General features: G+C 36.7%; 1 protein-coding gene across 1 annotated transcript; it reads left to right on the top strand.

Annotated features, from left to right (window-relative positions):
- Window positions 1-10988: 10988 nt before the first annotated feature.
- On the top strand, window positions 10989-93614 carry PXDN (peroxidasin). The gene is made up of 23 exons (XM_071441613.1): window positions 10989-11401; window positions 36831-36902; window positions 38564-38635; window positions 45096-45167; window positions 52387-52458; window positions 53031-53102; window positions 53595-53764; window positions 55101-55218; window positions 57299-57468; window positions 58358-58630; window positions 59923-60039; window positions 61282-61440; window positions 64503-64615; window positions 65611-65767; window positions 69287-69395; window positions 69829-69986; window positions 74428-75931; window positions 76783-76917; window positions 78041-78249; window positions 86491-86611; window positions 88901-89033; window positions 89935-90048; window positions 90694-93614. Exons 1-23 carry the CDS (start codon window positions 11184-11186, stop codon window positions 90814-90816), a joined length of 4461 nt encoding a protein of 1486 aa, XP_071297714.1. The 5' UTR covers window positions 10989-11183; the 3' UTR covers window positions 90817-93614.
- Window positions 93615-144179: the final 50565 nt, after the last annotated feature.

Here is a 144179-nt window from a genome sequence, read left to right on the forward strand (position 1 = left end):
TTGAGCAAGTAGAAAAAAAAAAGATAGGAACACTCGTGATGGGATAATGCACAGCCCTTTCAAGAAGGAAAAGAATGCAGGGTATAGTGGAGCTAGAGGATGCCACAGGCAAGCCAAGAGGGTGTTTCTCAGAAGCAATTAAGTTTTTCTGATATTCACCCATTGACACTTGCACTTACTCCTTGTCTTTGCATTACGCCCTGGACTCTGCCCTGTCCAAAGGTTTTGATACTTTTGCTACATGATTCAGGCAGCCAATGAGAGAAGTTTTGACCTTAAATTAGCTTTAGATGAGTCTGGCTTTTGTGATCTGAAAATAAGAAACTCTTAAGACTGAAAAGTCAAACTGCTTCACTAAGAACACCTGTCTCCTACTGCACACCAAATATTAGGGCTGCACACACTGAGGTTGAGCGTGTCTGAGGAGCAACCAACAGTGCTGTGGAAGTGACTGATGAAGTTTCTTTCTTCAGCCCTGAAACACTCTGTATGTCAGATGATCTGGATTTGTGGGTACCTGTTACTTTGCTCAGGCACCCACTTTCCATTTGACACTTAAAGAAAGTGAATATCCCCCTGAAGGACAGAACCTCAGGCCAGGTTATCTTCTTGGTCAGATCTTGTCAGATCAAGCCTTACTGGAGGATTTCCCTTGCTTCTGGCTCCTCTGGTGATGCTTGTCCTGCTGCTCCCTCGCCCGTAGCTCTGGGGCTGCCAGCACCGAGTGGTCCCAGGGGCAGCAATACCTGCAGCAGCTTTGGGGAGAGCAGCAGCTGCAGCAAAGGCTTCACTGGGGTGACAGCAGCACTCACTGCTTCAAACTATGCTTTAGAGAACACTTCTGGTTTAGATCCTTTCCTGTGGTTATTTGTAATGAAAGTGAGGCATAAATTTATATCCAGCCATTACTTATAATAGGAACGATTCAAAAGGCAATATGTTTTTTCTAATTTTTTTTGGTGGTGATTATGAGATGGCTGTGGTTATTTTTAAATTGGTTTGTTACTTCAATTGATACAAGTAAATGTGCTAAATTCAAGGGTGTCTGAACAGTATGCAGCTAGGAAATAATATGGCTTAGAAAGAATGAGCTATTCACTGACCCTTCTAACATCTGGAATTACTTTTATTCAGTTCTTCACTGACCATGGCCTTTATAATGAGAGAATGGAAGTCATTACTGGATTTACACATTAAGGAGATGTTAACAAAACCAAAACAGATTTTCAGACAGAAATTGTTTTCTGTATGGACCACCTTGTCCTTGCATGAGACATTTTAAGGAGATTATTCTCTACATGCATGAAACTGAAAATTTCTCCTTTTTTGTAACGTTAACATGAAAGACTAGTGTGCGCACATGTGCATATAATCCTTAATTGTGAAGTATGCCACTTCACAAAATCCACAATCATGCTTTGGAGCCCTGAGACTCTGCCCAGATGGATGCCCAAGATGTGTGAGCCACATTCATATTTAAGCAGATCATTGTTAACACCTTCGCCAACATGTTCAGGCCTAGACAGCAGTCAGGTCTTGCTCAGATATCAGTAATATCTAACCTTTATTGCTAAAATAGATATTTCAGCTCTTCTTACTACACATGAACCGATACCTATTTATCTCTCATGTCCATGTTCCCAGATACATACATAGAGTTAATCTCTGATTAAAAATGCTGATACCCCAAAACTCTATTTTCCTAAGAAAAAATGGAGAGCCCTTTCTATGCTATACCTCTTGGACCAAAAAAGAATTTTATCTTTATATCCCTAACACTTTTGGAAAACTACAAAAGAGAAAATTCACAGTAAAATCTAGTTTTGCTGCTCCTCCTGGGAAAATGGCATGGTAACAGTAATAGCAGCTAATTTAACCAATTCAAGCCTATTCAGGAGAAACTTCTTTCTATCAGGTGCCAATTTCTCTGATTCTCATATGCTTAGTTATATGGTCCTTTACAAAAAAAATTATCTTCTGAAAATTCCCTTGTAGTTATTTCACTCTTTCTCATTTGCACCATCTATTGTTATCCGAATGCATGTGAGGACAATTTCTGAAAATTACTTAAGCTGAATTTCTATCCCATGAGTAAGGTCTGGAATAATAAGAGCATACTGTCTGGAAGAATAATTCATTCCAGGAGAGAGAAAGGAATTATCTTTTTTAAGAAATAGCATTTACTGTAGGACAGCTGATACAAAATACTTAAAACCAAGAGCAAAATGTGGTATGTCTAAAAACAGATATTGCAGTATCAGCAGAACTGCTAAGTTTTTGTAGTCATAACTTTTGGGACTGTATAATTATTAGCCATTTTGAACTGACTGGCATGAAAAGGGAATCTTTCAGGGCAGGTGGGTAAATAAGCAAGAAGTGATAGCAATATTCATGGCAAAGGTTGCACCTCTTCTTGGATGTGCTGGCACAGGCAAGGCTGCTAGCACTGCACAGGAGGTGATCTCACCTGTAGATAGGGATCATGAAAACCATTCCATGGTGCATCTTGTCCACACATGATCAGCAGCTGTCTGAACAGAGATGATCAACACCTTGGGAAGTCATTGTTCTCACATGCTTCCCTTTGAAAATCCTGGATAAACCTTGATTTTACCTTGATTTTACCTTGATTTTTTGAGCTGCTGTTTGAATTCACCCACTATTTCCTAAGGAATCTGATACACAGGTAAACATTCATGACAAACAAACCCATAGATAAAAGGCAAAATAAAAATGATAAATTTAGATAAAACATAGATAAAAGGTAAAATAAAAAAGGTAAACCAAAAAGGTAAAGTATATATGCCACCAATAATGGCATATAGCAGCATATATACTCATAACAGTACTCATCTATTAAATTATCTGTTTTAAATGTTTCAAGTGGTCTTTCTCCAAATCTCACTGCAGTCAAGAAGAAGTACGACTGTAATGACTAGGAATTCAAAATGTGAGTGTGGCAAGGTCTTGAGCTGGCTTTGAAAAGAATCTGCCTAAGAATTCTTTTCCAAAAGAAGACCAAAACTATTTTAAACATAGAAAAAGATAGGTTTTTAACAAAAGGAGTAGGAGGTTTTTTTAAGCAGCTAGAAGAGAAATAAAAAGACTTTTCAGGTGTTCTCACGAGCTCCTTGCAAGCATGTCCTTGCTTCCAAGCCAACCAACAACTTTCTGTGTCATTGGCAAAGTCCTGGCTTATGCCCCCTGGTCCTAGGAGGCTCCCCAAACCCTCTCTGAGAAGGAACTCCAGCTGTCTGCTCCAAGTCTCTCAAACACTGACTGCTCCGGGGCCCTGCACTCACACAAAGGAGAACCCTTGTGCTTCCATGCCACAGGGTTCACCTTTCTTGGTATTTTTCAATAACATAAATTTATAAGAGTCAAATAAAATGAACCCCATGACTCAAAAATAGAAATGGAATTAGGAAGCACTCAAGAACCTTCTAATGTTTTGTTTCTTAATCTAAGACCTAAAACCTTTGTGCATTGAAGAGAAGGGACAGGGAAAGCATGAAGAAGGATGAAAAAATAAAGTAAATAAAGTTTGAAATGGAAAAATAATGACTGTGTCCTTTCAATTCTGGTGCCTCTGTTAAAAGTTGCCAATAAATACAAGAAGTATGTTGTTCATATTAGTCTCACAAATGATACAGGGATTTTTTTTTTTTTTTTGTTTTCCATTTAAAAGCTAGTATTTTGTACTAACATGCCTGCCAGCTGCCAGCTTCTTAATAGATACTTGTTAACGAGGACAAGGTCTCTTGTGGTCTCTTTCTCTGCAGAACAGGACATCTTAATTGCACTGGGTTTTCAAATATTTTGCTTTTTTCATGAAACAACAACAACAACAAAAAGCAATTAAAAATCAAACAACAATCTTGTCTCTTTCAAACTTATTACTACCTAAGAGCTGTTTTGGTTGTTCTGCTAGAAAAATGAGAATGAGAATAGAATGAGAATTGGCAATTCTCAAAATCAGAAAAAATCAACAGAAAAAATTTGAATCAGAATAAAATTTGATAATTTTCTAAAATTCTTCCACCTAATTTCAAATGATAAGGATAAATAATAGAGCCTTAACTCATATTTAGAAGATACTGCTACTTTCATCAGAATTGGATGGGAACAAATTATGCTTTCCCCAAGCTATGCAAAAAGAGAGAAAGGAAGTGAAGCAGCCGAATATCCATTTTGTGGATGAGATGGGACAAGCAGATGAGTGGAGGCCAGTGGAACATGTACAGCAAGGATCGTGGAGAATAAGATTACTATCTGTGCAACTGAAGAGAATTGTACATTACACTGATTTGCATGCAAAAGGTGCCCATATTACTACAGGTTTTAGTAGTGGATTTTTTTCTCCATTTGCTACTTTAGCACACTGTTATTCTTACTCTTACCTAAGTCTTGTATGTGGAATGGGTGTTTTGCCTTGGCAGGTCATTATAAATTCAAGGGCCAACAGGAAAGAGCATGGCTGCAAGTGTAATATTTTGGTCATGGTACCTGAGTTACAAATCAAGACCCACCCCGCCCCACCCCCGATTTCACTGCCATTGTGACAATGCCCTGGGGCAAAGAACATTGTTTTGTTTTGTTCTTTTTTTAGTACTAATTTGCCTGCATTCCCGTTCACAGGACTGTCTTACTCTCTAAAATTGCTTAATTTTAACCAGAGACTGTAACAAACAACAGAACATCAAAGGTGACTAGAGGAGGAAGATCAAACAGCAATTAGTCAATCCGAGGAGCAATTAGAGGACACTGAAAGTGCCCTTAGGGAGAGAACAGGACTGAGCTGGCCCACCCTGGCTGAACAGTCATATTGGCTTTGATCAGACTGGAAAGAATGGATGAATTAAGGGAGGGCTGTGATAGCCTCAACCTCAGACAACCAAGCTGAACACACCCTCTTGCCCCTTGGTGTACCTCGGTATTTGACCTGAAAGTTTGAGAAACTACATCTTTCTGTTTTTAAACACAAACATCTATATGGAAAATATATATATTTTTCTGAATGTCCTGTTAGGTATTGCATTAATTCTGATTTTCCAAAAACCCTTGTTAAACTATTGCTGCAATCAAACTATGGTAAAATGATTTTGCTCCAGACAAACTGTTGCATTTCACTGGAAGCTAAGGTCATGATGAATAGATCAGATCATTCCTGTCCTAGATTGTGTCATTTTGGTGAAGTTGCTCGTGACTCACCCTTTAAGCCTGTGAGGCATCTTGCCCAAGCAGGTCACCCAAGCTCAGCTGTTGTTAACAGTGAGGTGTCATTGCCAAGGGGCAAGTCAGGTGATGAAAAAAACAGATGATGCCTGGAGGAAATGTCGGAAGACCTCTTGGCCAGCCTCCTGTTGAGGTAAGGGCTATTGCCAGCAATGTCTCATAGCAGTCGTGGCTTTGTCCAATCAAATCTTGAGAATGTCTCAGAAAGAGGATTCCCAGTGTTACCATGTAACCCGTTCTCGTGCCACACTGCCATCCTAGAAAAAAGTATTTTTACACAGCATCTAACCTAAATTTCTCAAACTGCAATTTATAACCATTACCCCTATATCACTGCTATTATATCATCTACCACTGCAAAAAATTGTTTGTTATATCAATATTGGTACTTTCTCTTCCAAGTGTCACAGGTTGCTGTTGGATCACAACCTTAACCAAACTTCACCAGATGAAATAAGCCCAGATCCCTCAGTCTATGCTCACAGTCATGTACTCAAGGCCATTGGGCATCTTGGTGTTCCTTCTTCTAGCTTTTTGTCATCCCCTTTGATCTGGTAAGGCAGAAGAGGATGTGTCTTTCCAGGTGGGACCTGACATGCACCAGCTGTGGCAAAAAGCCTCCTCCTTTGATCTGCTGCCTCTGTTTCTCCTGATTATGCTCATTCATTTAAAATTGAGAACAGAAAACATCTACATTGCTCTGGAGAGTTGAACAGCATTTGTTCACCACTGCCTCCAGGATCCTTCCTAGGATTTCATATGCCCATGGCTGGGGCCTGTCCCTCCTGCCAACCTCCCTGGGCTGGGGTTGGGATCAGTCCCATGGGGGAACCAGCATCCAGCACAGCCCTGGATGTGGGGATGGGGATGGGCTGGAAATGGCAGTTTTGTTTAAAAGCAGGTCTGCTTGCCTTCACAGGGGCTCTGGCCTTCCCCACAGCAGCTCCCTCTGCCCAGGGACCAGCTCTGCTCTTCCCAGATTGTCCCAGCATCCCAAGAGCCAGGCCCCTGGGCTCAAGGTGCCCAGGATCAGCCCAGTACCCACTGGGAAGTGGGCACAATTCCACAGTATTCGTCTGTCTTCAGTGAGGGCATTTGGTTTTATTTATGATTGTAAACATGTGGCTGGTGGCTCTGATCCTCTGAGGCCTCCAGGCACAGCTGCAGAACAAATCATAGCCTGGAATCTCTTCTGGGTGAGGTATTTCCTCAGTGTAGTCAAGGGATTAAACTAATAACACCCAATTTCCCACTATGCTGATATTAAGGAAAATTACTCTGTGGGAAACCAGGAGCTCATTGGTTCAAGTACATTTTCCTTTGGGAAAGTCTCTTCAGGGGAGTTTTCTTATTTTTATTTATCATCACAGGCAAACTCTTCCATTGTATGTTGGCTGGCCATGTTTCTCTGTATTTTAAGTGGCTTGCCAAAGCAGGGCTTAATATTATTTATCTTATTCAGTATTTTTCTTAGCATATAATTTAAAAAGCCAGAAGGATAAAAACAGGTTGTCCTCCTGTGCTATCTACTTTTCAAGCCTGGCTTCACTAGCCAGTGCAGGTTGGTAAGTGTTTTACCTCTACTGTGTTACCTGTGAGAGTTGTGTGGAATCAAACCAAAGGAATTAGGTCTAATAGATCCTTATTGCACAGCTGGTAAAAAAACAAGCTTATGGTTTATTTTCCTAAATATCACATAAGGGGTAGGCAAGGTCTATTTCCTGCATGTAACAAACTGTCCCTTTGAAAGGGAGGACACATTAAAATGAATTGTCTGGAAGAACAGAAATATGTAGCAAATGTAAGTTGTACTGTTTGATTTAAGATACAGTAAGCATCTTTCCTTGAACACATTCACTAGCACCAGGTAGTCTGGTTGAAGTGAAGATTCAAAGGTAACTTGGAAGACAAGCTTTTCCTTTTGTTTTGTCAGTCACAGGAATTTATTATTATAAAGAAACTAGCAACACTTGTTCAGGTGTTTGCCAGTCACCAGGCAAATAAAGTTACCCATCACATTCCACAGCTAGGCACACTCTTGTACAAACTTGGACGGAACAACTTTTATGATGGAGCCAGTGAAGGAATAACTTCTTCCAGAAATTCATACTATATTCAGGAAAGGAGAATGGCAGCTTTTAAAGATATCAACATTACTATCCCAACTGAGAGGAAGAAGGATTTGTGAGTATTTGGAGACAATATCCTCAATGTTCTTTGCTGTGCCAGTAGATATCATAAACCCTCAAATGCCCATGGTCAGAGAATTTACATTGCCTCTGACAGATCTGGCTGTGAAGATGCACGAGGAGTTTCAAGAATGATGTATCTGAGTATAGCCTAAGCTTTCCTGGATAGTTGAGAAATGCTTATGAATTTGTGAATTTTAATAATTGCTGACATGCCATCCAGCTACTCCATGTCATTCACTTTGCATATAGAATAGAAATAAAAGGTAAGATTATGTGATTTCAAAACCAGTTTGAGTTTTGTTTCTGCCTTTAAAAAATCAACAATCATATGTGTTTAATCTTTAGATCCCTGTGCTGGTATGTTATCATGAAAACACTTTAAATATAAGTTTCTATGGTGCTTTGTTCAAGATTTTGTCAATATGGTCCTCTTAATTCTTACTATTATTATTGACCAAAAGGTTCTAATTAATGATCTAGGTCATGATTCAGTGTCTGCTAGAGACAATGCAAAGCATCTTCACTGTCAGGTATCTGAAGATATGTTGAAATGTCTAGAATATCTGATTTTATATGCAAAGATAGAATGTTAACATGGAGATATAAACTAAACTGAAGAGGATTTGAGTATATATTTCTTATACCTGAATTTTTAGAAAAACAACATATAAAAGTATTAACTATCTGATCTTTTACAAAGTTTTTTTAGTACCTCACCAAAGCAAAATCTATGAAACTAAATTACTGATATGGAATAAAACCAGCAAGTGGCAGTATTTGACAAAATTTGTGAGAAGGATAGGAAGCTTTTAAAAGCAAATGGAGATTTACACTATATCTAACTATAAGGTAATCACTTCTGCTAGCATTTAGAAAGAAACATATCTCATTTCCAGCATATTGTTTTTCCTTTTCTTTTTCTTTTTTGTTAGGTCAACTCTTCAACTAGAGAAATTGGAAACAGAAGACAAATTTCCCATGGATATTTATATGCAGGGTCAACAAAAATGACCCTGCACATTTTATAAAAATTCTTCTATAAAAACTGGCTAAGAATAGAAACACATATCAAAACTATTTGGAAGTTTTATTTATCAGCAATCTTCCCTCCCAGCAATTTAGAATAACATGCAATAAATATTAAAATCATAAAAATATAGAACTGTTTAGGAAAAGATCACCTTTAAGATCATTGAGTCCAACTATAAACATAACACCTCATTGTTCTGGATTCAACAAGGCATAAAAAAAAGTCTAACTTAAATGACTTAGAAGGCATCAATAACATATTCACCAAGAGCCTGGAAGTTGCATGTAACAAATTGCAAGAATGCTATAGCATGTTACATCTAAATTGTCTAAGGACCATGAGAGTATCTATGCACTTTTATTCTCACTGTCAGAATTACAGGTGTAATAGCACAGATACTTCTGAGGCATAGCACAATAGTCCATCAAGATCCCAAATGCTAAAAACTTTTCAGAACAATTTTAATTTCCTATAGAAAACATAATTTTAACTATGTGCTTTTTCTGAAAAATAATTCATCATAAAGCACCAAAATTACCCAAAGTAAACTGTTATCATATTTTCCTAAATGCTACAAATATCCCAATTTGGTGCTATCTCTATATGATTGTGTTTAATTATCTAACCTCAGATGTTCTGCTGCTTTCAGTACAAGCACTGCAAGATGACAGATTTACAGCTGCCAAGGTGTTCTAATAGGAGTGGCATTTCTGCAACAAAAACTTAATTGTGCCAACATTTGCACTTTGTGGGTCAAAAGTGTCAGAGGTTTTCCTGGACCAGGAAACAAATATAATTTTCAGATTAAGACATGCTTGTATCCCAACACTCATTACAAATGCAGAAGAGGTGATACACAGAGCAGCTGCTTGCTGAATTGACATTGAAGTGATGAACTTTTTAACCTGATTATTCTGCAAATTCTCTTCTACTTCAGACTGGTATCTTCTGCTGTAAAACAGCTGATGGGGATGCATATGAGTTTCTGAGCAACTTAGTATGTTGAAGTAGAAGACTTAAGTCCAGCCCTGCAAGAGTATTTAGAAATGCACCCAATTTAGAAGCGTACCTAACTGGTAAGATTCTTCTAGGAGTCTCTGATCACCCTAGAAAATCAGTAATCATACTGATGGCAAGCCAGTGAGCCTTCCTTACACCAGACACAGATTGAGCCCACAGGCTCTCAGTTAACCACTGGGGTGGTGAAGGGTTCTCTAAAGCAGCAGTTGTGCTGCTTTAGAGAAGGAAACACAGTGATTAATGGAAAACACAGTCAAAGATAATGAATCATCTCAGCGTATTTTAATTACGGGCCCATTTGTGACTTCCAGCATCACAGCAGACTTCCATGCTCTGATTTTCTTGATAAGGTATTTGACTTGTTGTTAAAAAAAAAAAAAAAAGTGTTCAAAAGTAATTCCCAGACTCCTGGGCTAAACACAGGTTTTCAGTGAGATTCAGAATAACAGAATCACAGAGTGAATGAGGTTGGAAGGTACCACAATGAGTAATCTGGTCCAACCTACCAGCTCAGACAGGGTGTTCTAGAGCACATGGAACAGGATTGCATCCAGACAGTTATCTCCAGTGAGGGAGATTCTACAACCTCTCTGAGCAAGCTGTTCCATGAATTACTATAGTTAAGTTTTAGGCAAGAATGGCCTCTACATTGTTTCTTGAAGAAAAAGAGATTCAGGCAATGCTGCAGAAGTGCCATGGCTTATTTTTGAGGTGGACCTGGGGGTGCTGACACCCATCATTTATAAGAGAATGTGTTGTTGTTAGACATAATAGGTTAGTTGTGATCACTGCTACTGTCATCATAGGAATGATGTGCCAGTGCTCACCTGGGCTAGGCAAAGGGTGGATGATACGGTATTAGTCTGCTTAGGACTGACTGACATCACATAAGAGTGACAAAGTATTTAGGGCCATGTTAGAAATCTCAAAGCCAGCCTAGGTTTTTTTTTTGTTTTGTTTTCAGGCAAGATTTGTTTTGAGAAAGTGTTAAGATCATGTGAGCTGTGGCTGCAACCATTATTCTTCTACGTGACATTCTAGTGGGTCCTCTTGTACTTCCTTGCCTGTGCACCCACCTAGCCAAAACCACCACCAGAAAGTAATTCAGGGCAAATCCAACAGATTGTCCTGGCTCAGCAGTCAAAGTCACAGAGAACAGTCCAAGGCTTGTGTATATGGGTTTTCAAACCAGGGCAGAAATGGAAATTGGCTTGCTGGACTTGGTTCTTCCCATAAGGGTTTCTCTTTCCCTGATCTGTTTGTCCTCATCTTTTCTCTTTGCTTTCTGCTCTCCTCTCCTCTCCTTACTCTTTCTTTCCCCTTCTCCAGTCCCCTCATTTTGCCTTCCTTCTCTCCTCACCCGAGGCGCAAGCTGCCGTCCCGCTCAGAGGGTGCCTCCACGCTGTCCCTTCCGCGCACGGCGGAGCAGCAGCCCGGGTGGCGGGCGGACCCCGGCCCCAGCGCGGCTCTGTCCCGGGGCTCTGTGCGGAGGGCGGCGCGGAGCCCCGCGGGGCGGCCGCCCATCCCTCGCTCCGCCGGCCGGGGCGGGCCCAGCGCCGTCCCCTCCTCCAGCCCGCGCGGGGGCCGGGATCGCCCCGCCGCCGACCCGAGCGGCAGCCGGGAGCGGAGCGGGCGCGACGCGGATCTGCAGGAGCTCCTCTCCTCCTTTTCCTCCTCTTCTTCCTCCTCGCCCTCCGCCCGGCGGCATGGCCCGGTGCGAAGCGGCGGCCGCCCCCGGGCTCTGCCTGCTGCTGCTGCTGCTGCTCCGCAGTGAGGGGCTCTTCGCCCCCGCCGCCGCGCAGCCGCCGCCGCAGCGCGGGAGCGTGTGGTGCCCCAGCCGCTGCCTCTGCTTCCGCACCACGGTGCGCTGCATGCATCTGATGCTGGAGAGCGTCCCCGCCGTGTCCCCCCAGACCACCATCCTGTGAGTACCCGGCGGGGGCTGCCGCGGCGGCCCGGGGCAGGGAGGGGGGCGGAGGGCGGCAGGAAGGGAGGGAGGGCGGAGGAGGGGATGGATACCTGGGGCGAGAGGCGCTGGGCTGGGTGGCGGCGGAGCCTCAGCTCTTTGTCTGCGGTCGGGGGAGGGGGCCGGACCCGCGGCGCTGGCTCTGCCCGAGGGGCCCGGGCGTCGCTGCGCGGCTCCGGGGCTGCGCTCGCCGGCCCCGGCCCCGCTCGGCCCCGCCGTGCCCGGAGCGCTCCTGCCCGGCTCCGGCGGCGCGGGGTCGAGGGGGTCGGAGCGGTGCCCCTGGCTCTGCCGGGCTCTTAGAGGTGGATGTTCTGGTTAGCGTGCGGGTGTTGTGTCCCAGCATAGCGGTCCCTAGAAGGATTTCAGTACTTCCTTAGTATCCTGTTTGTAAGCATATTCAGGCGGCAGGGGGATCGACAGAGACATAGGTGTCACTTTCTGCTCAATTCTTAGACATGTTGGGGATGTACGAGCAAACCGGGACCCAAGCCCTGGGCTTGCTGGTAACGAACCCGGCTCAGATTCCTGCAGGGATTTGCGAACATTAGTTAATAACCAGTTTTTTAGTTCAGGCACAAATGTCTCAGTTGAAGTGCCGTTCCTGTGGTCGCTGTTTTGGGTGTGATTGCATTGGTATAAATTTCAGTATTGACAATGATTGACATTTAATTCACATTGATTTGACTGAAGCAGTTACCTTTCCAGGCATATTTCCCTGCAATAAAGGCAAAGTTCCAAATGAACATCACACACTATTTTGTTTCGTGGCTTACTAAGAGGAACAGATTTGTTCCACTGACCTGCTTATATGTTACTTGGGCTCGGAAAGCTCTTGGCACCAGCCCTGCCCTTTCCTTACACACACTCAGCCGTGGAAGCTGAGCAGAACTTGGCCCTGGGAATTTTCTGCGGGGCCTCCTGTCATAAATTAACTTGTGACTTTGTCAGATATTTTCAAAAGGGGTCTATAAAGCCTTGCTGTGTTTCAGCTTCCAACTATTATTTAATGTGAAGAGTACAGTCATTTAGCATTAACTGAGTCCCTCTTTGGCAAGAAGTGCAGGCTTTTGGCAGAATTGGATTAGTCCTGCATTACTTGTAAACCTTTTAGGGAACAGTACAGGAAGTGGGTGGTTAATGTTTCTTACATTTGAAACAAAGTACATTTACAGAACACCTTTTGCCTTGAGATTACAGGAAACCGTGTAAAGCTAGTTTTTGTGAATCATCTTAAATGAAAAAAAAAGAAGTCTTAGAGTGGAGTCAAGTCTTAATGGCTTGCTTTCGTCTTAAAGGTGGAAGGGTCTGCAACAGCAGAAAATATTAGATTAAACCTTGCCGGGTGGAGCTCCCCTTACGGTGGGTATTTATACTCTTGCAGTGAGTCAGAGGAGAATGCGTGAACAATGCAAGCATTATACTCATCTAACTCCACTAATATATCAAGTTGTCTAGTATCCCAAATGTGAATTATCATTCTGGTAGAATGCAAGCTACCATGCTGCAGAAGTAATGCAGAAGAAGTTTATGTTTTCAGCTTGACAAAGAATGGTTGTTTTCAAAATATGCCTGCAGATTACCAGCATTCTTCAAAACCTAGTGGTGACCTTACTTGACATCTAGTAATGGGTATTATCCTTTCTGAACAACTGACTGGGGATATATTATAGATGAAATAGGCAGTATTACATCTGTAAATACTCAGTTACTCCTTCTGCTACAGTTCTGCTGAATGGCTGTGAATGGAAAGGAGCTGGGTCAGAAGATAGTCAGGCAATATGAGTCTTTGGGACAAAGAACAATGGTACAATTGATTAAATAATCAGTAGTTTGAAGGTACCAATCATACATAAATAGCTTACCTGTTATATATGAATTGCTTGGTTTTAGCTGTAGGAGGTACTTTCAGAATAGCTATTACATGTCTGAGGTACTCACTGAATTACCACTCATTTTTTTTACTTACCTGCAATGTTGAACTGTAGTTCTACACTGCACTTCAAGAGGTAACCCATCACCCACAGAGGGCTTTCTACACTCAAGAACAGTTTCTTTTTTAAGCATGAAAGTAAGCAGTTATTTAATCTTTGGTTTGACTCTCAATGCTTGTCTTTCAAGTGGTGCCTGGATATTAAATGAATTTTCTTTAGTAGTGGTGTTGATAGTTAGATAATTAAAAATAATAAATTATTTTAAATTGATTACCTTCCCCTTTCAAACAAAAATTTAGGAAATCCTGCGAAGTGTATGCTGATGGGTTAAGTCCATTTTTACTGGCATTGATAAATTCCACATTCTCATCTGTTTTATTTCTTACTTACAACATAGATTGACTGTGCAGAGTAATTTTTTAAAAAAATATCGCCCTAAGTTTTTCCTGGTTTATAAGTATTTTGCTGAGTTCTGCTTCTGAAAAATGCCCCATTTTGGAAGCTGTGTTGACTTTGCTCTGCTTCACATATCATTTGTTACATGGATTAAAACAGCATGGGGCCCAGACCAATGGTGCAGCCAAGTGTTTTTTCCCACATATCAAAAATGTCTACTCCTAATCTCAGGCTCTTTTTTGAAAACTGTTCATAACATTACTGGTTGCTGACCTTGCCAGTGCTACTTCTGGCTGTACATTTTCTCACTCTCCCCTGCTCCTCCCACTTTCTGGCACTTCCCCTTCCCTGCTGCAGGCTCAGAACCATGGTTTAGATTGCTTCTGCAGGGTGGATTCTGCCAGTTTTGAAAGAGCTCAGGGAGCCTTGCATAAGCTTGTGGTTTCATTTTTACCTGGGACAATTTTGGACTTTTTTGGACTAGGGCCAGCATCACAGTCCTGTGCCGACTTCCCTTAAAAATGGAGACCCGTGTACAAAATGGTTTGAAAAGCTACTTAATGCCATAAATACAATCATGGAAATTTAATTTCATCTCTGACTAAATACAGAGTGCTTATTTTCACAGAAATTGGTGAAACATATTTATATTAAACCATTTAAACTGTTGAGGAATGTAAAATTCTGGGTATCGCCTCTTGCTGTCTCCCCCTCCCATAATTGTGTCCTGTCTTACAGTTTTTAGAGAATGTCTGTGTTCTAGAGCAATTTCATGTGTGTGGTGTTGATAATTCTGACAGAAGACCTTTGAATATTGATGCAATATGTTACTATTTGTATCTAAACACAATCCAAATCCAAACCTGTCTACAGGACTAGCTACACATACTCAGACCAATACTGAAATTTGTTCGCAGTTTTTCTTGGCAGCACCTCATTGCTCTCTTGTTTCTTGCTAGCTGTACAAACAAAATTGTATTCACTGCACTTGAGTCTAACAGACTGAACAAGAAAAGAAACTAATGTTCTGTTAATAGCAGAAAAGGTAAAAATTGACAAAAATAGTTGTCACAAAAGAAAGTGGACTTCTTTTGCACTGAGAATGACATGCGAATTATTGAGGAGAAGATTTAATTTTGAAATAAGTCATTCTGTCTTTGCTATGTGATTATTACTTTAGGTGTAATTATTACACCTGCATGTCTGCTATGAATAAAACACCTTTTCAACATGTGAGTATAATTTTAAGGGATCAAACTTTACTAGGACTTCTTAAGTTGCAGCCATTCCAGCTGAATAGCTTTTGAAAGTAGGCTCTGAATGAAATTGAAGGCAACAGTTTGTGTTGCATGTTACTGCTTTTGTTACATGATTCTTACACATACTCAATATTGGATAGTTTAGGATGTGTACTTTTTTATTTACTCATTTATCAATGTATTTTAATTTCTGGTTTGTACTGTAGATGTCAAAGGGGGAAGCTTTAGTAATTTAATTCTATGATGATTTTCTGGATAGCTGAGTAAGAAGTACTTACATTCTTTTCATCTCTCCATAAGAGCTTTTGCTGGAATCTAATATATGTTCATAATGCCAGTGAAAACCATTATTGAGGCTTCCCAAGAGTATCTGTCTTAATACAAATAAAAACCCCACAACACTAAATGACACAAATCACTCTACTTGGAGAATATGTGAATCACAAAAGAGGTAGGGGTAGTGGAAATATAATGAAATTTCACATTTCATTGTTGATTTGTGCTAACATTATACCTGTTAGCAGAGATGTTTAGGAAAATGAAATGGGTGATATGTATGGAGACGGTGAGTGCAGAAGTCTCTGGGCTATCACAGCAGAAATCTGCATGCTGTTTGCAGATCTGCTATTTGAAATTATGCATTTTCAGCCTGCAAACAACCATCCCATTTTCATCTGAAAATACAAGATCCTTGTGTTCTGTTAGATCTTTAAAACCCTTTTAGAAAAATTCCAGTAGATTAAAATTAAGACAGAATACAATAAACACAACTCATCAGTGTGAAGGGTGAAGGATTGCAATCTCAAAATCTCAAATATGGACTGTGAGTAAACTTGATCACTTTATGGGTAAACGTCAATTTGCATGTAGGAGTTAGTCATGAGATAACACACCAGAAGATTTTATTCAAGATGCAGGGATTTATACTTACTTAATGTTAAAAAAAAGAAGTACAGATTCTGAAGATTTATTTGAAGGGTTTGAAAATTGCTTAATACTGACACAGCTATTGGCACTCCTGATTGGGCAGCAAACTGCAGTAGGTGCCAGTGATGATTTTCCTTAATGACACAACAGGGGAGGGTAAAGCACAAGATTATTTCAATAAAAATTATCTTGCATCTTCCTTCATAGTACCTGGACCAGAACTCAGGCACTCAAAAGGGAACACCTTCATTGGAAATGATAATTTCTAACCTCAGACTATTGGGCCTGTGTCATAGCTGCTTGCTCTCAGCCTAGGACATCTAAATCAACAGTGGGCAACACTGGTCAGACAGCTGAATTAATTAGCTACTGTTTGGGCAGATTTTTAATTTATTTGTGCCTTCTCCAGCCCAAGTGTGCTGACTAGTCTTCTGTTTACAATAAATGGAGATTAAATGTCTGTATGTAGATGTTGATATTTGTCTAAACCAAAGTTTAAAGTATTTTTCAGATGAGAATGTTTTCATGGGATTTTCAACAGAAAGAAACTACTTGCAAAATTAGGCAAAGGAGTCATAAGCGATTTAAAAATATTAGCTTTCAAAGTGCATAAATTGTTGCTAAAAATGGTTGTTTTCTCTCTATTAAGCCCCATCCTGAGTCCCAACAAATCAAGTGGATACTGCAAAAGATACCAATCCTCCCCAGCAAAGCAGCTGTGGAGGGTGTGTGGGAGGTAAAGCCTGCTGAAGCCATTCCCAGGCAGTCTGGTTGCACTGCTGATGGAGCGAGCCAGGACCAAGGCATGAGTGTGTTAAGGAGACATTTGCAGAGCTTGCAGAATGTGTTTGGTCATTAGCAGGGGGCAGAAGGGCACAGCACTGATAGTGTTTGACATTTACTGGGAGACAGAGGCAAAGCTGCTGAGGGCTGCAACAGAAGGCCCAAGCGAGTCTTTGCTTCCAGTCACAGGATTCACTGGTGGGAAGATATTTTTGTCATCTCAAAACTGTGTTAGCCCCCATCAAATCCTTTGCTGAAGAATGGGAAAATATATGGAACAAAATCATATCCATCATTTACTGCAAGCAGCTTACTGTACCCTTAACACACTGTCATCAGAGGAATACATTATCATGTATGACAGTGAATAAATACAATTTCTTGTTTTCATCTTGTTTTACTAAGATGTATTTTTAAGCAGTAAATACTTAATATTTGAATGTTAAAATGATAAATATGTGTTTATTTACTGAAAGGTACCTTTAATAAGTAAACCCAAAGATCTGTTTGACCTTATGTCTGTTTTTTGAGGGTGATGGAAAGCATAGCTTATGAACAAGTAGACAGTACAGAGCAGCATATAGTTGTTTATACCTATAATAATTTGCAGATGTGGATTTCTGGGGCTAAAGATACTTCGATATTTTCTGTAGATCTTGATGGATCTCTCCTCCACAAATTGTTTAATGTCTTTTTTTCAACTTATTTAGCTGTTAAGTTACATTATAACTTTCAGTGACAAGGAGTACTACACAAACTACATGTGGAAATTGCTGTCTTCTGTTTGAGGCTTGAAAGTTGTTAGCTTCACTTAGTGTTCCCCATTTCTTCCATTGGAAGAGACAGTGAGTACTTGATCCCTCTCTATCATTCCAATGCAGCTGTGATTTTGTGATCTTTGATCCTAAGCTTCTCCATTCCTTTCTTTTTAAAGTTGGAGTCTTCTCAATGAAAGGTTGGTATTAATTTCTCATCGTCTGGGGTTGCTTCTCCCCTCTGCTGTGTTTGGAGGTGAGGGAATTGTAACTTTGCCCAGTATTTGTATGGACAAATCTGGTATGAAGTCTCATGGACTAATCAAGGGAAGCTTAAGATCTTGTCAGTAAGTAGTAATGATCTCTTCTAGGCCTGCCATTTTATTTGTAAAGTTTGATTTTCCCCATATACATTATTTTATATTAATGCATGCATTAGGTCTGCATTTTAATAGCCATTCATGGACTGTTGGTAGTTTTTTTTTTGCTGTTCTTCCTAGGGGAACTTTGTTAAAATAGATGAATACCATAAGCAAAACTTTGTTCTTTCTGTGGTTCATCACTCTTCCATTTAGGAATGAACTGAACAATGCACAACTCAGCACAGCTCTCTGTGAAAGTCTACTGGTGACCTTTCCCACCTACAAAAATTCTCCATTTACTGCAAACATCTCTTCATATGCTCATATGGACTGTGCAGTATTTGCTTTATAGCTGTTTCAAAAGATTGTCTTCTAATTCCCAAAGCTTTGGGAGTTTGGACTGTTGTCATCACAAGGATTTTTGTTTGTTCTACTGAAATGTTTTAGAAAGCTATAAGGATTATACAGATCAGTGGATTGCTTGGTGTTGTTGTCTACATCCCCTATTCAAAATTTTTTAAAAACATTTTTCTGTCTTTCTGATTCTGTTTAACAAAGAACATCAGTGTCTCTGCTGTTACTCAGTTTTCCCAAACAACATAATTAAAAAATGATGAGTTAAATGAATTTTCAGCATTACTTTGGGGAATTTAGGGGCATGAGGGACAGTGAATAAGAAATTTTTGTGTTGCAGAGACAAACATGGGATTACGTATTGGAAAGAGTAGGAAATGGATGCTTGGGCATGAGTAAATATATTCTTTCTCTCTTAATTCCCAAAGGCAGCTGGTGGAAAAATAACAGGGAGATGCCTATCCTTACATCATCTGGAGGGTCTGGATCTGAAACAGGGAGAGGAGTGTCTCACCTCAAATGGTGGTAAACACATGCCTAAGAGAAAAACATGATTAATAAATATTCTAACCTCCTCCATTTTCTGAGTAGCCCCTACTCATTTTTCTCCCAGGTGAGGTCAGTGCTCATTAAGAGATGACATCATGGGGATGTCATTAGCCTGCAGAAAGCTTTGTCATTTAGGTGTTAAATTAATGTTAGGCCTGTCACAAGTGCTTATGGATTGCCTTGCAAGTAAGCTAAGTTTAAATTGAAAGGTTGCAAGTCTAGCAGAAAAGAAAATTAGGAAATGCAGCCAGTAAAGAATAGAACTTGGCATGAAGATAGAAGGAAACTGCGGAAAGAAACCAACATAATATAATAGAAGAAATCAGTATTGCTATTATGACATGAAAAAATAGCAGACAGCTATTCAGAGAATAACAAAAGAAGAGAAGTAGTCCATTATGCTTAAAATTGCATTTTATTTTATGTTTTTTTTTTTTTTAATTACAAAATAGCCTTTACAGGAATATTTTACTGTGTATAATGGGTAAAATGAAAATGCTAGATTAATGTTTGAGACTCCAATTCTATTTTGAACAACTGAAAAACCAACTAAATTTTAATCCATCTTGATTCATGTTTTAGTATGGTATTTTTTCTATTATTTATTTTTGGATTCAAATTTCTGAGACTTTCAAAGCTTATTGTAGTTTGTTTACAGTACTTTGTGATCACATATTTTGTACACTCTAGATCTCATCTTGCAGAACTCATGCATAGCTTTGTATACATGGGTAATCCCCAGGCTTCTGATTTTTCCTGGACATGGACACTTGCTGAGTCTCTTTCCAGCAAGCCAAAGTGTTTACATCCTTATAGGATAAGACTTCACTTACAGAAAAGATCCATTTATAAAGGTGACATTTAAAATCTGTATCACACAATCTAACATTTATAGTTGCTTGTCTTTCTGGTGAAGTCTATGTATATAAAGAAGTTAGTATTTTAAATACTTATGTATATGTGTGTTTCTGTATATTTATATGTACACATGCTGTACATAATGTGTGTGTATAGATAGATGGATAGATAGATATAGGGAAACAACTGAGCTAAATTGTCTACCATTTTTTTTCCATTTGGATTCAATAAAAAAAATTCCAAACCAAACCAAAAGTAACTTTAAAGGCTTTCTTATTGCAGATGTGGGCAGGGTTTCAAGACAATCCATAGAGATGGTGCAACAAGAGCTGACTGAGCTGGAACGGAATGACTCAAATGTTTCCTTTTCCTTCCTTTGCTTATCAGGCTGCCAAATTTGATTTCTTTTTGGTATGGCATTATTACTGCTGCTAATGAGAGTCAAGTGATTCTTTTAAACAGAAAATTGAATGTTTACTATAAATAACAAAGAGTCTCAAAATCTTGAGAAAGACTCACAGAGGAGAGATTAATGTGGTCTCTCATCTTCATGTCTTTTTGTTTAATTGTATTTACAAAGATAAGCAAAGATTAGGACATTGAAGAGTTTGTGCAGTGGCTGGCAGGGCTTCTTGAAACTATGTGAAAGTTTGTAGAATAAAAAGTGTGAAGTTTTGTGCAATGTAGTGTTCTCTTTTAGTTTTCTTTTCTGAGTTGTTTTTTAAGTTTCACTAAGGAAAACAACGAGCAAATGTATTTAACTCCAAATTAGTTTTACTGCCTGTGACATTGCTCTCTTTTTTGTTGTGATCCGTTGTAGTAACTTTCAGATTTTTTTATTCTCTTTCCAATTGCCACTCCCTGTATCTTTCGGAAACATTTTCTTTCAGCATTCTTTCCCCTTAAATCACTTATTACAACAGACTGCTCATTGCCTGGCTGGTCCGAAAAAGGAAAAATATTACTTGGTACACGGTGTTACCTTAACTAATGACTGTTTTTGGTAAGGAGGATGATGACTGCTAAATGTCAAGTTCTTTGCACTGAGTTAGCCAGACTGGATTTAATAGCCTTTTATTAGCCATTTTGCTGCTGGTTTCCTTTGTTGCAGAAAAAAAATAAAGAAATGAGTTCTTGCATGCTTGACTTATCTCTAGGCAGTGTGAGCATTGTGACTGGGACAGCATGAAATTCAGTGCAGACTTCTCACAACAGTGAAATTCAGAGGCTTATAGCCTCTGTCCAAGGTCCATCATGCTGTACAGAAGCAAATATTTCACTTTTACACAATCTTGGTTGTCCACTTTAATATAAAATTTCACTATTTGGTGTCTCATGGTGGCTTCTATTTAATGATGGATTATAATCATAATCAGATTAAATCAGTCACCAATTTTCAAATCTTTAAATTAATGTCTTGTCATGTTTTAATGGTGAAAAGAGAGAATTTTTCTTCCCAATTTTTCCAAAATATTTTGAAAAATACAAGGAGCAATGTGTGTTCTGGTACACAGATAACCCTAGCGGGCCATTCTAAACTCAAACATAAATTAATATCACATTACATTGTCTGCTAAGATAAAGTAAAAAGCTAGAGCAGCAGTATGATGGTGTGACATATGTAGATTAAAAAGTACGTGGCCTATCAAAGCAGGATACTTTTTAAGGGATATTTTGTCACTCTTTGGGATAATAGCTAATTTGAGTTCAGGAAAGTTTTGGTTTGATGGCATTTTGGTAAACTCTCCAAGAAATTGGAGAGGTGAGAGTATTTTTTTTTTTTACAGACATAAATTGAATGAGAAAATTCAGGTCTTTGCTTTGGTAAGGTTCTCTGGCTCCAGTAAAAAGGGCCTAGGTAATTGAATTAATGTGTCAGTAGAAGGAGAGACTTATATCAGCAGAGCTGTGACAGAGCTGTGAGAGCAGGGAGAGCAATTTGATTTTGTGAGTTGGTGGCTTGCTCTGGCCAGATTCAAGACATTAACTTCCTGATTTAATTTTATTGCCCTGGGAAAAGCTTAAGTAAATGCAAAAGCACCTATGTAGGGGGTAAAATCAATTAAAATGTTTCCTAGTTAGACGTTTATGTATAGCTGAAGGATGTTAACTTGTAGATTGGAGACTTAGTTGTCAGGTGTGTAAATAATGGCTACCAGACAATTATTAAAGGTCTGTAAATACCTTTCTTAGTATGGTTACATTTATAATTTATTTAAACAAATTTTTAAAACTCAGGATATTTTATTTTTCCTGAGTTCTCTATCAATAATCTAAATCACTTGAAATTTCTATAATGTTGATACATGTTGAAACATTTTTCTTGATTCAGTAAACAAAAGTTTTGAAAACTTAGCCAGAAAATCCTCTAATCCTCCATTGTGATATGAGTATTTTCTTGGCTGTTTTATACTATGTCAGCTTTGTGTACTTTCTGGAGTAGATGTTTTCTTTTTGATATCCTGTATTTTACTTAAAAATTTTGGATACATCTTGCATGGGAATAATTGAATATACGATTTAGAAAGAGACAAAATATGTAAAAAGAGTGGGACCCAGTATTCATTATAGATTTCTAATGAACAGTAATTTCTAACTGAACAGTAATTAATTGGCTGAAAGCAAGGTTTATTAAAAAAAAAAACCAACAAAACAATCCAGCCTTCAGTGTCAATCTTTATACTGGTCATGTCTGTATAAAAGATATATATCCATCAATAGGTGTAAGATAGATTTATCTTTTGAAGAAACCAATGGGATTGTCAAACACCTCAGATTACAGGGGAAATTTTCTGGTTTTGATGAAGTTGCAATGTGAACAACACTTAAAACAGATATGACAGGTAGGCAAGTGTTTGTGGAAATCCCAGCCACAAACTGGTGTTTGTATGCCTTTGGATCAGAGGGTATGTTTGTACTTCTGAGCACTCTTAGAACAATGATCGTTTAACTGTGGGTCCAGAGGATTCTTTTGCAATTAAACTTAAAATTTGGTGATTAATATTTCTGGGAAAGAATTTTTTCACAGGCTTTTAAGCAAAATATATGACATAGCAGTGGTCTTAGTCAAGTGCAATATTACTAATTTATACATTTTCAAGTCATGTAGATGTGTTTTTCAGTAGTAGAAATATTGTAAGATTTTTTTATTCAGAGCTGGAAATTATTTGGTAGATGTATCTGCTTATTGAAACTAAGATTTTTTTAAAAAAATTTGGCTGGAGATAGACTTTTTTATTATTTACATTGCATATTAAAAGAAAATAGTAAGTCTAATGTATTTTAGTAGTTGGTCTATTAAGTGTATTAATGCTAGTATATAGCTACTTGTTTTCTCCAACTTTGTCTTTTAATTTACAAAACAGAGATTGTTCCCTTTTGCAGTAAAAAAAATCCCAAACCAACAAGTCAGAAACACCCTGTGAAGGGTCCTTGGCTTTCTTTTGGCCAGCAGTAGTTGCTCACTCCTGCCTGTGGTCTTCATCAGTTCTCAGAGTTAGCTGGAAAAGAAGCAAGGGAGGAACACTTGGTTTGTCTGAATCATTTCCCTGGTTTGGTGGCCTGATGGTGATGTCTGAGAGAGGGGAGGAGCTGCCTCCTGAGCAAACCTGCTTACCTGTCCCTGGGGCCTCATCAAACCTGTCCTCAGAGAAAATCATAAAATTAGCTGAATCTGTGGTGCAGCTTGAAGGGGCAGGTTTGGGCAAACAGCGGGCTCTGAGTGCCCCTTCTTGAGAAAAAGCCCCCTTGCACTTTTCTTCCTTGCCAGGGATGTGAGTGCCACCAGCCCCTGCTCTGCTTCCCTGGGCTACTGCACCCACCTGCCAGAGCAAAGGTTCCCCCTCAGAAGTGTCTGCAATTTGAACTGCCACAAATTAATTTTTAATTAGTGTCCCCTCTATTGAGTTGTTATGCTAGGTATTTATTATGTGGATATTTTAAACCATCTGATATTCCTTAAAGGCAGGTTTGTACTTAATTGAATATTTTAGAGATAATTCTGGTATTTTCATGCTACTTTGGCAAGAGTAATCAAATGTTTGCACTTTTTTTTACATACACACTAGGTCAAAAGTGTTGTTCTTTGTTTGAGCTGAGGAAAGACCCCTTGAGAATCCCCATTTGCTATTATGTGTTACTGGGCACCATGGCTGCTCTCCACGTGGCCCAAATGGTATTTATATGGCCTGGGTATAGCTAGTTTGTATGGGGTAATTAAAGCAAGAATGTAAGTTGATACATGTTCAAAATAGAAAAATCAGATTGAATTATAACTTTAAAAATGGCACTACACTGTGAAGACTGAAGAAGGATAAACTTGTCTTTGATTTTATTCAGAAGTTACCTTTTTTGTATTATGAACAACATGGAAGTGTGTAAAAATGTTATTCTGTCTGCAGATGTTTCATACTTTTTTCTGGTATCTTCAGTATTGTGTCAACAGAATGGAATAATTACAGAGAGATTCAGAAGAGTGCTTTCTAATTGATTGTTGGCTTAATGCTGCCAGTATTTGAACTGCTAGGAAGAGGGTGCATGACAATGCAAAATAGATGTGATCTCCTGAGGCTACTAGAATTAAAAATACTGACAAGACTAGTAAGATTTACTTGGAAATTTCAGATACATCCATAATTTTCAGCAATCTAGTTTTTCAAGCTGTTTTTGAAGTTGGCCAATCAATTCAATATAGGTAGAGAAAGAAGAAAAGAAATGTGCAGGGGAAGAAGTTGTAGGCTAGTATTGCTTAGCTCTACTTTTGCAATGTGAGGTAGGAGACAATGTGTATTGATTGAGTCAAGCTATGAAATATAATGAAAATGTATAAAGCCTAATGTTTATTTTTAATCTTCATTTATTCTCTTGATGCATTCTGTAAGGTAACTTGTTCTCTAATGAGCAGTAGCTCCAAAACTGCTTTCTGTTTATGATTTTGATATTGGTGTGAGGACAGGCATGATGTAAGAAGAAAACAGAAACAATAATCTGTTCCCAGACATTCCCTTCTCTGCATGTCATTAGGTTGGGTACTTTAAGGTTGAATGTCTTCTAGTAGCCACTTGCACTACTCTTGGTAGGGAGAAAACAACTTCTCCCAAGAGACAGGAACACCCAGTCTGCCTTTAGGCTGTCTGCGCTCCTGAGGAGTGGGGAGATAAATATCAGAGGAGTCCTAAGACCACTGGTCCTCTGAGTTTTCTTTGCCAGTAGCAGGAGGAGCTGGAAGCAGAGTCATAAAGTAGCTAACTTATCTGCTCATGCAGCCTGTTGTTAACCTCAGGAAGCAGAAAATTCCATTCCAAGAGTTGCAGCTTTTTCATTGAGGTGACCTGGGATTTTCCATGAAGTGGAAGGAAGAGCCGTTCCTTTGTCTGAAACCAGGGATCCAGTCTGCAGCCAAGTGATAGAGTACCTGAATTTTTGTTGTTACTCTTTATGCAAGCCAACAGTGTTTCCATTTCAATAGTAAAATGTCCTCAGCATTTTACAAGAACAACTATCCATGTAAATTCTAGCACCTCCAAGTGTATTGGAATCTAATATACCTATCACTATTGGAAACAAATGGGAAGTACAAAACAGTTGGAAATCTATTCCAACGAAATCTGCCTAGTGTATGGGGAAGAGTGACACATAGATTTACAATGAATAAAAGCTTTTGAGTCAAATTTAGATGTTATTTTTAGATGCAGTAATTCCTTCAATTTTCCACATCCTTTGGCTTGATGTTGGTCCTGAATTGCAGAACTTCTTTTTGAATTGAAGGAAACAAAATGGGCATTCTTTAGTAAGGTCATTGGCATTTTAGATGCCGGATGTTATTTATTGGCGCAATAAACATAATACAAGCTCACATGCACTGCATCAATGAGGCTGCCTGCCCTGAGGAAAGTCCCTAAAACTGCAGTGATGGGGAAACCACACTTTTATACTGGCTTATTAGTTCACCTGTCCAGCTTGTTCATTCATTCAGAGCCCTCTCTCTCACCCCTGTTTTCAGCTGTAGGGTCTTTGTTGCTTTGTTGCTCAACCCTGCACCGATCCTCACCCAGCACAGAGGGTACCCAGCTGGGTGCTCCTGTGGGAGAGGTGCTGAGTGGCAGAGTTAGAAAGAAGCTTAAGGCACTCTGGTAAAACACAGGTGATTATTCTGTGTTGGTTTTCAATTATGAATATGCACACTATTTGCATCCATTTTCCTGAGAGAACAAATCTGCTACTGAACAAAATCAGAGTTGTATTTTTCCCTACCCATAACTATTTGAAGTTTTATGGTTTATTTCTTTTTAAATCTTTCAAGAGCTGCTGCTGCAAAAAAAAAAAAAAAAAAATGCATGAACTTCAGTGTTTGGATTTTTTAAAGAAAAATGGTCAGTGCTATTCTTCACTTAAAGGTGTTTGTTTCTGCTGAGCAGAAACTGGAAACAAACATGCTTAAGCTGAAATTTGGAAGCAGGATTTTTAAGAGTGAATATAGTTTACTACTGGAATGACTAGCAAGTCATTAGATTTTGCTTGATTAATGGTCTTGAATCACAATTTTATGTATTTCTCAAAGGGATGGCTCAGCTCTGACAGCAATAATTGCCTTAAGACAGGAATTTCTCTGTTGTTGTGTGACTTATCTTGTGTGAGAGGTTCAGGAATGATAATGTTTCTTTCTGGCTTTCAGTTTTTTCCTCTGAGAATATCAGTATTTCATGGATGTAGAGTTTAGAATTAAGCATCCCTGTGAGACAGAGAAGTGGAGAAACAGTATTTATTTTACAGAATGGTACGTGGGAGGAAAATAAGACTAATTTATGACTGCATAACATCAGAATTTCTGTGGTCTTTCCACAGTAGTAATTCACAGGACTGCTAACTTTAAAAGCAAACAAAACTAATGCATTTGTTTCAGTGGTTCATGCTGAGCCATAAACTAGTCAGCTTCATATTTTGGTGTCTTCTTTAGCCTACTATAGAGGAGAAATGTAACTTTTTATTCAAAAGTCCAGTTGAAACTGCATATTCGTAAATATTAAAAAGGAAACCAAGAAAAGGTTGCATCTCCAACTGCCACTAGTCCTCTAAAATATTTCATAGCTCTTCACACAGACTGTGCCAACCATTAGTTTGATCCAAGACCTTTGCTATCTCAGATTTGTGTTAGTGCAGCATGCAGATACAACTGTCCTGCTCTGTTTTATTGGGCATAGCACAAACACAGGACAAAACATCAGCCCTTTCCCAAGGTCATTTCTGTGAAAAATAATCAGTAATGAAACATATGGCTTTGCTGTCAACAGCCTTTTCATTGTTTGGTTTCAGCAATAGATCCCCCTGAGAGAAATAAAGACAGATTTTGCCTTTTCTTGTAATTTCTCAGACTGCAGAAACAGCAATTGCATCTCTGAATTCTGTCCATGCTGGTAAAAGGAGGGGGGGTTTAGTTGTGTTAGTTTGGTTTTGTTTTGGTGGTTTTTGTTGTTTGATTGTTTGTTTTTTTTTAAGATAGCATGAGAATTAGAAACCATTATAAAATAAAATTTCTAATTTGAAAATAATTTCTGCAGTAGATGAATATTGAAGGACTCTGAAAGTGGATAAGACAAAGAGCCACAATCACACCATGGTAAAATTTCCATGTATAATTTTTGGCAAGCCTACAGGCATAGAACTTTGGACCAGCAAATCCCACTTGAGTCCTTTTAATGGCTGGTTAGAAATATTGGCGACAAGGGCAGCAAAGGGATCTAAAGACTTAGTAAGACAATGCTGTAGTGCATTTCATTGAATTAACATTTAAATGTTTTCCTTTCAACTGTAATGGCAAAATAATTGTTAGTTAAAACAAATCCTTAGCTCTTGGAGAAGGATATGTAATAAGCTCTGTGTTCACCAAAGCTGTAGCTGATAAAATAGTTCTTAAGACATGTGAACTCAAAGTTCCTGTTAAAAAATCATACATATTTGTGCAAATCAGGTTATTTAAATAGATAATTTATATATCATCTAAACTTCATTATTTATATTTTCTGAAGCATGGGTTTATGATCAAAGTGATATTGCCAAATGTTCTGCATTTTGTTCAACAGATTTCAATATTTTTGTGGTCCTACCATTTACTTTTGGTACTGAAATTACAGTACCAAATACTAAATACTATTGACTATGATACCCCCTCACCATGTAAGAATAATGTTTTAATTTCCCATCTCAAAATGCAGTGACTTTTTTATATGCTGCATGCTGATGTACAGATAATTAAAATATCTCAATATAAATTAGAGAATATTACATATTGTATGTAATAATTAGACTGGGGAAGATGAACCCAGAAAATGAATCGCCAAGAAAAAGAAGAATGATACAATTTTGTTTGTAAAAGAAGCTCTAGGGCTAAATCTGAAAAGGAGGCCAAAAAACCCCACAAAAACTTGGTTTCTCTAGTATTCCAGCAAGTGTTACACTGCTAACAGAGATGATTACTGTAAGTAGTGCTGTAGCTGCAAGTAGGGTTTGGTTTTATTTTTTTTAAGTGGTGTCTGTGTCTTTGTTTGTTCAACAAAGTGACACATTTTTTTTACAGGGCAGTAGTTAAAGCAGCATTAAAGTGCCATTGACATCATCCAGTTACTCCACTGACTTGATTATATAACCTCTTTTGTGCAATTTTCATGCTCTGCTCTGTTTGAATGTTTTTACTATGCTGATGGCTGTTTTTCATTTCCTGCTGGGATGACCTTGAATAAAAAAAGAATAAGAATAAAGTAGACATAAGCAATGTAGTCTTGCTGGCATTTGCAGATCTTTTGTTCTGTATTGAGAAACATAGCAGTTTGGTGTTCAAGGTATAGGTTATTTCTGCTGAGTAGTAATTAATCTGCAATGGTTAGGAAAAAAATGTGTCTTATTTTCTTCTTTTGGATTTAGCAATGGTAAAATCAACTGGTTGTGACAATTCCTACCTTATGAACATGTCATAAAAGTGCTAACTGCATGATGGCAGTTATGTAAAGTTAAATTACTGATTTACCTTTTAAATCTAATAGATCTACAAATCTAATGTTTGTCTATTAAATTGCTCACTTCTTTTTGTTTTTTTAAAGGAAAATGAGATTAGCTAGTTTGCACCCATTTTTCCAGATTCAGTATATATTACACAGCTGAAGGAATTTATTTTCTGTTTTGTCACTTCTTGTTGCCAATCAGCATTTCATAACTGGCCTTACAGATGAATGAGTGCACTGTGTTTCACATAAGCATCTTTCTCAGACTGTTTATATCACTCAATAGCAGAATGTTATGACAATGATATATCCATAATTTTAAAGCTTGCATTATTTCTGCCGCTACCTCCTTTTAATTTATCAGATTAAAGTAATGAAGATTATATTACCATACACTTTACAATCACTTATAGAGGAAGTGATTTAACTTTAAATAGTTTTCACTGGACCTTTTAAAAGCATCTACCTTTGCAGCAGAGGTTGGACATTTGGAAACCTGTCCATTTTAAAAATACTTAAGACAGTAGCGTTCTTTCAGATTTTTCAATTTTGCTGCTGTGGTGATTCTGCTTAGCTGAGGGAATAACTCTAAATTTTAAGTTCATTCATGTCTTGAATCGATGCTGGTTAACCCTTGAAACAAGGTAATGAGATACTTACCTTCATTGCTAATAAAAATCAGGATTTGGTTTCATTGGCAAATGCTTTAGTATTTTGCTTTCAAATGAGGACTGGTAATAAAAGTCATTAATGGGTCAGCATGGCATTTGAAACAGCCATGAAACAGTATTATATGACTAAGTTGGTTTCATCCAAATTGCCTTTGTCTTGTCCAAAGCTAACAGATATACAACTATTTTCAATTTAAAGTATGAAATCAGATGCTTTCAATATGACAGGCTAAAAAAATGCAGCTCTTCAAAACTTCAGTTTAAATACTTTGTTCTAGTGTGCCAGCGGTAAATTTGCTTTATTCTGTATTTACAGATACTGGTTTTGGAGACACTTCTAGGATTTAGTGTTTTTAAAAAATTGTTTTGTTTTACTTACTCTCCTTTTCATGTAGTATTCCTTAGCATGAATGTATGGATGAGATCTTGACTCTGTGATACCTGGGAGCAATATGCTGGTCAATAGTCCCTAGAACAAATATGGCAAATGTAAGTGCAATTTGGTGTTTAGTTTGTTCTGTTTTTTGCATTTAGTGTTATTAAGCAAAGTAAGAGGATATTTTCATTTTTGGACTAGAAAAGTTACAACAGATCTTCGGAGATTAAAAAATTATTAAGGGATCTTCTGAAGCTGGGAAGTTCTGGTGATTTGAAGTACATCTAACCAAAAAGTACTAAGTAAGACATAGCTTCATGTTGCACATTTGGTTGGCATCAGTACAACTAATGAGTGCTTGGTTTGACCAGCTGTGTGTCTTCCTCAGCCTTAACAGTGAAAACAATAACAAATTTGATCTTTATTGTGAGAAGGAAATGGGATCAAAAGTCTACTTTTGCATTTATCTTTTTCAGTATCTATTGTTTTTGCGGGGACCCTCTTGGCGGGAAGGAATGATGAATCTGACTCCATGTTCTCAGAAGGCTAATTAATTATTTTATGATATTATATTATATTAAAGAATACTATACTAAACTATACTAAAGAATACAGAAAGGATACTTACACAGTGCTAAAAAGCTAATAATGAAAACTCGTGACTCTCTCCAGAGTCCCGACACAGCTTGGCACTGATTGGCCAATGAGTGAAAACAACTCACACCAGAAACCAATGAAACAACCACCTGTTGGATAAACAATCTCCAAACACATTCCATATGAGCAAAACAGAGGAGAAGCAAATGAGATAATTATTGTTTTCATTTTTCTCTGAGGCTTCTCAGCTTCCCAGGAGAAAAATCCTGGGCGAAGGGATTTTTCAGAAAATGTGAATGTCACAAGTATCGGGAGAGGTAGAAACAGAATATCAAATTACATGTTGTGCTTAAAATCTTCCTTTTGCATATAGAATTCCCCTCTCAAGCATTTTTTAATAATAGGAATAAAAGTGTCCAAAGAAAACTAAGTTACTTTAGTCTAAGATTTTGAGGCTGTGTTGGTAATTCTAGCAGCTAAAGTTTAAACTCTTTCCTTAACTACATTTTGTAAATCTTATCGTTACACCCAAGAAAATGAGCCTAAATGAAATTATTTATATTTTTACTTTCATTTATATCCTGTAGCTAGAAGTAACCAAGAATACTTGTAGTTGTGATACTAGATTTGAAATCTCTTTAATTGTCTCACTTCTGTGGAAAGCAGAGTAAGTTTTTTTTGTGAATGCCCTGATGTTATGCTTTGCATACATACAGTATTTCCCAAGATATTTTGTATATATCTTGGGATATATACAGTGTTTCTATACCCATGTTACAATTGGCTAATTATATGTGTATAATTATATATATGTATTATATATATATATATATATAAAATGTGTGTATATAGAGAAGGATGGCTGTAGAAGAAGCAGTAGCATAACACATTAAATTTTGGGTTTAATTTTTTTATTAAAGATCTTAGTATTGGGTCATGACAGTTTTTTTTTCTGACACAGATTAAAATTGAAAAAAATGAAAGCCATTTTTAGTATGCTCTCTAGCAATGAGGGGATCTTTGGGACATCCTCCAAGCTCTAATAGGTCACAGGATGCCCAGTCCTCAGGGAGAGATGAGAAGTACATGGCTGGGATGGATCAAGCAGAAGAGAAGCCCTGGTGTCTTTCCTACTGCTGCTCCAGCAGTTCTTTATAAGGAATTTTCACATTTGTCCTGCTTAGGATGACCCTTTTTGTAATAACTGCTGACTAATGAGTGCTTATTGTTTGAGATCAGTAGGTTACCATTGGTGGAGTGATGACTGGGAGTGAGCAGTTTTGGTGTTGAGTATGCACAATCTGATCCAAAGGTGGCTGCCTTTTGAGGTGCATGATGAGAGCACATGATAGATTCTTCACAACCCTACTTTAAATCCGTTTGACCTAGAACAGTTAATGATTTTTCTGAATTTGATGAAGCCACAGAATCTTTAAAATTCAAGCATATGCAAAAAGGGACCTGAAATAATATTATTGACATATGTGAAGTCTAACCCTTTATAAAAGTAATGAAATTATAATCCTTACCCTTCCACCCTGTATGTTGCTTAGCAATAACTAACAAAAAAAGAATAAAGGAAAAGTGCACTTTAGCCATTTTATATAAAAAGTTGCACTTTTACGTTCAGTGCGTGGTTTGATCTAAGTAAAAACAATCCCTTCTCTCATAGGGATTTCAAACAGAAACTTCTTTAATTAGTTCTTCTTGTAAGTTGCTTGATGTTTAAGGTCAATTTTGTACTGTTGGCTGTGTACCCTGTGTGACTGTCATATGTCCAAATATTTATTAAGGTCTTTAGTGTTTATAAAGCGTTATTTTGTAAACTTGCAATGAATTCATATGGCCCATCAGGATGTTTTAAGAGAGAAACCCTATCTTTCATTACTGCACACTGCCAGTGCAAGCTTTAAAGAATGTCCTGCAATGCCAGGATGTGCCATGGAAGCATTGGATCTTATGGGACAGCAATGTTTTTTAATTTTTATATACTTAGAAATTTTCACTGTGTTTTAATTAAATAAAAATATTGTTAAAAGTTAATTTTCAGTTCTAAATTAAAAATGGGCAGTGTAAAGAGGGGAGATAAATGGATGCTGTTAGCTCAAATAAAGAATTTATTAAGAACAGGTTTCATTTTCATCCAGACAAAAAGTGCCTGCAGCACATTTCTCATTTGCTTTGTGACAGAAAAGGAAACATACACAAATATTGTATTTGCTCCCATGCCATCCATCTGGGCCTTAGAGATCTTCCCAGAGCCCTGTTCAGGTAACGGAACGCAGGGAGCTGGCAAAGCCAGTGTGTGTGCACACCCTGCCTGGCACAGGTCCTGGCCATGGCTGCTTGCAGGGCTGTGGGACCACGGCCATTCCCAGGCGCTGGAATGTGAATCTCAGGGGCATCCAATTGCTAAATTGACCGCCTGCTCCCTGGCACGTTCTTGGCCCACGCAGCCTCGTGCTCTGCCGAACATTTCCTGGTCATGCTCCATGGATTAGCGCAGAACAGAGCTCCTGAGTGCAGCCAGGAATAAAATAAGCCTTGAGAGTGTTCAGTTTGCTGGCTATCATGGACATGTTTTGTTTGTTATTCAAGCAAGACATGCTTCAAAATGATGGGCTTAGCTTCTGGGGAAGCCTGTGTGACTGAAGTGGATTTTTCAGCTTGTATTATGTTGTCTAGCTACAATTTTAAGAAGTAAATGTTTTCACTTTGAAACACAAAATAAAAGAGACAATCTGAATCAGGTGTAATAAATTTTTCTTTTAAAAACAAAATGCATGACATTTAGTTTTGAATTGTTATGCAAAATTTGTTAAATACTCTAAAACTCAATGCCATCATCACAGGTGTTTGCATTTCTTTAATTGGTCATTTCATTTACTGTGTAGAGATTAGGAGAGGGAAAAATGACAGTGACAACCAGGTGGCTTCCCTGAGTCTGCTGTTTTAACCTCCTGGTGCGCTCTGGCTGGTCAGTGGGAGTCAGGCTTGCTCTGGTCCAAAGCACAGCATCCAGCCCCAGGATATGTCAGTTTGTAAGAGTGAAATCAGGAGCAGTGAAAAAGGTGAAAGAGAATTGAATGGGCCAGGAACAGGCTTTTGTGAGTGAAAGTCATGTGGCACAGTTGGGCCGGAACTAGTCAGAAAAAAAGGGTCAAGAAACCTCATCATGCTGATTGACCACACATTATTTCAGCAACACAAAATGCCTTTGAAGATCTGCTCCATAATGACCTATTTGTGCTACCCATACTCATTTTTCGGTTTTAACACAGTCCTCATTCCTGCCATTTACTCTTCAAGGGGACATTTCCGATTGCTGTTGGGCTTTTGCTCTGAGCTCTTCTGTTCCCTGAAATCATTCTGTTATCATAAGCTGGATATGGTGTCTGTGCTGTGAGGTCATGGCATTTCAAGTCTGAGAAATGGCATTTCTGTTTAGTATGGAATGGGTTTAGTTTTTTTTGTCCTATGATGGTATGACAGTTATAACTCAAGTTTTTGCCTTTTTTTTTTCTTCTACTGAATCTGATTTCTGCCAATTCTGTTGGATGCAATCTTTCACTTCAGTAACCAGTCTTGCATATCTTTTCCCCTAGCAGTTGAACACTTGGTTTACAGAGATTTCCTCTATGTGAATGGCATATGTCACACCCCTTAAAGTAATAATGCATGGAATGTAAATTCTATTTCCTTTATCCACTTGTTTATTTTCTTGTTGTATAGGGAAATTATCACAGTTTGACAGATTTCTTCTTTAGAAATCTTCAGTGGTTATGACTTAAGTTTTATCTTCTTAATTTGTGAGCTGTTTAACTCTTTATGTTGGGAGATTTTGTGCTGAAAATTAATGAAAATACTTTGAGTGAACACTGATAAATGTTACTTCCTTTGAAGAATGAAATATTCTTTGAAAGAATGGACCAAGATATAATCCTACATTTTAGTAAGGTTAACATTGCTTTTTCCCTCCAATTTAATGTAATTGTAGTACTGACTTTGAACAGAACATATATATATTTTATAATTTTACTTACTGATACAAAATATACTGTGCTCTAGAGAAGATTTGCATGCTGAGTTTTATTGCAGCTCCTTTTTCTCATATCTTTATGTAAAATGAAAATAAATGGGTAGAATTTCAAATTTTATGTGTATTTTAACAACTTCATATGAGAAGGGCAATAGTGTTAGCAGTTGAGATAAATACCACTATATATGATGTTATATGCAGCCTGGTACTGCATGTAATAATGCATGTAATTACTTTACTTGGTGTTCCTTATCCCCAGATATCCTCATGAGTTACTGCAGAGTAGATTGGATACATCAAAAGAGGGTTCATTTTGCTGCTGACCCAGTACCTGGCTCCTTGCTTGTGTTCATAAAAGTTAAATTTTTATTTATTGACTTTGCGCCGATGTAAGGAATAGGCCTGCTTGTCATATGGATGAATGTACATTATTTCATATCTAAAAAAATAGGTTTTTAGGAGCTAAATATTGCTAATTGTGATGGTAGTTTGAGGCTTTTGAAAAATACTCAGTTTCCAATATTCCATTCAAGAATATTGAATTTTTGCACTTTTGAATATTTTAATCAAAACTGAAATCCATTAAACTTTCAGATAATCTAGAAAAATCAAGAAAAGTAAAGTGGTATGTCATGTCCAATGATTCTTACAGAGGGATCTGCTGTATCTTCTCTCACTGCAGGATATGACATTCCATGGTTGTTTAGAATATCTTGGCACCTGAGGTTCAGAGGCAGCGTCTCCTTCTCATCAGGAACATATGTGTATGACACATAAAACAGAAGAGTGATGAGCAAAATAATGCTGTTAAAGTAGAGCTAAATAAGTGCTTTTGTGAAGAACAAGTTAGGGTTTTGAAAATTTGTGTTTCTAAATCTGGAAATCCTCAATTTGCTGAGTGTTGTGTAAAGGGGCTGTCCAGCACATCTACAGGCAGTTTAACTACATATCTAAATAAGAGATAGAAGTTTGCATCCCTCATTTTTTCCAGTCACTGATCAAGTACTTTGGTGGAGTGTAATGCAAACAGAACCACATGTCTAATCCTTTCCTTGCAATGAACAGTAGGCCACATCCTAAAGCACTAACATAGAAAAAGTCCTTCTGAGGCCATTATTCCAGAGCTGAACAAATCCTGATGGGTGGATTCATGAGGAATGATGCTTAAGTATGTTCTTCATAAAAGACTTCAGACAACTATTCCTGCCATTGGTGCAGCCTCAGCCAGTGGGGTTGTATGGGATTAGGATGCAGCTGACTGAGTTTTGTCTGCTCTTCTGTATTTCCTGTAACCAAATTGCAGAGAGACTTTTGTTAACATATTACCTGTTAAAATGCAGAGCACATTTGTTTTAATTGAGACCAGGCATGTGCAAAGATTACAGTTGTGACACATTTATATCCTACTGGTTGAAAGCAATTGGTAAGTGTGTGTTCTAAGATATGTGATCACAGTCTTAGATTTTACTTACTTTCCATTTGTTTCCCTTCTGTTTGCTTGCCAGACACAATAAGGTCCTGATATCCTTGGCCTGCTGCTAGGGAAGAGGACAGACTTATCACCCTGCTTCCTCTCCCCTGGTCCTGTAGTCCTCTCACCTGAGTGCTCTCCCAAGAAGCCTGTCCATTTTGCTTATCAGGCAGAAAACTATTTCCTGGTTGTTTTGGGTTCTTTTGCATGGGTTTATTGCTGGTTCTGACCAGTTGGTTAAACCAATTTTGAGCTGCTGGAATACAGTAGCCAGACATGGATTCAGGGGAGAACAGGAGGTGGCAGAGGTGGGAAGCTCTGTTGCCTGCTCTCAGCAGAAGAGAGGGGTGAGACTGGCACAGCCAAGGTGTTTCCCCACATCCCTGCTCCACTTCCACCTTGCTCCCTGTCCCTGCTTTCTCTGCAGAACTTTGCTTGAGAAAGAGATTTCCTTCTTCTTGGAGAACTTCTCATTAAGCTATAGATCTAACAGGAAATGGAAAGTGGTAGAAACATATAAAAAAATAAGAGAAAGTAAAATTAAATAAGGAAATGTCTAGCTTCAGGCAGCTGGGTTTACATGGTTTAGAAGGAAGACAACATAGGGCACTTTAACCTCCTTACTCAGAACTAAAGAATTAAATAGCTTAATTCTTAACTTGTCTCTTCTTTTTCCTGATTTTTTTTCTGATGCAAATATTTCTATATCTGTTTATTTATAAATAAGCATTTTTGTCCTACAGTATTATTTACAAACAGCATTTCAAGTACAGAATTCAATTTAGTGAAATACTGAACAACCCATTACCACTTGCTTCACTGTGGAAGAGAACATACTTCATGACCACAGGTTTAACTTAGATACTGACCACTGAGGCTAGATTTGGTGAATCCTCTCCTAAACTTGTCAAACAGCCTTTGGATTTGTTTTGCTTTGTTTGTGTTGTGTTTTATGGACAGAAGTTGGTCAGTCATCACAAAAGACTTGTGCTTAGTTCATTTTTTCATATTAAAAAATACAAAGCTTTTTTAATAACATGATATTTTTTCTTTTTTTATTCTACAGAGACCTGAGGTTTAATAGGATTAAAGAAATCCAGCCTGGAGAGTTTCGAAGGCTTAAAAACCTGAACACACTGTAAGTCCTTTTTCAACCCTAAGACCCTTTCCCTTTTGACTTAATATAATCAGTTTGATGATGTGTCATATTTGCTTACTTTTCACAGGTAAGTAGTCTCATAAATTTGAGCTGTAGCATTTACACAGATGGGAGAAGTGGTGGTTAAGACCAAAATATTTGAAGGCAAAAACACGTGTACGTTTATCAAAATAAAAAGAAAATTGTTTGCATACTAGTATTTTACTAATATACTTTAATTGAATTTCATGAAAAAATAGAGACCATTATTGTAATATTTTTTTTTTTACTAAATTGCTGCTAAATTGTTTTGCTGGAATATCACATAATAAACCATGGGGTTACAAGAAAGCTGTTCAAAGGCTGAGATGTGCAAATGTGTTAGTTACAAAATATTTGACAAATTCTAATATTCTGAACTTTCTTATTCTAATGTGCTTACCAGGACAGGCATTAGTCAGATGGTTTTGTTCCTGCTGAGCTGCCATTTATGGAGGTCTTTGTTATCATTTATGATGGTGAAGAAAAGTCTTTCTAAAAGACTTTTACAACCAGTAATACAATTAGTATGAATATAATCATTTTAACTTTGTATCTGCTCTATCATTCCTTCAGGCATCACTTTTAAAACAAATGCATGCATGTTTCTCTTCCTTAATATATTAGCAGGCATGAGGAGGAACTAAGATAGACAGTTATTTTTACTTTAAATGTACATAACTTATGGTTGCAAATGTGACTGTTTCCCAGAACAGAAGTAGTGTATGAGCTGAAATACAGTAGTGATGTCAGTGAGCTTTGGATCGCTCTTTATCTGCAGGCAATCGTGGCAAATATACTGACACATCTTGTACTCTATATTCACACCAGAAGAAATGATAGGACTTTCCCCAAAATGTATATTGTCCAAATCTGTGCTGCCAAGATATTCTTACTAACTGTCCCTATTTCCAGTCTCCTTTGGTCATACTTCTGTTTGCAGCTGATCCCCAGTTTTGAATTACAATTTCTGCCAGATATCCAGCTCAAGTTTTAACTGTCCAAATCACTGATCTGATATTCACAAGTCTCAGATAAAGACAGGATACATTAAGTTTGAATTCCTTTCTCTTTGTAAAACCAGTGTATGAGTATATGCAAATCTGTGCATATAGACAGTTGTGTTCCTGTACGATGTAAAGGCCCAGTACACAAGATATTGCTAAGAAATATCTGGGAAAAGTCACTTTAATGCACTTGCAAGTGACAAATCTTTGTTTTTATCAGTTTGAAACTGATGTGTATACTTGATGCAGAAGGTTTTTTCCTCCCCTTCATCTACATCACAGATAACTTCAAGAAACTGCATTATTCCATTTCCGGGTGGATCTTTTTGGTTTTTGTTTGGGTTTGGGGTTTTGTTTGTGTATCTTTGTTGCTGTTTTTATGGGTTTGGGTATTTTTTAATTTATTTTTTCACAATTCTGTCTAATTTTTTCAGGTTTTTACCTGCAAGATAGTGGTTGAGCAGTTGTAAGCACATAACTTTTTTTTTCTCTAACAGTTACTCTTAGGGAAAAAAGCATTTTCTATTTAATACTATATTGTCCCTGCTTTTACACTTTTTTCCCCCCTAGTGTTTCTTTATGTTAAAATAAATGGTTGTTTATTTCTTTTTGTAGGCTTCTAAACAACAATCAAATCAAAAGAATTCCTAGTGGAGCATTTGAAGACCTTGAAAATCTGAAATATCTGTAAGTTAAATGAAATGTCACTTCACTGTGTAATAGCTTCTTCAGTGAGAAAGTGTTCTAATCTGAGATGGTGATTTCTGTCTGACTAACTATATCAGGAGATAAACTGCACTGAAAGTCTGTGAAATGAATTTATGGGGTGGAGCAACTGTATTTCTCCAAGTTGTTCCTAATAAAAGACTGCTGTCTGTAAGCCACCCATTTTAAAGGACTTACTAGTTGCTGTTTATTATATGCAACTTATAATTTAAAAAGGGATACATTGAAAGGTGAAGGAAACCACCTCTTCAGTTGTTCACTGAAACCTTTACACAGGTACTTTTTGTCTTTTGAAAAGTGATTCTAAAGTAGCTAGTCCAAAGGTTGTGTCTGCAGAAGATTGTAACTTACCTAAGCTTATTAACTATCCCTAAAATTTTCACTGAATTGATAAGTGAAAAATTCAGTCAAACCCAAAATACCAGAGTGTGTATATGATTTGCTGTTCTAGGTTTTCAGCCAGCCTGTATATTTTAAGCCTATCTTCTCTCTTTTTTAACAAACATACCAAGGTTATTAATTATATGAATAAACAAAAGGCATCAAAATGTTATTTTTGTCTGTGTACTAGACTAAAGCTGCATAGTTAGTTGTCATGGATTCTCAGCTCTATTTTCTGGAGTGTCACTTAGAAAAGTTTCACTCCATTGTCTTGGAGTATTGATTGATGGTTACTTGAATGACATACAGAAGAAAAAGCTCACATTGAGATTTCATTGCTTTGGAAACAATTCAGAAGCTGAAATTTCCATGCACTTTCCAAGAATACAGCCAGAAGACCTCTAAGGAGGTGGGAGCAGGGAGAAAAATCACATAAATTTGTGCAGACACATTTGCCTGTTTTTCCAAGTTGTGCTTGATTACGTTTCCTGCTCTCCTTTTTATGTATATTGTCTTTCAGTAATGAAATTGTTTAACCTCTACACAATAGGAGGGAAAAGACTATTGAACAGACTGTTGCCAATGAATGATTAAAGTCCACGATGATTGTATTTGTAACAAGAAATGTCTGCATGCAGTAGTGTAGTGCATAAGGTTTTACTATGTGAGGTTTGCTAAACTTCTTTCCATAGTCAGCAACTGTACAAAGATTTTTCTTGACTCTTCTTACTTTTTTGTTTTCACATGCTTGCCTTTGCCTAGCTGTAGTAAACCTGAAATAAAGCTTAACAATGCAGTGTGTTCAGTTCAATGAAAAAGCGAAAAAAGATAATGGAACTCTGATTTGTTTTCATATACAGATAGTAATGGCTGTCAGTATCTGTATTATTAAGAGGAAGATCTTTGTATTTTCCTGTTGTTGCCTGGAAAATTTAAATATAAAGTTCAATGTGGTAATTTATTCAACTGCAGGGAGATCTTTAAAACTATCCTTTGTTTTGAAAAAATGAATGAAGGGGTTTTTTGCCTGTTTCAAAGGCTGTGACAAATGTTTAAATTGAACAGCCTTAAAGTTACAAAATTTCTGGTACTGGTCAGGTTATCAATACAGAAGACTTAGATGTAACAAATCAATACTGTTCAGCAGTTAAAATTTCAGCTGAGTTACTGAATGCTAACTGTATTCTATTAAATTAAGGGAATCAAAACATTTCTTTCCCAAAGGATTCACCGAAGTAGAAATCGGGGGGAGAGATTGTGCAAAAGTTAGAAATACTGCTCAGATTGTACTATTATAAAGTCAAATCACCTGGAAAAGTTGAGGTTTAGTGTTATCTGGTCCTCTTGATATTTGCAAACCTAACTTGTACTGTCATGTTTCATAAAACTAGATCATTGATCCATGATGTTACTTCTGTTCTTATGACAACTTCTACTGGATTGCATGTGGTTCTGAAAATGTATAATTCCCTGACTAATTTTAAAAAACCTGTCATTTCTCAGTGTCCCTGATTTAGTAAAATGTGAGAATATATTAATATAAAATCGATAACAATTAGTAAATATGCATATTTAAAACTAAAAACAGTCACAATTATTTATTTTTATATAAAAAAATAAAGTCTACCACAGCAAATTTATTTTTTTTAAAATCCAGTCACTGAGAGATAGATGTTACGATCCATTCCTTTATGACTGCTGAAGATCAGCTTTTGCACTTTCAAACAAAATTTTTTTCAACAGGATCTAAATCAGGATTTTCAAATGCTTCTTTGTACTATTCCTTTCTGAAGTTGAGCTTAGAGTTTTATGAGGAGTGTATGTTACCAGAATTATCTGTATGAAGAACACATATTGATGAAGAGTAATATTTTCTCAATTTTCTCTGCATTAAAAGTATTCATCACTGTAAAACTTGGTCTTTACATCATCAGAAGAAAACTGTGCACATAATTTTTTTACATTTTTTTAGGATTTTTTATTGTCTTGTTCTTTATGTAATTGAAATTCTGGCAATCATAAAAGCAGTTTTGTGTTATTTTGCTGTGCTGTTTGTGGTAATAATTTGGTTTTGTATTAATATACTAAAGGTTGGAAAGAAAGAAATGTAATTATTGTTTTGTTGTGAAACCAAGAGGATACTTTTTTTTTCTTTTTCTTCTGATTCTCTTCTTTTCTGTCCATCTGTCTTTAGTCCATATACCTCAGTGTTGGCAATAAAGCTCTTTAGTAAGCTTCCCAACCTTATAATATAGATGCAGGTAAATTTGTGGAAACATGATAGGATAATTCTTCCTAAGCCTAAAAGTCAACAGTTTATTCTCCAAGAGAGAAGATAGTTGGGAATTGAAGGTAGGCACATTATTACCATTGCAACATGTAGAATACTAGAAGATTTTGGAATCAGAAGTGGAAAAAATGAATGTGAGTTAAAAAAGGAAGGAGTCAGGAGGAGATATGGAAAAATTTATAATATAGGTTAGCAATTAAAAACCTTTCCAGATAAGGAGAACATATATTAGACATTTACAGAGCAGTGAGCTAGAAGATAACATGAAGGAAGTGAAAGAAATAAAACTGGGGAATGAAATTTGTCAACAACGTTGTATGTTGGCCTGGTATGAAATGCATAGATGAGGAAAAAGACATGAAAGTATTACCATGAACATATGGTAAATGGTAATTTTTAAGACTGTATGAAGTGTGTCAGTTCCAGAAATGCCAACAGGGAGCATGCAAGTTTTGTTTTGTGTCTGGTGAATGAAGCAATAGTGGTAGATGATGTGTTTGAGATTAGGTCTCATTTCCTTCCATACCTTCTGCCACTCTTGCTGTCTTGGCCATGTTACTTGGTCCTCTGGGCACCTCCAGTGGTTCCAGATCTCTTTTCTTTGCAATTCACGTTGCTGGTTCCACTGTCCTTCATGTTCCTATGTAAACCTGTCTTTGGGTGTTTATTTACTTGTGAGATTCAATGCTTGTTACTTTTTGCCTGTTCCCCCTCCAGTTCCAAACAAATATATCTGAATCTTACTTTCCTAGAATCACATGATTTTTAGTATGGCCCATTAAAAAAGAAAAAAAGAACCCCCCAATAATATCCTCATAATCTAGCAGGCTTGTTAATTAAAGCTACTTTTTCTCCCAAATTTTCTGGTAACTGATTACCTATTTGTTAATTTCTGAAGTATATGACCAGTAGCTCTGATCTGTAGCAGCCTTACTTGCATTTCTGGGAAAAAAAATGCTCTTTTTTTTTTTAACATTTCTAAAAATAGATATTAATAATTGTCCAAAAATAATTTAATGTCTTAATAGAATATATCCCTTTTCCCTTTCAATCCACTGTTTATTCATCTCCTATAAAATTCTAAAAATAGATATTAATAATTGTCCAAAATTAATTTAATGTCTTAATAGAATATATCCCCTTTCCATTTCAATCCACTGTTTATTCATCTCCTGTAAAATTGTACTGTTCAGTTCTGTAAGCGAGCCTTTAGGTAAATTAAATGATAAATTGTTTTTTCCCTCATTGTACTACATGTGTTTTCTGATAATGTAACTGAGATGAATTTTGAGAATGTTTGTTAAAATTTAACAATGTTTACAAAGTTTTACTTCTATGACACTGTATGTGCATGCTGCCATTTTAGAAGGATGAATTTTTTTTGTGAATGATACTTATTTGTACTTTATATTCTGACATGTCTCTGTCCATCAGGCAAATAATTATATGTCTTTCTTTCTGCTGTCCTCAGTGAAATAGCTACACAATTAAATGGAAGTTTGGTTAACACATTTGTCATAGGATGTGTAGCCCTGAGGTTGCTGGGGTTTCTCTGTGAAGGGAGGATATGGTTGACTGAGGTTGGTTGAGTTTCCTGGAGCTGAGGGTTTTCTGGTCAGAATGGAAAAAGCTCTGATTTAAAGCTGAAAACACCAAATAAACGCTCACTGCAGTGGCTTGGTAAGAGCTCCTAGAGGCTGCTCCCTTCCCTGCAGTATGCTGGTAAAAGTCTGCAGTACTACAGTCATTATCCCAGTCTAATTCAACTCCAATTTTCACTCTCTGCCTCCTTCTGTCTGCAGAGAGTAAATAAAAGTTATATGAATGGTTGTGGTAAAACTTTTTAAAAAATCTGATGAATTCAGATTTTTCTGAATACAATTGTTGAAATGCCAGAAAGAGATGATTAACTGAGGGCGGTTTTCAAAACTGTCTAAGCCCACTTTGGTTCTCTGGTCTGACCAGGAGTACTCAGAAGTAAGAGGGATTTCCACACTGCCAAGTGGAATTTGGAACTAAGTGTATTAAGAAAGATAAATAACTTCAGGTAATCAGTCCTCGAAATTTTCTAAGGAGTCAAAAGGTGTGTTGAAAATTCTCACAGGAAAATAAGATAGGAATTGAATATCAGAGAGGAAAATTAAGGAGAGAAAATCGTAATGACTGTGATCCTCAAATGAATTGGTAAATCTGAGCCAAAACAAATATTTTAATACTCATGAAATAATTTTTTTTTCAAATGGAATAAAAACCAGTTCCACATATAAAATCACTGTTTTCAAATTATTTCAAAAGTTTTTACAGTAATTTCACAAGACAGTAATTTTTTTCTGGTTTTGAATATTTTAAAAACCTCAGAAATTTTTATTTCCATGTTACCTGTTCTTGGAAGAATTCTGCTTTTTTATTCAGATGCATATCTATGTTAAAAAAGCACACAGGAATCTCTGTATATTAATGTGTTGGATTGTCAGCAAGCAGTGCATTGGAAAAGTTAATTTAGATTCAAAGGAAGGATACTACTCCTTATTGTTCCCCAAAGTTGTCATTAGTTTAATATCAAATACCTACAACTTCTTTCCTTGTTAGGGCCTATTGTGAAATGTTGCCCATTGTCACATCAGTGTAAAAACTGCCACCACCTCCAGCAGAGCCAGTATTTTTTCTGTTGCACCAAAAGGAGTTTGCAATATTTCCAGTAAGTTACTGAAAACTGTAATAGAAAACCCAAAACCACTACTAATAAGATGCCTGCTAATAAAGTCATTTGTGGTACAAAGTCTCTTCATCCCCTTTCCATGGAAACCCATGCCTGATTAACTGAGTTTCAAATCATTTGTCAAATAATTGTGAAAAAGTTCTTAACCACAAACCTGTGCCTATCCTAACACAAAAAGAGTGACTGACACTGAACCCCCAAAGTATTTTCATTTGCTGCCTCCATGCAGAAACTGCAGTCATCAGCTAAACTGTGTGATTTTTCTCCAATACCCCCTCACTAAACCATCCTTGCTGCTAAGAGCATGATGAACATGAGCACATACACTGATCCTTCCTGATTTATTTTAATTCCATAAAAAAGGTATAGACAACACATGTGATCATACTGATACTCTGCATGTATATTCTCTTTATATTATAGAGTATCAATGGGGACCTAATGTCCATCTTCTGCACAGTGATAAAACAAATATACAGTGCTGCTTTATGGATGTGATACCAGTATTATAACTTGTATTTTCTGTGAATATTCCAAAGGTGACACAGGTGGAGTTACAGAAATTTCTCACTGTTTGTTCTCCAAGTCCAGTAAAAGACCCACTCTATCCTAATTTGAATATTTGCACCAGTATTCAGATGAGTATTTTAAAGAAATCAAGAGGCCATCCCTGGTGTGTTCTGGTAAAGGCGCTTCTCATGCAATTCTGTCCCATTAAGTTGAACTTATTTTGACTTTTGGCAAACCAATCAAGAGAACAAGGGACAAAAATCCAGTAAGTTGTGCTATGAGCACTGGAAAGCCCAAGTCCATCCAGGTGTGAGCCTCAGGGTCTTCAAGGCCCCAGACTTATGTCATTTGGGATGAAATCTCAAGGATAGGTTATTTTTATGTTTTTAGTTTTTTATTTGTATATTTTTTTTCTAATATGTAGTTGAAAAACTGTCTTCACGTGTCAACTTAATTCTTCTTTTCCACCTTCATGTAGCTCTTGTTTGTGTACTAATATTACTGATTGTTTCTTGTTTCAGCTATTTGTACAAGAATGAAATCCAGTCAATTGACAGGCAAGCATTTAAAGGACTTGCCTCTCTAGAACAACTGTAAGTGCCTTTTCTCTTCTGTGCTGTCATCTCCATGGTTCCCCTGCAGAGGAAAAGTGCACGCCTTGATCCATACATCCTACCTGCATGCTCTGCACGTCTGCACCCCTGGGTTGGGCAGAGAGCCCCATAATCATTTGCATGTGAAAAAACCACAGTTGATGTCTGTGTCAAATTCCTCATATCTGTGTTTGTCTTTTATTTGTGATTTGCATTCCTGATGTCCCTTTACATTGTTACATAGCTTTGACAAAGGAGAATTATTGTGGAAAATGTTGGAAACTAATGTGTATTGCTTAGAGATAGATTCTGCTTTCATTTCTGCAGGTTTTTATTATATCTCACTTCCTTTCACTGCAGCAGTTACTTTGTTTTATGCAGCATAACTAAAGCTGAATTAGCCTCTGCAAGTTCAACCCTGTTTTGTTATACTTTGAAATAAGAATAGTTTTTTAAATAAAAACCTTGCTATAATTTATATGTGTTAATCATTGCCATATACAGATACAGATGTTTAAAAAGTAGGAAAGTACATCGTTTGCAATGTAGATGTTTCAGTAATGTCCTCCAGAAAGATTGATTAAAATCATACTTCTTTTCCTGTATAATGAAGAATAATGTCTACTGAAAAAGAATGAAGAATACAGTCCTAAGCATGACAAAACCCAGTTGTACTGATTCCATTAAGTTGAACTATGTTTTGTTGTATAATCACTATAGGAGAGGCATTGAATTGCTGGCGTGAGTCCAGAGAAGGGCAGTGAAGCGAGTGAAGGGGCTGGAGCACAAATCCTGTGAGGAGCAACTGAGGGAGCTGGGCTTGTTTGTCTGGGCAAAAGGAGCCTCAGTGGAGACCTCATTTCTCTCTACCACTACTTGAACTGAGGTTATAGTGAGCTGGAGAGTGGTCTCTGCTCCCAGGTAACAAGTGACAGGACAAGAGCAAATGGTCTCAAGTTGCACCAGGAGAGGTTTAGATTGGTATTAGAAAAAAATCTTTTCATGGAGAGGGTGGTAAAGCATGAAACAGGCTGCCTTGGGAAGCAGTGGAGTCACACTTCCCCCTGAGGAAGTGTTCAAGAAATGGCTGGATATGGCACTTGAGGTCATGGTTTAGTGATGAACGTGATACTGGTGCTAGGTTGATGATTAGACTTGAAAATCCTAAATGTCTTTTCTAGCCTTAACAATTCTATTACTCTATGATCAGAAAGCATTGCTCTACATTCATTGTGACAATGTTTAGAAAAAGGAAAAAACTGTAAATGTGTAGTTGTTTCACTACAGTATTTCCCTACCAAATAACAGTAGCAAACCAATGAGTTTTGTAGGGTATAAATTGGGAGCTGAATATAAATTTTTAAACTGATGAAAGATATCAGTGTATTACAAGTGTTCTCCATGTACCAGTTTCCTTGTTACTGTAAGCCTCTAATGGATATTAGTAGACACAGAGTGTATATGAAATAAAATGACACTTTATATGGGTACAAAATCATACATGCTCCTTTTAGAGTGCAATAGATGCCTTTTGAAGGAGGAACTTCTATGTAAAACAGAAGTGTTAATTATAAAAAGTATTTAAATATGGGTTTTTTTTCCTCAATGCCTTTCTCTTCCTTCTCCTTTTACTCTAGAAATTATTACTGCACCATATTGACAGCAACTGGTAGGGCTTACTTGCATGCTAATAGCAATACATAATTTCTTTGTAGAATTTGGAATACTGAGGCCCATTTGTTGAATTACTAATATTTCCAAAAGAATGTTCTTCCCCATGCCACAAGCCCCATATGTGCAAGTGGCAATATTTGCCCTTTTTTCTTGTGTTCTTTTTCCTTGTTGATCTATGAATCTGAAATTCAGACTCAGGGCTTGAGTCTCATCTCCAGCTGGGAAGATTGGATATGGAGCCTGGCAGAGTCACTGCTCATTGCCTGCCCGTGTGTCCTGTCAGCACCTGCAGCTGCTGGGGAATGGGGGGCAGGTGCTACCCCACTGCATGCATCAGAGCTCACTACCTTTTAGAGCTCTTCTGCTCCTCTCCTGAACACAGAACTTGCCAGGAGGGAAAATGGGAGTACATGAAGCCAGTAGCAGGCACAGAAATAAATTCAATGGAGAGTAAGCTTTGAGATTTTTAGTTTAGGAGAGATTTGGCATTTATGCATCTTTAGCATGAAAATATGTTCTGACTCTACAGGGTCTGTTTTATCACATTTAGCTTTGGAGAAAAACTGCTGACAAGACAAGAGTTACCCTTGGCAAACAAGTTTCTAAGTGTCCTAATTTCAGGTTTGAACTGCATTGACAGTACTAAATCAATGTTTCTGCATTTGAGGTCTCTGTGGCCACAAGTTATCGAACACATTTTGCTACTGGTTGTGTTAACTCAGCCAAATGCTGTTCTCAGTGCTCAGCAGAGTTCTCAGAAGTAGACACTGTGGACCACATTTCAGGGAATGACTTGTTTCACAGCTATTTCTTCTACTCCAGTGAAGCAGAATTCAACTGATAGTTGCCTTTTAAAAAATATCTGATCAGCAAAGCAAACATTTTTTTGGTGATTGTTGTTGTTACCAGAAACTAAATGTAGTTAAATGTAACTAAATTACACTAACCAAAACCTAAATGTACTGTTGCATGTATAAGGGACAAAACCCCCCAAAGTATTTACTGCAGCTGGCAGGTTCCTCCTTCAACCTCTGAAGCAGAATTCTTAGCTGCTGATGTAGTCAAAATAGCTTTTCCTTTGGAAATTTCTGCCAAGAAAATAAGATCTTTGAATCAGATCTTGAAACCTGTTTGTGCTAGGGTAAATTCTGAAGAAAAATTGGCAGTTTTAGGTACTTGAACACACTGAGCCATACATACTTCGTCACCTAACTTTTCACCTGTGGCTGGGCATGAAGGGAGAGTGTTGATGAAACGTAGCTGCTGAGTACCAGTTTAGACACTGTTAAATCTGCAAGACATATGTTTGGGTCTGGCACAGAGAGCATAAAGCTACAGGAAACTTGCATTTTTTCAGAGCAGCAGCCGGAAAGCAGACAGAGCACCCGACAGGCAAGGAGGGCTGCCTCTGTGTGCCTGGGCTTACAGCTGCTCTGTGCCTCTGTGCCTGGGCTTGACCACTGAATCCCACCTGAAATGGCACAAATACCCTGCTGGGGAGGTCATGAGTTTGGATCCCAAGATCTAGCTCTAAATGGAGTCCGTTTCCAGATGTGTATACATTGCTTTCCTTCCAAATATCTGTCACATTTTTGAGATCTCAGCTTATGAGTTGTATGTATCAGGGACAAAAAGTGTACTCCACTATTTAACTAGCAGCATCCCCAAATATTAATGGACTTATTTAAATCTGTTTACCTAATCCTAGTTATGCATTTTCTTGTAACTTTCATATTAACATACTAATTTTGTTCTTTATAAGCTGTTATTAGTTATGCTGTAGTTTATGTACACGTATACATATTTTGGGGGAATTAATAGACAAAAACCTTAACTAACATATAGTGATACAGTTTGTTATATTAAGTCTATGTAATTAACTTTCGTTTTCAGTATTTTTGAAGTGTTGCTATTTATTTTCTTGTTTTATACTACAAGTTCCTGATTTTTGCATGACTCTATGTCAGATATTAGTTAATTAGTTAATAAACAAACAAAGGAACCCAAGAGATATGACAGGGGCGTTGAGAAGTTAATCCTTATTATTCTACAATAAGATTAGCTAGGGACAAGAAACTGGAAACAGATACTTGTCTAGCCTTATTTTAAAAGTCTTCAGTGAGTGTTCCATAATCTCCTTAAGTATCCTATTCCAGTATTTTATATCATTATCACAACATACATTTAAATATTTATCCTTGTGGTTTAAGGCTGCTACTTGTTGTCCCTGAGCAGGGAAAGCTCATTGATAAATATGGAACATATATGTTTGGCCATTCTTATTCAAATAACCAAAAGGGCAAACATGCTGTTTAAATATTCAGAGCATGGATTATACTCAGCTAATGAGTATTTCCCCAAAGATGTGATGATGCTATTAGTAAAAGAACAACTGGCATATTTAATAAAAGTCCTTACCTACAAAAACTTCAAAGCTACATAAGATATAATCCTAAATTTAATGCTGTGAAAAATGTCACTGGGACTGAATTTTTTTGTAATTTTTTGTCCTACAAGATTAATACTAAGAAATCTATACCATGCTTGTTTGATAAAATCTTAATCTTCCTCTTGACATGTTTCATTTGGACTTTTTTTCCCAATAGGTATTTCCTTTCCTTCTATTTAATTCTTGATAATGTTTTTAGAATTAAAAAGGAAAGATATGTTGGTATTTAAAAATCACTCTTGCATGCTTTTTCTTTTAATTTCATTCTGAAAGTCTTTTTAATATCTAATTTATTACATATTACTATTTTTAATGCTTTGTACTCTGAACATAAAAGATGCCTATAAATATATGCTAGTGTGAGATTATTTCCTGAATATGGTTACCTTTAGAGTGAATTTTAAATCCAAGAAATTACTATATTAATTAAAATATTAAAATATACCTTTACAAAACTTTAATGTGGTACGTAGAGTAAAATAATAGAAGTGATAAACCTAAGTGATAAAACAGGATTAAAGTGTAGGTCATAATGCCAAGGATTTTTTTATTCCTATTACTGTAGACTTAAAATGCAATCCGGTTTCTGCATCTATTTATTTTGAATTACGAATTATTTTGGCCAGATATTGAATAACTTGTTCTATTAATAAATTGCATGATAAGTTGCTCAGGGTCTTTTTTAGATCATAAATTAAAGACCTGAAAAGCCCAACTAATTTGTGTAGCCCAACTACTATGAAGCAGTTAAGAGTATTTTCCAGCTGGATTTCATGATTTGATTTTTTTGAGCTACTTTAGACAGTGTGATATCTGATGAGGTAAAGTTAGCTATTAAAATGTTCTTCAGCACCTGAATTATTGTATCTGCAATGGTGTGAGCTTGTAAACAAGGCAAGGTTTATAACAGAAATATTTTTTTAAAATTTGTTTTGTTTGGAAAAACAAGGTGACCTTTCAGGCACATATTGATTACATCTGTAATTCTAATAGTGAGTACTAAACAGCCATTATGGGCTGGGGCTTTGAGTTTTGCAATGTGTATACTACTTAAACCATCTGAGAGAGGTATTCTTTCTTTTCCTCTCTGTCTAATTTCACCCTGATTTGTGGCCCTGAAGAAGGGGTTGTGTGACTCGATGTATCTGCTTTTACCAATGTTATTTTTGTTCAAATAAGAGATGCCTACAAATCTTGCCTTGTCAATGCCAAAAAAGAACAGAAAATTAATCTATTTGGAATACTAAGAGATGTGTTTGTGAGGTGTTCATGAGGCATAAAAATGCAAGAACTTAAAAGTTAAAAAGGAAAAAAATCACTGCTGCCTGCAAAACAAGTAGTGTTTATAATTTTTTTCCAAAACAAAAGCTGCTTCAGAGATAACAAACCCTGTCTGTAGTTGTGCCTGGTTTTTCCCTTCATCCTTTTTCATTGCAGTGATCCCCACCTTGCCTTGCCCCCTCCCAAATGCTGCTGATCCTGGAAGGTAGATGAGCAGAGCCCTGGCTCGTGGCAAGCGGTGCCTGCCCACCTCATGGCTGGACCATGCCCAGTCCTTCCTCACTGAGGTCTCTCTTCTCTCTGCTGGCAAATCAAATGAGTCTTGCAGGAAATATCTGCCTTTGACATCTGTCTTTTTAATTTAGAAGAGATCGCCCTGTATTTTTAAAGGGGAGATGAAAACTGGCAATCCCAGCAAGGTGACACAGTTCTTGTATCTTCATGCTAACAAGACCATGCTCTGTGCTCAGGACACTCTGTGGCGTGGCACTGGCAGTAGGCAGGCATGACACCCTGATGGGCTTGATCAGGCCCGTGCTGATTTATTGGCTTTTTCTGTGGTCCCCATTCACTGCTCCCTGGCATCGCTCGCTGGCTCGCGCTTGTCCTGGGAGGCTGCCAGGCACGAGCCTGGCTCCCCCTGCACGCGCCTTCCAGGGCTCCCTGCAAGGCTTGGCTGGAACCACTGCTGCTCCCGCTTCTCTCTCTGCACAGCCACCATCCGGCTCAGCACGGGCAAATCCCCGTGTCCTTGGCCTTGTCATGCTGAGGGATTGGTGTTTCAGGAGATACTGAGCTCAGAGTTGTTCCCACTGTTTTTAAATGACAGGCTTTTTGTTCTTCAGACCACAGTGATTTCTGTATAAACACATTCTCCAGAGGTTCCTGAATTTGTCAGAGGTCAAATACAAAACTTAAAGGATTTTGAATACATTCGGATATAATCAAGATCCAAAGTCTATGAATCATTTTCACAGTTTCTTGTGCCAGTCTTATCCATACATCTTGTATTCTCATCTGCAAGGTTCAGGGGTAGCTCCACAAAATAGTAGATGCTGGAATGATCCTGTCTTTGCAGTCCATTTTCACAATAGTTACAGGTTAATAGTCTGGTTAATTGTCTTCTTGTGTTAACTTTGTCAATTTTACAGCATTAACAGCTGCGTAGATTTATTGTTGTGTAATGTTCATAGCTTGGCATAAGCATCAAGAGGGCACCAAACAGCACCAGTTGGTATGAAGCCCTTTGTCTAAAGTCAAATTAGTCAAACTTGGGTTTATATTACAAATTTGGTTTTGAGAACATTCACAGCTTTAAATGCCGGTGTTCATGGACTAGAGAAGATGATTTGTCAGTATCTTTTGAAATTTTCACTCATGGAAATGAAAACATTTGGCCACAAAAAATGTTATTGTGCTGGAAACTGTAAATGTTTTCTAAATAACCTCTAACATTTTTCCTATTAAAAATAATAATTTTCTTTTTTTTGATAAATTGTTTCAAGCATGCATACAATAAACATCAGAGCTGGCAAAATAGCATTCAAAGTATTATCTCCAAAATTTCCACAGCAATGTTTGGACTTTTTTGCTTATATACACACACACTCAATATAGTGATCTGCAAACACATCTTTGTTTGTCATGTCTTCTATTTCTCAGATTCAAGTATGAGATTCAGATGGTAACAGAAAAAAGCTGCTACGTCACTATGGCCATTTAGATCTGTAAACACTATGGAAACAATAAGTTCTTTAAAATATTTTACCAAGAAAATTGTTTCAGTATTTTTCTTTTTGTTTAACATATTTTCAGGTATCTGCACTTTAATCAAATAGAAACGTTGGAACCTGAATCCTTTACTCATCTTCCAAAACTTGAAAGGCTGTAAGTTTGTTTTTCTTGGGGTAAGAGTCAGAAGACAGCTTGCTTCCTTCTTTGAATTAAATCAAGCATTTTAAACTAAAATATAATATTTTTATCATTGCCATAGGTGGTTTTGAATCAATTTTTTTTAACTGTAACTACTACACAGTCTTTCCAAGAGCACTTTGGTGAGGCTGACCTTAGAGGCATGCAGAAGTGAGCGTTGCCTGTGGTTTATTTTTCTTTTGCAAAACTACTTCCCAAAGATCTGTTATCAATGTTTGGCCTAAAATAAATGTTATGAATGAAGAACTAGACTATTTATTTAGGACCTTTTTAATTTCTAATTTTAAAGCTTATGAGCTCCCTTCCTTGTAGTTACTTATGGCTTCTTTTTCCCCACATGGACATACCCAAGTACACCTTGGAGGCCACCTAAAAAATACCAGACAATGAGTTGCTGAACAGGCTCATTTTTTTTATCTTAAATTTTCTTAGATTAATTTCTCTTGAAAACCTTCCAGAAGTATGTAAATGAAATGAATGCATCACAAAATCTGAATTATTACATGCATATTTCTGTGTTTTAACAGGTTTTTGCATAACAACAGAATAGCTCATTTGATTCCTGGAACATTTAGTCACTTAGAATCTATGAAGAGACTGTAAGTAGATTGAATTATTATTGAACTAATGAAATATTAAATAACCCAATTAGAATAATTAGACTGTATCTTCTCTTGCAATATTTATCTTCCTTGCAAATGCCTTTTGTGGTGCAATTGCTTTAAATATTAATTTTTTTTTCCTAACTGTGCTACAATTGTTTATGTGGATAGATTGAGAACATTGTTTTATATCTATTTTCTTTAGTTACTGACTGAAGTTTATTTCCTATATTGGGAATATTTGTAATCATTGTTTTATAGACTAAATAATATACATAGATTGTCCTTTGGGCAGTAAAAATAACACACATTCCTCTAATAAAAACTACCAGAATGCCTATAAGCAAGCAACCATCACCTGTATTGCCTGTTGGCTGTTGTCTCTATTCCCAGATAAAGGCATTGCTCCATTTACAGAACCATGTTGATCCTAGAAAAAGATGGCTGAGGCTTGCTCACAGAGCTGTGGCTGCTCCTTGTTTTGTGCAGGCGCTTGGACTCCAACGCTCTGCACTGTGACTGTGAGATCCTGTGGCTGGCGGAGCTGCTCAAGACGTACGCGGAGTCGGGCAACGCTCAGGCAGCTGCTACCTGCGAGTATCCACGCAGGATCCAGGGAAGATCGGTGGCCACAATAACACCAGAAGAACTGAACTGTGGTGGGTTTGCCACTTCCTGATGGCTTATTTTTAATGCACTGAATGTACCTAAACTGTATTTTTTGGGGGAGTTAGAATTTGTTGTTCTGTTTATTAACACTGACCACCTCTGGATAGTATTGGTTATTTCTAGAAATCTCTCCACATTCCTTTTCTGGTTTTGTGTGCTCCTGACAGGATTGATTGCTTTTACCCTTCAGCCTATCTATAATGAAACAAATATAACTATGTTTGAAATTTCCCCTTGAAGAATGAAAGGTGATTATCCTGAAGGAGTTTATTTTTCCCTTTTATGTTTCAATTCTGATCATAACAGGATTGTCAGCTAGGGTCTATGGTGTTGCATTAATATTATTTGGTGTTGTTTATTCCCTTCTATATGAGGGAAAGGAAGGAAAGAAGCTTTACTGAATTGCCCCTGATGACACAGTTCTGGCCTTTAAAATTTTTGTTGATGTAGGAATTGGGGTTGGGCCACTAATTTTTTTTTTTACTCAGGTGTAATTAATAGGAGTACCCCACACAGGCACTGGAATCCTCTGCCACTGAGGATTAATAGAAAAGCACCTTTGTAATCCTTTTGTTTGTGTTCACCCTAGGGGTGCAAAAACTTGGCCCCATGGGCACCCTATGACTTTGCCTAGTACCTCTTGTGTTCTGAAATCAAAATGCAGATTTCTCATCAAGCTGTGGGCATTTGCCTGCCCACTCACATAATGAAGCCAAAGTATAAAATAAGTAAATTGTCCTTTTGGTTATGTGTTGGATATAATTCTGATCAAGAGAACTATGACCATAAGCATCTACAAGGTTCTTGACAAAGATAGTACAAAGGGAATTTGATGCAAGAATAATGCACATGGCATCCTACCAGCTCTTTGCACATCTAAGGAGCCTGAATATGGAAACTGCAAGAAGCAAGCTGTACAAATTATTCTGTGAGGCAGGTTAGGCACTGATACTTATCTAGAGGAAGTTATTTTAAATGGAACTTGTGCTTGCTGCTTTAAAGTTTTTCCTTCATAGGCAATTTGAATCTATGTTCAAATAAATAAAACAGCTGCTTTAGAACCTGATACAAATTTGCACAATCTATTTCCAGTCTGCTGAAAGGTCCTAAGGAACAATGAAGTAGGTCAGAAATCCCACAGTCATTTTTGCACAGGGAAAAGTGCATTTAATCCTGACTAAGCATATACATATTTAGTCATACATATAAAGTCAAAACATTTGTGAAAAATATTTTTTGCAAGATGTGTGGAAATATTTTTATTTACCAGTTTTTAGTAGTTTTAAAATAAGTAAGAGTTCCTTGTATGTTTTATTGTTGATATAGAGAGGCCAAGAATTACATCAGAGCCTCAGGATGTGGACGTTACCTCAGGGAATACAGTGTACTTCACTTGCAGGGCTGAAGGCAATCCTAAACCAGAAATTATCTGGCTTCGAAACAAGTAAGTTTGAAAGAGGAAGAGAGAAACTTGTTGTAATTACATTTGCCTGTGTGTGTGTACATTTCTGGGTGTATGTCCACGTGCTATATATGCTAATATATGTGAAATAGTTACAGCAAAAACATGCTATAATTAAAATAAGCATATGAAGTAATGATGGCCCATAGCTTTTTATTAATATTTTTAAACATTTAAAAGCTGGTAACTAGAAAGTATTTTTACTCTAGTGCAATTTGTAAGATCTTCAGCTGTAGTATACCTGCAAAGCTGCTCACCCCTGTAATACTAAATCATTTATATCTAAGTGCCAGGACATGTGGACATGTTGTATGTACAGTCTGTGGATTACTTAGCATTTGCATATGTTTTGGAGTGGAGCAAAAGATACTTTAAGGACTCCAGCTGGATACAATTAAAGTTTCAGAGAACTCTTTCTGGAGCCCTAGCTCCTCAGAGGTATCTTCCCTCCAAGGTTGAGCTTTGTCCCAGGAGAGGAGAGAGACATCTGTTTCAAGCCTCCTCAAACCAGTACATGGAGGGCAGGCAAGTCTTTAGATCATAAGATTGTAGTGTAATTCAGGTTGGAGGAGGTTTCCAAGGTTATAGGAGGTCTCCAGTGCAGCCTTCTGCTCAAAGCAGGATTATACCAGGTTGCTTTATCTAGATGGGTCTTAAAAGCCTCTAAGGATGGAGATAGCACAAGGTGTCTGGGCAACCTACTGTGTTCCTTTTCTTCACCACTTAGAAGATGGGAGAAGGTTCTATAGAGGATGACTATCTTTAAACAGCCCAAGGGCCAGCCTGCTGCAGAATGGCTGCTTGGGCTGTGCCCAGAGCCTGGCTCCCTCCAGCTGCACTGGGCACAGCACAGCTGAACCAGCCTTTTGCCAGCACATCACCCCCTTAAACTGGTGTGAACTTACAATGGACATGTGAACTGTGAGTTTACCATCAATAAATTTGACTTTGGTTTAATAATGCTCTTATACAAACCTGACCTGGAACATAAATTCCCTTACACTTTCTATAAAGCATTTTAATTAGTCAGTTGCAGATGAAATAGCATGGTTTAGAGTCCTGGTTCTATATCTTTCTGCTGATGTCAGTGAGAACCCCTAGTGCAGCAAAGGCACAGCGTTTATGGAGTATGTCAAGAACAGAGCCATGAACTTGAATGGTATAATTATTTCTTTAAAATTTTCTCTGGCTCAAGTATTTATAACGCACAAAGAAAACGTATTCAGAATATACATATGAGTTTTAAGAAGAAATTTGAGCTTGGGGTGAGAGATTATTGACTCTGGCTTGTTTCCTGGCTGCATGAATGAGAACAGAGCTGTTTGCAAGGTAGTTGAATATGGCAAGATTTCAGTCAAAAGCCATCAGCCTGTTGAGCAGTATGTTGAATAGATCAGTAGGCTGGGCTTTGTACATAAAAGGCGTGATCTCATCCCTCCTCTGTGCTTTCTTCATGTAGTGAGGGGTGGACTGCGAAAAAGTTCTTTTAATAAACCCCCCTAAGACTTCTTAAGTTACATCACAGAAACTTTTCATCCATGACCTAACCTGAAGACCTGACCTTAACTTATATTTTAAACCAGTACAAAGTATAATCAAGTTCATTAGTGCTTCTTGAACAATCCAGGCAGAGCTTGGCACAAAGATAGTTTTGTAGCAACTGACCTCTCTCCTAGCAGAAAGTATCTTGAATATTGAACTTGCATGACATACTTCCAGTAGAAACAGTTTTAATTGTTTTGCTAACTAGAACAGCCTTTTAAAGACCAGGTATGTGTATTGTTCACTGGTTGTTTTTTTTCCCTGTAAGCTATTCCTCATAAATTTATTTTAACTTTTCATTTTGAAGATGCATTACTTGCATAAGCAAAACAGTTTCATGATTTGTTTTTCCTCTTCTTCTCTTTAGGAGAAAATGTAAAGTTCCATTATTTATAACAAAGTAAAAGGTTTTTTTCCCCACAAGTTATTTTGGGTAATTTATCTCCTGGGTTTTATTATTTGGCAGTTTTCTGCACTTGTGATTTAAAGGTTTAACTCTAGCAGATCCTTTTCTTCTCAGTAATGAGCTCAGTATGAAAGAAGATTCCCGTCTAAACTTGCTAGATGATGGCACGTTGATGATTCAGAATACTCAAGAAACAGACCAAGGCATTTACCAGTGCATGGCAAAAAATGTGGCTGGAGAAGTGAAAACTCAGGAAGTTACTCTTAGATACTTTGAGTCTCCAGGTAAAGAACGTTAAGTTTGAATTTTACATTCAGATAGAGAGTTGTTTTGATAATAAGATTGCTAAAAAATAAAATGCTTTGGCGCTTGATATGTAGATTTGTTGGGCTTGGGCATCTTAAGACTTAGATCATAAAGATATAATATCCTTAGAACAAAAATACAACTCAGCTGGTTAATTAATATGTTTATTGTAGTATGCAATTTTTATAATAGCTTTGTAGGCTGTAGAAGGGTTAGGAGAAGAGGCTTTGCATTGCAACATTTCTCAATGCAGTAACGTTCTCTCTGGATACCAAAAACCACAAGCTGCTGATCAAGCCATTCATGGAAGCTTCAGCACACCCTGTGCAGCCATCCTTGCTCAAGAACCTTTTAGCTCTGTCTAGCCAAGGCCTCATATTTGCAAGGACTAAATTCCTGTCCAGGACTGTAATGTTTTTAAAACATGGTCTTTGCTGTGAGAACATTTTGTTTTGACGCACAGCACCAGGTAAACTTAAAATGTCACTGGAAATTACTCATGTACTTGAGAAAGGTTACTTAAAATGTAGCTTAATCAGTTTTGGCTTTTGTGCACTTACAGCAATTTTTAGCCTGTTTGTGTTTTGAGTCTCAATGTCTATGATTCTGAAGAGACCTTTATAAACATCAGCATAGGAGAGCAAAAGGTTTGAAAATTGTTTTAATGGAAGTTTAGAAAAAAACTTCAGCGCAATTATGAGCTTTTGTTTTTATCTATTGGTATCTGCAGTTAGATTAGACTTAAAGCAAGGTGCAGAGTTTGCACCAAGATTAAAGGTATCCTAGAGTCTGTTAAAGCTCTATATTTGTCTAAATTAGAGCTGTGCAAGCTAGAAGCTGTATTTAGGCATTGCTGTTTTCTCACAGCCAGGCCAAGTTTTGTGATTCACCCACAAAACACCGAAGTGCTGGTTGGAGAGAGCGTTACCTTGGAATGCAGTGCAACTGGGCACCCTCAGCCACGAATTACCTGGACCAAAGGTGACAGAACCCCTCTACCAAATGACCCTCGTGTCACCATAACTCCCTCAGGAGGACTTTACATACAGAATGTGAAACAGGAAGACAGTGGCGAGTACACCTGTTTTGCAACTAACACCGTTGATAACATCCACGCCACTGCATACATCATAGTCCAAGGTAAATAATGTTAAACTGGAAGAGACATACTACTTGAAATTGTGTGGATTTGTCTTTTCTTCTGAGTTGACCGAGCCAAACTAAAAACATAAGAGTTTTTACTTCTAATTGCACTATTGTAGTTCATGGGGAAGTTGCTATACATTTCACACAGAGTAAGATATTACTTACTATTTCTCTGAAAATTATGTTTCAGTGATTATTATCAGAAGGTTAATGTTTTCAAATGTTAATTTCTTATGTTTTGTTTGCATGAAGGAACAAACAAGAATTGCCAAATTTTTGAATGATTAAATATTTTCCGTAACAGGCAGAAATGCTAGAGATTAGAATTTGTGCCTGGAGAACTAGAAATGGAGTTTTGAATACAGATCCGTGCCACTTTTCTGTTGTAGACACTTCAGGGAATGTGGAAATATTTTCTGCTGAGTTTGATAGAAGCTATCATTCTGCCAGCTGAGGCATTAGCACAGCTTTTCTGCAAAGCAAAAGTCAAAGTACTCTAACTCATGATTGCAATAATTTTGATATTGTATGTCAATAGTGTGATTATAAAGTATTTGAGATCAACTATCAGAAGTCTCCTGTGTATATAGATAATATTTTTTGCAAACACTTTCATGCTGGAACTTTTATTTACAAAATACTTTAAGTAACCTTTAAATTTATTTGCTTCCGTTCTCATGTTAAAATCCTTAGATGGCAAACAGTTAAGATTGCAAATACCTTTTTAATGAGTTCTAAAGCTATACAAAACAACTTCTCTGTGTGGTTTGTTAATTTATTACCAGTGGATCATTGCATTTTGAGAGCTGAACAAATACTTTTCACACAGTGAGTAGTTAGTGCACAGCGTTACTGCCGAATCTGCCCCACGCTCCACTCACTGCTTTCATGGAAGAAAAGAATCAGCTCAAGAAGGTTTTGATTACATTACTTTTTCTTCACAATTTAACTGGGAAGTTTTGAGAGAAAGAGAAGATAACATTTTTAATCCAGGGAAGACTCTATGTTTGATTCAACAAGTTTTACTGCGCCTCTTATTTTGGATCTGTCACAGTAGATCCCACATGCCTGCACTGACATCAAGGCCAGGTTGTGAGAGAAATGTTCCTTTTGCACAAGTGGCTGCCCTAACTGTCTTCTCTCTGGCGGTCACAATAGAAAGAATTCCATTAGCATCTGTCTTCCCACCAATATGAGCTATTTCAACTTACACAGGAAATAGTATGCAATTTAGTCATGCATTTTTCAATTGTCTTTTTGAAATGCCTTTATTTCCTCTTCTGTAGCTCTACCTCAGTTTACTGTCACCCCACAAGACAAAACAGTGATCGAAGGACAAACCGTTGACTTCCCTTGTGAAGCACAAGGTTATCCCCAGCCTGTTATTGCCTGGACTAAAGGAGGTAAGTGCGTTCCATTCTTACTTTTAAACTACCAGGATAGTCTAGCAGTCATATTGGAATCACTTCTTTACTGAAAGGAACTGCATGTATTTATTTAGATGCTTCAGTCTCTGAAGGAAACAGAGTTAATCTCTTTCTCCTTTAGCTGGGTAAGGCAAGGTATCCCACAGGAGATAGCTGCTCAAGCATTTTTCATTATTAGGTAAAAAAGAATCACTAAAGTATGTGTCCATACATACTTCCTAATAATAAATGTTTCAGAAATTATTAGATTCCTAATAATAAATGTTTAAAAAATATGAGGCGAATTACATGTAGCAGCATGTATCACTGCTGTTGTACTGCAGAAGAAATGGAGATGGCTGTCATTAACTGGAGGTCTGAAATTAAGTGGGATGTGCTCTCTTCAGAAACCAGAACAGTCCAGCCTGTACTGTACCAGCATCTCTGTCACTTAATGCACATTGACAGAAACAACGGGCTGCACTCTGCTGACTATTTTATCAAGTTATGGCTCTAAAGGCATTAAGCCAAATCTAGCAGGAAGAAATATTGTAGTGGATGTTTTATCAGTAAGTAAAATAAGTAAAAATTCCGTTTGATTCGAGTGAAAAAACTCTAGCAAGCTAAATAACTCTTAGGAAATTCTAAATTATTGTACATAAAGCAGATTCTTAACAAATTGATCATCATTTTGATGCTGATAATGTCCCTGTTTCTCTCTCTGCTTAGACTGCTCCAATCCAATGAAATGTTCAGAAAGAAAGGATAGGGTATAGAAAGTGATGTAAATCCATTTTTCTTATATTACATTTTTTTCAGGACCATGTCTATATTTCTGTAGATTATCTAGGCCTAGGCCAATGAGATAAATTGTGTCTTGCACACATGGCAATAATATGATATGAGCAGTAACACATGTTGGTGTTTTTATACCTTCTCATTGGATGCTTTAGCATGCTCCTTAAGGAAAAATATTTATTTCTACCATAAACAGAGAAGAAATAAGAATTATGATTGTGTGCATATGCATAATGTGTTTGCTTTTCATGTTTATCTTCTTAGAAGTAAAGGTTTTAGACTTCTTTTCTTGTTTGTTTTGTTTTTGATTTTTTTTATTTTAAGAAACTTTAATATTTTCCGGTGTTTTATCAAATTTAAAACCTGGGTTTCGCTTTTTTGGACACAAAGAAAAAATTCTTGGTTGCTATAAAGAGCAAATGGTGTTATTGTGTGTTTCAGGAGGCCAGTTGTCTGTTGACAGAAGACATTTAGTTCTCTCCACTGGAACGCTGAGGATTTCCAGGGTTGCTCTGCATGACCAGGGACAGTATGAATGCCAAGCTGTCAACATCATTGGATCCCAGCGGATCGTTGTGTACCTGACTGTACAGCCCAGAGGTACAGCCCATGCACAGCTGCTGGGAAGAAAAAAAAGAAAAAGGAGAAATATTTAAGCTTACACGAAAATACACAGTACCATGTGGGATTTTTTCTGAGTATATCTCCTTGTAGATCCCAGCTGGTTTCCAACAAATAACATGTCTGGACATTTACCAGTATTTGTGCTGGGTATCATTCCTTTAGAACAGTCTGTCTTCTGGGAAAGAGGTTTATCTGATTTACTTTTTTTTTTGGTAAGAAGTGGAGGTTTGCTTTGAGGATGACAGTATTCCTATGCATTGGAAAATATTTTATTTTGTGAAAAGTCTTGTTTCTAATAAGGTTCTATGATGTTCATTAAGTGGTGTTATTAACATAATGTTTCATGTCCAGAAACAGAACACTTTCTTTTACAGAAGCAGAATGAACTTCACAAAGAAAAGTCATTCTTTGTACTGAAAATAAACTGACACAAAAAAGAGTCCTAAAATACCAACCCCAAACTCCATTTTTTATGCTTTTTTTCCAATTAAATTCTAAGTAAGTTACTTCTAGGATAAATTATAATCATATTACCACTCGTAATTTATTTAAGTACTTTGATGTTTAACTGAATTCAAGGAGATAAAACATGTAATTCAAAGCATTTCTTTTTACTGACCTAACTGAAAACTGTATATTAGTAAAAGGGGCTCAAATGAGCTTAGGAGTTTGTTAGAAAAAAAATTCTATTGATTTTTTTTAGTAAAGAGTAGTATTAGGAGATGGATTCGCCAAAATTGAGATTTTTTTTAACCTATATAAAATGTTGGTAAAAATTATATAAAACAAGTATCAGTTTAAAAAAGTTTTATAGCTTTCCAGCTGTGTCAAATTTCACTGGACTTGAGTAAAGTTTAATAAAACAGTTTTTGTGCCACTTGGGTTGCAAAATTCAGTCAGATAGTAAATACAAGATTAAAGATAGTAAATGCAAGATTAAAGGCTGAATATGTAGCATGAAATTGAAGCTCTCCACAGATTATTTGCAATGCTGTTTTCAATTGTGTGAGAAGAGAAATTTTCTTCTTTTGGGCATCTAACAAAAGGGCTGTTCATCTGAGGAATGTTTAGTCATTGGTCACTGTGGTTAAGTCAGTGTTAATAAACACAAATTAATGGTCCAGGTCTGTTTGCTGGCATGACTCAGCTCACATCCACAGAGCCAGATTCTCTTACCTCCTAGTGCTGGACACCTGTCTCTGGATGCCTTATTTGAACTGGTTTCTGGTCCTTTAGAGGCATTTATCTACAGTTTAACAGTAGGGCCAGATTTGGTTGGTAATATAAATGACTGCAATGGAGCCACATACTTCTCTGTAAAAGCACAGCCTCCAACCTCTCCCACTCCCCCCTAAATATCAGTATCACGACATCAGTAACATAGCAGTGTATGTTACAGGAAAAATAGAATTCTTAATGTCTTCATAATCTTGTATGTGCTCCTTATGATGATATCTGAGTGCCAGGCATCTGTTTGGATTTGAAGAAAATTCTAGTTTAAAAGCACATTAATTTTATTCACAGTGGATTTAGGTAACAGTGTACTCTGTCCTTAGAATTGAAGGTGATTTTTTGATGTTTTAAGGGCTGAGGCTTATAGGTGTCATGGAGGTAGGAGCTATGTCAAGACTCAGTGCCTCAGCAAGTCAAACTGAGAGACGCAATTGAATGAGTTGTAGAAGGTTTTGCTTTTATCATCTGAGAAAGTGCAGTTGTCGCTACATAAAAAAATTAAAACAACAAAAAAATAAAGATGACAAGTTAATGCAGTATTCATTCTGATGATTTTGCACAGGTTTAGCTATTAACAGATATTATTTTCAGAGCTCTAAATTAGTGGAACTTAAGTGGTTTTGACAACTACTAGCCTATTATGTTAGAAGTTAAGAGTACTTTAAAATCATCCTGAAGCAGACATCACAAATAAGGTCATAGAATCATTAAGGCTGGAAAAGACCTTTCATCCAGTCCAACTGTCAATGTAGCACTACCACCATGTTCACCATTAAACCATGTCCTTAAGTGCCATATCCACACTTTTTTTGAACACTTCCAGGGATGGTGGCTCTACAATTTCCCTGGACAATCTGTTCCAGTGCTTGACAACTCTTTCTATGCAAAAATTTTTCCCTATATCTAATCTAAACCTCCTCTGGTGCAACTTAGGGGCATTTCATCTTGTCCTGTCACTTGCTACCTGACCTTCTCTGGACATACTCCAGCGCTGCAATGTCTTTTATGTAGTGAGGGGCTCAAAGCTGGACACAGGACTCGAGGTGTGGCCTCACCATGCCGAGTACAGGGGGACAGTCACTGCCCTGCTCCTGCTGGCCACACTGTTGCTGATACAGGCCAGGATGCTGTTGGCCTTCTTGGCCACCTGGGCACATGCTCATATGTGGCTCATGTTCAGCTGCTGTCAACCAGCCACCCTTAGGTTCTTTTCCATGGGGCAGCTTTCCAGACACTCTGCCCTCAGCCTGCAGCACTGCAGGGTGATCCAAGGGCAGGACCTGGCTCTTGGCCTTGTTGTGCCTCACACAATTGGCCTCAGCCCATTTATTGAGCCTGTCCAGCTCCCTCTGTAGAGTCTTTCTACTCTCCAGCAGATCAACACCCCCACCCAACTTGGTGTTGTCTGTGACCTTGCTTAGGGTGCACTTCATCCCCTCAGCCAGATTATTGATGAAAATATTAAACAGGGCTGGCCCCAGTAGTGAGCACTGGGGAACACCACTTGTTACTGGCCACCAGCTGGGTGTAAGTAACTTCATTCACTGCTATCTCTGGCCCTGACCATCCAGCCAGTTTTTTATCCAGCAAAGAATATACATCCACACCATGGGAAGGTAGTTTCTTCAAAGAGAATTTAATCCCTAAAACGAAGTTATAAGCAACTAAAAGCCTGCAGATAGAATCATGTAATAGATTAAGAAATGTTCAGTAACTGATAAAACCACAGTGCCGACCTATTTTTTGATTGTCTTTTGCACAAGTTCTATTTCATAATTTATCAGTGTATCGTTTGGCTTTTTTAGTGACTCCTGTATTTGCCAGTGTTCCCAGTGACATGACAGTGGAGGTTGGCACAAACGTGCAGATCCCATGCAGTGCTCAAGGAGAGCCAGAGCCAGTCATTACATGGAATAAGGTACTATATATTACATAATATGCATGTACTACATATTACATAAGACATAGTTATTGCAAAAAGGCAGCGGCCTTTCCATCTCTTCATAATTAATTATTGAAAGTGCATATTGCCAAATTATTGCTTCCTGTGGTATCTGAAAACATTACCTGAAGTCCAATCAGTAAGTATGTAATACAGAGCATGCATATAGATAGTAAACTTGAATTTTATATAGATAAATTTACATATGTAGTTATGCAAATTACTGTGCAGACCAGCTAAAATTCATTATGTTACCTTATAAGGTCTGTATTTAGTGACAGTTCTTTGTCAATAGCCTACTAATTTTCACACTTTTAATGATATTATGATATAAAACAATAAGAAATGGCGTATTGGAGCCATTTGATACTGCTATGTTGAGACCAACCAGGACAGGCTTTGGTAACTTTCTGGTAGCCTCTTTGTGGCTTTGATTTCCATTCATGTAATAATTTCTATATCAAACTGTAGAGTATTAGCAGAGTTACCAGTGAATTAATGAGTTGCTGATATTGATATTCATTATTTCTGATTATATTCTTCAATTAGTGAATATTAGAAATTTACTCTAATGAACCTTGAATAGCTTCTAAATATGTAGCACATGAAGATCTGATATACGTAAGGCTCTTGAGATCTATTTGAGAAAATAATTTTGAGAAAAATAAAATATGTGTGTTCTCAAGTGGTGTTATCTTATTTTTGGGTCATAGATCCTATGTGGTGAATGCCTATTAAAATACTTTGATTTGTAATAATGAGTAATTTTAGAAGTAAAGAAATATAATGTACATTTTAGAGGTACATGTGATTTTTCTATATAAGCTTATTTAAAACTATCTGACTGTGAATTTGGCATACAAAATAGAAATATAAAATAAAAACTTAAAGCAGAAGAGAAAAAGATGACAAAAAAATCATGTATGAAAATGAGTGTGTTTTGATTAAGTCAACTTTGGGCTTTCCTGCAGGATGGAGTGCAGGTAACTGAGAGTGGGAAGTTCCATGTTAGTCCGGAGGGGTTTCTCACCATTCGCGATGTTGGCACAGCCGATGAGGGGCGCTACGAGTGCGTGGCCCGCAACACCATAGGATACTCCTCTGTTAGTATGGTGCTGAGTGTAAATGGTAAGATAATGACTCAGTATGACTTAGATTATTAGTTTTGCCCTAATTGTCTAACATGTAAGGTGAAACAAAGTTGTCGCAATACTAAATTAGTTATTTTATTCATGTGTCAATTTTCCTCCCATGATTCTTTCTTTTTTTCCCGTATTTTACTAAGATGGTAATGTCATAATAGGAATATCTCTAGGTGTTAAGCTTCAAAACCAGCTATGCTTTGGGCTCAAGTTAATCTTTCAACTTTCTTCCTGAAATATTATTTAGAGCTTTTAGAATTTGCTAGTCAAATACCCAGTCTAATTTTTAGAAATAACTCGACTAATGTCTTCTGGCATCTTCAAAGGGACACTTACAGCATGTCATGGAAAATTAGGCTGCAACTATTGCAAAACAGTTCAGGAACATCATACAGACCTCAAGAAGCTAAAAGAGAAAACAGAAAGAAAAGGAGAATATTTGCTCTTGTTCTAATTATTTGAAAGTAATAATGGCAAATAATAGTTATCAATTATTACTCTGTAATATATGGCAATAAAGCAGCAAAAGAAGCTAGGGAAATATATTTGCTACAAAGATTGATCCTAGTGCTTTTCTGACTCATTGACTAAACTGATTTTTCAGTTTAATTTTGATGGAAAATTAAAGAAATGGTACAATTTCTGCCTCTCAGTTGGGAATATGAGATAATATTTTCGTATCTTCAAAAGATTAGTATAGAACAGTGATTTTTTTGGTAATTTGAAAATTACTGTGAAGATATCTTCAATATACTGGATATTGTTTCCCAGTGTTATTTGGGATGTTGTGTATTTTGTTTACTAAATTGATAAAAATGTGTCTCTGATTTTTCTAATGTATTGTTTGCCATGGTATCAATAAAACTATGATGTTACCTGTCTTAGGTGGCTTTTAATAGACTTTTATGTTTTCTTCTATGAAAAATATTTTTTTATTCTGTGGAGATTATTTAGGAGAGAAAAATTTTTGGGCTAGGAATCATTCAGTAATAAGTTTCTATCTACATGTATGAAGTAGAAAAGGAAAGAAAGTCTATGAAAATCAGTTCATCTGGCTACTCTGGAGATGCATAGCAAAAACCCATTTTTGTTTAGGAAAGATTAGCTAGTTCTCAAGTCACTAAGAGTGCTGAAAAATGAAGCCATGAGATGAAATAAAACCCCAGTGGAAATGAGTTTTATTCACTCAGTACAGGTGTAAATTGATCATTCTCATCTGCTGAAATCAGCAAACTAAAAAACTACTTATTAGCTGATTTGCAGTAAATAATTGTAATACGGATAATTTCTTTTAAACTATAGCATAAATAAACCTAAATTTAGTGAAACTACACTTAATTAATCTGCATTCCATCTGAAGCCATAAATGAAATTTCTCCTTCAAACTAGTGATATATATAAGATGCTGTTTCACTGTGGCTGCTTTAAAAGCTGATGCTGTGAGAGGATCAAGGAGGACAAGTGGACAGATTATAAGTATTGGTTAATTGCTGTGTAGATTGTATTTATAATGGCACAGCCAGAAATGCCTAAAAACTTGCATGCCATCATTTCTTTTAAACAGGGCAATGTTTTATGAATGTTTCTAAATCAAAAGACTTTCCTAAGATTGAGACCAAATAAAGGCAAGTGTATAGAAACTGTGAACAGGTTTTGCTGACTGTGTTGGATAATATTTTAAAGATGCTTTCCTTGAGCCGTTTTCTTCTGTCCTTTTCCATTGTTTTGTAAGAGTCATTTCCCCTCCCTGCCCAAATTAAAAAACAAGTATTGTGGGAGACTCTTACAAAGAGCTTTAACTTCTAACATTTATCAGTCTAAAAAAAGAACTGCTAGCAATAAATAATCTAAACAAAAATCAAGTACAGAAAAGTTAACATCTGACCAAGGTTTATAATTCAGCCCATGTATACCATTAATCAGAAAGATAGCCCTGCAAGTAAACACCAAGTTTACATCTAATGTAGACAGCACTAAGGAGGGTAACCAGCCACTGGATTTCTAAAGACTGCAATTTTGCATTGTTTACATCATTCAAGGCACACAAACATGCTGAAACAAATAAAATTTAAGATTTAAACCTGTAAATGACATTTTTTCCTAAAATAAAAAAAAAGTAGCTTATCTGATAGTGTTTCTGTATGGTTGCTATTGAAAATGAAGCTGTCAAGAAAGTACAGTTGATAATTAGGACGGATCAGGGACTACTGCCCTCAGGCAGTGTGGAAAGGGTCAGCTGATTTTGGATGTTGGGAATATATTGCCAAAAGCCTGAGACTGGCCTCAGGGCACAGAAAGGGGCTTCATCTGCAGCTATAGAGTTCCAGGGACTGTTTTATTTGATGGTATAAATGTTTAAGTTGGATTAAGTGGGTCTAGATATGAAACTCATGTAGAGACAATTTAAGCTGCCACTTAGGAAGGAATAATGAAAAGTTGCCTAGGGAAAAAAAAAGCAACAAAAAGAAGTAATGAAAAGCTTATAAACAGCAGTTTTTATGTCAGATGATTTTGTACATCTGCTGATTTTATACCAATATATTTGCTTTGGACTTTTTCCCTACTTTACCCTTCTTCCTGTGTGACTTCTCCAATCTAAACACACTCTGGAAATTGTTAGCTGTTGCCCCTGGATCTGGTAGTTCTTAGTTTACACTGAAAGGAAGGTTATTAGTCCTACATAGTTTGTACAAACACCCAGCTGCAACAAAGCACTGTATAAAAAGGCCTATGCATTATTGAGTTTCCAGTATTGTATATGGTTGTTAAATAGCATTTAAACATGTGAGGTTTAATCTAGTGTTAAAAAGATAATTGTAAAGTAGGGAACAAAAAATTGTAAATAGATAACTGTAAAGTAGGAAAAAAAGTAGTGATCTAAATTAAAAAAATATTTACTGCCCTCTAAAATTAATCTGTGTTGCTTATTATACTGAGACCAGGAGAAGAATAATGTTAATTTATGTTCATTCAATGATGTAAATTATGCTCATTATGTACCACTTGCAGCACATTCCTGTAAGCCCTTTAAGTTCTTAAATTGAATTCAATACAAATTCAGAACTAGCTGAAATCAAAGCGGAAATCTGCATTGATTTCAGTGGTTATAGATCAGGCTTTTGATACCAACACCTGAAACCTATAATACACCAGAAAAAAACCCTTAATAATTAATTTTTGATTTGGTCATCTGCATTTGAAATTGTAGGTCTAATTAAAGGACAAGTAAACACTGTATGCATTTATCTTTATCTTGGTTTTGAGTTATAAGCTAGATGACTTTTAAGCTTAGGTTAACTTCTGTTTTAAATTAAATTTTTTCTACTTTAATATGCCTTGATAGCATTCCAAAATGGTTAAGAATTTAATATTTGGATGAACTAAGACTTAAAGAACAAGGTTTACTTTGTAGAACTGAAATGATGTCGTGTCTAGACTGTTTTATGGAAGTATCTTTTTGTGTGTGGCCATTTTTGCAATAACATGTGAATTCCTTTTTCTCTAGTTCCTAATGTCAGCCGAAATGGAGATCCTTTTGTACAAACGTCAATTGTGGAAGCAATTGCAACTGTTGACAGAGCAATAAATTCAACACGTACACATCTGTTTGACAGGTATCTCCTTTTTTTTTTTAATTGAGAAGTCAGAATTAATTTTGTATATACTAGAAATAATGGGAGATTTATTAAACAAGAAACCGTTTTGTTACTTAAAAGGCATTGTTAGTGTCTGGTTGTTTCTGAGAATACTAACAGTTTAACATGTAAGGATTCCTATTGTTCATACACTCCTGCTGAGATCTCTGTTCACTGCAGCAGTTCTTCTGCTGAGATAATGTATATTAAAATGCTACTAAATATTTAATTACTACTAAATATTGAATTTTTTATTATTTTATTGAATTTTTTTCTTCTTGGTTTGCCTTCCATTTTGAGATGAGTAACCAAGGTATGTACTAATCATGTTGCTGAACATTTATATGATTTATGTAGTGTTGTTTTGTAACTCCTGTGTACACTTACTATTTCTTTCCAAATTATCTATCAGTCGTCCTCGTTCTCCAAATGATTTGCTAGCCTTATTTCGATACCCAAGGGACCCATACACTGTTGAGCAAGCAAGAGCTGGGGAAATATTTGAAAGGACCCTACAGCTTATTCAAGATCATGTACAAGATGGTCTAATGGTTGACCTGAATGGAACAAGTCAGTATTCTTTCCTTTTTTTCCTATTTTGACATGTATTTGCCTTTTTAAGTCATTACACTTCAGGAGACATTCATTTTCTGACGTTTGGTCCCAACTGCAGAATGATTACATTGAAATCAGTGAAGTATTTGACTTTGCAAAGCTTTACCAAATTCCATCCTTGGTTTGCACATTGTTCACTATATAACTATGAGCTCTCCAAGTGGAGTGCTTTTTCTCACATTGACATATTAGGAAAAAGTTCAGATTCTGATTCTTCTGCTGTTCGAACTTAGTATAATGGAAGTGCATAATATATCCTGTTTGTTAATTCTCTGTGTGTTTATTTATTAGGATCATTGTCTCATAGTAGAACAGACTTTTCTGTTGTGTGGTTAAAATAAGCAGTGTTTTGTTCCTGTTTCTTTAAGAAAAAACATTTAATATCAGCGTGCCTTGGCAAGGAGAAAATATGACATAACAAGAAGGATTTGTATACCTTACAAACCAAGGTTTCTGCATGTACCACAATAGTATTCAAAGAATTATTTGCTACTTTGTAAATGAGTGTCAAACTAAGCTAATTGCTTTGTTTAACACTGACATAATGTGATGAGAAGCACAGTTTTTGTTGCTTTTTATAACTAGAAAAAAAAAAAGTGAGGTTTAATTTCTGCCTTTTAGGTATTGGATTCCAGTCAAACTCATGAAGTCCAGCTGGAGTACATACAGCTAATGTGTGTAGATATATGTGTGGATAGGCTTGAAACATAGGACTGAAGCATTTGGAAATAATGATAGAGTTTTAGGAGAGCTTTTGAGACTTGAGACATAGCCAAAAACTACACTGACAATCTAGAGGAAATACTTTTACTCATTATATTCTTTTTGATGTTTATAATTGAGTATTTATTGTAACTTCTGAAAACTTTAACACTGGCCATGAACTATCAAGTATTTATAACACCAAAGACAACAAGCTTTGTGGTGTACTGTCACATTTGCTAGTGAAAGCAGCTTGTTACTCATTGTTAGAGCTGAGTAGATAATTCTTGATGAATTGTTTACCACAAAACCTTACTCAAAATTCTTTGAAGGCTGATGTATTATAAGAGCCACCCTGTTTGGTTTGGTTCTCATTAGATGCATATGCAAGAATATTGAATATATATGCTATAAATATACAGTACTAGCAATATATAAAATGTGATGTGTGAGAACTGGTTGACTAGGATTCATAATAGTGAAACACCTAAGGTTTACCAAAAACTGTTATTAAAGCCTATGGATATTAGTTAATAAAAACAAAATTAGGCAACTTTTTGTGATACTGGAAATTCTCTTTGCAATCTGATCTTACTTTTCAGACCTACAACATCCAAAGAAACCTGGCTTTTAGGGAAACTTGAATAATAAAATAAATCTGTTTTCATTTAAATTGGCCAATACTCCAATTTTTAATAGCAATTTTTATCCTTATTTCATTTTATTTTGAAATACAGAGCCAAATGAAAGGTGTTATTTAGCACTTTAGCACTGAGAACAGTTGAGAAACGTGACAGTTTCCCAGTCAGAGATTTTGGGGGTTTTTTTGCAAAACCTTTGAATATCCCAAGGAAAGACTATGCAGCCAAATTCTCCTTCACAGCGCCAGACTGTATAACAAGGGGAATGGCCATTAATGGAGGTTCAGGTTAGATGTTAGGAAACAGTTTCTCTCCAGAAGACCAGTGCAGCACTGAAACAACTAATCCAGAAAGGTGGAGGAGTCTCAGACTTCTCAGTTTTTCAAGCTTGCTGGACCAGTTATACAGGTATCTAGTGCTGGAAACAGCTCTACTTCCAGCAGGAACTTGGTCTGGATAAGAGGTCCCTTATAATCAATATTTCTATGACTCTTATGAAACATCTTTCTTGCTTCAAAAAAATCCAAAAAAAGTTAATTTGTGAATTGAGCTAGCCAGCTTCTAAGCACTGGAAATGCCCAGCACCCAGCCATTTAGAGAGCAGAGGCAAAGTTAGTGCCTACAATGTGAGAGGTAATTAAAGATTAGCAACTGGCATCAGAAAGCCAAAATCGAATCAATCATAAGACATTACATCCCCCTTGAACTTCTAAAGAGAGAACCTGAGCCTTTTATTTTAAATTTGTACTGAAGGTCATTCCACCCGAAAGGTTCACGGTTGAGTTTTGCTCACACCTTGATTTCAGAAGAGGGAGTGGCAATCAGGATAACCACAAATGTTTATTTGAATGAATAATTATCATAAGCAAAGAACTCCATAATGAATGATGATAATTTAAACAGCAGTGTTATTATAAAGAAGATAAGTTTTCTGGGCATAGTTCTAGAATTAAACTGCCCTGGTAGCCAGGATATTTTAATAAGCTATCTATCAATTCTATCCTCAAAGTGTGTATTTTGCTGCATTACCCAGTGGCACTTAAAAGTTTTGCTCTGTGGTTTTTCTTTTTTCCTAGTATGGAATATTTAATAAAATAGTTTCTGTATGTCTACAGGAGCATGTTAGCTTTGCCTAATGCAAGCACTACATCTCTGATATCTTTGCTTTGACTTGCAAGCCATGTGGAGTACTCACAGCCTGAGGCTGAGAAAACAGCTTCCCTGGCTGAGCACAGGTCCTGTCCTGGCTGAGAAACCTTGAGTTGAGCAACCCAGTCCCTTTCAAGGCAAAGACAAGGCTGGGCTTTAGGTAGTTTGTTTGCAATTGCCCTGCCTTGTGGAATTTGGCAGAGAGCCAGTTGTCCCTAGCACGTGTTTATGTGTTGAATTTAGATTAAGACCATTGTCTTTGCAGGCACACTGAGACTGAGCTCAGGACTAAAAGTAACATTTCCCAACTGTGTGCAATTAAACGATACCAACCCCTTGCAAAACTGCATTCAGTTCATATTTTTGAGCACTTGCCATCATGCTGGGAACTCCTGAAGCCTGTGGGAGCACAGTACCCCTCTACACTCACTCATTTCCTTCTTTCTTTTTGCCTTTATACTGTTTGTTTGGTTTTATTCCTGACTGCAAGCTTTGCAAATCAAGATCCTTGGTGGTGTATGATGGTTTCTAGTTAGCGAAATGTACATCTACGCTGCCAAATACTCCACCTCCTGGACTTTTTCCTGGATCCTGGAACCTTGTTCATCCACGCTCTATATCCATTAGTCACTCATGGTGTGCCTTTTGCTTTGGACTAGCGCCTCCTTTTTGAAGTTGTCCCCCCTTACTTCCCTTGGTATGATTTGTGATAGGGTCTTGAACAATGTGAATTCTTTTCAACTTAAATGAAAAATCAGGTCCAGGCCCACATTCAGTCTAGGGGTACAAAGTAAAGATTTTCTGAAGAATGCCTACTGGACTACAGTAGGTATGTCTTACTCAGCAGCAAAAATTTTACTCTACTGAGACATTTCTCTTGATCCACACAAATTGATAATGTAGATGTAGCCAGAATTTTCCCCCCTGAAATTAAATTCAAATGTTACTAAGTAAAAATCACTTTTACAATGATTCCTAATAGGCAGCAAGGACAAGGCACAGGCTAACTTTCGTACTATTTGCAGTCAGCCAACACTGTACTGGGAGGCCTTATGGTCTTCAGTCCTTCCACATGCCATCATACCACAACAGAGATCATGCAGTACGTAACCTTAGTTAGAGGTTCTAAAAACATAACTCCAATGAATCACAGTATATATTTTGTAGGTATTATTTTTCTATGAACTGAGAAAAAAATTCAGGAAAATGATAAGTATGTTTTAGTCCCAGAGGTGAATGGTGTGGATTGCAGAGGGAATCTGTGCCAAATGCTACACAAATACTACTTTTGTATAGAGACTCGTCCAGGATAATGTGAATATTAGTTACTCCACAACATTTGTCCTAGAGATCATTCCACATTTAGCTCTATTGCTGGTGGTATTTTACTTTTTCATTTTTTTTTTCTTAAAATCTGCAACTTTCACTGTAATAAAGCAAAACAAAATAGTATTGCTCAGTGAATAAGCAAGCCTCAAAAGCTAAAGTCTTGAAGTGCATTTAAGTGTTACTGACATTTTTAAAATGCTTTTAGTAACATGAGAAAAATGTTCTATTTGTCTCAATATGAGGCTTTTCTTTCTGAAAATATCTCTGCTTTCCTAAGTGACCAAATAAGTAGTGAACTCCTCTTGTGATCATTTTGTAAAAGTTGCACTTGAATTGGCATTTTAGAAAGTTTCCTCCTGACATAGTGGTTGTGAAGTTGTTCAAATGGCCTAATGCTCAAATATACATATATGATTATTGCTATCCTTATCTAAAAATAGGGATGTTTAATCTGGTGGGAAATGTAAAATAAAATAAAAAAAACAAAATAGCATTTCAAATACATTCATCATCTGTGGGGGGACCATGAGTCTATGAATTCTCTGATAGTTTTCTTTCTCTGTTTTCTCTTTCAGGTTATCACTATAATGACCTTGTATCCCCACAGTACTTGAATCTGATAGCCAATCTCTCAGGCTGCACAGCCCATCGACGAGTGAACAACTGCTCTGATATGTGCTTCCACCAGAAGTACAGGACACATGATGGAACGTGCAACAACCTTCAGCATCCCATGTGGGGCGCTTCTCTGACAGCTTTTGAACGTCTGTTAAAGTCAGTCTATGATAATGGATTTAATTTGCCTCGGGGAATTGAACCCAGACGACTCTCCAATGGCTATGCGCTCCCAATGCCTCGCTTGGTTTCAACTACTCTGATCGGCACGGAAACCATAACTCCTGACGACCAGTACACTCACATGCTCATGCAGTGGGGTCAGTTTCTTGACCATGACCTTGACCTCACTGTGGCTGCACTAAGTGAGGCCAGGTTTTCAGATGGTCAGCATTGCAGTTCTGTTTGTACAAATGATCCTCCATGCTTTTCAATCATGATACCACCAAACGATCCCAGAGTTAGAAATGGTGCGCGCTGCATGTTTTTCGTACGCTCCAGCCCAGTTTGTGGAAGCGGCATGACATCTCTCCTAATGAATTCTGTGTATCCACGAGAACAGATCAACCAGCTGACCTCGTACATTGATGCGTCCAATGTGTACGGCAGTTCGGACCATGAAGCACTAGAAATCAGAGACTTGGCAAGTCAAAGGGGTCTTCTGAGGCAGGGCATTGTACAGAGATCTGGCAAGCCCCTTCTTCCATTTGCCACTGGCCCACCAACAGAATGTATGAGAGATGAGAATGAGAGCCCAATACCCTGCTTTTTAGCTGGTGATCAGCGTTCTAACGAGCAGTTGGGTCTTACCAGCATCCACACATTGTGGTTTAGAGAGCACAACAGAATTGCCACAGAGCTACTGAAACTCAATCCTCACTGGGACGGTGACACAATATATCATGAAACACGCAAAATTGTTGGTGCAGAAATGCAGCACATAACATTTAGCCACTGGCTCCCTAAGATCTTTGGAGAGGTAGGCATGAAGATGCTTGGCGAATATAAGGGTTATGATCCCAGTGTTAATTCTGGCATAACTAATGAGTTTGCAACTGCCGCTTTTAGGTTTGGTCACACACTCATTAATCCTTTTCTGTATCGACTGGATGAAAACTTTGAACCTATTCCACAAGGCCATCTACCTCTTCACAAGGCATTCTTCTCTCCATTTCGGATTGTAAATGAAGGAGGCATTGATCCACTTCTAAGGGGATTTTTTGGTGTTGCTGGTAAGATGCGTGTCCCCTCACAATTACTCAATACAGAATTAACAGAAAGACTCTTCTCCATGGCACGTACTGTGGCTTTAGATCTGGCAGCTATGAATATTCAGAGAGGCAGAGATCATGGAATTCCTCCCTACCATGATTTTAGAGTTTACTGTAATCTTTCTTCAGCTCAGACTTTTGAAGATCTGAAAAATGAAATTAAGAATCCTGAAATCAGGGAGAAACTTAGCAGGTGAGCCTGAGGTGAAGAAAAAGTCAATTATCTAAATGTGCATGCAAAAGCCTTATCTGAATGTCTTATTTAGAAAAAGATACTTGCTAAGACTTAATGGGATTTTTATGAAGCTTCCATCCGTACCAGAAAATAGATGTTAACAATTTCCACATTCAGATAATTTCTCTACTTCTGCATCTCTATGAACAGTAGGAATATATACAGTATAGAGACAGTAATATATACTGCATGTGTTAATGAAATTATTAATTTGAAATGCCTAGTTTTGTAAATGCTGTTAAATATGGATGCTATTTCAGTGTCAGGTCATATTAAATGCCAACTTCATGCAAGTATTTAGATGTTCAATTCCATTAATTCTGTATAGTGAAACAAATGTCAGTATTGTCCACTGTACTATCATGTGGACATCCTTCACTACCAGTAATCAGTTCTTCTTTTAGAGATTCAGTGTTTGAAAGTCTACATCTACCTGCCACCCCTAGCTTATTTGCTCAAAATTAAAGACAGAGAATTTCTCTCAGCTTTAGTAATATAAAAAGAGTGTACAGAAAGAGTGCACAGAGGCACAGGAAAGATAAACTATAAAAAAGAAACATTTCTAAGAAATCAGAAGAAAGCTGCTAGGAGAAAAAAAATTGCAGGCTAGACATGAAGACCCACCTGGTGTATACAACCTGCATTGCAGGATTTCTTGTGTATACACTCACAGCTTGTTCACAAAAGATGTAGTGCTAGCAATACATTTTTTCCTGTGAGTTATTTGTATCTCTTAGCTTCACCATGTACTGATTATTTTGTAAATATAAAATATTTGTTATTCAGTATTTGTATTTTTCAATTTGTAGGTTGTATGGCTCCCCACTGAACATAGACCTATTTCCTGCTCTGATGGTGGAAGACTTAGTTCCAGGGAGTCGACTGGGGCCAACTTTGATGTGTCTGTTAAGCACACAGTTCAGGCGTATTCGGGATGGAGACAGGTACATTAAAATACCGTGGAAACCAAAATGAATTTTAACTTATGGATGCTTAATAACAGTTGCAATATCATGTTTCCAAAACAAACTGTATTTTATCTTCATTTATGATTTTAAAATATATGTGAAAAGATGAAGAATACATGTTTAAAACATGGCTAGAAGCCATGATTCCTTATTAATTCTGTTACTTTTTGTGGTGAATGTCATACTGACCCCCAAAAACACAACAGCCAGCACATGTTGAGTTTCCTTTTGCCAGTATTCAAGTCACTTGCCTTTTTGAAAAAGTGCATGATGCTTCTCTTATGGTTATTCAGTTATTTTATTGGCAAAGAAATTGTGGTTGTTACTTAAGCATCGGTTGGAACAGTATCACTCTCTATATATAACCCCTATGCATACTACAATGCAAGCAGTCTGAACAGTAAGCAGTTAGAATCAGTAACTTAAGAAATTTTCTTTTCCATTTAAAGCTTTCTTTTTATGGTAATGTATTATTTATATTTGCTATTGATAACAGGCTTTTAGCCCTTTATGTATGAAAAACTATTTGAAACCATAGTGTTTACTTCTTGAATATAATTAATTAACTGAGCATGTATGAGAAAGTCCCTGAATCAATATAGTCATGAAAATAGTTTAACAGAAAAAAAATCACTAGTGAATTAAATCATCTCACTTATCTTCATAGTAAACTAGAAATAGATTAACTGTTCTTCTAATCTCAGCAATTCCATCAAAAGGTTTTCATGACCGTAAGAAGGTTGCCTAAAAAAAGAAATTATGGTCATTTAAGTTTCTTACTTAAAAGAACCCTTAACTTCGTAGTCTGGTGCCATTTTAGATGTCCAGAAATACTCAAGACATCAAAATGAGAATAGAAGAGAAATCAAATAATTCCTTGAAGATTTCATCCCTTTCAGAGTGTCAGCATGACACCAGCTAGTGCTGAAGTTACACCAGGAACTAAGATTTTTGCATTTGGATCAGTCCCTTGATAGAATGTTGAGAACAGGATTTATGAGATAATAATTTTCATTCTGAACACAGTATTGAAATATCTTTGAAAAACTGCCACTTGTTTCTTTTCACTAGCAGACTTGTCTTTTCTGTGAGATTACAGGTTATGGTATGAAAACCCAGGTGTGTTCACGCCTGCTCAGCTCACTCAGATCAAGCAGACATCTCTTGCCAGAGTTTTGTGTGACAATGGTGACAACATAACCAGGGTACAACATGATGTCTTTAAGGTGGCTGAATTCCCACATGGATATAGTAGCTGTGAAGATATTCCTAAACTGGACCTCAGAATGTGGCAAGATTGCTGTGAAGGTCTGTATAGAGGTGGATTTGCGGGCAGTGAGGTGTATGCAGTTTGTTAAGTGTCTATTTTAAGAAGATATTTTACTATTTTGGGGATTTTGTTAAGATATTACAAATTCTAATCTGAAGCATAGGACCTGTTAAGTGGTAAATCATTCCATATCCTATATTAAATAAACACTTCATAAAAATGACTTTGATTTGAGCTTTGCAAGGTGTAGATAATTGTTTACTTGGTTTTTTCTTTTGCGGATAAATATTCTTTGCCATCTCCTTCAAAAGTTAGGAGCATGGGGTAATTTTTTTTCCCTGAAAAATAAGCTTTTTTTCTTCTAAAATAGGATTTGTTTAGCTGCATGGAGCACAGGACACTGCTTGGTGGCCTGTATGTTGGCTTCTGTCTCACAGATTTTCTGCGTGGCCTCTCTTCAGCCATCGTCACATCAGAATTCTCTGCAACTGTTACATAGTTAGAATCCATTCCCAAGAGAATCTTCTGGATCATGCACAATGATTTTCAGTAGCATCAACAACAAAATGCTTCAGAGGACAATGACCTCTCTTTCTTGAGATCTCCTTGACAATGTTTTTATCATTTTCTTTGGACAAAATTCAAATGGCATGCCCAGGCTGTAAAAGTATATTCAGGAATTTTGAGAACTCTTACTATTGAGAAATTGCTGTCAAACAAATTCCTAGTATGAAAAGCCTTGTTCTTATTTCAGGGGATAAGGGTAGTATTGGTTGATATTATTAGAATCTGATCATTTCCCTAATATATTTCAATACTAATACCTTGTAGATTTGGTGATGAAAGGTATCCAGATCTGTGTTCTTCATCTTTTCTACTGCTGATTCTCTTGAGTTTACTACTGCTGAGTAGGATATTCAATATTCTGTTGAAAGAAATGCATGTATAAAGAACTGGTGGATTTCATTTTTTAAAGAAGTCATAATCTTCCACTAGTGTCTTATCTGTTTGACTCTTTTGGTAAAATATAATTGTCCACAATGACAAAGTTTTTTTGTGATACAGCTCAGAATTTAATGCAGAAAGTAAAAGTTAAACTGATAGAGGATGTCTCTTCAGTCTGCTACAGATACAGTAAATACTGAGGAAGGATTTATAGTCATGTGACTGTACCATGAGAACTCAGATATTACTAATAATTAAAAAGGTAGATAGAGGTTTATTATTCAAATTTACTGCATAACTTAGCTTTTAAACTGATTAAACTCAGATATCACTAATAATTATCACTATTAATTAAACTCAGATATCACTAATAATTAAAAAGGTAGATAGAGATTTATTATTCAAATTTACTGCATAACTTAGCTTTTAAACTGATTACTGTATTGTCTTATCCAGTAAACAAGTCTTTAAAAAAAATCACTCTCTAAGAAAATTCTTCCTTGAAGACTGTTCAAAATGTCAGTTATCAGTGTGAAACTAACAGAAATAAATATTTTCAATTTCAATAAGATCTCTACAGTATTCCCCATATACAATATCATTCAGGCCTTACTCTAATTTTTACAGCTTTTTTTTTTTTTTTTGGTAAGTTACTTGGGTTTTTTTAAACAATGTTTAAAAAACAGGTTTGCCATTCCCAAATGAATGATAATAGTTTCTAAAAAGCTAGACATTATTGACACATTGTAATTTTAATACAAAGTCTTCCAGAATCTCTTCAAAATTTCCCTGGCATATGCCAGAAATATTGGGAGAAAGATCAATTATCACTCTTTAAATGCTTTACCATAAATAGAGCACATTCTTCAAATTCAGGATAAGTTCACTTTGCCATGGTTCATGAAGCTTGACAGACAGTTTCACAAATACATATTTTATATTGATTTGTAAAAAAGATAAAGCTGTTCTGAGAAATTATGTGTTGATTCTCTAAATGTTTTGTTATCACTGAGCCCTTTAGAACAGATGTTATCTTTGGAAAGTCTTTAGAGTATTCTTGTGTTCAACAACCCAGTTTGCACTTTCATTCAAGAAAGTTGCTACCAGAGAATACCACTGGATGCAGCACAGTTAGACAACTGTCAAGAAAAAGAAAGGGTAAATAAGTACAGTTTTTTGAAAAATTTCCTATTTGTATCCCCTTTTTCTGAACTCCTGAAGCCTTGCAGGGGTTAATGAAGAGAAAGTGAAGTATGCGTGGCTTGAACTGCTTTCTTGCATGGATGAATGATGGTGTCATTTTCTGTGGAATCCAGTTTAAGTAATGCTATAAAAAATTTCTTTCCTTCTGTAGCCACTGTTCCTGTGAGGTGGGGCATACACTCAGGAACATTTACTTTGAGTTGAATATATTAAAGGGATTTATTTACATTTATTATTGTTCATTATTTAAAACAAAAAAAAAATTAAACCCTTCTCCAGATTTAAAATGCTTCTATTGATTTTAAAATTAAAATTATCCTAAGTTTAAATCTCAAGTACAGAAATTGCTCATTGCCCTTTATGTATGTTTCATAAGTGACCCATGTGTTCAGCTGTTTCAGCCTGGTTAAAAACACATCTGGTTTTGTTGTCCTTCCTGTTTTGTTAAAAGTCAAAATACTTTTCCATATGAAGAATAGAAAAATTTCTTAGTTATAAAAATCTGCCTTGTAGATTTTTAAATAATGATAGCATTTCCTTCTTACAAAGCAAAGAACTACTCCTCTTTATAATAATAAAAAGAACAGATTACCTTTAGATTTCAGTTGGCAAATCATACAACAGAATTACTAGTTTATTATGGCAAAAAGTAGGAGTCACACTGAAGTGCACAAGTTTTCTTCTGTCTTCCTTCACTTTCTACCTTTCTTTGTCTTGTCAGAGATGATGAGTAATTGCTGGATTTGCTGCTGCTCTTCATTTGTGCAAAGAGCACTCAAGCTTCAAATATTTCAAACAAGAAACTTTTGGTGCTTTATTTCAGGCTCTCTAGTGCAAGAAGTGTATTTTGAATTTGTTTTCTTTTTTTAAAGTAATCAGTGTAGGCTTTCATGATTACTCAAATGTAAATCTTTAAAAGTTTCACACTTTTTGGTTTTGTTTTGTGGGGGTTTTTTTTGTAAGCCGAAGTAAAAAATTTCTTTAACCGTTTGTTTTATGTCAAAACCCTTGAGGTTTCACATGGACCCAGGAGGACAATGGACAATGACCCTGGAGGAAGTGATTCAGATAAGATACAAGTCATCCTTATAAGTGTAAACTGATTTGGAAAGATTTTTCTTAACTATTTCTCAGTTAGTGAACAGCCTATCTCCTCTGTCAGATATTGTTCTTTATCTTTGTTTGTTTGTTTAATTCAGGAATACAGCCTTATACAAATTATGATCAAACATTTAAATCCCACTGAATTTCATTAGAAGAGTTAAAATACATTCTTAATCTGAATGCTTTCAGTATATTAGACCTATATTTATGAACTCTTGTATTTTAAGACCAGAGAAACAATTATGCTGTCTATTGCTTCTCTACTGACAACATTAATCTCTTACTATGCACTTCTCACTATGTCCTTTAATCTTCAATGAGAATACTAAACAGCACTGGGCAAAGCACTGAATTCTGTGGAAATAACACTTTAAAATGTTAACAGAAATCTCTGTGTGAGAATGGAAGTTCTTTTTTGACAAAGGATGTTGTTCACCAAGAACTCTCAAAATACCAAAATGATGTGATTTATGTCTGAAAAGGTTTTGTCTTTACCCAGAACTTGTATGCTTTGGTCAGGTCATATACCTTTGCTTTCTACGTTCAAATTATCTTTTTACATTTAAATTTACATTTAAAGACAGTGTCTGTTAGCTTAGTACTATTCAGTCTATGCCAGGCTACTAAAATTAAGTTCCAGGGTCCATAATTATAAAGACGTCATCCTTTTTATCTTTGAGTGGAAGTATTTAATATAGCCCAGTGTTTTTGTATGATTACAAATTTTACTGAGAGAATCAGTATTTTTATTTGTATTTCATCCAAACCAAAAATATTCTATCTTTCTCAGGTATCTGTGATCCATTAAATACAATTCTACATTCATAAACATGAAAAAGGAGACTTAAGTTATGACATTGCTTTGTCTTTGCTACCAGGAGTTTCATGCCAGTAGTTGCCATCCCTTCCAAAGAGCAACAGGGAAGCAACAGGCTTCAATCATTGTGTTTAAATTCAAACCCCTGACTGAGTTGCCAGATCTGTCCAAGTTCCACTGCTGGCAATAAAGAGATGTTTCTGGAGGACAGTCAGGCTGCAATCTCGCCTTATGTCAGTGTTCATTGACTCTAAGATCAACATGGGTAGGAAAGCATCCTAATTGAATTGTCTCAGTGATTTCTACAAATCTAGGCAGCTGGAGGATTTCCTTCTTTTCTGTGGACTGTTGCTGCCTTTCTAAGACACTCTCGACTTCACAGTCTGGTGAGCAGGACAGTTCTTAGGGTCTTTATTTTAAAAATTTCCATGGATTTTAAGTCTTTCTGAAATTACTTTTTCTTACTGATTTGTATTCCAAAAGCTGCATATTTTTGATCTTCAAAATCCCCTAACTAGTCCTATTTAATTTTTCTACTGGAGAGGTTGGATTTCCTTTGGTTTGGTGGCAAGAGCCTAATGTTTCTCCTTTATCCACCTGAAGACCATCCAAGACCTATTTAGATCATGAAAGCATGATATGTTTTTAAATATCTTTAGTCTTATCATTAGTTATATATTATCAAACTGGACATTTGCTTTCCCAACAGCATCTGAACCTTCTAGTTCTGATAATGGACTGATCTTGAAGCTCAGTCTGTGAGCTTTGAGATAAACTACAGGAAACATCTTTATTCTTAAAATTCCCCAGTATATCAGCTGGCAGATGACAACTGATGCAGATGTTACTTCATCTTCTACCTTCTATACATTTTCCTTTTCAGATGTTTTACTAATCTTTTTACAAAATACATCTGTTCTGATCTGAGCAGATTAGTGTGGGATTTCAGACCACCACATTACATTTTTGGTGGTGTTCAATTTACCCTTTGTTAGAAAGTCTTATTCACCAGAATAAATGAAGATATACTGTCCAGTGTGAAGGGTTGTGGCCCATTATGGCAATAACAAAACCAACTCTTTTGAGTTAGGGATTCATTTTGTGTGAAAAGTCGCTTTCCTATGTTGTGCAATTTTTAAGTAGCTGCTTTGTGAAAACATCTACTTAAAAAAATCATTTTACATCAGATATTTTTAGTTTCTCCACCCTTTTACTGGTCCCACTGGCATGTCTGCAAGTTCTTAATACAAATGCTTACAGTAAAAGCAACCTAATTCACTACAATAAATCTTGGAGAATCAAACTAGTATCAAATAGATATATGTGCTTTGCTTCACATCTCCTCAGTCTTTCAAGTTGTTTTGTTTTAATCTACTCTTAGATTAATTCTCCATGGCCTAGATTTTGAGGAGTGATTCATAGAGAATTAAGATTGCACTATAATTCTCCATCAGGTTTTTTATTATCCAATTTTTGTAATAGTTGCATTTTTAAAACCTTGTGGGAAACAGGATTTTCTAAAGATGTGGACATGGCTTCCATATACAAATAGAAATGCCAATTTCTTTATGGAAAGGGTTGTTATACATTGGAACAGGCTGCCCAGGGAGGTGGTAGGAGGGTCATCATCCCTGGAAATGTTCAAGAAATGACTGGATATGGTATTTAGTGCCATGGTCTAGTTGACAAGGGGGTGTTTGGTCAAAGGTTGGATCTGAAGATATCAGGGGTCTTTTCCAACATAAATTATTCTGTGATTATGTGTGATTCTGTAAATGGATCAGCTTGACACTTGCATTGTAACAGTAGGTAACTTCTGGAAGAAAAAACTGTCCACAGAGAAAAAGAATTCTTAGGTCACTTTAAACATTCACTTTTTCTGCAGGAAATTAAATGGTATATAGCTAATTAAATGGGTATAACTAATCTGGGGACATATTAATTAAGCTGGGGGGGAGGGGAAAGAATTTCAGGCTTTTTTTTATTATTTACTGCTACTGCTAAGATATTCTTTATTAGTAATAAAAGTTTAAAAAAAAAAAAGGAGAGAGAAGAAATTTCTTCATTTAGGCTGTCTGAAAGCTGATGCATTTTGTCCTGCACCTCTCAGCAGTGACATTCCTCCCTGTTGCACCTGAAAGAGAAACCAACAACATGAGCTGGTAATTTGGCACATTGACATATTTGAGTTTTAAAAAAGTCAGAAAGTCAGATCTGTGTACTTAAAGCTGCCACTGAACATATGGTTCTCATATTTACCAGTCTAAGGTGATAAAACCTTCCCAAGATTTCAGACCTTTGTTTCTAAGAAACAACCTAAGAATGAAAAAAACAATGGGCCATTGTGTTATTGTACAAAAAAACCCCAAAAAATCTGTATTATGTAAGGACTATAGCAGTTACTAAACAAAGGAGGATAGCAGAAACTTTTCACATATTGCTTTCAAGAGAAACCAGAGACTTTGTGATACTCAGGGAAACTTTAAGCAGCACATTGCTTTGAGGAAAAAATTCCTCTGACCAGAATTAGTTCTTTCTTCAGGAACCTTTCAGTATGATACTTTTTCTCACCATACTAAATATAGAAGTGTCTAAGGGTGTTCAAAAATGCCTTCATGCCGAGCCTCTTACAGACACATGGGTCTGTTCCCATCTGAATGACTTTACTTTCTGAGTGGACAGCAAGGAGGTTATATGGGAAACAGCAGAACACACAAGAAGAATGAACAATATGTTGGCAGCAAATAGCATGTAGTTCTTTGGTGGGTGCTGTTGTTGCAGGAGGAAAGTAATGTATTTATTAAAGAATAGGACAAACAGCAAGGAAAGCACAGGGAAGGGGAATTGTGGATAACATGTGTTCAAGAATGATCTGTAGATATTGGTTTTGATCTGATTTTTTTTTTTTTTGTCAGTAATCCTCTTCTTTTTTTATGTCTTAAATGATATTAAGCCATTAAGACAAACATAATTTCCTAACAGAGAAATTATAATATTTTAATATACATAAAAGTTCAACACAATTAAAAGTAGTCCAAAGTACCTATTTTTTTGTAATAAGAGCAACCTTCCATTTGTTTCTCTAGTTGCTCATTTCAGCAGTGTTTATAGACTTGAAACTTTTGCAGTAATTTGTGTTAATACTTCACATATTCAATCTAAATTCCAGAAAAATACTTTATAAATATTACTGAGATTCAGATTTAATTTGTTTTGGTGCAAATTAAGAGAAACATTATGGAAAATTACTCCTTCCCATGTTCAGTTGCTTTCATGGCTAATTCTGCTAGTACTAGACTTAGCTGAGAAATGCCTATGGCATCCTTTATTTAGACTTTCCTTTTGGTTTTAGCAGACTCTGCTTCTAGCAGTTGAGCATGTAGTTTGTTTCTGCCTCAGCTTGGCCCATTATAACTTTTAGCTTTAAAGCTTCTGTGAACAGAAATGAGAAAACTTCTATTTTCTCATTGTCTCCTCTATCAAGCGCTGTTGCAGTTTTATTTTGTTTTCCTTTTCTGTCTTAAATGGGACTCTTTCCAAATACTCACTGTGGTTGAAAGGCTAAATAAAGTGAACTGGAAGAAAGACATTCTTTATCCTGCCAAGATCTCCTTTTCAGATCTTAGAAGATTTCTGTCATAGCTCATTTTCAGGCTTGAGATTTTTGCTCTGTGGTGAAAGGAGTTTTAGGGTCTGGTGATACATTCAGATTCCCCAGATTTGGAAATAAGACTCATCAACCTATAAAGCATGTCTGCAAATTTGGAATTAAATTCAAAATTCTCTTTCAGATGTCTGAATGGCTGCGATAGATGTCTGAGATAGATGAGGTACCCACAAAGCGTTTTTTCTGTCTTTGTTTTTCTTCCTGTGTAGCTGCCCTGTTTGCCCAGAAAATAATTAAAAGCCAAGAGAGTGAAAATTTCAGAAGTGAAAAGAATAAAGTAGCACTATATGGGTTTTTTTAAATTGTATTTATTCCTTTGTTTCACACTAAAAAGCTGGTCTGTGGGTAATCACATTGTCTGCATCTAACTAGCTTAAATATTCTATCACTGAGATTTATTCATCTGCCATCAACCAGTTCCAGAGGGATCAGACTGAATGTATGACTTGCCTTTACCAATTCAGAAAACAGTGCCAAACCATATTAATATTGTAACTGCTGAAATATGCTGTAGTTTATTTGTAATTTCTTATCTGTTTTCAGACTGTAGAACCAGAGGACAGTTTAATGCATTTTCGTATCACTTTCGGGGAAGACGTTCTCTTGACTACAGCTTTCAGGAGGACAAGCCCCTGAAGAAAATGAAAATGTCCAAATCAGTGAGGTGAGACTTTTTTTTCAAAAGAATTATAAAAAAACCTTTGTTTTCAAAATGGAATGAAACTGAATGATTTCTTTGGGAGCATATGCCACTTTTTTCCAGTTCCTGCTTTCTCAAGTTTATGATTGATGTGTTTTATTCTGACACTTCTGCATATCTACTAACAATTAACCACTTGTTTTTCAAGCTCAAATTTGTGTAATACTCTTTGTGAGTAGTATAAGTATAGTACTTTTGTTCTTCCTGCAGTTTTCATGAAAAAAAAAATCACTAATGAAGTGTAATTTGGGGATTTGAAATGCCACATTCCTACAGTGCCTGCAGTAACTTAATTAATCTAAATTATTTTGTTTCCTACTTGGACCTTCTAGATTGTCCTGTAGAAATAGGAGGATACGAAGTGTTGATTTCAGTTGCATAAAAATTTGTGATAATGATAAGGATTGCTTCTAGTGCTAAAATACTTCAAGCAGCAATGGAGAACAGCAGTGCTAATAATATTGTTTATAACTCCTGAATCCTCAAAATATAGCAAGGAAGTAAATCACAGTTTCAGTCACAAATTATCAGCTGTACAGGTCCCTGCCCTTTCATGGGAATGAAAACTTAGCTATGAATTAGTGACTTGAAATGAGTTCTGCTCAGACCATTTCTTGTGAGGATCCTTCATGATGAACAAATTTGAGACACCTGAATTACAGCTCTTTCTATTCAGCATGCATTCTTTTAACAAATAAAACTTTCTATTTGAGTGATGATGATGATGATGATGATGATGATCTAGCAGAGTCTACCAACTCTGGCAAGGAAAGCATCTAGACAGATACATAGAGAGGTAAATGAATTTCAGCAATTTCAAATACTCTGGAGGTGTTATGGTACTTGAAGGAATACCATGATTATGTTCCACTCAATTGAGAGGAATCTGTCCCGAAATAAAAGATCCTTTAGGTGTTTAGGATTTTAGACAAGAGAAGACAGCAGCTATGGATAAGCTGGTCTATAGATAATATGAAAAGGTAGGTTCCTTTGAAGTAATCCTTGAAGAATGTTTTGTCCATCTTTGCAAATGAACTGCTAGAAAAATTTACAAAACAGCAATTCAGTTTTTAAGGGTGCATAGTCCCATAATTCTAAAGTTGTAATAGGAGTTAAATTAAGTCAAAATGAAAGCAAGAAAAAAATAAACCTTACATCTAAGTACCAGCTCGTTTGACTGTGTTTCAGTCCAATTAGTAATTAGGACTACAAAATAGTAGATTTACAATACTTCATTTGTAGCATAAATAAAGCTAAAGTAACCTCAGTCACTGAACATTCCCATGAATTCTCATGCTCAGTGTTGTATTTAAATTGCATTTGTGGTGAGAAAGGTTTTTTCCTCCTTTTTTTTAGCTTCTCATTTTCAATAACTTGGACAGGTGGGGAAGATTAAATATTTTGTTATACAATAGCAGCTGGTTTACTTGAACTTTGGCATGTTATGTTGTTTAGAGTTCTTTTTCTCTAATTTAGATTAAAAACTATGGGAAACTAAGTAGCTTGAACCCCTGCCAGGAAGTGCTGCTTTAATTTATGCAGAAAGATTATAAATCCTGAGCCCTGATATATGAGAATTTCTTTGCCAGTTCATTCTTTGGGTATCCCTTAGCACTGGAGATTACATGCTAACCAAATAGTTATGCCTGTAATTGTTAATGGATTCAAGAATCTTTAAAAAAGTAAATGGATTCAAAACACCACAGACAAGACTTTAGATTTTGTGTACTATAAGCAGTATTGATGTCAAATATTAGTCAAAAATATGTTCATACCTAGAATTACTTCTCATTTATTTATGAAACCAAACATTCTCCTTTTTAAATTCATATTTCTTAAAATACATGTTTTGCTACAAGCCTGTAGAGGAAGAATCTATGGTTCAGAATGTGAAATGTGAATTTCATATTGGAGGGAACACTTTTTAAGACTCCTTTACCTTAGCCTGCTTTCCTTGGAGATCAGGGGTGAATTTAAGGTGATGCAGTATAGTGTCACTGGTGACAACTTTTTGTGTACCTTTGCATGAAATACATAATTTTTCTAAGTATAAGAAAATCCCTGTTGGTAGTGATGTTGACTGTAATCTGGAGCTCACCTGTCCTGAGTCTGTCTTCAGCACCAACTGTTGCAGTTCATATTCCTACATTTGTTGGTTGCTCTTCTTCTACATTTTTGTTAAGTGTCCTAAAATATCTAGCCAAATAAAAAGGATTTAGATGAATATCCTGACTTTGCATTTATTTGTTGCAGTTCTGTGAAACAGAGTAAATATTTTCGTAATGCAACATCCACATCTGATGAAAATAGAAATGTACCCGCAGTGAATGACTTCAAAGAATTTGTTTTGGAAATGCAAAAAACTATTTCAAGCCTCAGAAATCAGGTAAGATGCTATAATGAACTTATTGTAGTCTATCATGTCTGATTGTAGATTTAATTAATAATGTTTTCCTAACATCTGTCTTACGTTCTTTAATATTTAGACATCCCCTGCAGAAAATACCCACCACGTAGTATCTCAAACAAAAACCAACACAGAAGATGGTGTGGTATTCTTTATTTCTGTGTTCTTTTGAAATCATACTGAAATATTCTACAGCTGGACCCTCTTGACTTTTGAACCTGAAGCCTTATGTAACCACTGTATACTAAAAACAGAATTAGTCTTCTAAAAATTTATTGTTAGTGTTAATAAAACCGTTTTTACCATTTGAAATGTGTACAATTTTTGTAAAGCAATGATTAAAATGCAGACTTCAGAAGAAGTAATGTGCCAGACTACAGCTATAAACAGACTTAAGCTCTAGATCACTTAGGGAAGACTTCACAATGTTTCCGGGTAAACTCTATTCAGCCATGGTGGAAGCCCATTTTTAAAATGTACACCAAACAGAAGTTATTTAAAAATTCAAGTAAACATTTTTAATTAAGGTGCTTTTTTAAAAGAAATCTAAAATTCACTTCCTTTCCAAAACATTTTTGACAGTTTAAATTTTTCTTTTTGTAGATGAAACATGAAGTTTTTTCTCTTTGTATGCTCTAGCTGAGTATTTCAATGGTAGGAAAGATATATTTTCTGTTAGCTTTCTTTTGAAAGATTATCTTCATATGTTTTACCTGTTTCTAGTCTTTTAGTATTATAAAAACTAAGTAGTGAGAAGAAAAAGCCAGAAAAGTATAAAAAGATTATATAGCATGTATCATAAGAGACAAACCAGAACACTTTACACAAATGAAAACTTTTTTTTTATTATTCAGTTGCTAACTTTTTTTAACGTTTTCAGATAAAAAAACTTGAATCACGCCTCAGTAATTCTGATTGCACTGATGAAGAGGGTAAATCATATTCCAGCAATGAAACCTGGAAAAGGGACCCTTGTACTGTGTGTGAATGCAAAGTAAGTATGTGGAAATTATTTTAGTGATAGAAATGATAATTTTGCTTCTAAAACAGCAGTTCCAGTTTTGTACCTGATAATTTCTGGGTAATACTTGCAAATTTTTTTTTATGGTTCTCAGGGTTTTTTTTGCAGAAAATTATATTATTCAGACATCCCTGCCCCGGACATTATTTTTCAATCCAGCTGTTATCTATTATCTTTCTATTTTCATGGATGTATAGTTATATGGGTAAATTTAATTACAAAGTGAAACACTTTGGAAAAAATCCAACCAAATGCATAAAAATCAATAAAAGCTCATCTAACTTATTGCTAGATTGTAATTTTCTTCTATCAGAGAGAAATTTTTAAAAAGGTAGTAGAAAAATATGTTAGTGCTCAGTACCCCAGTCACACCTGAATGTTGGACAGAAGCATATAGGCTGCTTTATCAAAAAATGAGCTAATCCAGAGAGTGCCTTAACCTTCTCAATGTAAGTTTATACTGAAACAGCTGAAACAGACTCTGTGGAGTTACCATATTAGTCAGGTTCTTACGGAGAAAGAATGAGAATATTTTCTGCAATAACATGAAAAATGTATTTCTTGTTTGGAACACGTAGCTAAGTTTGTTTTTGTTCTGTCATTTTTCCCCTGGCACAGGGTGGTCAGATTACCTGTTTTGTAGAATCGTGCCCGCCCACTGACTGCGAAGCACCTGTGAAGGGTAAAGGAGATTGCTGTCCAGTCTGCTTACAACAAACTACTAATAAAAAGAAGCCATAACTCTGCTTTTTAAGAATTTAGGGTGCATACTCCTCAAATCATATCAGTGCCTGCTGATGGCAAAAACAGGTAACTGCAGTCCTAACAACAGCAAGAAATAGAGATTTACAATATTCTAATGGTGCTGTAACAGTATAACATAATGTATCATTTTATTTTCTGCCCATGAAGGTGAATCACAATGCAAAAATTAACAAAAGGGAAAATAGCAAACAGGTCAAAGTTAATTGTGTGTTATACTTCTCAGGTTAGACAAACTCGAACTGGTGCTACTTTAAAAGAACACTGTCAGGTAGTTTTAGGTACCCAAAATGACTGTGTTTAGGATTTACTCTAAAATGAACACTTTGTTTCCTATCTTTACTTAGCAACATTAAGTAAATGTCCCTTTCTAGTACCAGTCTGTCTTGATACTTAACTTTTTTGCTGTTATTTAGTAAAATGCCAGGAAAAGGAAAACACGAGGTCACTGTGCCTGAGCAATGCCATATCCAGGCCAGTTTCTGCAAACATCAATGCATGGAAATTCTGTTAAATTACACTATCACTGCTGGGCCTGGACCAGCAAGGAAATAAAGAAAGCCACTTGACACCTTTCAACATCCTTTCCTTAATTTAAGGAGCAAAATTAACCAAATTTTGAAAGCAATAAAAGCTAGAATTAGTAAGGAAATATAAATAACTGTAATTGGAAGAAAGCAAAAGCAACTGAATGTGTATAATAGATATAATTGACAGTGTTCCTCATTCTAGGAAAACATGCATGACAGAGTAGCATTTGATCTTAAAAATTAGCAGAATCCTTTTGTCAAAACATTTATAACTGCTTGATGAAATTTTTTGTTTGTTTGTTTCATTTATTTTAAATTTTGTTACATAACCATCCAGGTCAGTTTGAAAGCATGCTTCTCTTTATCTCAGATCAGCTCATGTAATTGTATGGCCCTGTTTTGAAAATGTGAAAAGATGTCACATGCCATTTTGTATACAAAGATTCCTACTGATTCATTGTGCACGTTGCCAATAGACATATGTTCCTGATTATATTGTGGCACTGTTGAAAAAAGGAAAAATCAAAATCAAGCAACATGATTAATTGTGGATTGACTACTTTTTCTGACAAGGTGTTTGATTTTTTTCCCAGTTTCATCTAATGAATACATATATTTACCTCAATATTTTTATCATTTGTGTTAAAAATGGTCCATCAATGGCCTTCATCTCCCATTTCAATGTTTAACATTATAGAGTATATGTCTACAATAGCATTTCAAAGTTGTGTACTTTATAGGATGCAAACTGTATGTTTTTGACCAGGAATTAGATTGAGTGAAGGACAACTATCATACCTCATTTTACAGTTTTTATTCTGTTTATTCAGAATTTATTCTTTCCCTGAATACTTAATTTGTTAGATATTATTGCCCTGTCCTTTAGTCCAAAGCCAGGACTCACAAGAACCAGAACTGGTTACATGGTTCACTGACTTCTGAGTTTAAGTGTTGAAATTCAAGGGACAGTGATTGGGGTATGAAAGAAATCTGCACAAAATTAAACCTTCATATGTTAAATATTTCAGATTATGCAAACAGATTGAGTACTTAATTATTGCATGGTAGAACAAATACCTGTTTAATAACTAACCTAGCACAGCAACATGAAATCCACTATCATATTTTGGCACATAATTTCTCTGATTACTAACATTAATAATTTCTAATTTGATAAACTATTACCATGACACACATTCAAACTTCGGTGTAACTTTAAAGCTTACTACAGAAACTTTGTTTCATACTATGGTAGAATCAATATGTACATGTGAGTGCTGTGTTAAAGGTGTGTGGTACACATGGAATTGCAATTTATATTTTTAAGAATATTTTAATTGATTTTATATACAATGTTTTGATTTATGTAATGTTCTTTGTTAATACTTCTAGAAATTGTGTGGCGAGCATGTTTGAGTATCACATGGTTCCTAAAGATTGTCATTCCTGTATTCCTTTGATACTCTGTGTTTTGTTGACTTTTCTTGAGAGTCCAAACCACATGTCTCGTCCTGTAACTCCAACTCAGATGGAGCTCCCATTGACCTATAGCAGAAATTCCTCAAAGAGGAAGGGTTGCACAGCTAAACCAAATGTAATTTAACTGTCAAAACAGTTAAATAAGGCAGTAATACATCCAGCTGGTTACTACTTGCATTCTTTCTTTTCAATTTTATATTAAGTAAATTTTCTCAAGATTTCTGCTTATAGGAGAAGAGAGTTTCCATTTTATACATTATAAAATAGTACCTTATAGCTGATTGTTCCTTTTCTCCAGCCTCCAGAGTGGGAGGTTTTCTTCGTTGTTCGCTGTTTATTCATTTGGTATATAAAATTGGCTTAGGAGTCTGGATATGCTTAAACAAATGTAACAAGTCTAATACTGAGTTATTTTCCACCATCCATCTGTTTATAAACCAGGAAAAAAAGGTCTTTATCCACAGTGTAAAATGTAATCAGTCATGGATTGTACTAGTTCAGTTTTATTGCAGTGTCTTTAGAATCAGCCTTGACTTTAACATTTCTGAAACAGTGGCCAATGGCTAGCTGACCATTTGCTCAGTATCCACTGTGAGAATATTGCTGTAATATGATGCAAATTTTACATATTTATTTTCTTTTTTTAATGTTACCTAAAACAAAGTTGTCGTTGTTGTTATTTTAATCAGTAAATTTACCAAAGAACTGTTTGCACTGTATAATGAATGCTTTACAGTTAAAATAAAATGGGCCACATTTCCAAGTAAATTTCAAGGTTTCTTCTTGTACATGTATTCTTTAGATTATTTGCTGAAGTTCCAGTGTTAGCCTTTGATAAGATTCGTATTACTTATCTTAAGCAGGATTGTCATAATCCAGAGTGTTTCTGAGAAGTAAGCAATGGGCTAATGAGTCATGTAGATCAGTAGTTTATGTAATATTACAACACAGAGAATTAAAATGTCTCTTCACTGTTTTCTTCTAGATGATTGGAAAAAGATACCACAGGCTTAGGAAGAATATTTAAAAATACACTCATTTCTTAGCAAAATGCATTTTTTAGACCTTAGTGCTGAACTTTTTTTTTTTATGGGAATGCCATAACAGTTAAACACAAACACATGCAAATTTAAGCCTGTTCTTACCGTTCCTCATGTCTCCAAATAGGTCCAGTCATGGCTTGCCTTCCCAAGCACTTGATTCTGCATTCATTCTTTTTTCACATAATTTCACCAATGGATATTCAGGGTCATGCAATCTCAGCTCAAAATGAATCTTCTGTGCAAGAGACCTTCTTTACCTCATTTATTCTTTCTATCTCGGGACATGGATTACTGCTGGACACATGATGAGTTACTCTTATCCTCTGGTGAAGTGTTAGGATCTCTAGGACACTAGGTCAGTTCCTTTGTCAGATTTACTTGAAATTCTTTTGAAGAATTTTTTGATACAGTATCACTGAAATTAATATAATTGTAAGTTACCTTACTTTGATATGAGAGGAGTTAAAGAAGGATTCCAAGAGACAAGGTTAAGAATGGTGTTCAGTTGCAGTTAATTGCACTTCACTATAGTTTATATAGTTTCTCATAAAGGCAAGTCTAGAAAAGCAAAACTGCAATAGGTCATTTGTGTGTTTTCCAGCAGGCTGCTGAAATATACTGCTGCTCACCCACACTCAGTGTTAATTGCCTAGAAGTTTGCTAACAAACTACAAAGTGTAGACATTTAGAATAAAACCCTTGCACTGATACTGGTATATTTTGAGGAAGACTCGGTTACATTTGAAATAAATAATTTTTTTTTATTATTTCTTTTAGTTGATTACAGCAAAGAATCATTTGGTTGCAGTATGATTAAAGTTGTCTTCATAGGGAATGACCTCCCATAGTCATTAACTTTGTTTTGTAAAATAATATTTGGCTGCCATAGCCTACATGATTATATGATCTAAAGTATTTCTCCTCATATTTTCTTTCAAATCCTCAACTAGCTTCATGCTTTTTGCCTGTAGTATGTACCAAATCAGTAATCTTTGTAGAGAGATCATTAGACATGTCGGACTGTTCCATGGTTTTAATTTGAAAACTAGATTAAGGCATCAAAAGCTGGTATATTTGACTAATTTTCTCAAAACATCTGTGTTATTCTGTTGTTGTATTGTTAAAATAGTTTAAGTTATGCACACACAGTATAATAAAATTATAAAATTACAGGAGAAGAAAAGACTGTATAATGTCCTCTAATGGTCTCTCATCTACAACATGGGGTTCAGTGAAATATATTTCAGAATTCACTGGACTAATTTTTGGTTTGTATAAGAAAAAATATATGATTAAGCTGTCCATCTAATATATGATTAAACTATGTCAACAAAAAATACTAATATGAGCACATGCACATATCTCATTCATGCTGGAAGTTTGTCAGGCTCCCAGCAGAATGAAGCATTTTATCCTTAAAACTAATGTGAACCAATAAATTGCTAAATGTTTAATAAATTGTTCAATACTAATACAGTCCTGACCTGCTTTGGATTATGATGTCAGGAGATTGTTCTGAGTCATGAAAAAGCAGCGTTGTCGCTTAACAACATATTTTAAAGCCGACATACTAAGAGTAAGAGACTCTTGTTTTGCTACTGTTCTGGATGCCTAGTTCACAGAACCACAGAATCAGCTGAGTTGGAAGGCACCCACAAGGATCACTGAGTCCAGCTCCTGGCCCTGCATTTCCAAGATTCCCACCATGTGCCCAAGAGCACTGTTCAAATGCTTCTTGAGCTCTGGTGCAGTGACCATTTCCCTGGGGAGTCTGTTCCAGTGCCCAAACACCCTGTGAGTGAAGAACCTTTTCCTGATACCCAACCTAAACCTTGCTGAGACAGTTTCATGCCATTTCTTTGAGTCCTGTCTTTCATGACATGGTTTGTTACTTTCCTTTTTTTCTCACTTAGCCTGCTATGACATGGTAAGGAAACCTCTGCACCTCCAGTATAACTTCTCCTTTTCTTTTGGGCCCAATGAATTTGCTGTCCAGCTGGCAGTGTTATGAAAGGTCCTTTCACGGGGCTTAATCTTTACAGCCTGCTAACAGATGGAGCAGAGTACAGATCAGATATGTGTAAGTTACAAGAAGATCTGGCTAGCTGTGTTTGGCTGAAAAGCTATGAATTGAATATCTGTTTAGATTCAGAAATGGAACAAACAGAACAGCAATTCCTGCAATAAGGGAACAAACTTAATTGTTGCATTTGGTAAAGATGTTCATGGTTTTTTGATGCCTCCCTCAGTGACACAACTTTACATTCCCAGAGGTCATGTGCTGTTGCTGAGTTGCCAAAACAAATCTCATTATTTACTTATATCTTTATGAGATGCTGTAAGTGGTTAATCTCATGTGCAGCATTTCCAAGGACTGAAATGGCAAAGTGCATCATGTCTCTTTTCATAGAGATAAGCATGAAAAAGGTGTCCAGAGCGGAGGGAAAAGTAGTCAGGAATTGTCCAGAGAAAAGGAAATAAGATACTGTCTTGTTTTAGCAGGGAGAAAAAAGGAAAGATTTCATCAAGGCCTCTGAAACTTTTCAGGCAAATGCAAAAATGCATTAGGAATATAGGAGCAGGTTAATTTTACCAAAGTGACACATACTAGGCTGCGATAGACAGTCCAGAGGCACTGGGAAGCAATTTCACCATTTATTGAACCAGCTACTAGTCGTAGTAAGGGTTCCCTACCTCCACTCTGTGCATTGCCTTTCTTGCAGTGAAGATTTTTTTTTTCTATCCTACCTGCTTTCACAGCTAGAGGACTTAAATGTGAACTCAGGACTGAAGGTCAAGGTGTTTATTAGGGCATGTCATCAGCCTGATGCAGAATGGCGGGTCCTGGCTGCTGAACAAGGACAAGAGAGGCCTGAATGAGATGCTTCAGAGAAAGATTCAGAGTCATTCAGTTAAAAACATTTCCCAGAGGGACATGCAGTGGTTCCTGTTCTTTTCCTGTGCTTGGGTGACAGATTTGGCACTGTTAGTTGTGGATTTCAATAACACAGATTTCACACTTCCATGGAACTCTGCTAGGAGACACCGAGCTGACGGCTTGCTCTTTCCTAAGTCACTCTTTTTGTAGAAAGCCATCTTCTTGCTACACCTGAGAGGTCAGATTTCTGGTAAGTCAGGTAAGTCAGATTTATCAGTAATTGTTTTAATTTTCTTTATAAAATGTTATTTACTTACATAACTTGAAATTTATGTAATCTGGTAGAGATGTTCTGATGCAATTACAGTGAATCCATCTTGTAGATTCTTAGTAGCAATAAGTAGCCAAGTATGACAGACCACACTTGAGAGAATAAGAAAGCAAAGGAAAAACAAATGAAGGCTGAGCTGCTGCTTCCCTTCTGTGGTGAGATGAAAATGAAAATGAAAAAAAGCTGGTGATGGTCTCTGGCTTTCCCCCCCTGCTATCTGCTGCTGTTTGCTTCACTCTTGATGCACTATTTAAAGGTACAAGAGCTTAGAGAGAGGCTTTGACAGAAAGTCGGGATTTACACTGTGTAGAAGCACACAGTGTAGGTTGTGTTTTCCTAGTGATAATCTTGTCTCTCCCTTTCAGCTTTCCTGTATTGTAGCTCTTGGTTCTGTCTCTAATTTAAGTTAGATTAAAACAAGAATAGCCCACACTTATGAAAGAGTAGAAAAATATGGCTGGGGAAATTGTTTATATTAGAAGTTTAAAGAGTTTGGGCTACATGAAGCTATAGCTGTGGTCAGGAATTTTGCATATTTTAGTGCTGGATTTGCACCACTGGAAAATAAAATGACTTGGCTTGCAAGGTTGGCAAGGTAAGAACAAGGTAAGAACATCCTAGCACCTCTGAACACCACCACAGCTCTGGAAAATTACTCAGACACAGAATGAACCTGAGTCCATTCAAGCCTTGGTGTCTCTTTTGAGACTAACACTGCAATTACCAGCCCAGTGGGCTTTGTGGCATCACTTGTTCACAGGTGGTTAGAAAGGAGAAGTGTGTTTCTGTTCTGCACTGAATTACTGGTTACGATTTTGCTTCTCTGCTAGAAACTCTGCAAACCATCTTACCTGTCTTGTAGAAGTATTTGCATTAGCAGTATTTAACTATGGACACCTTAAAATCCATAATATTTTTTATTTGGACTATTAGAATATTTTTGCATACATGGTATTTTTAAAATTAATTACTACTTTAAATAGTAAAATATAAAAGGGATAAAATAGTAAATATAAAAGAATAAAAGAAAATGGAAATGCCACAACAATTACTGCTTTATTTTGTAAAGCAAATATTGAGTAGTTGACTGCTTATTACTAGGTATAAACTAGAATGTTAATCCCAGACTTTCACAGAAAATGTTATAGCTTTACTTTCACAGATTCTTGCAAAGCAACCAAGATACTAGTACTAAGTCTGGTCTGAAGAAAGCTGATGTGCAGCTCATTTCAGCTGTTTTAAAATCATAATCTTCCTATAGGATTATAGAAAATGTAAGTACTTAAAATTTAGGCTCTTAATAAGGTATGATCTTGGAAAAGTGTTATAGAAACTGCTTACCTAAGTAGACCATTATTTTTCTGTTTTGTCTTTCTATCTTCAACCAAACAGGTGGTCTTTTTTTCATCCTGAAAGCCCATAAAAATCCTTAAATTAACATTAAAACATTAACATTAAAATCTCATAAAAATTACTAAGAGATAAGACAGGGCTGGAATCTTCTTTCTGCTAAATCAATGTGGTGATGTCATTGACACTTAATGGTCAGTCCTGAGAAAGACTCTTGTTGGAGCAGGATTTCCACCCAGATAATCGAATAATACTGCTGTAGTTCTCGATTCTGTGTGTTAAGGAGAAGGAATTTGGTGTCTTAGATACAAGATCAGGAGATCAGTTTCAGTAATGTCATCTTACTACAGTTCAATATGACAGCACTGAACAGTATATTTTCATTAGGAAGAAATCCTATTCTCTCTAATGTTCCAGGACTCGGTCCTAATTTTTGCTTGTTTACACAAGTGCCCAGTGCAAGTAAACTGAATAAACAGAGAAGTTAGTTGCAGCTCCTGAAAACAGAAGTATCCCAAGGAACATTCATGACCAATTTACGTAGAAATCTTCCCTAATAAGATTGCCAGGGATAATATGTGGCTACAATTTAAGGACAGGATTTCACGAAATGTATTCTTTTTCTAGGACACCAATAAAAACCTTGGTGATGTTATCGTAGAAAAGATTTAATGTTTTTTCCTAGGTAGATTTTATTACGCAGGGTCCATCCTTGTGAGTGCTAGCTAAAAATGAAATTGGAATCCACATAAAAACTAGCTTTTGTGGTTTGGGCAAGATATCAGGAAATCCTTCACCCTTTAGAGAATATCTTTGACTCTTCCAGCAGATTCAGAGAATTCTTCTAGACAGCTTGCCAGACTGTCAGGATGATGGCTGCTATCTCAGATCTCAGTTAGCACATTAGGGTCTTCAGTGAAGATTCCCAAGGCTTGTTACATCAGTCTTGGCACAGCACACCAAGGAAGCATGCACAGGATCATGACTTACATGAGCACATTTCTCTCTAGGGCCCTGAATAAAACCTCTGGCAATCAGGCAGAAAATCCATACTTCCCTTTTGACTTGTAAACTTGAGAGCAAATTAGTCAAATATCTCTATAGAATACATGAATTTCCAGCTGGAGCCAGGAAGGAAACCTCCACTGAAAATGGTATTCCTTTATTACATGTATTTTCTTTTAATTATGAAATATTTTATATTTATATGAGTTAAAGTCTTTGTGACTGTAGTGATTACATGTATTTATTTCTAAGATGCATATATTTCTTATGCCTATCTAGTGACCTCTGTAGTCCACATGACTCTCTATTGCATGATTCTGGTGACCCTGTACCTAAACAAGTGATCCAAAGTCCTCACCAAAGTGTTCTGTTAAGGGGAATGGATGTAAGAGAAAACCAGCATTTATGGTCCCATGGGGACTCGTTTCCTAAGGGAATTAACAGATCTTTTGCCAACAACCATCATGAAGTGTCTGAATATGGCAACAATTCACAATTATTTTGAAGGAAATGTTTGGAAAAATGGAAGGAAAGGGTTTTTTGAGGTGGTTTAAATAGAATGCAATTTTGGGAGGAGAAAAATGGCCATTGGGCATTGAGCTACCCTATTCACTTCCTCAAAGTGTGGGATAATCCCTGAAGTAAACTGAGGGAATTAATTTGTTCAGTCCATGGTGAAATCTGCGCAGAAGTGAGTGCAGGATGTACAAAAATAAATGTATAATAAATTCCTAATTTTCAAGATTTGCAGCATATCTAAATACATTGTACCTGCTTTTACTTATATGCTGATTTACTCATTATCACCTAGAAAGTTCTATTCCTTGTGAAAGAAATACCACCATGTAAGAACTATTTGCAGTATTTAAAATGTGTTTTTTTAAGTGGTAAGTTGCTATTACTGTGTTAAAAGATTGTGTACTCCTTTGATAATGATTTTTAAGATGACAGGATGTCATGGTTTCACCCCATCCAGCAAATGACCCCAAGCAGCCTCTTACCTCTTATGGGTTTGTGGAGAGGGTCAGAAGGGTAAAAGCTAGGGAAAAAACTAGAAAACTTACAGGTTAAGATAAAAACAGTTTAACAGAGAAAGGAAAGGAAAACAAGGCATTAATTCAGTGCTTCCCAAGCTCAGTCATCTCCAGGAGACCAAGGCCCCATCACACACAATGATCTCTTGGGAAAACAAACATTCCCTCTTCTTCCTTTCTCCCCCCACTTCATATACTGAGCATGATGTTGTGTGGTCTGGAATATCCCTCTTGTCAATCTGGATCACCTCTCCTGACTGTGTCTCCTCCCAGCCTCCCATGGACCTCCAGCCTCCTCACCAGCATGGCAGCATGGAAAGCAGAAAAGACCTTGGCTCTGTGCAAGCCCTGCTCAGAAATAAAAAAAAAAATCTCTGTGTTATCAAGCCTCTGTTCAGCACAAATCCTGAACACAGCCCCATAACAGCCACTGGGAAGAAAATAAATTCTACTCCAGCCAAAACCAGTAGCAAGGAGTCTTGCACCTTGTATCTGAGATTAATATTTTTTACATATTTATCTGTAAATTAGTTATCCATATATTAGTTGTTTTTCAGTAACTGGGGTTTCCATTCTCTGTTACAATTCTGTTTCTCTGACCTGAAGGCAACGCAGAGACCTGTGTACTGAGAAGTGGAAATGAACTATTAGAGAGTACTCTACAGTCTGCACAATATATCCTTTTTTTAAAATGTGTTTTATATACATGATTGAACAAAAATAAAATGCTTTTTTAAAACTAAAAGTCAGAGGTAGAATTAGTTGCCTAAACTAGAAAAAAAAAGCAAGAAAATGGTTTTCAACTCTAGCAGTCAAGCTGTGAGTTAGCCTAAGTATTTAAATAGAATTTAGGAGGAAGTTTTGCTCTTAAACACATTGGAGAGGACACTTGGCTAATGGAGATACTCACCTTCCTGTCTCCAGACTTATTGGATTCTACATTGATACTATTTGACATCTTGATCATAAAATATATTCTGGATCAAGGCAGACAGAGGGGAAAAACATCTCTTAACTTTGTTTGACTAGATTTGGAGCAATTAATTGAAGGCAGGATGGCCTTGAAGATAAGAAGCAGGAAGGTTTAGTTCTTGGGTTAGCTTTTGGCATGCTCAGGCAATTAATTTAAGCTCTCAATATTTAAGTCTCCCATCTGTAAGAAAGACATAATAATGCAGGCCTCTTAAAGTATTTTAAAATCTATGAAGCTCACTGGTGGCCTGTTGTATCTCAGAGAAAGCTTACTGTTGTTCCTTCTTATGTACTGTTGTTCCTTCTTACTTCCTTTCCTTGTTTATTTTTCATTCATTTTGGTGATCTTTGCCTTTATTTTGAATAGAAGTTTGGCCAATCAAAGGAAGACAAATCTACCATGTACAACACCTCCATGAACTTTTAACCACAGGGGGAAGCTGAGTCTTAGATGGTCTGATTATGACAGAAGTTTTCCAGGTCTGGGAGTGGCTGATAATGGCCTTGCAGTGCCTGTCACTTCCTACCAGCTGCCCTGTAGTGGAGATGCAGAGTTCCCTATCTTTTCTTCCTTCCTCTCATGCAGATGGAGTTAGGCACATGAAGAATTAGTGAGACCATACTTGTGCAAATCTAATTCCTGTCAGATAGCCACAGATAACCTGTGCCCTTAAAAATAAATCCTCAAATCACTTGAACATCAGATTGCTCACCTGAAACTAAACTGAAGTAAAAATGCCAGTTAATATCATTTGAAAACAATCATAGAACATCCCAGAATTTCACTGAACCCCAGTGAACTTGAAATCATCATCAGACAATGCACAGGCAAAAATATTGTCTCTGCTAGCAGATAGAATTAAGTTTTTATCAGTTTAATTTTCTGAGATGTTTGATGAGTCCTAAATTCCATCCTTCATCAGAATATCTGATGTTTTCAGACAATCTCCATCCTAAATTAATCTTGAAAATATTGTCTTCACATTCTGTTGGCATATTTACCTTCTTTAAATTTTCCCAGGTAAGCATGGAGTCAGACAAGACATGCTTCTACTTTCTCAAAACACTAGAGTTTCTGCAGCCATGCAATGTTCAATCATCCTAATAAGAAGTTTGTTTCTTTCAAGTTGTTCATCAAGAATTCTTGATAAAGATGTAAAGATGTCCCTTTCATAAATGTACCTGCTGAAGGATGAGAGATGGGCTAATTTCACAGCTGAATTCAAAATCTTCTGACTGAAGACAGGTATTTCTTTATAGCATGAATTATATTTTTATTCCCTTCCTCCAAAAGGAATTAGCAGCTTTAAATTTATTATAAGAAGTTCAATTAGAGATTTCCCTGTAAAAAGTTGAGCATAGGTAGAATTAAGCAAAGTATTTCTTAGATACACCCTTACTCTCTGTTAGGCTTTGAATTCCTTGTCTAGTTTGCATGAATGTTTTTACTAGAAGATTTATATGCTATTCAGTAATCTTGTTACGCTGTGGCAAATTTTCTGAATGACCATTAACTGCTTGATGTAACATAAAAAGTAAATTTGTATTTATATATACTCCTAGTAAGAAGAAGAACCTTTTGTACTCATCTAGATGCTATTGACAGAAATTACTGTGTACAATGGTAGGCAATCAATATAGTATTTCTCCAGTGAGTAGAAATATCTCTGAAGATAGCTACTTTATGAGAAATACCACTAAAATTATAGTCAGATAAAAATGTGATGCTGGATATTAAACTTAATATAATGCACAATGGCAGTTAAGAAAATAAAAATGGGCTATATGATAAAAGAATATGCTTAACAGTGAGCAACCTACTGTTGCTCACTAACCTTTTCCTTTATGTAACTGGGAAAAGGCATGCTGGTGCTAATTTTCACCTACTTGATAATACTTAATGTAAAAGTTTACTGAGACTTTTATTTTTTTAGTGCTTTGACAATAATTTAATGGCTTATAAAGCATCAGAGGAGCAATGCAGCAATGCAGTTTTGCTGATGTAGCTCATTATGCTTGAGAGGCTGAGAGCTAGGTGGTGCCTAATATTAAATGTTGATGGAATGAAGACAGAGAAAATTCACAGACTTGAGAACCACTTTATCTGCAGGCTAGGCTGTTCTACATGCAAGAACAGCTGATTGCAGGCCAGGGCAGTGATGCAGACATGCAGCTGACTCCAAGGCAGATGGAGCTCTGTATGACAGTAAATGGAACAAGGCCAGGCTTCATACCTGTGAATGAGTTAGAAAGAACCTGCACATTTCTATCTCATTCCAACTAACCTGCACATTTCCATCTCATTCCAACTAACATTTTCCAAAAAGTTAGCATAAACAGGCCAATGAGTTTTGAAGAGGGGCAATTTTTAGATATCTACAAACCAATGGACTAAATAATGCCTGGGATAACTGGCAATTATGTGAGCTGCTTGAAGGCTACAGGTCCATGTAATTTCTATATTAGCTGACAAACCCTGTTTGGGTCCAGACCTGCTGTCACTTCTCTGATGTACCTTTCAGTTTGCCTTCTCTTCTGCATTGTCACCTTGGTTGCTTGCTCTTTTTCCTTTCCTTGTATCCTTAACTACTCATCTTAACCCTTCTACTCCCATTAGATTTTCATCCAGGTTTGCTTGTCTCACTCCCACTTTGCCTCCAGATTGGGCTTAGTAGGAAAAATCAAGCACGTCATCAAACCCCAGCAGAGCAATTTTGAGTCTAACACAAGAAGACATTGCCTTTAAACCTGATATCTGGATTATATCCATAATGTAAGGATAACAAATGGTTTACTAAATAATAGACTTCATAAATGCATTATCATTTCAATTAAATGTTCCATAGCATTTCTGAAAAGTCAATAAGAAGTGAACTATAGTGCAATTCTCTGCTGAGCTTCACAGACAGGCCTAATTCTAGGTCGGTGTAAGATGCTGAAAAAACTCTTTGGCACATGATATCATCACCAGACACTAGAGTCATCACCAGAGATATAATTTGATGTATTTCTTGTGGTTAGTGGGCCACATTATTCCCCTTTGTATAAAAGCAATGATACATCTGTTAGGAATTGCACTAGGCCTTTGGGATTTTCAAATGCAGCTATGCAGTTTTGCAGATGTAGCTCATTGTAAATTGTTAGATAATGAAGATTTAGATTTGGGGGGGTGAAAGGAGAGGAATGTATTCAATTTTTCATTTTCTTAGTATTATAACTAAATGTCTTTAGATTCTAGCTCACTTAGCAGAGGAGAGGCTTGAAAAAGAAACATTTTATTTGGTTTATTTTTTTCAAGAAGTGCCAGCTTCTCTCACACTGATCCCTTTACACAGCACTTTGCCATGTAAATGTCATAATTTATATTTCAAAGATGAGATGAACTGACTGTAGTAATATGAAAGACTGTGTCTTACACAATGGCTAGCACACAAGAACAATGCAGAAATTTTGTTAGTGATGCATAAATATTTGCGACAAAATCATATTTTAATCATTGCCATTCGATCTCTGAAATGCAGAGACAAAAGATAACTTCAGTTAAACTTGATGTTCTCTTGGCAATAGATGCAGATTGTTTCCTTTGAAATTTTAGAGTTCCAATGAAATGAAAAAAATAATTTCAATGAAATATATAGATCTGAAACCTAGTTTGGACATTCCAGTGTACATGTCTTGCAGCTGAGTTGTAACATGTAAAGGAGAAGTACATTGAGGCTTGTAAAGCCTGCAAACACAGCTGGCCAGAGTTGTTTCTTTAGAATACGATCTACCCAAACATTATTTTTAGGCCAGCAGCTTAAGATGTCTGGTGAAACAACTGGTCTTTACATGTACTGCTGAAATGTGTATATCTGGGACTAAACCTCTTGTCTCTGACAAGTGTTTTTGCTGTATATACTATGTCCTTCCTATTCACAGCATTAGTTAAGAAACACCTAATTTACCTAACATTGATGACATTTCAGGAAAATTTGTGAAAATAATTCAGGCAAAACCTTGTATATCTGAATGGGGGAAAACTTTGGTCAGCCTGTGAAGACATTTTAAAACACTTTTTTAAAAGTAAATCCACCTGAGAAATCCTGGATATTAAAGCACCCCTGTAGAGTTGCTCTAAAGGATTATCTCTCCTGTCAATATCCAGATTCTGTGGATTGGTCTGTAATAGTCCATGGCCTCTGCATACAGGAAGATTTGTTATTCACCACCTTTAAGAACCAATGGCTGCATGAGAGAAGCTCCATCTTGAGCCAACTTGGGAATTTCTTGTTATGGATGCCATAACAAGCTCTGAGGCCATGAGACCATATATGAGCAGAGCAGCAGATGGAGCCTTGCAGGTTAGCAGGGTCTCCTCACATATTCCTGATCCCTGACTGAGGCTTTGCTCCATCTACAACATGACTCCTGGCAGACAATGTGCTGGGCCTGCCCCTAGGCCCAGGGCTGTGCACACAAACTTCCTCATTTCAGCCTAAGGACAGACAGGCCTCTATCTCTCAAAGAAGGGAATGGGGATTGCAAAAGATTTGGTTACATTTCATTATATTGAAGGGAAGCAAGGAAGGACTTCAGCAAATGTTGTGGCTGGTGATATTTGTATATGTGAAAGAGTTTGCCAGTAATTTCAAGGGCATCTGCAACATTGCTCAGTCTGGAGAAGTCCATTCTTTGGGCTGCCATTTGACCTTGGCCACTTTTTCTTTTTTCAAAGATCTTTTGCTCTCAAAAGTGTGAACTTCAAGTGCGTCTTTTTCCCAGTAAAATAATTCATGAACTTGAAACAACCTTATGAATTTCTTCTAACTCCTGATAAAACTGCCTGGTTTACACTAAATTGCACACAGGTTTGAGGCCTTCTCTCTTCAGTTTCAGGTTTACAGGACAGGTCTGAAAAGTACATTCACAAATCCTTAATGTACCCCCAAATCAGGACACGAGGCAAGCTACTGTGTGTTGATTTTAAGCCTTGCAAACCTCCTGACATTTTAATGTCCTTGACAGAAAGCAGCAATGATATGTTTGCTATTTGTTTTGCAGCTGAAAAAAATCAGAAATGTTTTCTCTTTTATTAACCAGACCAGCTTGTGGACACCAGGGAGTCTTATAAACCAACTTTTTTCAATATTTTACTTTCTTCCAGGTGGCTGAGGAAAATAATGCATCTGTTCCAAATCTCAGCAGACCCACACATTACAGACATTACCGGAGCCCTAAAACAAACATGTTGTGTAAGGCTGGAAATGTTTCAAGAGTTCTCACAATTATAAATTCATCTGACATTCACTTGAGAAACATAACAGCTTGGAACAAATTACCTTTCTCAACTAGCTGGCTACACCTACCTTGTCCTCAGTGTGCAGAAGGGGTAGGAAGGCAGTGGGGTAGGCAGATGGGTTGAACAGTGTCCTGTACTGAGCCAAGAAGGGGCAGAGGACATTCCCAGAAGCCCAAAGTCTATGAGAATCAAATAAGAAGTTACCAGTCCCAGGTTTTACTATTCTCTGGTGGTTTGAGCTGTAGTATCCATTGATTTAAATTTAGAGTGACACATGAGGAGTTAGCAACTTCTCAATAACTCAAGGTGGATCTCTTCTGCCAGAATTGACTCCTTTGCTTACTTTATTTAAGCTATTTATACATGATTTCATCAGGAAAATCCTCCTTGTGAAACACTTCACAGTTTCATGGAGTTTCTGGGAAATCTTTATGACCCCATGGATATTGTAGCTTGTTTCTACTTGGGACAAAGCACATACCATTTATGTTTTCTGTGACAGGGCATTTTAAAAAGTTTTATTTTTTTAATATTTTTCAGTAATATTTTGATCCCATTTAACAAAAAATGTTCAGCATAACTATTCCGGGCTATTTTATGGTAACCTCATTTCCATACATTAGTTTTTCCTAATTGTTCATCTTTATAGATGCAAAGTTACAGCATTTTTATCTCTCCAGGAGTGATTATACTTTTAACTGCCTTGCAAAATTTTGTGTTGCATTAACTTAGTATTATTTAAAAATTGTCACCCCTTGTCAAGGACCCAGAAAAATACCATTGCTTATCAGTATAATTTAAAAAAAATCCTGGGCTCAAGTACTCTAAATAATGCATTTCTGAGAAGGAGGAAAATTTATCTGTGAGGACTAGGACCTGAGGGAAATGCAAGATGCATGAAAAAACAGAGTAAACAGGGGAAAGAAGAACAGAGATTTTACTCTGTAGAAGGGCTTGAGCTGTTGATACAACCAGTGCATTGTTACAACTTCTTTTTAAAGGTGACTGCCTTAAATTATTTTAAGTCCCATAGCTTGAACTGATGCCAGCCTGTCTCTATTTAGACTGTTGCTTGTTTTTTGACTTATGACTGTTTCTAATTTCTGCTTTACTGTAACCTCTTTTAGTCTTTTTGTATTTATTTTTCCTTATTTATAGTGTGCGTTAGTTTCCCTCCAGTTTTTGGCCATGAAGTGTGTGGCAGGGAAGAGCAATGATCTTCAGTCTGCCTTTGTACAGCTCCTTCAAGGCTCTCCCACAGCACATGCAGGAGTATAAAACAGCTCTGCACTCAGATATCTCAACTGGATGCCCAGCCCAGGATGTTATCAACATTTGCAGTCCTCACAATGACTGACAGTGAGCTTTGATAGTCCAAAGATCTTGTTCTTTTCTTTAGTCATGCTCTACCAACAGTTTGTTGGAAGTGATAAAATCCAATGTTACTGGAGAAAAAGGACAACTTTGTAAACCCAGCACTTTTTTACTACTTGATTAATGATGCATTCATGTGGTTGAAATGTCACTATTCTTTTCCCCAGGACTCTGTAGACCTAGGCACTTTCACTGATGTTTTAAGGTACACTGACAGACCTTATACTGTTAGGTGTGTTTGAAGCAAGAGATGGGTCTTGAAAAAGGGGAAAGGAGGTAAGAGGGTGAGTGCATATGTTCTTGCTTTGAAGTTTTGTCCAACCTGGATCTTGCATCCATCTTCTTCCTGCTGCTTCTAACATCCTTCTTCCATGGCCATTACTTTTCTGAGACTTGTGGTCTCCAGTGAGAGAGAAGGGGTGTTGGAAAGTAAATAAATGCAGCAAAAAAAGCATGAGGGCTTTAGGTTCCCTGCATCAAGAGAAGATAGACAACAATAGTGGTAAAAATTTCTGCCTTATGAGATATGAGTGAAAAATATAATTTTTCATAAAATATAATTTGGAAAGTAAATTGGTAAACATGCTATTAATATAAAGTAAATTTGTTTACCAGATGGACATGTATGAATTTGAGGATTACAGGGACATGTGAGGATGATTTGTCTTTTATTATCCATTAATGGTAATTACTACAGTGGCAGGCAGTAATGCATAATGTATATTGAGACTGCTGTATAAGCTGCATTTTGCTTATGGTTCACTGATGGATCATGCTTTGGAAGGGCCAGACCTAGTGCAAGTGTACACTTCAGCTCTGAGAGGTCAGTCTGTGCACCACATCCAGTGGGCCCCCTGTGTCCTGGAACCCTGTCAGATCATCATACCACATCATATGGTAGAATTCCAAATTAACTGTGTGGAATTCCAAAACCTAGCACATGTACATATATTTCTGCCTAGGAGGCGCCACTCAAAAACTGCCAAGGAAACAGTGTACCTTACCTAGGGCAGAAGGAAGGGATCTTGAATCTGGTCTCAGAAGCTCTGGTAGCTCTGTTATATCTGCTGCTGAAATTCTGGAAGTGACATGCAGGAATGAGAAATACATTTTTCTCTACTGTTTACACTTAATGTGTTGACATTTTTCTGCTGTCTTTTCAAATAATGGGAGAGATTTCAAAAGACAATGCCTGCTGAGAATGATGAGGTGAAGGATTCCTAAATCTGCATTTAGAGCCAGTGTTTCTGAGATCAGAGACACAACATAAAGGGTCTCTTTCAGTGGCACTCATTTTTCTGGTGTGAAGCCCAAAAGAACTTTTCAAGCTTTAGAGTAAGATGCAAGAAAATGCTTTTAAGCAATCATTTGATAGAAAACACTATTTTGCTAGTTTAAGCATTGTGGGATGATCAGTTAGTGATTTAGACAATTACTAAAATCAGTTACGGCTATGAACTGTTCACTGTTACAGTTATTAATATAGTTATATTCTGGTGACATTTTATATGTTTTGGTGCATAGATAAATGTTTTTAGAAAGTGTATTAAACATACAGAGTTTTAAATGTTTGGTACAGGTTTGATGTTCACATGTAAAATCATATTATGAACTTCAATTACTGTGCCAGGTGTTCATCTTCCCCAGCTACTTCCTCCAATTCTCTGCTGCAAATTCATGCTCCAGATCCTCTTCCTTTCCCTTGTGCTCCTCGGTAACATTTCCTTCCTGCTCTCTGAGATCTCTACAACAAAAACAAGATCACATAGCTTCAGTATACCAAGCTGATCTCTCATACATCATGATTATGAAAAATTAATCTTTTTGTTTATGAAAATTCATGTAAGATTATGCTGTGACAAGAAACTCATCTTAGTGAGTTTGGTGGGAATGCTGCAGATATCTTATGCTGGTGTTAATAGGTACTTCTGCCCTGGAGTAAGGCAATCCTACTTATACCTGGCAGTGGCTTTGATGTTCCTCTAAAAGATGACTGAGCAAAATGAGCTGTGGGGCTTTGTTCAGAGGATACCCAATTAGAAACCCTGAAAGAATAGAGATTAGTCTATGGAAGCCTTGGCAGTAGCAGGGAAATAATAATTACAGGCTGAAAATTACCTCTGTACCTCAAGCTCAATCATAAAACCACAGAGCCTCGTGCCAGCTCTGTATTTTCCATCCCCTTTGTGATACTTGGATCTTTGTTTGAATACTGCAAGTTATAATGACAGTGTACATTATTTCTAGGAGGCTGCAGAGATCATGCCTTTTCTTTGCTCTAGTCAGAAAGGGTCTGTTTTTCTCATAGCATTTCTTTTCCACTTGTCCTCAGAGCAACTGATTGTTCCTTTGGTTACCATGGGGACTAGAAAGACATTCAGCATATTCATACACAGTATTTTTAGAGGCTGCCTTAAGCCTGCACAGCCCTAGTAGCTTGACACTATGCTATCTATATTTATGTAAAACTTTATCTCCTCTCTGGAAATGTGCATTATGAACTCTGGACAAGCTCCCAAGAAGCAACAAGTAGCACTAGTAGCCATATCATTAGCTCATTTTTTTCCATTTCTTCATTCTGTTTTTTAAAAGAAACTTAAAATAAAAATGGTGGAGGGGGGAAGTCAATTCAACCCTTTTTAAACCTCTGTGTCCAAAAGCAGAGATTGCCCTTAAGCCAACAGAATTATAATTACTTTTGTCTTACTCTCTTAGACATAAATGACATACAGATGTAATCAAGACCAGAGAAAGTTAACACAAAGGCCATTTCATTTGTGTTCTGGGAGTAATAGAACAAGAATCATTCCATGTTATTATTTATTAGATCAAAGCTGCATTAGGCAGGAATGTTGTATTTATGTTCTAAACTTGGATTTCCCTCAGCAAAGGGCTTTAGGCCCAAGCTTTGGTGATTAAATTAAATAGTGAAAGTCTGATTAAACACTTCAATGAAAAAAAATTAAAAAATACTTGACCCATGGTCCACATTTATTTCTTCCTCATTTTACTGAAAAAAGTAATTTTTTTTAAGAAGTGCTCTGGTGGAATACAGTCCTGTTTATTTTTTCAGTGCATCTAATCATTTACACGTCAAGTGATTTTGGATGTTTTGGTGCTAGAGCAGAGATGCAAGGCACTTGAAACTGTCCTCTGCTTGGCCTGCAAAATTTCAGGGATCTAAAACCACTCAGCAGTTTAGAGATCCTTGCCCTATCTTTAAAACAATGCCCTCTTTTAGTGGAAGCTCATTGTAAAATTGTTCTGTGGCTGAACCAGTAAATCCTCTATCCCTAACACTGGGATATTTTCTTAAGTGTTTTTGCTTATATTTGCTGGGCTTTGGCATTGTAAGAAATGGTATCCTTACTCTTTTTGGAAATAAAGGGAAATTGAAAAAGCTCTGGAAAATTCCAGCTCAAATTTGCCCCTTTCTCCTATGTGAATTACTATGTCTCAAGCATTCTCAAAAGCTGACCTTCCCTGGATTTTCTTTGTAAAGCTGACCCTGTTTTACTTCTACTGTGAAGGCCCTTAAAGGCTGCTTGTCAAATGATCTGGCCAAGACAGAAGAAAGAAGGCTTCATTTCTGGGCATGGGTCAGAAAACTACAGTAGACCCACCAGAAATCTCCTATTTAGAGAAAATTTCCCCTAAGAAAGAAATGTTTTCTTAGAGCCACTTACAAAAGACATATGGCTGTCTAAAATGCACTGAACATCAGCTTTCCCCATGCCATCTCCAGGTTAATGAATTTTAGCTCTGTCCTGCAGAGTTGTGCTATACCACAGCCACCACAGCCTTTCCTGCTTCTCTTCTCCATTTTAATCTTATAGTATCATTTGCCCCTGGATTGGAATATGCAGCAAGTGTTTGTGTGAAAAACACTCAGCAGGAACCAAGTTGTGTGTTTGATCTGATAAAGCCTCACATCCCTGACTCCCTGAGCTGCTCATGCTATGAGGTTACGTGAGAATTCATGCATACTTGAATGTGATGGGCTTCTAAAAATAACAGACTCCAATGTACATGCACACTGACAGCAGAAATGCCAGACATTCCTCACTGCTCCAGGCTTTTCTACTGAATGTGTGTGCATATGAAAAAGAAACCAGTCTGAGGAATGAAACCACCTCCCATTAAGGCAGAACTCTAAGAATTGATTTAGCAGTTTCTTTGCTAATTGTCCATAGATTCTTTGTTTGAAATAATTGGCAGCTGTAGCCCAAAGTACTGTAGGTCTCCTCCTGCCCTTGGCTATTCTGTCAATTTGACTAACTGTGAAAAAAATCAAAGCGAGGGCTTCAGTTAAAGGAAATTTGTTATTGAAACAAAAGTGGATCTGCTTCCCGGCCAGACTTTCCATGGACAAAAGGGTATTTGTTTTCCCCTTGGTACCCACTGTGGCATGGCTTTCATTAGAAAGTTAGTGGGCCAAGGTTACAGCTGTACAGGATTGCCAGCCAACTTTTGCAGCCAAATGGTCTAAAGCAATCCATGAGAGCACAGCTGTCTCACAGTACAATGAGGTGAGGAGCACATGATGAATAGCTAAGTCTGTGTCTGTGGGGAAAGTGGGGAAGGGGAACAGATCACCAAGGATATTGCAGAATGCAAGTCGTACAAATTATTCAGAGCATTTGCTGTCAGTGGAATGAGCTATGTATCTGATAGTGCCTGAAAGAACAGATGGATTGAAACTAGTATGTCACATCCAGCTCATCTAATCTCTGGCCAAGAAGGGCGGGGAAACATTTGAATTCCCAGCTTCAACATCATTTCTTTGCTTATGGTTTCCAGTAAAATCCCAAAGCTGGAAGAGCCTGTTTCCCATTTCAGATGCAGCCAAGATTTTCAAAAAACAACAATGCTCAGGAGATTTAATGAGTTTTTTCCAAAACCACATGACTATTTGAGAAGATTTTGGCATGGTTGGTTCTGCCATCAACCCAAGATGTAATTTTGGTAAACTCCAAGCATAAGCCAAGACCAAAAATCTCTCTTTCAGCTTTCTTTACTAGAAAATATATAATATGTTTTGCTGTTGGTAGAAATGTCTACATTTGAATTCAATAGTAATGAACAAATTGTATTTATTGAATTTTATACATCTTCCTTTGTACTTTAAAATGCTGTGTAGCATCAATTGTTTCTAAGAACAGCTATGCTTAAAATCAGTCTGATGTGTGTTAAATCAAGAATAAGTAATTTTTTGTTTCTTTGAAACTTTCCAGAGCCATGAGAGAACTGATACACCTTACTAATCCTGCTGCCCCTTCCACACCCCACCCTGTAGGCCAGGACACCATTTAAGCTTGGCCACCGCCTCTGTCCCTATCCAAACTTTTCATGTCTGTTTACAGCTATTTCCGTCTTTTTTTGCCCCTGTTCAGATCCTTGGCATCAGCTGTGGACCTGGATCTGGGGCTGTTGATGGACCCTGGTACCATCCCATGGTCCTGCCCAATTTGTTCAGCCCTGTAGGACTGCACCTACTTGGTGAGGGCATGACTTGCCCTGGATCACCTTCCCTGTCATTGCCCTTAGGCAACAGCTGGCTCTTGCTACTCCCTGGCATCAAATTTTTACCAATGGATTTCTTTTTTCTTCTTTGTTTTTTTCTTTTAAAGAGAAGTACATTTTTCGTGCACAACTCCACAGCACGACTTAACTGAGCTGATAGTTACACTTGGATTCTGTCTTTAAAGAAATGGAAATATGGTCAAATTTTGTCATGAAATTACTTGTGTAGCTTGCCCTTGTTTCTGACTCAGCTCTTTATGTAGTGTAAACACTCTTTGTACAAATACAAGCTGATGCATAGTATGGGGAAAAAAAAAGATTACAAGACTGGACAGTCCTCAGTGTTTGGCAGTAGCTTCATATTTTCTGAGAGCCTTCTGTTGCCAAACTCCTAGCTCATGAGGGTGACCTAAGCAGTAGTGATGGATGAACTGGCTGCATGGACCCTGCTCCTGATACACTCACATGGGAGAAATAAATCATAGTGGCCAAACATCTTTAGTACCAATCAGCACCAGAAATGGCCTTGAGTCATTATGTCCCCCTTGTTCTTTTTGTCGCTTTTAAAGTCAGAAAAGATTAAGTCATGCCATGTTTTCTTTCCTCAGCCTTATCTGGATTTCGCAGTCCTAATTCCTTCAACATTTATGGGCCATGTTTTCTGTCATTTCTGTTGCTTGTCTCTGGACTGACCCACATTCTTCTTGATCTGCACTGCCCAAAAATGGACGTGGTGCTCCCCCTGAGGTCATGCTACTGACAAGTTACTTCATGTGTTTTGCAAACAAAACTATTGTTTACTTATCACAATATGGTATGTTCTGTTTTTTTTTGTAGCAGCCTAACACTGAATAACTTTCAACTCATGGCTCATCCTACTTTGGAGACCCTTTTCTGTAGCAGCAGAGATCATAATTATTCAGCCTGTCATTATACAGCTGATCTTTAGATTTAGAATGTAAGATCTTTACATTCGTTCCTGATGAATTGCATTGTATTCTTCCCCAGAAAATATCTCTAATATTGCTCAGTGATTTTGTTGAAAGCCTATTTTTAGAACCAATTTTGTTCGCAGAAAGTGGCTAAAGCCACTTCTGATCACTGATGCCAGATTATCACAGGTAATGTTTGCAGTGCCAGTTCTGTCCCTCTTCTAGAGTAGCTCAGACACTGACAGCACAAAAGACACCTCCATTAGATGCTTGGGGTTAAGCATCTATAGGCATTTTCAGCACTTGAACTTCCACTGCAGGCAATGAAAATAAGGTTCAGTGTAAATTATGAATATTGGAGGATTATTTACTTAATCAGCCATCACTGCAATGATTCCTGAGTGTCATTTGAGACGCCTGAGCCTGGCAGCAGAATGACAGAAGTCATTGAACTTGGAGACATCTGGGCCCTACTGGATGGCAGCAGGGTGTCAAAAAGGAGATCCTTTCAAAAGGTACTGGATGCCTCTGATAGATGGAACCAACCCAAACACAGTTAATATACAGTTAATCTCCATAGGTTACTTCCAACTCTAAGTATTCTGTGTACTTGTGATAGTCAGTGAAAGGAGGCAACAGCCACAAGTTGTAGCAATTCCAGCTGGATATGGGGGAAATATTTCATTGTGACATTGGTTAAGCACTGGAGAAGTAAGGCTATGGGATCTTCATCCTTGAAACAGTAGAAACTCAACTTGACAAGGCCCTGAACAGCCTGACCTGGCTTGGTAGCTGGCTCTGAGACAGGGGTTGGACTAGACACCCTCTAGAGATACCTACCAACCAAACCTTTTTCATTCTAAACAGCATGCAATATTACTGTAATTTCTCTAGTATTGCATTCACATCACATTTAATTAGGCAATAAAGAGACAGAAGAAAAAAGAGAAGTGTAGGAAGTAATTGAAACTATTTGATTTCTTTAATTGAGAAAAAACCAAAAGTCCACGGCAACAACTGCCATTTAGTTAATTCAGCACCCTTAATTAAAATAAATAGCATTTCTTTATCTAGCCTCTTTATCAAATTTATGGTGTATTTATTCCTTACATGACACTTCATTACTGTCAGCCATGACTTGAGAAACTTGACAGATGTAGAAAGAACACCAGTTCACTGGCAGAACTGGAAACAGAATGTGCTCTTCCAGTGCGCAAAGCTTTAGACAATTTTGCCTGTTTCCTGTTGGGAGAGCTCTTTTTTATACTGCTGTTTTAATGGATAGTCAAAACTAAATGAATGCTGTGCTTGTTCACACTTGGACAAAATATAGCCAGCTTGCTAGGTCATGTTAGAGAGCACTTCACCAGCAAGGATCTCTGCTGATGTAATTTCTAATTTATTTGTTTTAAATGACATTAATGTAATCTGAGTCCCCACGTTCCAGTGAATTCCTGGACGGAGTAAAGGGAAGTCATACATGGACTCTGTTTTTTCTCCCAAGATCCCAGCACAAAATAGAAATGGGAAGAAATAGCCACCATAGTAAAAAGCTCTTCTGTTCCAGCTGTTCTATTATGACAGCTTGAGCCCCCGGACGTTTTGTCTCCTGTTGAGCTACTCCTTTTCCTGTCTTGTTTTCTCCAGCCTGACAGCTAATTTACTGGCTCCCTATTCAATTCTGCCTTCCTTCAGACTTTTTTTTCACTGCCTGTTTTATAACATTGCTATCCTTTCTGCATTCATTTTTGGGTCATGGTGGTGTGGACTCCTGGCGGGTCATTGTAATTTATCATGTGCATGAGTCCTATCTGCTTTGCCTCTCTGAGGAAAACATACAGCGGGATTCCAGTTTTCCTGGAAAGTTTTACTGTTTGAGCTTTGTTGTATTCTCCATAAGTTTTGACAGGACAGGATATCTTACTATTTGACTCTGCCTTTTCCTTTGGCAGTCAGACAAAGAAACCCAGAAATCAGGCACTATTGCTTTACTTACAAAGTTTGTACAATTTATCTGGATTTATTTTTTTTCCCTGTTGGCTGAATAGATTTCTTGCAGTTGATTTTCTGACTTGGATGCATAAATCAATTTGTTTCCCACCTTTTTCTATGTGCATTTATTTGTATGGTCCTACCTGACGAAAGGTGGTAGTAAACAATGGGCATGACACTGGCAAATTCATTATATTAGGACTGTAAGTAATTGTCGGAAATATTTGCAAAGAATGCTACTAATGGTGAAAGCAACAAAAGATGTTAATTATTTTCAGAGAACTATGTGTGCATTTCTATCCAGCAGTGGTTGAAAGCAGATGTTTCAGCTTGGTGTTACAGGCTGCTATGGCAGATACCACCTATGGGGAAGTTCTTTCTCCTTCAGCAGCTGGAATCTGGTTCACACCAAAAACCTGAGGACTTACGTATCAAAGAAAAGTTCTGTGAGTATTTTCTACCCTCTGGATAATTTTACTATTCGTACAAAGGTCCAATACACTGGAAAACAGCTAAGCTTTTTGGCTTCAGTAATGTCACGTTTGAATCTTGTAAAATGTGTTCACTCTTCACAACTCTTAAATCATATGGGAATATCTCTTAAAAAAATTCTGCAGAAATAAAACAGAACAAAACACAGTGTTTAGAGCAGGTAGAACTTCCCGTAAAATTATGAGATTATGGAAAGGAAGGAAGATCTGGATTTTTCAGTTTAGCAGACAGTAAATATATAGCATTGGAGCAAATATAATATTGTTAAACCAAAGTAGTGACATTGGTCTCCAAAGGAAATAGCTTGTTTTAATCCCCATATCCAACACCCTCTGACATCAATAATAGCTCCAAATGACAATCCACAGTAATAGAAGTCTGTAGGGGAGTTAAGACTGTTGATGACTGTTTCTTGGAAAACTGGAAAAAATATGCATTGTGGACAATGCAAATCTTAGTTGTTCTAACAGCATTCATCATAGAACCAGTTAATGAATGCAGATGCCACTAATCACACATAGAAAAATCTAGGCATTTGTGGAGGAAAACAGAAAAGAAAAACAGCTGATAAAATACAATACTCTCTGAAGACTATTTCAGATATGGGACTGTGATAATTTTGGATGAGATCCATTTCACCTATAACCTCTATAGCAATAAATTAAATAGTGCTACAAAAGATCCAGTTTACAGTTTGGATGAAGCCATCCTGCTTTAGTGGGATAAAACCATTAGTTATTAATGATGCAAACTGTTTCATGCCTGTTGCCTCAGTGCCAGAAGTGGTTCCTGGGCATTTTTAACTTTGTACTATAGCTGTAGACCTAAGGTCCTTTCCTTCCCAAGTAAAAATTTGAATGCCTAAAATTCTTCTGCATTTCAGACAGGAATCTTAACAGTTGTAACTTCAAAAGATGCCCTGAGATTACAGGCATCAATACTAACTAGGCACATTCTAACGTAGCTTGAGAGTTTCCAAGACCCTTTAACAGATATTTTTCATTCCATTCATCTGCAGAGGGGTTGTTCTTACTTCTGGCTTACTTTTGTGCTCAGCATTTTGCCTTCAAAAGAGAATGAAGGCAAGGAGCTTCCATCTAGCTACTCTGTATTTGTGTGCCTAAATATTTCTCTTTTGAACAAAATTGAACCAAGAATTAAATTTTCTTCTTTGCTGCTGGAATTCTCTTATCATTATTCTGTTAGGACAAAGGAAAATAAGCCCACTGTACACCTGGTCTCATCAAGGAAAATCCAGGGATATGCTATATCCTTGTTCTGCGTACTTTTAAATACAAATGTAGACTTCCAAATAACCTAGAGCCTAAAGTGGGAGGTGGATTTTATTTATGACACTGTAGCTGCAGAAGGTGCTTCTGCTGGGAAGAATGGCTGTCCCTTTCCTGGTTTATGGTGGTGTCTCCATCCTTTAAACAGACAAATCGGGCACTGATTTTAGACAGTCATAGTTCATGTTCACAAAGACTATACTTTAAATGTTACTCAAATAATCTGCCTTAAGTTCACTAAATGCTTATTTCATACCTATGAAATGTGAGACTTCATCTGGCAAAAGTGCTGCCTAGACCATTCTAAACTTGAAAGACAACATAGAAAATTACAGGTTTCAAGTTTTTTTCATGCCGTCCTTTAGAAAACTGCTAGATTTGTTTTGCAGTACTGGGAACTTACAAAACCAGGTGAAAAAAAAGCAGCAGACATTAAAAAGAATGAAAAAGATTCAAGACCTACTCTGAACTAAACCTATTTATTTTTACAAGGGGCATGTTATACCTAATAAAACTGTCTACAGGAAATTTATATTATCAGGATCACAATAAGAAAATTGGACAGAAAACTGGGGTTTATACTACAAGGGTAATTAAGCCCAAAATGCAGCTTGAAAATAGTCATAAAAAGTGACTTTGCTCTAGGAGTAGTTAAAACTTATGGCCAAAAATATGAAAGGACATTCATTTGCTCAGAATCTGAGACATTAATTTTGAATCTGTCTTTATTTGGTCTGTCACAAAAGGCCACATATTTACAAGGCAGCTGTGCACCTGGGGCTACTCTGTGGCACTGAGGCCAAGGGGCAGAGGACAGAATCCATTATCATCTTAGACACCAAAGCAGGTTGTACATCCTTTGAGATCAGCTCTGCATTAACATTCAAGCCATACCTGGAAATTATTTGATAGAGTACTTGCTGGCCCAGGAAAAATGGTGCCAGGGAATTTAAGAGTTTAACATATTCAAGTTCCAGTGCCCAGGAATGTTCCCTGGCAGTACTTGATTTGTTAACACAGAAGTAGCCAAAAGCCTTTTGTTTTAGACACTTAAAATGACACTTAAGACATCACTAGCAAAAGATGATCTCTACAGAAAATTAAAGCACTCACTGCAGGAAAAAATGCAAAGGAATTGTGAAGGTGATGGATGCAGGGATATGAAAGGCGCAATTAAAAATATAATTTTTTTATTGGATAAATCACTGAAAAAATCAATATCTATTAATCTTACTTGATTTTAAAATTCCAAAACAAATAATGGCACTACATTTTAAAATGATCAGTCTGATGGCATTATGTCTTTTCATTCTGAAGCATTACTGTGATTCCTTCCACATTCAGTCAATATTGGCCATCTTTTCTAGCATCACGTCTATCATTTTATGGATGTACTATTTCTATAGAATAATAGACTTATGCAACGTTAATCCTTATGTATTGTTCTTTCTCATTGTCCTTATTCTTGTTATGTTTTAATGTTTTATATTATTTTCCTTCCAATTTCCCAACTTCTAATTTATATATTTTTAGTGTTCGTTTTCTGAATTTTCAAGATATCACACTAGTTATAGCTGCCTTCTTATTTTGTTTACTGGGGGTTTTTTTGTTTGTTTGTTTATAGGCTTATTACCTTTTGAACATGAAGCACAATGCCCATAATTGATTTCTAATTGACATATGATTTTTCTGCCTAAATTCTTTCTGTTAGCTGACTTGGCTCATAATTCTTTTCAGTTCTGGGAAATGTCTCCTTTCAAAGCACTAATTATGTATATTACTGCTTTGGACTTTATTGTGTTTAATGTAGCAAGACTGATCAAACTGAGTTTTTGTACTTATACTGTCATTAAGTTTTGCTTACACAACAAATTCAACTTTACCTCTCACAATGGGATTTCATTTTCTTGCATATACATTTAGATAGAATAAAAGAACTACGGTGTAATGCATGCTGAAATTTCATGAATGTTTAAGTATTGTCAGTATCACATTCTTGTATTTCATTCATATTGCTTCCACTGTATAAGAGATTTATTTTCCTTAATCACTGGGCTGACATTTACACTGATGTTCATTTTGTTCTATAGAATGAATCAAAGATTTTCAAAAACACAACAAGCAATATTTCAATCTTGTAGTTCTATTTTCTACAGCTTTGATTCTTAAATTTTAAGATTATTTTTTGTTTAAAAAATAATTTCCCATACAATTATTTCTGTATCAATTATATAATATTGAGCTTAAGATTCTAATAATTAATTAGATTAATTTTATAGAATGAATTACATAACTTCATATCAAAGATATTTATTCCAACTCCAGGTAGGGAAGAAAACAGGATCTAGATCACAGTTGATGTTCTACTTGCCATAAGAATGAATTTGGAAAGAATTTTTTTTATTTTGAGGTTATATATTTAGAGAAGTTGAGTAAGTCCATTGAATTATTTGGGCTTCCTTATTATATGGTGTAGAGTTCAACTATGCTTCTACAACTTTGCATTTGCCTTTTTAATTTTCTTATTTCCCAATCTTTTATTTATAAGCACTGTTGTTAAGTGCTATTGATGTCAAAATATCCACATACATTTATCTGTTCTGTCATTTATATTCTAAAAGATGTGTGAAAACAGAGATGAAGGGAGTTATTTTTTTACCTATACGTTATAGCTGACAACACAGATGAATCTAAATGAAAGCTCATGCACAATCTCATATTTACAATTTTTTTTGCATCATGTTGCAGTAAGCAATAAGAAGATGAGTGTTACCTCATGCATTGTCCATCACCACAGTAATTATTACCAAAGTTCAGATAAAATGGATGTTCTCTAATCCAGGGTAGCAATCAGAGGCTACACGACATTTGAAACTACTTCTAAGAGAGAAATTAAAACTTCATCTGGAGAATTTTTCTGCCAAATGAGGGCAAGTAGAATAAATTTTCAGCAAGCTCTATCACTCAAGCTGAAAGAGAAAAAAATTGCATGTTATTCCTTGGATATGGAAACAAGGGTTGTGTAGAACAAAAGAAATGGGTACTATTGTTTCTGTAAGCTCTTTGGAGCAATCCTCAAGAATCTTTCTATTTTAATTGCATTTTTATCTCGATTAAAAATGCTACTATCCACAGTTTTGGTTCCATTTTGTTATTCTTTTCCTAGGGGACCAGCAGGATTGCTGCTTGTACAGTGTAAATATCAGATCCTGTTCTCTAAATACCAAAATGCTGAAAGAACTTAAAAATCACAGGTGTTTCTGATGAAATATAGCTTGCAGGAAGAGAATATCATAAGCAATCCAATTTGGAAGTGTTCCATATAGAGGAACAGGAGTAGTGTGTGTTAGAAAACACTGCGTGACGAATTTTATTTAGATATTTAGAAAAATCAGGGAAACTACCCAAATGAAACTATAAACTAATTGTGATCTGTATTCATAGCCAAACCAGGAGAAATTAAGTTAATTTATTTGTTCTTTTAGTATATAAAGCTGGCTGCGCCCTGGAAAGCCTCAGATTGTGGTCTATAATTCTCTCCCTAATGGCTGCTGAATTGCTAGCTCCCATTCACATATTAATTCTTTGCAAATGTTTTTTGGTGCAAAGACTCAAGATGTTCAGTCTTGAAAAAGGCTCAGGCTTCAAAGCACAGTTTGTCTTTCCCTCTCTCACATATTCCAACCAGATTTTTTTTTTTTTTTTACTAAACAATGGGAAATACCTTTCTCACTGTGAGATTTACTTCTCCTTACAAGTATCTGACAGTTAACCTTGGCAGTGATTTTATTGTAAGAGGATGCAAGGAAAATTTCTGAAAGTTCTGGGGCTCTGTTCATCTGGCAGCTAAAGGATTCCAGCACAGCTTTGCTTGGCCTCAGTCTGAGAGTATGGAAGCTTTAATTGTCCATGTGAATACCTTAAAGCAAAGGGAGCCTGAAGGCTGAGGGGCATTTCCCAGTATATCTGCCTGAGAGGATATACATTGGAGAGTTTTTCTGTGCTTATGACTATTAAAAATATTTTAGTTATCAAAAATCTACTGTACTCATTTGCATTCATTGAATAATTACATTGTATGGCTATTAATGCATATCAGCAGTTTTCCCTATTCATTATCTTTCTCCAAATTCTAAATCACATTATGGAACAGTATGGTTTCCTATTGATTTCTGGTATCATTTCAAATGATTTACAAACTGATATACGTTGATGTTATTGAGAGTATTTCCATTCCATAACTGGCTGTAAATAAGACACATTCTGGTAAGTGTAACATATTCAAGTAATATTTTTGAAAATTTTTAAGACCATACAAATCAATCTCAAAGCTGGGAGAATTATAATGAGGCAATGAGCTTTGTAAATCATCAATATGCAAAAAAGTATCACCCAATGATAATCCCACAGAAATCAATGTGAAATGACTTTTAAAATTCCTTCTAATCAGGAATTTTAATGTCCTAACTTTTTTCTTTTTCATTTAGTAAGTCACTTCTTTTTCCATCATCTGCTCAGGAATTTTATACAGGAAAGTTTACTGTCATGATGTTGCTATCATGATGTTGTCCAGCCATAAATGCTCTTATATTCCCAAACATTTGTGACCATGGAAACAGTTCTCCAGGAACAGTCCATCTCAAGTCCAATAGAGGCGTCTGAACCTTGCATAGGTAAAATACCATAACCTAAGTAGGAATAACACTTGGAGAATGCCCAGGTAAAACTCCATAACAGTTTTAAAGTTTCCCTAGTTCTTAATTTGACTTTGTCTAATTTGAACCTTAGCATAACCCTCATTAGATGCCATGTGGTTTTGCTTGTGCAAACAGCTGGATTCACAAATGTTACACTTGTGTGAAGTGGGGGCTTTCCCATCCCTGTGATGTGTCAGATCCACTGACAGGAGAATAAGCTGAAAAATTCACCTTTACATTCTTGGACATGAGGACTGGAGAACTAAAGAACATTGTAACCAAGTTCTAGCATCAATATTTGCAGTGAGGTGCAGTTTGCACCAGATGGAGATTCAAAGCATATATTTTAAATACTGGGTTTCTGCTACTTTTTGGGACTTTAAGTTTTAAAATGCATTCTTTATATGAAGGCCTAGGAGAGCTAAGATTAAGGAACTATGAAGGACAATATATTACTTGTAAGGACTATATATTACTTGTAAGAATTGCTTCCCAAGACAGACTCTTAATCTTGGCAGAGAATCACAGGCTTGGTTCAGGGGAAAAGCAGAAATCAGCCTGACAATTCTAACAGGACAATTTTGACTATTCCTACCCTTGAAATTTTTGCACAGTTGCCTTTCTGTTACATTAGCTGTAAATCAACATGTGAAAACAGTAAATAGTTAATTAGAAAAAAACCTTGTAATCTGTAAAAACAGTAGTTTTATTTATTTCCCCTCATACTGAAGAAATAGAATTTAAAAACAGTTGCCACAAAATCATAAAAAACTGTGAAACAAAGATATCTGCATATTTTCAGACTCTTGACCATGCGCTATTTTTCTTCTTACCTGCTTGATTTCAAAAATGTTTAGTTGAATCACTGCAATTGGGACTTAAAAATTCTAGAGAAGAAGGGGACACACTATTTACATTAAAAAAATTACAGTCTTGTTATTTGCAATACCAAGATGTTCCTTCTTAAATGAGAAGTTGCCAAATGTCTTCGAAATATCAGAAGAGAAACTGTGTGAAACATGTATTTCCTCTGGCATTATATAATATTTTTATAATGGATGAAAAGCTAAAATATTTTGGAATAAGCTTTAGATGAATAAAATTCAAATCAGACAGAATCTCACTGAAATGAGAATACATAGATGTAATTAGTAGCAATCCCTTGAATTTATGGTTATGCTAGTCTGAAAAGTCTTTTTATGTCTAATTGCTAATTGCTAGAGTTTACACCTAATGAAATAGGCTTGCATTTCTTCTGGTCTACAGAGTCATAATTTCATGGACTTTTTTTTTTTTCAATAAAAGATTTCCATAGAGACTACTTTTCAAATCTAGTCTGAGTTTTTGCTGCCAGAATGGCTTAGTTCCAAAAGTTTTGTGAATGTATGTTTTTAAGTGTTGCCAGAATTAATTCTGAAGTCTTCTGTCTGTGCAGAGAAAACCATCAAAAGTTTTAACACATTGTCTATTGTATACCTGACTTTATTAAAGGATGATATATGATTATATCCTCAGTCAGCATAAATCAGTCTAGTACAACCATGAAGATTTTTGCCAGCTCTGATCTAGTGTCTAGTCAATCCTTGGCCTGTTCACTAAAACATCAGATAAGTTTGCCAAGTTGGACATAGTAGCTTAATTTGAATTCTGCTTTGATATAAGTTGGCCTATAGTATCAATCAAAAATGTTTTGTTTGATGTCACAGGTAAAATTAAATTCATTTAAATTCATTTCATTGCCCCTTCTCTTATACTTGGTGAGGGTTTTTTTCCAGCAAGTTTCTACAGATTCAGATAGCAGTCTGTCATTGTTTGCTCTGGATCTTGACCCAGCTTCTGCAGAAGTCAAGGGCAAACTCCCACCGGCTGCTGAGACAGATTAGTCATCAAAGGCAAAAAAATCCCTGGAGTACTAGTTCTTCACAGAGATATGCAGAAGGAGATGATCACACAGCAACAGTAGCATAGTAGACTAGAGAACATAGTAAAAGGGAATTTTTTTTCTGGGTATAAAGCATTCAGGATGTTTATTAGAGCTTTTGTCAAGTTATGTTCTGGAATTAGCATGCTTTTCCATTGCAGAAAATTAGCTGGCTTTTTGCCAGGTATGATTTTTATTACCATTTCCACTACCTTTTTGATTTCTCTGGAAACATTTGTTACTCCAGACTGTGCATGAATATTTGTCTGTTTTTCCAATACAAGTTAAAAATTTGTTTTTATTTACTAAAATGTAAAAAAATCCAAGTAACAGAAATTAAACAGAAAGCATTATGAAATTTGGATATGATCTTTCAAAGCTTTTCCCCACAGCTTTGAAGGTATTCCTCAGGAGAATTACGTATACTGAAATATTCGTCATTGCTGGCCTCATCAGTTTAAAGGAAATTTGGGTAAGGTGCAGAATTTAGATGCCACAAAATACGTGTCACAAAATCCATATGTCTTAAAGTACAAAAGTATTTTTTTATTTTTGGAAGAAGTCACCTGTTGAGTAGAAACTTGGTCAAGAAACTAAGGGAATTCCCAGAAGATTGCCCTAGACACCTTTTCAAAGACTGAGATTAAAAGAGGAAAAGTTTAAGAGGAAAAGAAGAGAGGTTTCCACACTTCCTATTTAAGTAGAAGATTCTTACTTCCCTTTTCTAACTTGTCTTTCATGATCTCATATTTACACCTCACTTTCCTCATCTTTTATTTCTTCTCTGAGACTGCTGTGGACAGCATCATAGTTCCTGACAGTGTGCTGGCACAAGATAATATTTGTATTAGCAGTGTTGCTAAAGGATTTGGAAAGATTTGTCCTGTAATACCAGTACTGGATACTCAGGCATCCAGACAGTGTAAACTGGTGGTGAGTCCCACCATGTAAAGATTTAATGCATTATAACTGGTGAGAGAGTGTTGGCTGCCTTTGCTAAGGTCAGAAGCTGTGCCACATAAGATGCTCTATTTTTATTCTATGGTACATAAAACACTAAAATATGACTGACCCATGATAAAACGAAAAGATACTAGATATCTTATGGTTAAGGATATACCCAAGATGGGGACTTCTGCTTGTTTATTATCCTAGCAACAACATTTTGTTTTCTGTTTTCCTCTTTCTTAGTCATAGGAGTTATTCAGCTTAGAGGAATGCATGGTTATTGTCCACATATTCTTACAGCCATGCATTTCTAGTCCCTGTTGGGACTTCACATATTTATCACACAATGATTATTCCCTATTCTTTGTGGACAGATGCTTGTTTCTAGAATTTTGCCACTTTTTCAAGTATTTTCTTTTCTCCTTTTGCTCTGGGTGTCAAATAAAGGTAGTTGTTGCATCTTGTGCTGTGGAACTACTCCCTGTTAGAGAGCTCTTTATTAAAAGATGATTTTTTTCTCATTCTTGTGCAATCCTTCTCATAATAATTGATATGACTCCATTTACTTCAACAGATTCCACTGGCTAAAATGTGTTGCAGCAGGATCTTTCTTCAAACTAGATCTAGCCTTTTCACAGCCAGTCAGAAACTGGTAACAGATATAGCATAAATCCTCATTTGGACTTTGCTGGTTTAGGATTACACTGTAATTAATAGTATTATTGAGTTGGGTTTTTTTTTTCTGTTTTAATTTGTGCATTTATCCTTACAGTAATTTTGTTTCAGTGAAAACAGCTTCATTTTTTTCAGCATTTATCCTTGAAACATGATACAACATTGCATACTGAAGGAAAAAAATTATTTCTGTCTGAGACATAAAAGATTTGCTTATAATCACTTTGCAATCATTCTGGACCAGAAACCCAAAAAGGTAGCCAATCTTTTGTTTCTATTAGGAATAATGAAGACAAAATATGATGTGAAGATTTATTATTCAGATACTGCTTTTCTGAAACCAGTGGTTCTCATGAACGTGGGAGACTAGCTGGGGCTTGATTCACGTGTATTTTTTCAGAAACAGTCCCATGTTTGAGGGATAATCTCATTTCACACGGTTCGGGAGGAGGGCAATTTTTAAGTGCAGTCAGTAAAATGACATTAACTACAGTGAATACACATATGCAAACAAACACAAAGTCCTGTGTGAACTGATCCTCAGCTTCCTGTGGGAATGACATCTTCAATGGATTATATTTGAGCTCACTGAGAATCAGCTGGGATGACAGCTGAGCTGGAAGCTGTGCCAGAATACTCGCTGCCATCTGGTTTTGTATATGTTTGTGATACCTATACATAGCCTGGGCTGTCTGGGATGGAGACAATAAAATTGGTATGATGGACAATTATAAAAGAAGCCTGATGTGTGATTATTCTGAGCAATTTTAACATTATTTGAATAGAATAGAATCATTAAGGTTGGAAAAGACCTCCAAGATCGAGTCCAACCTCACTTTAATCACTACCCACTACAGAGTGAGTGCCACATCCAGTCATTTCTTGAACTCTTCCAAGGACAGTGACTCCACAGCTTCTCTGAGCAGCCCTTTCCAATGCTTACCCACCATTTCAGTGAAGAAACTCTTCCTGATGTCCAGCCTGAACCTCCCCTGACACAGCACCTGTCCAAGCCATGGGCTGCCAGCTTCTCCCAGACAATACTGTAAGGGACAGTCACAAAGGATTTACTGAAGTCCAGGCAGACAGCATTCACAGCCTTTCCCTCATCCACTAGGTGGGTCACCCTGTCCTAAAGGGAGATCAGATGGATCATGCTAGTCCTGCCTTTCCCAAATCCATCCTGGATGAGCCTGATCCCTTGGTTGTCCTGTATATGCCATGTGATTGCACTCAAGATACATTGTTCCTTAACCGTATGTCAAGATGCTTCCTGAGATGTGTTCTCTATTTATGAACTGTTTTATGGCTCAAGGATTTTTTTATTTCAGTTGGTAGTACTGGTTAATTTCTTGCCTTATGCTTCATTTATTTCTTGATAGCAAGGCAATTTCTGAAAAGTAAAAACTCATTAGGTGTAGAAATTAGATGCACAGAATGGAATTAGCAAGTTATGTAAATGGGCAACATAATACAGAGATCTGGCTCTACTTTCATGGCCTTTCTGTTTTTGAATGTGTACTTAGAACTGCATTACCTTTCTTCATCATAAATGTAGGGGCAGTACGTGAACAGATTAAAATACTAACGTCCTTTGACAAAAACCATGAAAGTGATGTGATCCCTTAGTTTCTTCAAAAGTACTGCCAATAAGTAATGCTATTAGGGTCTCATAGAAGTGATTTATTGAAGTGAAAATTATAGCAGGGATATAATCTACATTTTAAGAAGAAAAAAAATCAGATAGGAATAAGAAGGATTTTAGGCTTCTCCCCCTCATGGCCCTTGGCTGAATTTGCTCCAATATGCCAATGTCTCTCTGGTTCTGAGTGGCACAGAGTTGTACCCAACAGTCCAGATGGGTCCCATTGGTGCTGAAAAGAGGGGACGGATCACCTTCCTGATCTTGCTGGCAATGCTGCCTAGTACAGGAGGCTATTTGCCTTTGCTGTGATGCCCCTTTGGTAGCTCATGGTCAGCTTCATATCACCGGGACTCCCAGGACCTTCTCTGCTTTCTGATGGTTGTCCCCACCTTGTTCTATTCCAGTGAGAGTGCACAGGATGGAGTCTTGGTCTCAGTCCCCCTCAGAGGAACTGGTTTCACACACAGTTCGAGGCATAATGGCTTTTCAACTCAGTCAGCCTCACTTCTTTTGTAAAGCTGACTGTTGTAAATATCCTTCCCTTCAGCCTGTAGAATATTTTTAACTATTCTGTCATAGCCTTATAAAATTAACAGGGATTTATGAGTAGCAGCCTCTGTCTGAATAGAAGTTAACCTGTAAAGGAATCCAAAGTGCAGAGATGTGATAGAAGCGCTAAAGTGGAGCAGCTTCACAGGAGCTGTGATGTACATCCTTACTCCTTTCCACTGAAGTTACATAGTTGTGAAATTATCATTATTGCTTTTTACTTGCCAAAGCAATACTCAATATGTAATTAAAAATAAATAACTTAAATGCTTGTTTTTAAACATAATATCTAGGAACTATCTTCTTTCAATTTATTTCTAGCTGAGGCTTAATGGTTGAAAAAGTCTTTGCAGATTTAGAGTATTTTCTATCCTTGTTTGAATGTGCCAGTCCACTAATGCTAAACAACTCCTTCAGGCCTGAACAGGAAGGAGTATTTTTCTTGACATTCTGAAACTGCCATAATTCCATGGTTTCTCTATGATCCTAAGTTTGCTTGACTCCAGCATGTGATTTTTAGATATAGTGAAGAATATGTTCATTGTATCCTGACTTTATAAAAAATCATCAGAAGTCACCACTAATGGATAGCTTGCCAACTGGGGAATGATTTCATATAATTCAATCTCAAATGAAGTTCATTAGAGTGGACTGAACAGTATGAATGCTAACAGCTATCAATTTTAAAACAATAATTTATGCTAAAATCTCCTGGGTATTAAAGAAAACAGAGTGACAGTATAAAATGTTGTGTGTGAAGAATGTGTTCCCTCTAAATTATTTTTGGCTTTTTATGCTTTGTGCATTGAATCAGTGACACTTCATTTATATGTATTCTCTTTGAATAACCTGAGAAAGTGAGGGCCAAATAGGAAATTTTTTAAAGGTCTTGTTGATTTGGTTTAGGAGTAAGTTTCATGATATATGTCATATGCTACTCAAAATCAAGTTGTTTGTCATAATTTAGCAACATTTTACAATGTGCATTTCATTCAAGGCCCTTTTAATCTTGATTATGTATGCATTTTATATATGTACTATACAGTATACAAACTCTGGACACATTACACAATCTCAAGGAATCTCATATGTAGTAAAAATTATCTAAGCTCTTCTTTTAATTAAATAAATTAATTGGGTTTTTTCAGGTTTGAAGACATGGACTGTATCTACTGTCACAGTACAAAAAACATTAAAAACTGTTTTATAAACAGGGCTCGGCTAAATGCAGCAACACAATCTGTCTTTAGTTGGAACAATAACTTGGATTGGACTCAAGAGTAGCCCCTTTTCTTACCGTGAAAGGAAGAAGCTTTGAGATGAGCAGCTCTGTAAAACTTCTGTGTGACACATTTGAAAAAAATGATTAAGGATGTTATGTAAACGCTGTGTCTTAGTGCTTTGCAGGGGGAGGAGCTCTCTGCTCCCATCTTTTGGTGACCACAGGAAATCTGCTGGTTTTATCCACACATTATGTGTAGATATCTAGAGCTACATTTGGGTGGGGAATCTGGGTCTTCTGACTGGATAGATCTTGCACATGAAAAGATCCAAGTAACCATGAGCTCTTTTCACTGATGGAATAAGATCTGAAAGCTGACTCCAAAATCATTGCAGTATGTACTTTTAAAAGTCACTGGTAAGTTGTACTGCAGAAATATAAGGAGAAATAAGGGCTCCTTCTTCAGGTACAGATTCTTCTCAAGGAGAAGAAGCTTCCATGTATACAGGTTATTTGTGCCAACTTTCATAAACAAAAATTTGATTAGTTTTGCTTACATGTGTGTAGATTTTAATTCATTATTAGAAGTGTAGACCAAGCATTGATAACCATAGATCTATACATGCTTCAAACACTAATCCATTCTCTTTCTGAGAGATAATTTAGAACACTATTCCACTATTCACTCAAAGTAGAAGGAAAATGTCTTAAATATGCTCCAGTACACCACAAATACAATGCTTTGGCAGGAGGGGGGGTGTTGTATTGAAGTTACTGTAATTCACTTTATTTCTACCTACAATACAATTAATATCTGGAACAAAATTCTTGCAAATCAGTAAGCACTCTTTTTTATATGGTATTTCATCTGCAGCCAGTGCACTGGAAAAAAGTTCTGCATACAGAGGCTTTGGTTTTCAGACATGGAATTGGACAAAATCTTTCTCCATAGTTTATCCACTTAACATGTGCGAATAAATCGTCTTCATTTTCCTTTTGCTCTCAGAGCATCTTTCCCAAACTCTATGTCACTCTGACAAGTTCTGCCTTCATGTCCCTATGTATATCACCATTACCTGAAGTAAAGAAATAAAACAAAATCTAACTCCATTAGACTGCAGTGAAAGTGGATCAAGGGAAAGAGAAATTAGGCCCTGATTTTTTAAAGTGCAGCTGTGATGGAAATGAGGCAGGAAGAAGTGTGGGAGCATGAGTAACAAACCCAGAAAAATGTATGGAAACTTCTGAATTTTCTCAGGCGTGTTCTCTGCCCCATAACACAGCAACTTTGTAAATCTCCAACATAGTTATGCAAAATCTTTCTCTGTCTCACCCACTGTACCCAGTATGGATCTCACCTATTTACCACTGACCTCCTTGTAAGAATCTTAGCGTATCATTAGAGCTAGTAAATGTAGATATCTGAAATGTCTGACAAAACAACTTTAACCCATATCTAAGATGTCTGGCAGGAGATTCAGTTCTTCTAGTTAGTTAAGCCTGGGGCAAACTACTATGTTTTCTGGGCTAAACTTTCTTTCTGGAAAGGAAACTTTGCAATTGGCCTAATCCTTTGAGCTCTGAAGCAGGGAACTTTGTTCTCACAGGATGTTTCTCAGCAAACAAATGTATTTATAGTCAATAGAGTTAGATACAATATTAGATTTAATTTGCCTCATTGATAAGTAGGATAAAATACATAAACAATAAAAGAAATGCCTTCAAAAGCTTCCCAACTCTAGTAATACTCATTTTTTAAAGCAAAGTGCCTCCACTTTCTGAAAAGCAAACTCTAAATTTTTAAGTCAAGTTGAAAATACTAAGAGGAAAAAAAGAATCTCAGTATTTAGATGTGAAATATGGATGAAGAATTTGAAAGATTCTAGGTATAAGATCCAACAAAGTCACAAACAAAGCTCTTCAATTTTATCTATATTCAATTTGCTTACTTATTTGTAGTCACACTTCAAAGGAATGTCAATGAAAATTCTAGCTTAGGACATGGTGACTGGTAAATAAAAAAAGACACTGTAAGAGAAGTAAACAAACACAAATGTTTCCCTGGACATGAATTAGTTTTGTGAAGAAATCAATTTCAGTTTATATTTAGTCACAAAACTTTTTCACACGCTAACAGCTTGAGAGCAAGTGTATGCAGTGGCTCTAGAAACTTTGGGGAATGTTGTGTCCATATGTGCTTTCTGCATATGAATGAAGTCCAGAAACTGATATTCTGAATCCCACTTAAGACCCCATTTAAGAGGTTATGACCCTATTTAAGATGAGACATAAGTTCTCAAAGCCTGATGCTCAAACTTCAGTTCTTCAAATGAAGATTTGCTGAGGGCTGATAGTTGTGGATCCAACCTTCCCTGTGCCAGTGTAAAATCATGTGTAGAAGCACCACGTGAACCCAAATGAGCAGCATGGTGACAATAACACAATGCAGAAATGTGAGCAGGAGTGTTACTGCATGGTGACCAAAGTTCTGCCTGCGAGGGTGAGGACAAAGCCTGCAGGGACATGCCACAGATACCATCAGGTTGCAGTGGGAGTCTGGGGCCTGTGTGTGGTGGCCACATGCCACTGCTAAGACCTTCCTTTATATCTTGGCATAATTGGTCATGAAATCTCACAGTCCACTGGTAATCAAAATCTACACAGGCATGTGCACATTTTGTAAACAGATGTGACCTGTGTTTGAAGACACTGCAATTAACACAGCTAGTTCTTAACTGTCCCCCTTAGCTAGTTGAAAGCTCTTTAACACTATTGAAACTCTCTTTTACCTCCTCAAACAGGAATTAAAAAATAAACCATGTTTATAAAAATTAACATTGTTCTTAGACTTTCAAAATGACAAAATGGGCATGTCAGCAGAAATGTGTTCTCCAGGGAGACTCAACACCAGCAAATATGATATTCTGCTTTTTAATGGAAAATTATATGCCTTCCAAGGAAAGGGCTGGCTTATTTGTGTACCTGTGCTGTCTTTCCTTTAAGATCCCTGCTTGAATTCAGCAGATCCTTAGAAAGACTGCAATAATCATAACATGAGTAGAGTGATGTCAGCAAAGGCAATTATTTATCAAATACAGGAACCAATGCTGTTCTCCCACATTTTCTCCTTACGTTCTTCTGGAGAAAGAGGGAAATAACTAATCAGCCTGCCTGGAAGCTACTGCATTACAGTCCATTAGCCATGTGCATTTCTTGAGGAGCAAGCTCTGAACGATTGGAAGGTGCTCCTGTGCAGGCTGTAATAAGATGATGGTCAACTCATGTGTCTCAGTGTGACTTGAGTTTTTCATCACAGAAAATCACTAAGAAATGAAGAACAACAACTGGTGAATTATTGGCCTGTTGAATGGCACATTTCTCTTGCACAGCATAAATATAAATCTGGCTGGTTACAACTGATGTAGCATCCTTGCCAACATGGCACTGACACAGTCTTTATTAAGATAATTATGTAAAGTATATCTGAATTTACTAAGTCATTGTATCTTGTTTTGTGACAGAAATATTTGATTTAGATTGTGTGATTATGCCAGCACAGGAATACATGTCAAACTTTAATCTATTTGAATATTTAACTTCATTCACTAAATGTGATATAAACAGAAAATATGAAGTAGTCTTGATACTGTTACATACAAGTTGTGTTTTGGAAAGCTGCCATACCTAAAGAGATTTCATAAACATGAAAAAAAAAAAGGGTTCAAGATTTCAATTATAGCAGAAAGTAAGGTCCACAAAGAGAAGGCCCTGCACTGAGTACAGCTGCATGATGAAATAATGTAGATTACTTTAGGCTGAATGCTGGCTCATCAGTGCTCAGAAAGGTACCTAGAAAGTTTTGCCTTTATGAATAGGAATAGACTCTAAGGAACAGAAAAACAATTGGCAGTTAGCAAACTAGACATTGCTAGAACACTAGCAAGATACCTCTTGGGCCAATTTGTTTTAGGAAGAAGGTTTGTTCCTCAGAGCAGTGAGCACCCACATCACTGCCTACGAGAAGTAGAGGAACATTGCTCCAGAGCATTGCCTTGGAGAAGTTTAACTGAGTCCTGATATATTTCCCTGGAAAATGCAAAGTGTTAGAATTAAATGAAAAAGGATATCTGGAAAAGGAAGAGAAATTATATTTTCAGTCTTTGATAATGGGAATAAGAAAATTGAAGAAAAATGTATTTTAAGGAGGAAAAAAAAAAAGATTAATTGAAAAAGAATCATTACATTAACATGCATTTTAGCATGTGAAATCTTTACTGTACCTAACTAAAAATAAACATTGAAATTTCACTATTTCTGATATATATAGAAACTACTGTTGGAAAGGAAATGGTGAATTTTTTTCATTAGTGCGAATTTTGAAAAATCAGTGAGTGAGACTAGCTTGTAAAACAGATACATCTGACCCAGACATATAGCCACAGGAAATTTTACATCCCCAAAGAGTAACTGAGCAAAAACAGGGACACAAATTCCTTTACATTTTGTGAGATACAGCTTTGTACCTGTCACACACTCACTGCCAGCAGCCAAGAGGCAGACAGGAGGGAGTGCTCTGCTGTGATCTGGGAACGCTGAGGATTATGGACACCAGGCAGGGAAGAGTGGCAAAAGTGCTAGAATGCCATTTGTCAGCCAGAAATGCAATGTATAACATCTCCATATTACAGTTTGCAATGTCTCCTTCTTTCACTGCTCCTTTTCCTTCCTGCTGTCCATTAAAGATATTTCATCTTTTTGCACGTTTTCCGAGAGTTTGCTGAGTTTCTGAAAATCTCCGATGTAATCTGAATTTAAAACACTAGAATCATAGCAAAACAAAATGACAGGTGACAGACATTTCAGATTCTCAAAGAGCACCAAAACCTTGCTGGATTCCTTCTACTTCAGTTTAGAAAACTATAAAGTGAACATCTGTGCTCAGATTCGTCAGGCTCTTTTCATCACAAAAACTCAACACTTTTACAGTTTGGTAGGATTCACCCTGTGAATGCCTATGCTGTGGTGGATCCTGTCATAGACGTGACTCATTCCCTGTGTTGATGGCAGAAGCAACCAAGGGTGAGGAGCTTGGATATAAACATGTACCTTGCAGGTATCCAAAGTCACATGAAGTAACTCCTGCCCAAGTTGTCCAAAACTCATATATGTTTTGAACCACTTTGTTTTGCAGTGTCCCAGTGAAGGGTTGGCAGCTAAGGGGTCTTTAATAATGTCTGCTTCAAAATGTTTTTCATAGTAGCAATGGAGGATATGTGATAGAAGCCATAGCACCTACAGTGAGTGCCAAGTCTTTCTTTCCCATGAATGGCTATTTAAGTCAGCACAGCATTTCTTCAAACTCACAAGAAGCTTATGAATATCCCTAGAAATCACACAAGCTCAGCTTTTTGCAGGACATTGTTAATTGAGTGCAGATGGTTTAGGTTGCTGATCAACTAAATAATCAGATAAGTAAGAGTGGCCTGATGCAGAGGAAATTACAACATCAGTATAGAGAAAATTGTTGTTGTTCCTATGTAAATTAATCGACTGTAATTCATTCTGCTGGGTATGTGTATTCAGTCACAGCTGGCTAAAGGACATAGTCATTCCAGACCATTCAGCTCAGGTACTATTTCTAACTGCTGCTCATCTGTCATGTAGATGAGACCTGTAAAAACCTCTTTTCTTTTCTTTTCTTTTCTTTTCTTTTCTTTTCTTTTCTTTTCTTTTCTTTTCTTTTCTTTTCTTTTCTTTTCTTTTCTTTTTTCTTCCCTTCCCTTTTCTCCTCCTTCCTTTTCTCTTTTTCCTTTCCTTTCCTTTCCTTTCCTTTCCTTTCCTTTCCTTTCCTTTCCTTTCCTTTCCTTTCCTTTCCTTTCCTTTCCTTTCCTTTCCTTTCCTTTCCTTTCCTTTCCTTTCCTTTCCTTTCCTTTCCTTTCCTTTCCATGGAGTGTCATCTGCAACCTACATTATCTACCATTTCAATAATTTATTGAATTTACCTCAAATGTGCTGCTTGAATATTCACAGCTAATAATAAATACTTAAAAATAAAAGATATTAATATGGTTGCTCAGTTTCAAGACAAGGAAATTCAGAGGAAAGATGTAATAGTTCACTGGCAGGTCCCATAAGAATAATTAAAATAGTTCACTTGTGCCCAGGTCCTTGAGACCAACAGCTACACTGAATTATTTTATTACAGATCAAATATAAAAGGCTCAAGAGTTAAACCCAAACATGACTTGAATGATGATAGCTTTATTTTCACTGTTGCTGCTGTCCGAGTGAACTGAAGTGTCCTGGAATTATCTGACAGATTACAAGACAAAAACCAAACTTAGAGGCAGGCTTGCTAGTCTTCCAGGGTTCCTCTGAGCTCATATGCCATCCAGCAGGCTCCTCCACCAAAAAGGCTTTAATTTTCTCCAATATAGGGTGATGATTCTGGCCTTTTTTTAGCATCTCCCATCTACCTTTCTATATGAGTATTGCAAAAACTGAGTAGAAATTATTTCTCATCTCATTTCACCTTTTAGTCCTCTTTAGACTTTTCCTCACTGTGCCACATCAAGCAAAAAGATTGATTAGGCTTATTAATTGACAGCTTGCATTGACAGCCTGAAAGGGCAAATGCCTGCTTCAAGTGCCTGGCTGTAGATGCTGGGCTGTCTGGCTTTCTGAAGATGGACCTCAGCTGATCAATGAACCCCAGAATCCCTTCCCTCAGTTCCATTTTGCTTCTGAGAAAATGTAACTCCATGGGTTGGATTCTCTGTCCATAAGGAGATAAATGTTACAAGATAAATGTTCATACCAGTCATCAAGGTGCCTTTCATCTTGAGTGTAATTCAGCTCATCCTAGGATAGATATCCATAACTCAGGAATGTGCCTTTACATGCTTCTCTCTCTCCTCTGACAACCTCTTCAGCCCTTAGGGAGAGACTTGGGTGAAATCTGTCTATATTTAACAACTAATGACATTAGTGTAGTTTTTTTTAATACTCTTCATATCTTCCCTGACCAGAATCAAGAATAATGTCTGTCCAAGGCTCCTCTCTGTGCCCAGCAGAAAGATCTGGAGATCTATTGTACCATGAAGGTTTTTAACTTAACATTTCTACTGCTAGCTTCTGGTGGTTCCCAAAAACACCTGCAGTGTTTTAAACGTTCCTCTCATGTAGCAATAGACAACAATATAGAAATTACTTGTCACGAATGACAGACATAAGGTAAAAAAGAATTTCATAATTTCATATAAAAATGAATGTTGATCACTGCCTAATAACATGAATACATGAGTTGCTATTTATTTTCCTCCTTCATACACCACATAATTTCCACTTATAGGAAATGTTATGTTCCAAGATTTTTATCTAAATTTTATCTTGAAGGCAGTTGAAATAGCTTCTCCAGATGTTATTAAATAACCAAAGCATGCTGTAATCAAATGGTCTAATTCCCTGGAAAGAAAAATAATTTCCTGTACCTTATTTACATCTCTAATTTCTTATAAATCTTACAAAAGAGACTTATGACAATGGTAGTTTATTCTGTTTTCCCACTTAACAACAAATGGTTCAAATTCTCTGCTGGTATTAACCCCATTCACTCCCATCAGCTCTCCTCCAGGGGATCCTGTAGCAAGGAATTTGAGTACACGTGGGTTTGTCACTTTGTAGTGTAAGGATTTAGTTATCCCACAGAAGAGTATAGGATGCTGGACATAACCCTTGCTTCTTTGAGTCTGAGAGCACAGGGACAAATAAATGCATCTCTTCTAAGACAATTAGTTTTGTGTCTATACAAAACACTAGACAAACTAGTTGTGTGTTTACTTTCTTAAAAGCTAGCAGGATGCACAGGCCTTTAATTGGATAATGTAAGTCTTGCATATCCCATTATAAGGGCAGCTTCCTTTATATATTCTGAAGCTGTAATCTGTATCAATAAAAAGCAATTTAACATTTGAAACTAGTGGTCTCAGAACATTTACAGATGTAGTTCAAATCATGTAGTCAAGACTGAATTCATTTTCAAACAGGGAAAATTTAAAAGAGCTATTTAATTTCTCTAGTCCTCCTCCACTGTAGGTACAGTTTTTGTCCCTATCACAGAACTAAGAAGAATATAAACCAGACCACAAAATAAAAGCACATGTAAATCACTGGCTAGCTGACAAAGCAACTCAGCCTGAAACATGTCATTTGTAGCTGGATACCAGCTGGCAAAATGTAGTGTAGAGCGCAGTAGGCACAGTGATATTAAAAGATTTTAATGCTTTATAGCTGTAAATGTACACAGTCTGCTTAAAGATTTCTTTCACTGTTCTGTGTGTGAACATGTAATCTCAAGTCTTGACCACCAAAATAAAACAGAAGAGAAGAAAACAAAGGGAAAAAAGTAATTCTGAAAAAGACCTTGTTTATTTCTCAAGGGGACACAGGCCAGTTTTAGTAGACTAATACTGGAATATGAAATGTGAGAAGTACTCTCCTCTTTTCCCCTATGCATCATTAAAGCCAAATCCAGTTAGCCTTTTCTCAACATTTATTCCCTTCAGCTCCTTAGAAATTCGTTCTCTGATATCCTATTTCAAGAATTTCCCATTTGTTCAAATGATGCCTCATTAATGTTAGATGAAGTCCTTCAATAAGTTCATAACTCAGTAGACATGTCCCAAGACTTAATTTACCCTGTTTTGTTGCTGCAAAATAACATGCAGATGGTTTATCATGAGCAATCACTCCCAGTTCACTTCCCTGACCTATGTCCTGTGACAGTAACATTAGATGTTATAAACTTCAAGTGCATTAACATTTGAGGGCTTTCATCTCAGCAGTCCTATAGTCTCAGGGAAAGACATTCATGAAAACCAGCTCATGTGTGTTTATTCACAATGAATAAACTTTCTCATTAATGCTCTTTAATGATCAGAAAGATGATGAAGGAAAAATTCTGTAGTAATAATTAATAGCAACAGTTTAAATTTACAAAGCACTTTTATTATCACAGTATTCCAAAGTATGTTAAAAACATGCTGATTAAAAGTGTTTCTATGTGGTATTGCAGAAAAACATAAATATTACTGAAAGAGAATTTTGAATAATTGCCAGACTATGCACTGTATTAACCTTTCAACTAATTCTTTTAAAATTTTCACTAAAATATTACTATGACTGATTGTCCTAAACATGACTAAAAATGCCCAAGCATCAAATCAGGCCTCAGTTAATAGAATGTTACTGAAAATGGAGAATCAGAAATGTCATAAAATGATTTTTTGACACAGGCATGGTGCAAATTATTATAAAGCCATTTTCCTTTTCTTGCAAGTGTTTCTAGGATTCTTCACTGAAAATGCTCCATTTTGCCCTGAAGAATAAAGAAGTCTTCTCATTCACCTCTTAACCTTGACAGCTAATAAGCAAGGTTTTTAATGAAAAGCTGCCTTACACAATTTGCCATGTTCTTATGGTAAAACTGGATCTTTATAAAGACAATTTTCCACAAGAGACAGATTATACAGTTTTCATTCCTCTGCAAAGGCCAGTAACATAAATGCCACACCAGAGAAAACGACAACCTTTGACAGGAACATCCAGCATCATGGTACAGAGTCAGATAATGTGAAAACAGCCCAAGAACTAATGACCACACAAACTAATCACCACAGACAGGCCTAACCAGAAAATCAATTATCCTGAGAATCCATTTCTTCTCAGGAAAAGATTTACTCTTTAGTCCTACTCTACAACTGAAAATTGCCACTCACTTCAGCAGACACTGAAAAGGGTGTATTTCATATTTAGGACTATATGTTTATGCAAGTGACAAAACTAAATTCCTGATGTATGTTGCTCCTTTTAGCACTGCAGAGCCAACAAAGCTTGAGAGGGAATTAGATACAAGGCAGGCTTGTGCTTCATCAGCAGATCTGTCTCCTCCCTTCTGATTGCAGTTTCCTTATGGCTGATGATGATTATGAGCCAGGAAAAAAATCACAGCTGTTGTTCCAAAAAGCCCTTTTAGAACTGGGTAAATCCAGTACCTTGTCACTGGCAAGTCAATTAACATGAAATGATCTGATGCTGACTTTTCAGGCTTATTTTTTAGTGGCTATAAAATATTCAAGAATAAGGATCTACACTATAATATCTACCTATAGATAGAATCCCCTTTACATCCTCTGCTTCAGAAACAGGAAGAAAATATTTCAGCTTCCTTTGTTTTAATTTGTTCAGTTTTTAGAAATGTTGATAAGGATACAAAATACTCCCTTACTGAGCGCATAGAAAGGGAGGGGTTGCTTTTCATATGCATAATCTCCATTCACAAGACCCTACATCCGCAAATTTTCTTTTTTATTTAATTCTACACAAAATTATTTCTATTTAATATATTATATTGCTTTCCAATATAATATTATATTTTAGGGATATAGAAATGGCAGAAGGAGTTTTGTGAGCTTGAGCAGAAAAGCAGGACTGCCTAGGAAGGCAACAACAAAGAAGACAAGGAAGCAAAGGCTACTGCAATGCTGCCACTTACTGCCTGAAGAGGAAAGAGCTGCCCTGAGCAATTATCATGCACTTTCTGCCTTCCAGTGTCTTAAAATTGTTCAGAGCAGAAGCATCAAGTTGTATTTCTGAGAGCTGGGTGATCTCTAATGTTAGAAAAACAGTATTTTTTTTTGTCTCTTGTACCTGTTGAGAGTCTAAGGTCTTCGGAGCAGGGATTGGCTGCTGCTGTGAGGCTTCATATAACATGACTGAGATTTCTGAATACCATCTTAATCCTAATAATAAAATAGTCAAAATTAATGAAGAATCAGAAAATCACAGTTACAGGGTTACACCTGGCTGTGCAGTCTTAAGCCATTTGTGGTAGTTTGTGGTTGCATAATGGAGGTAGAATTAAACGGTAAAAAAGGATTTGTGTGTAGAGGACGTAAATGGCAGTTTTGAAGGTCACATGTCCTCTGGAATGATAGTCAGCTGGAAATATCAATGTTTTCTGCTTCTTTGGGATCTTGAGATAATCACAGAACTGATCTGCAAATAAAACTAAGACAATTTTGAAAAACAGAAGACTATAAACTAATGAATACCCATGTCTACCTGTTCTGCAGACTTCTGACTTTTTTTGCCCTGTGAAAATTTCTTGTTGAAAATTACTGCTGTTGATGTTTGGAAATATCCTCTACACAAAGGAGAAACTGAAAAACAAGGAGACCAAATCCTACACTGACAAAACCCAGTTTTCACTGAAATTGATTTAACTGAATTCTGTGGCTAGGTACATTTGAAAATATGTAATGTAAAGACATCTGACCAGATCTCAGGGGAAGTGTGTTACAGGAGAATGATCTGAAATTCAGCTTGTGGACTTCAAGGTTGTTATCAAATTTGTTTGAAGGTTGAATCCAGAATATTTCTTTAAATGTTGGTAGTCACTTTGTATTTCCCAATAATAGAACTCAGATATTTATTCTTCAACATGGACCATTAAATTTTAATATCTGGGGGCTTTTAAGATAGTTTAGCTTAATTAAATAAATACATCTATCACATAAGCCATGAAGACCAGATTTTATGAGCAGTTAAAGTCTTAGAGAAATAAGTAGACCAAATGATATGATAGACCTTAGGGTCTGTGTTTGCTATCAGCAAGTATTTGTTATCTCAATTGGCATTTACTGTGGCTCTAAAGGCACAGAAAAGCAGGAAAAAAACCACTTTAATTTTAACTGTGTCAGTAACAAAATATTTAAAACTCTTTCACAATGAGTATTTCATTATTAGAAACAAAACTTTTCATACAAGCAACTTGTTAAATAGGATAAAACAACAATAATTACCTAAATTCTGGCAGATATATTGAAAATCTACATTTGCACTTCATTTATTCTGGACCTAAGGACCTAAATGCATGTGTTTTCAGTTTTCATTTGTTTTATAGCTAGTTCTTTCTATTTATTGCTTTCCAATCATAATCAGGTGAGGAATATCTTGTCTGACAGAGCAGTTTCCTGCATTATGTATTTAATTTAAATGTTGCATTTTTTCTGAACATGTGGATTTAATGATGTTTTTGAAAGACTCCTCTTTCCAGGGTCTCCATGGTGTGGCTCCAAATAAATAGGGAGAAGTGAGAAAATGAGAAAGATAGAGCATCTTCAGATACATATCTTCTACAATTTCTCACTCACTACTCTGAAAAAAGCAGTGCTTTTGACTGGATCCAGCCACAGGGTTTCATGCCTTCTAAGCTCCACTAGTCTTTGGATGATGACTGATTGCTATTCCAAGCTTCAGGAACGCCCAACTGTTAATCCCATGTCCAACAGCTGGCAGTGGGACTCCCACAGTCAGTGCAACAACCTACCCGGGCTTCTGATGTGTCACTTGGGCACATCCCCAGTCGTGTAAGAGTGGGTCTGGAGACTGGGTTTCTAATTGTAGTCCAAGGGCTGAATGACAGAGCATATCTGTATTTTGAGAGAAAACAGAGATCTTGTCTTCTGGACTCAAAATGCATGACTTCAGCATAAGAAATAGAAGTTGTGCTTATGCCTATTTTAGCAATGTGATATGTTATGTGACATGTTAGGAACAGCTTGAAGGGAGTGAGTTGCTGCTAATCACTTAATGTCCATGCTTCACATATTTTTGGCAGATTTTAGACTACCAGCAGCCATTAAGCAGCAGATCCTGTGGAGGCAGGGTATCATTTCCACTGTGCCGGTCTCCTTCCCGTGCAGAGAGTCATCACTGTGCAACCAAAACCCACAGACTGTCAGCCATCCCTTTAAAGAGACCAAGGGCATAAAAATTCTTATTTTTCCTGCATATGAGTGCCCTCACCCAGATGGACAGGTGTCGCCCTGTTTTTTTAAGTTTTTCTAAGCCTTCTGATGTTTACATTCTTGTAATGAACTTTCTCATGGACTTTATGTAAATAACTCATTGTTTTGCATTCTTTTATGGAGGAGGAGAAATTTGATGGACTGTTGGTTTGTCCAGTGTCATTGGGGAGGTGGCACTGTCACCCTACAATCTACTGTCACTTTTAAAAATCTATAAATGTTGGAGTCAGAAATTAAAAATACTCTTTTTTACCTTGGAGAGTTGCGTGTCTGTGTCATTTTATTTCATGTCCTATAGCAACAGACAGGAGCTGTGACTGACCACAACCACTCACACCACTGGAGCCACAGCTGGTAATATCTCTCTGTCTTGTTTCTTGTTTTCTTATTTTTCTACCTCCTTTTCTATTTTTTGCCTTCTATCTCTCCTCTCTTATGGTGATCTTAGCTCTCAGAATGTCTATAGACTACTTTTTCCAGTTAAGGTTTTTCCAGTTACGGTTTTTCTAGTTACTATTCCAGAGCTGTTAAAAATAAAAGCTATAGTTCTTGTGATAGTTATTGAACTTTTTTTTTGCTGTTATCTCCTCCAAGGGATCCTTTAGTAAAGAGCCCAGTTGTCCTGAGTCAGAGGTAAGTCATGACAGGGGTCAGCTGTCCAGTCTGCCCCCTCCCAACTTCTTGTGCACCCCAGCCTCCTCATTGGTGGGGTGAGGAGCAGAAAAAATGCTGACACTTCACAAGTACTGCTCACCCATAGATAAAAAAAATCCCTCAATACTGTTTACAGCACAAATCCAAAACATAGCACCATGCAAACTACAAGGAAGAAAATTAACTCTATCCTAGCCAAAACCAGTACAGATCTTTTAATCTACTTCTTTTCTCATTTCAACATATCCCCAAACTTTCTATCATGTGTGTTTTCAGACTATCATGCTGCTTCTGTGCATGTAATTGAAACGTCCAGAATCACTATTTGAATATAAATCAAATATATTTACCTGCACTCCAGGAAGAACAGTTTTCCTTCCTGAGCTGTACCTCATGCTCCCCCTCTCACACCCTGCTGCCAGTGTGCTGGCTGCCAGAGCCAGAAGAAGGAAGCAGCACCAGGAGCTACCCCAGGGTGAGGATGCTGAGCTAAAGGGCAGTGAAGTTTTAATTAATACTGACAATGTACAGTCCTCTACTTTCCTTTTTCCACTTGACTTTTTCCAGTAACCTCACTACCCTCCCTCTTTTCCTTACCTCTGAACATCTGGCCAGGCACCACTCTCATTACTGCTTCTAAAGGCTCAAGTGATAGAT

This window comes from Agelaius tricolor, unplaced genomic scaffold (genome assembly GCF_023055355.1).
Source record: "Agelaius tricolor isolate 1412-34295 unplaced genomic scaffold, bAgeTri1.0.p SCAF_1, whole genome shotgun sequence".
Lineage (NCBI taxonomy): Eukaryota > Metazoa > Chordata > Aves > Passeriformes > Icteridae > Agelaius > Agelaius tricolor.

Coding starts and splice junctions, on each gene's coding strand:
- PXDN (XM_071441613.1), top strand. CDS start 11,184: ATGGCCCGGTGCGAAGCGGCGGCCGCCCCCGGGCTCTGCCTGCTGCTG. Junction 69,396..69,828: donor CGTACACATCTGTTTGACAG/GTATCTCCTTTT, acceptor ATTATCTATCAG/TCGTCCTCGTTCTCCAAATG. Junction 75,932..76,782: donor ATCAGGGAGAAACTTAGCAG/GTGAGCCTGAGG, acceptor TTCAATTTGTAG/GTTGTATGGCTCCCCACTGA.